Raw genomic sequence first — 106,788 nt, forward strand, 5'->3', positions numbered from 1 at the left:
AAAACAATAAATAAATAGATAAATAAATACGTAAATAAATAAATAAATACACAAGTTCCTGCATAAATGAAACAATAAATAAATATATACGCTGTAAATAAATAAATGTATATATATATATGAACAAAACCTGCAAATATATATATATAAAGTCTACTTTAAGTTTTCTTATTCCTCCAGCATTAATTATTAATCTGTCCACACTATATTTATATATTTATTTATGCAGGGATTTGTGTGTGTGTGTGTGTGTGTGTGTATATATATATATATATATATATATATATATATATATATATATATATATATATATATATATATATATATAATTCTTTTATTTATTTATTGTTTTATTCATGTAGAATTTTGTGGATTTATTATTTAATTTATTTGCATATTTATTAATTTATTTATTTATTTATTGTATTTTGAAGGTTTTGTCCTCCATAGAGATGGGGGTAGACGTTAATAAAATGCATTAATGGATAATTTAATAAATAATATGAATAATACCCTGTATAATCACTGTTTTTACATTATTGTGAGGGTTGGAGTAGGGATAGAGGTTAATACAATACAATCAATGGGTAATTTAATAAATAATATGAATAATATTCGGTATAATTAGGGTTTTTACATCACTGTGAGGGTTGGGTCCAGGATTGAAGTCGAGGTAAAAGTTAATAAAATACAATTTAGTTGAACATTTTATAAATAATGTAAATAATTCTCTTTAACCTCTGGCCGCAGCTGTATCCCTTCTAGCAACAACCGTATTCATCCAGCTCAACAAGAGGCGCTGCTGCTGCGAAAGCAGACAAAAAAGCGGAAGTGACATCAAGAGACGCACTATCAACATTGGAGTGCGTTGTGTTTTGGAGCTAGTAGTTTTATTTCATCATGCCTGAACGCGAAAGTAAGTATGATATGCAATTTATTTCTTATTTATGCGATGAGGGAGCGACAAAACAGACAGTGAATTAACGTTAGTATAATAAGCGAACATTTGCGCTGTTATGTTTTGCTAACACTCGCCTGTGTCTCCTGTGTAGATCGTTAAGGAAATGCGATGTTCATACAAAGATGATATTAGTGCACATGTAGTGAAATATGCATTATAACAATCCAAAGCAGACACTTCTCTAGTGTTTTACATTGCTGCAGAGTCCAGAAATGAAGTGACTGCTTCATAATTGACTCCAGATTTATGATTGGGGTAAAGTTGGCTTTATATTTGCACTTTCTCCTTAATAATATAATTTCAGAAGAGTAAAAGTAGTAAATTCATATTATCAGCCATTGACTATCATAGTACAACACTGTTCACTGTCAATTAATTAGTGCCAATGTTGTTTTTAAGTCATTCTTGCATGTGATTTCAGAATGAATATTGGAAAGTACCATGGTATACAATCTAGGGAGTAGGGCTGCACATTATATCGTTTCAACATTGATATCTCAATGTGCGCATCCGCAATAGTCACATCGCATAGATATGCAATGTCCAGTCTAGGCATGGGACGATAACTGCTTTCAAAGTATACCTTAGTTTGAGAAAGTCAATGTTTTAAAACCGTCAACATTTTCTGCTATACCGTTCCTAAGGTATGAGTAAGATTTTTTTATTTACATTTTTTATTTTTAGGGTCAGCAGTATCTCCAACAGAAAAGGTTTCCAAAGATGCTGTTTAAATCGTAAAGAACTCTGTGTTTTTAAAACTAATTAAGACTGCAGGAGTCAATTATTAAAGTTCGTCGAGACAAACTTTAGGCTGGGGTTGAGAAAATCTGTTGGAAATAGTTTATTTAGTTTAAACAGTTTTAAAAAGTATGAAAAGATGATAGATAGAAAGACAGTAATAGATAGATAGATAGATAGATAGATAGATAGATAGATAGATAGATAGATAGATAGATAGATAAAAGCAGTTTGAAAAAGGACAGATAATTTTGAGGTCACAAAGTTAGATCTAATGTAAATCAATGACAGTCTTTTGCAATGGAAGTCTATGGGACAGTTGTTGCTAGGGTGCAGTATGTGGTAGTTAGGGGTGTGGCTAGAAAGTTAAAAGCTCATCAGTTATTGGTAGTTTGGTAGTCTGAGTTAAATGAGCTCAGCCATTAGTCTGTAAGACAATCTGATGCAGAGTTATGAGCTCACAAAGTTTGATCCCATGTTAAGTCAATGAGAGTCTTTTGAATGGAAGTCTATGGGACAGTTTCTAGGATCCAAAAGTGGTTGCTAGGGCGTGGCCAGAAAGTTAAAAGCTCATCAGTTATTGGCAGTTAGGTAGTCTGAGTTAAATGAGCCCAGTTAGAAGTCTGTGTGACAGTCTGACGCAGAGTTATGAGGTCACAAAGTTTGGTCCAATGTTAAGTCTATGGGATTTTTCCGACGGTCCCGGGACGTTTTTCAGAAAACCGAAAGTCGGATCAGTCGGAAAAGATATAGCATATTACCGAGTCAGAATAGTTTGGAGGTCTGGTGTGAGTTTGGTGGTCATAGCTCGAAAGCTCTAGGAGGAGATAGATTTTGAATTTTAGTCTCAGAAGAAGAAGAAGAATAAAAATATTAAGTTTAAATAGGTTTTCAGTAGTCTGGCTTGTTTCCCAAGCCAGCCTAATAATTATTTAGCCTGACATGTTTACTGTTCTGAAATACTTAAAATGTTTCCCAAATTAAAATATATTGTGTACAAAGGGGGGAAAAGGTTTTGTTCTTTACCCAGTCATTTAAAAAGATTATATTTTAGAGCAGTAATCTCAGTAATCTCAAACAGTGATATTTATATGCAAGGTTATCATACCGTCAGAATCTTATGCTGGCCCATGCCTAGTCCAGTCTGTATTATAGATGACCAGGATTTAATCAAATGCACTTTATATGATTCATGCAAAAAACATTTCATTCATTAATCTCTTAATATACCTTTTTTCCTTCTGACGGTCAAAACAAAACAATATTTTTACTTGGTCTAAGAATTTAGTTGATATTTGGACTAGAAATGAGACGAAAAAAGTAAAAATATATATATTTTTTGCATTGTGATTATTGAATTTCTGTACCGGAATACACTGAGGTAAAGTTGGTTTTATATTCACACAATCAGACTTTCTCCTTAATAATAGAATTTCTAAAAAGTATTCTTTGCAAATTTTGAATAGTGAATACTAGGGATGTAACGGTATCAGAATTTCACGGTATGGTAATACCTCGGTATGAATGTCACGGTACGGTATTTATTGAATCATTTACAGGAAAAAACAAAACTAATGAAAATACTCCAAAAAAGTGCCAAAAGTGTCAATGGCATACAAATTAGTCATCTATCTGTAAGCTTTGAAACAGGAACTTCAATTTTAATAACAAAAAATTATTAAACCATGTAAAAAATAAAGTTTCAATTTAGTATTGTTGAAAACTCATCACATTCAACATTTAATCACTCACTCACTTAGATAGAGATGGGTTTTAAGGAAAATTATCATATAAATATAATCTGGTAAAAGCTGGTATCTCTGGGTATTTACAATGTCCCCTGCAACAGAAAAAAACCCTCTCATTTGGGACTGAGGTTTCTGGGACAGAGAGATATGACTTGGCCCAGGTTGACAGCAGTGGGTAACGTTGTGCATTGTCTTTCCCCCACTTGAGTGGACAAACCATGAGTGAGATAGAGGTCTCATGTCTGCGTCAATCTGAACAGTGCGCTGTGTTTCTGCAGTCCACATGACTGTTATTAGTCGTATTCCCCAACTTGCAGGCACGTGCACACACAGTGCTCAACCTGTGCAGTGCACTTGCCCTTTTTAGTCTTGGATAGAAAGTTCCCTTCCAAAATGATCAAAAGTGCCCCCGCGAAGCGACACAACCTCCGTCCCGCTTTACAGTACGCGCGCGACAACACAGCTGATCAGAACTTGCGCGACAACACAGCTGATCAGAACGCGCGCGACAACACCGCTATTCAGTACCCGCGCGACAACACAGCTGATAAGAACTCGCGCGACAACACCGCTATTCAGTACGCGTGCGGCGACAACACCCGCTTTAGATTCGATCATTTCCAGCTCTTTTTCATCCCTGCTACTAGCAGCACACTCCATTTCCGCATTACTGGATCTGTAGCGACAACAGACCGCAAAGGATGATGGCCACGCCTGGGCTGATGGGAATTGTAGTTCCCGCTACCTCCCGTTCGCTTCATTCGCCTGAGCAAATTTTCTCAGAAGACCTATAGTTTTACCGAGTCATGCGACTACGGTAATATCGAAAAAAATTAATATTGCGGTATGACGGTATTTACAATATCGTTACATCCCTAGTGAATACGTATTTGCAGCCAATGACTTTTAAAATTACAGCATTGTTGACAGTCAAATAAATAGTGCCAGTGTTGTTTTCAAGTCATACTTGCATGCGATTTCAGACCGAATGTTCAAAGTACCATAGTAAACAATATAGGGAGCATGTCACAAGTTGTCATTGAATGAACGTGTGAATATAAAACCAACTTTACCTCAATCCCGAATACTGTTAGACTACCCAGAAAACCGTCAAATAGATCTTGTGAAACTGTATTTATATTGCAATATTTATCGTAATAAATATTAATCGTAATATTAGATTTTTCCAATATTAGCCCTTATAGTGAGCATGTAACAAGTACTAAACGAATGTGTGAATATGAAACCAACTTAACCTCAGTTAGTTCTTCTTTCTGTTGTGTACAGTAATGTCCTAATAACGTGTCTGTCTGTTTTTTCCGTCTTTCAGCTGATGTGTACTCTAATCCTCTGGCTCCAGATGGCCATGAGGTGGAGGACCACCGGTCAGCGCTGCAGTAAGTGCTCTTCACCATCACTCGCTGATAGGGCTGAATTATACTTCTGCATCGAGTGAATACTGTAATCCACAGTACCTGTACCGGCATTTATACTTCTGTATTTTGTTCGTGTTGCTCTGCAATAACACTTCCGAAACCCTAGCTGGCAGCAGGGCTCCATTTGGAGCAATCACAAAGCTTGTGCTATGTGTCGTCACAACGTGGAGTTAAATTATTTTGATTGGTGCACATCTTTGTCAGCCATAGAGAAGGGAAACCGAACCTCTGACATGCTTGTGCAAAACATAAACAAAGCAGCATTTACTACCATTATCAAAGTCATCACGGAGGCATTCGCTCCTGCAAATGTATGATAATCTAGTAATCCATATCGCTTGCGGATATTACAAATGACAGCCAGCCTCTTTATGTTCCTTCTTGGCTTTATTTTTTTACTTGCTAGATATAATATTGCAAAATCCACATAAATCATTTGACATTTTTCCGATCGCCCCCTAGTTTCACATTTTTTTTTCATTTTCATGGTTTTTACCGGATGTCAGATCATTTTTAATTAGACATTTGCAAAATGAAAAGGAATTATAGTTAATAATAAGCCCCTTTCACTCAGTGGTATGGTAAATATATGGAAAATTTCCGTAACGACTTTACCGGTATATTCAAAAAAGCGCTGTTCACACAGGCGAGGACGTTACGGAAATTTTCAGGAAAAGAGCATTCACACATCCATTCCACAATACGGGTAAATTCTGACATCATTAACCAGAAATGAGCTCTAAACGGCTGCGCTTGTGTTTGTAAACATTTGACTACATCACAAACTCTGTGGATGATCATTATTGTGAACAACTTCGATGAAAACAAATAGAGAAACACTTTCGCATGTCGAGATGTTCACAATATGTGCGTGTGCTGGCTGTTTCACGGGCACACGCAAAGCTTGAAGGTAAACAAACAGCAGCTTATCATAAGCATCTTATTGATAATTATTTACACGGTTGGCATTAAGATGAATATATAAACATTATCTGACTACTTTCTAGCAGCTAAATGCGTCTGGGAAAATATTCTAAGGATTTTATTCTTACAAACTGCGCGGACGTGAATGCGTCTGACTGTTCTGATTGGCTAAAGCCGACGTCTCACGTCAGCACGTTCTAGACGTGCACGCGCTCTTTCCGGCAATCTTCCTTCTGCGTTCACACAGAGCAGCATTCCGGCAAATTACCGGTAATCTTACAACTTCTCTTTCCGGAAAATAGCCAGAACGAATTTAACTTACCGGTATTTTCAAAAAGGGCCTGTTCACACATACAGACCTTCCAGAAAATTGCCGGTAATTCTCTCTAATGGAACACACAACATATACGTCTTAAAAAAAGATAAGACAACGCATAATATTCAGACGCTTAATATTTAGTGGTATTAGATGATAAGCTAGGTGCATTTATAGGTTATACTTGCAGGTTTTTAAAAAGTAAATTCTAGTGTTTGAGTTGTTCTTGCATTTTCATATTTTGACCAGTAGGTGTCTCTAGCATGTGCTGGTTCGAACGCTTCGAAATAGTGAATCAATTTGAATTGTTTTGAAGCTTTGAAAACCCATGACTGTATGTTTGTGTTTGTGACCCTCAGATCCAAGCTGACCAACGATGACTTCAGGAAGCTTCTGATGACCCCGAGAGCCACTCCGTCCTCGGCTCCACCCTCAAAAACACGCCACCATGAGTATGCGGGCTCGCTTAAGAGCTTTCTCTTATTATAAATGTACTGTTAGTCTTCATGATAATGGCTTCTTTAAATTCATTATGTTTTTGTCATTGTGAATTTCCCAGGATGCCACGGGAATACAATGAAGATGAGGATCCCGCAGCTCGCAGACGTAAGAAAAAAAGGTGAGTGAATGAAGCTGTTATAAAGCTGTCAGAGTGGTTTAATGTAAAATTCAGGTTTTAATAGCAGTTTTGTCCGAAAACATTTTTCTAAAGGTGCTTTTGACTTGAAATTTTCCCACGGATGTTGGTAACAACTAAAGAAATCCATACATGCAAGGAAAACAGATCTAATTAGTCTACAAATTAAGTTCTGTGTAATAAAATGAAATAACACAAGCAAAAAGTATTGAACACATGAAGAAAGGAAGGTGTAGAAAGGCAGTGAAAGCACAGACAGCAGCTGAAATCTCTCAGTAGTTCTTCAGCAAGCTTCTGCCCTTCTTCAGTGTAAATGAAGATCAGCTGCTTCAGTCCAACATCTACATTAGCAGGAGGATGAAGATGAACCCAGGGTGGACATTTCAGAAAGACATTGATCCAAACCACAGTAAAGGAGACTCTCAGATGCTTTCAGAGAAAGTAGAACAAGCTGTAGAATGGCCCAACCAATTACCTGATCCGAATCCAATAGAGAATACAAAATAAAGATCAGATTTGATAGTTGAGACCCACAAAACCATCAAGATCCATGAGATCTTATTGCATATAACTAATTTTTTTTTAGATTTTTGTTTTGTTTTTTGTTTGTATTGTTTGGGTTTTTACCAAAATCTGGTTCAATTCCATGTCAACTGCTCCTTTAGAAATATTATTCCCAGAAAAAAAGCATAACATAATTATTACTTTCTCCTGCCACTATATATATATATATATATATATATATATATATATATATATATATATATATATATATATATATATATATATATATATATATATATATATATATGTTTTTCCTGTTAGCTTTTTCATTATAAAATCTGTAAAATGCGAGTAAATTCAAATCGCAAAAATTCCTGATTAAATTACTGCGAGTTGTGTTATTTTGGTCGGACTTAAGAACAGAGTTTGCAGATTTTCTCACCTTTTTTGTGTTCTGTCTGCAGTTATTATGCTAAACTCCGGCAGCAGGAGATGGAGCGCGAGCGGGAGCTGGCGGAGAAATACCGCGATCGTGCTCGAGAAAGACGTGACGGTGTTAATAAAGACTACGAGGAGACCGAACTCATCAGCACCACTGCCAACTATAGAGCTGTCGGACCCACTGCAGAGGCGTGAGTTTAGTTTTACATCTAGATTTTGAATTTAAAAAAAATTAAATAAATGAAAATTAAAGTGATTTAAATTAAGAACTAGTGATTTTTTTTTTTAAATCAAATGATTAAAAACATTCAAGGATTTAAGATGCTGATGACCGTTTAACATGTCTTATGAAAAGGCTTCAAAGGACTTTGTGACATTTGTAATGTGTATTTTGTTGTTGCTTTTTTTCTCCTGCACTGATGAACAGGGACAAATCAGCAGCGGAGAAGAGGCGTCAGCTGATCCAGGAGTCCAAGTTCTTGGGTGGTGATATGGAGCACACTCACTTGGTGAAGGGGTTGGATTTTGCTCTGCTTCAGAAGGTACATCAGCAGAACCCACCGTATCGTAATCAAACCACCGCCACACATATGCAATCTTGCTCATAGAAAATCAAACTATTTTGTTTAACCTCAAGACATGATGAGATTCAGGATTCATACGGTCATGGAAAACCTGGAACAGTCATGCAATTCTGATATGGCTGTATACCGTGAATAATAAAGAAATTATGACATAAGACTCAGACAGCGTTACCAAACTCTTGGCTTTTGCCTAAACGTAAACTAAATACCAAACACTAATACTGAAATAATTTCAAAATAACATGCACAACAATATTAACGTTTATTAGCAACAAATAGCGGCTCATTAAAAAGTGTGAATACAACAGTCAAACAGAATTCAATTAACATAAACATTCAGAAACAGTTTTTACGCAGAGATGCGCACACAAATCTATTATATTTTACCATGTACTTAAAGAACTTTATTTCACTGTGTGGAAAGAGACCACTTCCTTCGCCAAGTATTTTGTCACTGCATCAGTACAGGTTTTCCAACGAACACCGTTCCTTTCGTACTTGTTTTCCCGAAGATCCCATAATTATCCATTACCATCAGCTGCGTACTAGCGATAGACCTAGATGTGTTGGTCCTGCATTGAGAAGCGTTGAAACTGTTGCACTGAGTGAACTGGTCAATTCTTTCAGCAGTTAGTGGATAGTAGTTTCGTATTTGCAACCTTAGGCTCGAGGTATTTCCATTTCTCGTGGTCTCTTTTTTTTTTTTTTGTTGCACAATTTGCAAATTACCTCATCCATATTTACCGCCTCTCCCTTCTCATTCGGTCGAAACCTGAAATGCTGCCAAACTACATAAGTTGTGTTTTTCTTGGTGCAACTTATCCCACCTCTCTCTTTTTCCTCTGATGACAACCACACATGCGCATATTAAATTATATTTAATATTAAATCCTTGTCTCCCATATAAGTGCATTGTTTTTTTTATGACGGTTTAAAGGTGTTGAATTTGATACGGTTGCTATTTTTAGATACCACGGTATACCGTATTACCACTCAAGCCTAATACATATATTTTTTGAATGGTTTTATTTTTAATGTTATCTGACAACAATGTTTACTTTAAAGGAAATATTTTAAAATGCGAATCCTTCAAAAATGGTACTTTTTTATCTAAAGTAAATCGTTTTAGATATTTATCTTGTGTATTATGTATGGCTGTTGATGTCCTTTTATTGTTATAATTTATTATTATAGAAAAAAGAGATATTTATAAAATGTTGGAAGTTTGTTCTGGTTTTGCCATAAAATAGCCAAAGAGGCTGATATGGTATAAACTCTTTCGTTTGCTCATAGTACTTAAAAAAATATATATATTTCTTTTAGGTCAGAGCTGAAATCACGAGTAAGGAGAGAGAAGAGGAGGACATGATCGAGAAAGTGCAGAAGGAAGTCAAGTAAGTTTAAGAAACTTTAATTTTTATTATTATTTAATTCAGCTTGTAGTGTATTTTAACATGTTTGTGTTTTACAGGAAAGATGAAGATCCAGAGCAGAAGATTGAGTTCAAGACCCGCATGGGTGAGAGTTTAAAAATCATTCCAAGCATAAGACTCTGAGCAGCATTTGAACATGTTTTAGTTCTGTTAGATGTGATATAACAGTACTGGACTGAAACTGTACACAAATGTAATCAGTGCTTGAACATGTATATTATTTATGCACCAAATGTTCAGGCACTGAAAATGATTTCGGCTGAAAGAGAAAAATGCCCAAAAATATGAGCAGAAAAAAGGCTTAAAAAGCATTAATTTCATTACACCATTTACACTAAAATGGCAAATCATACCTCCATACAACAGGGAAAGCCATCAACAATCAAGGATGGATATCTGGATGGATGGATAGATATATGGATGTGTGGATGGATGGACAGATGGATATGTGGATGGATGGATGGATGGATGGATATATGGATATGTGGATGGATAGATATATGGATATGTGGATGGATGGACAGATGGATATGTGGATGGATGGATGGATGGATATATGGATATGTGGATGTATGGACAAATGGATATGTGGATGGATAGATATATGGATATGTGGAAGGATGGATGGAGGGTTGGATGGATGGATCGATATGTGGATGAATGGGTGGATGGATTGGTAGATGTGTGGATATGTGGATGGATGATAGATGGAGGGTTGGATGGATGGATCGATATGTGGATGAATGGGTGGATGGATTGGTAGATGTGTGGATATGTGGATGGATGGATAGATGAATATGTGGATGGATATGTGGATGGATGGATATGTGGATGAATGGATAGATGGATATGTGCATGGATGGATGGATAGATAGATAGATAGATAGATAGATATATGGAAGGATGGATAAATATATGTATATGTGGATGGATGGAAATGTGGATGTGTGGATATGTAGATGGATGGATAGATGAATATGTGGATGGATATGTGGATGGATGGATAGATTGATATGTGGATGAATGGATAGATTGATATGTGGATGGATGGATAGATTGATATGTGGATGAATGGATAGATTGATATGTGGATGGATGGATAGATAGATATGTGGATGGATGGATAGATAGATATGTGGATGGATGGATGGATGGATGGATGGATAGATATGTGGATGAATGGATAGATGGATATGTGGATAGATGGATATGTGGATGGAAGGATGGATGAATGGATGGATAGATAGATATGTAGATGAATGGATAGATAGATATGTGGATGGATATGTGGATGGATGGATATGTGGATGAATGGATAGATTGATATGTGGATGAATGGATGTATCGATATGTGGATGGATGGATGGATGGATAGATATGTGGATGGATGGATAGATTGATATGTGGATGGATGGATAGATAGATATGTGGATGAATGGATAGATAGATATGTGGATGAATGGATGTATCGATATGTGGATGGATGGATGGATAGATATGTGGATGGATGGATAGATAGATATGTGGATGAATGGATAGATGTATATGTGGATAGATGGATATGTGGATGGAAGGATGGATGAATGGATGGATAGATAGATATGTGGATGGATGAATAGATGGATATGTGGATGGATGGAAATGTGGATGGATGGATGGATATGTGGATGGATGAATAGATGGATATGTGGATGGATGAATAGATGGATATGTGGATGGATGAATAGATGGATATGTGGATGGATGAATAGATGGATATGTGGATGGATGAATAGATGGATATGTGGATGGATGAATAGATGGATATGTGGATGGATATGCACGCGTGCATGTCTGTATGCAAGTAATTTGTTATAATTGGAAAGTGCTGAAAAAGTTTGAAAGTCCTTCTGGAAAGTGATTAAAGTTGTTGTTGTTTTGCTCTTCAGGAAGGAACATTTATCGAAACGTCTTCAAGGGTCGTCAGCTGGAGCGTAATGAGCTGTTCCTGCCAGGCCGGATGGCATACGTGGTGGATCTGGAAGACGAGTATGCAGACACAGACATCCCAACAACACTCATCCGCAGTAAAGCCGACTGTCCCACCATGGAGGTACAGACACACATGCACCATTACAAACCGCTATTTTATTTAAAAATAGCTTTCGCTTTAAAAATAATCTCCAACCACATGAAAATGCCAAAGTGCACTGTGATGCTGAACCAACAGGGGGCAATAATGACACATTTATACCTGGTTTACACCAAACGAGGAAGTGAATGAGAGAGAAAGTCTTGAGCCAAAAAGATTTGTTATTGTCGCAGCCAGTAAGGTTTGCAGGAGCGGGCTGAACGACTGTTTTCTTGTGATCTTTTGTTTTTCAGGCTCAGACGACACTCACCACCAATGACATCGTGATCAGCAAGCTGACACAGATCCTGTCGTACCTCAGACAGGGCACACGCAACAAGAAACTCAAGAAGAAGGACAAAGGTGCTCCCTGTTCATTACCAGTTAGCTGTTTGATTACGTTTTAAAGGGGACCTATTTTACCCCTTTCTACAAGATGTAGAATAAGTCTTTGATAATGTGCTTGTGAACAGTTTTAAGACTGTTCGAATCTGACTCCTGCTTTAAATTTAAATGAGATTGTACTCTTTTTCAGAAGAGGGCGGAGCTACAAAATGCTTATGTGTCAGCATAGTGGCAGGTTCAAAAACAAGACTAATGTCCAATGCTAATGAGGGAGAGATCATCACTAGTGGGCGGGGCTTTCCCCCCTCTGATGACATGTACAAAGGGAGAATGTCAATCAAAATGTTTCTGCAGACTGTTTATATCAAGTGTGATTATAAAAACATACAATTATTCATGTTTACCATTAGAAGCTGGTTATATTCACACACTGCTGTGTTTACACCCCTTATAAAAGTGATTTTTGCATAATAAGTCTGCTTTAAAAAGCAGATTGTAAAGCTGTACATCAAAAAACTGCATGAAAAATACACATCTTGTCTCTCAAATGAGTCCGCTCTGAAGCGCTTTAACTATTCTTCACATTTTTTATTTAATCTTGTTCCTGCTACCAATCATTATAAACAAGAGCAAAGTGAGACATTTGCATAGTCCCGCCTGCTTGTGACATACAAACACAAAAAGGAATAGATAGGACCAATCAAAACAGAGTTGGCTTAAAGAACGCAGGGTTTTTACGAATGGAAACGAACATATCGGAATCATTGAACATTTTTTCTAATATTAAATGCATATGAGAGCATGTTAAATCATATCGTATCATGTCAAATCGTATCATATACCGCATCATATATCATATCGTATCACATATTGTGTCATATATCATATCGTATTGTGTCATATCATTTCGTATCATAATCCATATTGTATGTTGTATCGTAAATCATGTTGTAACATATATCATATTGTATCATTCATCATGTCGTATCGTGCCATGCATCATATCTTATATTAGATCATATATCATATTGTATCATATGTCATGCATCATATCAATTATCGTATTATATGTCGGATATTACCATATATCGCATCGATTACTATAATGTCAAATATCTTATCGTTTCTTATATCACATCATATCATACATCGTATCATATTCTGTATCATATATTACATCATTTATTATTTTGTGTCGTATATTATATTGTACATCGTATTGTTTATCATACAGTATCATATATGATATCGTATCATACATCAAATTGTATCGTATATCGTATCAAACCATATTATATGTAATCCTGGTCCACAAATCTAGTCGTGAGTGCCATTTTATTATTATTATTTTGTTTTATTAACATTTATACATCACATAAAAGCTGAGTAAATAAGTTGATGTGTGTAAGATTGGACTATATTTGGCTGAGATGCAACTATCGAAAATATGGAATCTGAGGGTTTAAAATCTCTGACTTTTGCTTGAAACGAACATATCGAAATCATTGAACATTTTTTCTATTATTAAATGCATATGAGAGCATGTTAGAGATTAACTTTTTTTGTACACATCATTAATACACGTGTTTGTTTGTGTTTTCTGTTTTCAGGCCGTCTGGATGAGAAGAAAGCCCCAGAGGCCGACCTAAGGTGAGTTTACATGCGTAGTTAAACTTCATCTTGGCCAGGACGCCCTGGAAGAAGAGATTTACAGTTGAAGTCTGAATTACAAGTCCTCCTGAATTATTACCTGTATTTCCTGTATTTTTTTTTCTGTTCTAAACATAATAGTTTTAATAACTCATCTCTAATAACTGATTTCTTTTATCCTTGCTATTATGACAGCACATAATATTTGACTAGGTATTTTTCAAGATACTAGTATTCAGGTTAGTGTCATTTAAAGGTTAATTAGGCAAGTTAGAGTAATTAGGCAAGTCATTGTATAACAGTGGTTTGTTCTGTACGAAAACAAATATTGCTTAAGGGGGCTGATAATATTGACTTTAAAATGGTTTTAAAAAATTAAAAACCGCTTTTATTCTTGCCGAAATAAAACACATACGCCTTTCTCCAGAAGAAAAAATATTGTCAGACATACTGTGAAAATGTCATGAATATGTTAAACATCATTTGGGAAATATTAAAAAAAGAAGAAAATTCACAGGAGGGCGAATAATTCTGACTTCATCTCTGTTAATCTCAACAGAACCTTTATGGAAAAATAAATCAAATTAAATGCTTGATGAAGTTTGTTGTGAACCATCTGTGTGTGCAATTGCGTGCAGCATCTTTGATGACATCGGGGACTACATTCCTTCCACCTCCAAGGGCTTCAGAGACAAAGAGAAGGAGCGCTACCGGGAGCGAGAGAGAGAGAAAGATCGAGAGCGGGAGAGAGAGCGAGAGCGAGAACGGGAGAGAGACCGAGATGAGGAAAAAAGACGACACAGCTACTTCGAGAAACCACGCGCTGATGAGGAGGTCAGTTCATTTGTGCTATAGAATAGAATCGATTCTTTGTCAATTTACACCGTAAAACAAAGTATACTGTACAATTTAGAACAAAAATTAGAAGAATTTTTGAACTTTATTTTATTATATAATATTGTAATACGTAAAATTATCATATTAAATATCATATAGTATCATCTGTCATATATCGTGTCATGTATCGTATCATATATCTGATCCTATCATATGGTATATTATATCGAACCTTATATCATTTCAAATATCATATCGTAACGAATATAATGTCATATATCATACCATATATTGTACTGTGTATATAATGCTGTCATATATAGTGTCATATATCATATTGTATTCTATATCGTATCATAAATCATAGCGTATCATATCGTATATATCTTATCGTATATCATACTGTCATATATACTATCATATATCATGTCACGTATCGTATTGTAACCTATATCGTATCTTAAATCATCGTATCATATATCATATTTTCATATATCATCATATTGTATGTTGTATCGTGTATCATGCTGTATCATATATCGTGTCGTATCATGTTACATATAGTATCTCATATTGTATTCTATGTCGTATCATATATCATATCGTATATAATATATCATATTGTATCATACGTCATACATCATATCAATTATTGTATCATATATCATAAAATACTGTATATCGCATCGAATACCATATTGTGTCATATATAACATTGTCTTATATCATATCATATATCATAATGTTTATATAATACTGTCATATATCATATTGTCATATATCATACTGTATCTTATATCAGACCATAAATCATATCGTATCATGTCATATCGTATCATATACCGTATCATATACCGCATCATATATCATATCGTATCACATATTGTGTCATATATCATATCGTATTGTGTCATATCATTTCGTATCATATTCCATACTGTATCGTATATCATGCTGTAACATATATCATATTGTATCATTCATCATGTCGTATCGTGCCATGTATCATATCTTAGATCATATATCATATTGTATCATATGTCATGCATCATATCAATTATCGTATTATATGTCGGATATTACCATATATCGCATCGATTACCATATTGCGTCAAATATCTTATCGTTTCATATATCACATCATATCATACATCATATCATATTCTGTATCATATATTATATCATATATCATTTTGTGTCGTATATTATATTGTACATCGTATCGTTTATCATACTGTATCATATATGATATCGTAGCATCAAATTGTATCGTATATCGTATCATACCATATTATATGCAATCCTGGTCCACAAATCTAGTCGTGAGTGCCATTTTATTATTATTTTTTTATTAAGATTTATACATCACATAAAAGCTGAGTAAATAAGTTGATGTGTGGGGTTGGACTATATTTGGCTGAGATGCAACTATCGAAAATATGGAATCTGAGGGTTTAAAATCTGTGACTTTTGCTTGTGTCCTGCCTACCAGGAGGGGCCAATAATATAAATCAAAAATGTGTAGTAATTGTTGTATTTTTTTTGGTCTTTTCAGGTTATCGACATTGATGATAAAGGTAAGCGTTTATATCCCTCACACTATCTGCATTTTGAGTTTGCTCATAAAAACTAGGAGGATAAAAGACCCAAGGTAATATAAAGGAGTTTGATTGGTAACGCTTGTGATCGTTTTCATTCAGGTCCAGGCTCCGTGAAGGACCAGATCAAGCTGATCAACGAGAAGTTTGCAGGAGCCGCTCATCAGCTGGGCCCGGAAGCATATCCTTCACTTTACTGCTTATTTCACAGGGCTAGCTGTAGCATTTACACTGTTGAACAATAGCAATAATGGCGTCACTGAAAACATGGACTGAACTTATTACAAAGCAGTGCTGCCTAATGATTTAATGGGAATAGTAGTAAATAATGTGAAGACTCCCTCAATCTGATCCTGTATTGCTGCTCTTTTATTTTATAATAATAATTACAGTAGTCGCATTTCATATTTTACACTAATGCGTGTTAGAATTAATTGCTTTCGGTTTCTGAAGGGGTATAATAAACCAAATAATGTCACATCCCCTGATTTTATCGAGGAATGGCTTTAAAACATTGTAGTGAATCAAGTCAGTGGCTTTTTTCCAAATGCTAATTTAGTAGCATGCTGTGTCAGACAGTTGAATTCAGATTGATGTAAAGTAATCTTGTTGAGTTTGTAGTGCGTTTCTTTAACTGCGAGCACTGGAAGCAGACGTGACGAGAAGAAGCATCTGGGAGATTTCTTTGGGATGTCGAACAGTTACGCTGAATGCTACCCTGCTACGTGAGTTGCTATTTACCATTACCATCGGTAGACTACGCTAAATGTAATCTAATGTTAAAACTCTATTCATTGTATTGTTTATAATCACTCTTGATATAAACAGTCTGCAGAAACACTTTGATTGACATTTTCCTTTTGTACGTGTCATCAGAGGGGGAAAGCCCCGCCCACTAGTGACCATCTCTCCCTCATTAGCATAAGATGTTAGTTTTGTTTTTGAATCTGCCACTATGCTGACACACAGGCATTTGTAGCTCCGCCCCCCTTCCAAAAAGAGGACAATCTCATTTAAATTTAAAGTGGCAGTCACCAAAACACCACAATTAGGATCAAAGCCTGAAAGGGTCAGTTTCAGAAGGTTATAACATGTTATTTGTGTTGTATTTGGAGCTGACACTTTACACACACACACACACACACACACACACACACTTTAGAGACATATTTTACTCATTGAGACTTGGTTTACGCCTTGTAAAAGGTAATAATATGTCCACTTTAAGCAAAAAAAAATAAATAGAAATAATGTTTGCTGTTTGTCCTGCAGGATGGATGATCTGGCTGTGGACAGTGATGAAGAGGTGGACTACAGCAAGATGGACCAGGTACGAGTAGACATATGCTGATATTTAATCATTCAATATATGATGAGTTCAGATGCAAAAACCGCTAAACGCCATAGACCTTTTTCATGGCTGCTGCATGGAGGGCGCCATAGCGACCAGCGTCTTCCGGTAGAATGCTAAAAACTTCAGTTTTTAACTGGTAATTTGCGCTCCGAAAATGGGTTTCAATAACGTTTTTATAATGGATAAGAGTGTTTTTGTGACACACAACTTAGAAATGTGTCTGTTAAAGCCGTTATAATCTGTCACATGTGGTTCAAGCGCGTCAGAAATACGAGAAAAACGTTCTCCTAATTCACGTGTCTGCCGTCAGAAATACAGTGTGTGTGTGTGTGTTCCCGGCCTGTCAGCTGTTAGCTCAGCGGCTCTTTAACACACACACACACACACACACACATGCACACACACACACAGAGAGAGAGAGAGCAAACCAGAGTACTGGCATGAAACTTAACAGGTATGAAAGTCGTGCAATTTACAAAAATGAGCAATAAAAGTCTGTTATTGATGCTCTGCTGCTGATTTGCTGTTCATTCTAATCGCGAGTCGTTTGTGTTTTATTTGGTGTGTTGTTTTTACCACGGTTTGTGTTTTTCTGTCATTTGGAAATGACACTAGCCTATATTTTCACTTTGTCACAGTTATTAAATCAGTGTGTCAGTGGCACAGTACAGGCTACGTGTGTGTGTGTCAAACATTTTGGTGAATTGCATTAGTCTGGGCTGGTTATATATTTGAAATAAAGAGAAAATGTTGACTTTAGCGATGACGAGGCTTCATTTAAACTGCAGAAGATGCCGTCTGACAACGATGGGAAAAACGCCTCACAGCAGCTGTTTTCCATCCTATTAGATGGCATTTCTTTAAGTGATCAGTCCAGGAGATGCTGCTGATGGACAACAGTATTAGCTCAAAGAGGATAAAAGCAGGTAAAATAGATTAAAACTATCGTTTCAAAGCTGTCCAAATGTGACTGTTTACACGCATCAGCTGCCGACCGGAAGTTCTTCGCATTCTCCTTGCGCATACACGCAAAGCATAATGGGTAATTATGCATTCCAAGAAAAAGGTCTATACGAGATAATGACATTGAGTGAATGCTTTAGGCACGTAGTACATGTTCAACAAATATTTTTGCTTCAAATCATCTTAATCGCAGCATCTGCGCATTCAGAAATAACAGTTTGTTTGCAAAGCCGCTAAACACCACTTGCCTTTGACAGCAAAAGCCGCTATATCCCGAGAACCAATCAGAAGGTGTGAATCGAATCATATGTTTTCAATGTAGCAGCGCGCTGATACGCCGGCTTTATGAGGAGACTGATTTAGATTTTGATTTTAGAAGACAGAGTTTGATAAATTGGATGAGCCTGTCCGACTGTCAGTGAATGGCAAATGAAAACATCCCTTACCTCAAAACTCATTATAAGAACAAGAAAACACACGGAACAGTCAGAACGTTTTTTTGCACGGTCCGATTTACTATACATTAAACAACAACTCGGATGAACTTAAGATGACGTTCTCACCAAGACCTTGAGTATAGTGAGAATAAATGAATGACAGCTTCTAAAATAGTCTGAGAGGCGTCCCCTTTTTGCTCAGTAGGCTTGTGTTTTATTTGCTAATGTAAGCTATTTTTAAAAAATATATATATAAATAATGTATAGTTTTATACATTGTTTATGACTTCATATTACCCATACGCCTGATAAGCTTTTTATATTAATGGGAAATGCAGATATTGATGTTTCACAATGTTTTACACTACACTCTTTGAATCTAACAAGCTTAATTTACAATGTTTATGGTTTAATTTAAATCCCAAATATCAGAAATGACAACAGATTGTTCAGATTTAATTATTGTCAGTTTTAATGTTGTTGATTAATGCACTTGACAGATTTCATTCATTTGTTTTCCTTTTGCTTTGTCCCTGATTCGTCAGGGGTTACCACAGTGGAATGAACCGCCACTTACTTGACAGCTTTATGTATTTTTAATGTTAGGTGGTTTGTGTAATGTGTTTTATGTTTGGTAAAATAATTTCTAATTGCATCTTTTCAGCTAATTACAGTGTCTTGTCCCAACAGGTGGATTTAAAGGTTTTTGCATAAAAGGCAGACGTGGATTTAGCTGGTTTTGACGCAAAAAATCAAAGATTTGTCTAAAGTGACATTTTTGAAAAGAAGCTATTTTTTTACTAGATAACAACCTTTTCGTTAGCTTTACGACACTTCTAAACCTAACCTGATAGAAGGAGCCTGATAGAAAATGCTCATTTATGAAAAAAAAATTCATAAATTTTCATACATTTTCCATCTGAACTCTTCATATATACATTTAAATACAAAATTTTCAACAAAAAAATTCAATTAAATTTAAAACATAAATTGTAAACGACTTTAAAATGAATAATAATTAAAAAATCTTACAGTGTGATTTCAGTGAGCTGTAATGTCTCTGATAAGGTGTGTCTATTATAAATGTGTGTGCGTAGGGTAATAAGAAGGGTCCTCTTGGCCGCTGGGACTTTGACACTCAAGAGGAATACAGCGACTACATGAACAACAAGGAGGCGCTGCCAAAGTAACACAAATTTTTAATTCTGAGTTATCAGTTCTGATCAATGTGTGTGCGTGTGTGTGATGATGATGATGATGATGGTGGTGGTGGTGTTTGCAGGGCTGCGTTCCAGTACGGCATTAAGATGTCCGAGGGCCGAAAGACTCGCCGCTTTAAAGAGACCAATGAGAAGGCTGAGCTGGACAGACAGTGGAAGAAGATCAGTGCGGTGAGTTCACTAGCCGTTAATAATAATCTTCAGTAAATCAAGTGTTGAGTGAGATTTCTACAGGTCGTGGGATTTCTGTAATGTCATTGAATTTTAAGAGGTGCATTCCAGACATTGGGAGTCAGGCAGTTTTATATGCATTTTAATCCAAATCATGGATTTTAATTTGATTTGTTATTTTTGTTTGTCATGGGTTTTTCTCATGGTTTTTTATGTATTGTATAGGGGTGCCAAAATTATTCTTTTTTTTCGATGCATCGCGATCCAGATGGGAAAATTTCGATATCAGTTCAGTAATAGATCATAACCGGTTATTACGTGCTGATGTCATTCATCTCCTATTCTTAATGTCGCAGTAGAATACTATGGCGAAGGAGGCGATGGCGAGTAAATAAATGCTACTACTACTTGAAAGGTAGATAATTATGCAGTTCAACTGCTCCGGCGCCTCATTTTTCCCTCCTCTCATAACATGACGGATCCGTTTCCCAGATCTGTTTCGGTATCTCGCAATTTACTAAATGACGCTGCCACATGTTTACACTGAAATGCCTATTAATCCTTTTCAGATCATCGAGAAGAGAAAGAAGATGGAGGCGGATGGGTGAGTGGCGCTGGCTTTTGAATTCCTCTCTTCAGATACTCCTGAGCTCTAAAAAAAGTGTTTAACAAAACAAGTTCATTTACTTTATAATCATTTTATTTATAGCTATTTGTCTTTGAGTAACGTTATTCATAAATAGCTGGCTAAAATAGCTGCCTGATGTGAATGACCTTGAGTTATTGTGCAATGAAACGCTTGTAGTTAGACATTAAGGCTGCTTTCGCACCTGTGAATCGATTCAGTTGTTCTGAAACAGAGATTAAAATTGTTACATTGTTGCTCTTTGCTCTTGGAGCGGTTCGCTTTCACACTGCAAAGTTTCTAAACGGACCAAAAGAGCTAAAACAAGTCACGTGCGAGTAAACTCTCCTCACATTGGTCAGAGTGTCAGGGTTTATTTTGCAGCGTCCCGCTCAGCTGTCAGGAGAGGTGGTGGTTTGGTGGTGATTGACAGGGTGCGCACGCGACGTGTCTGAGGAGAGACACGGTGGGAAGGGGTGAGAAGAGTGCGTGATGATGCCTATTTGAGGACCGGGAGGGAGACGTGAGATTACCGGGAGATCATCACTCGTTTACGGGCATCTGGAGACTCGCGAAACTTCCCGCCATACTCATAATACTCTCTTCATATAGCCGTAAGCCTATTACATATGCATAAAACACTGTGATATAACCGTGCTCGGATCGGATCGCTTTCTCACTGCAATCGAACCGCTCCAGGGTTCATTTCAATCGAGTCGAGGCCACCTCATTCAAGCGATCTCGGAGTGATTACTTTGGCGCGGAACAGAGCGCGATTGCCCTGTTCACATATGCCAATCGAACCGCGCTAACTGGGCAAACGAGACACGTTCCCAAACAAAAGTGTAGGTGTGAAAGCACCCTTAAACAGGGTATCTGCAGGGTCTTAAGTCTTAATTCTCAAAAACAGAATTTTAAGCCTTAAAGTATTAAATGTACTAAAATATTGTGTTGTTCGTCTTGAATCTTTTTATAAACAGTTCTTAATTTTCTTTTCTTTATGTAAAGCTACCCAATCTTGCCATCAACACCCATACAATCACCAACAATCATCTCTATAACTTTCTATTTAAAAATGTAACTTTAACTCTATTTACTATAATGGTTTAATATTTTTTCTTATAATAACACAAAGTTCCCTTTAGTATTTACTGCTGAGGACAGACTGCTGTGCATACCTTTAGTTTATTATAGTTTATAAAACTTTTTTTATTTTAAAGAAAGTTTACGTTGAAAAAAAGTGTATGTTTACAACTAGAGCTTGCTTGTTTTTACACAATATTTAAAATATTTTGCTGAGAATTGCTAATTTTTTATTGTATTATTAAATGTATTAAATTATTATAATTTTTTTTATAGGGCAAATAAAAATATTTTCCATCTGGGCCATTTGAAAAGGTCCTAAGTGTTTAGTCCTGTACGAGTCTAAAATTTCATTCATAATGGTCTTAATGTCTTTAAAAGTCTTAAACTTAACGTGGTGAAACCTGCAGAAACCCTGTTAAAGTAGTGTCTCTCTCTCTCTCTCTCTCTCTCTTTTATAGGGTTGACATCAAGCGGCCAAAATATTAGACAGAAGAAATCTCTCCCTCTGTGTGAATGTGATGCACATGTACTAACAGTAGAAATCTTGATACTGTAATACTTTGTTTTGTTTTTGAGAGAATAGATGTGGTATTGTTTGTAATGTTGAGTATTTCACTTATAATCTCATGTGTTTAGTCTATAATGCCATAATGGATGAAGACATCTACATTTCTTCATCTTAGACTTTCATCTGTTGCTTTTTTCAGCTTTACATTTTGTCTTTAATCTACTCTTGATTCCCATTCGAGTGCATTTATTCAGCCTGCATTACAGTGTAATCCTGAGCAACAATAAAACAGAATAGGAGCCGTTATATTATGTTGTTTTTTATCCATGGTGAGATGTAAACAGCCAATCACACAACATCAGTGCAGCGTACAGCCAATCACGCGAGACATGAGAGTCAAACCATCCTGGAACTTTTGGCATACTCTTTTCAACATACTACGATTTGGAACATGTTCTATTTTCAAATATGTTACTATTTAAGACGGATATAGTATGTGAATTGGGACGCACCGACGGAGTCTGTTTGGCCTGTTGTGTAACTCACTTTGTTGAAGATTAACAGTCGACTCATTGGAAGTGATTGAACTGAATTTATTGAATCATTCATAGTTTACACAGAGCTTTAAAATAGAATATGAAAGCACTGTCGTTCATTTATAGATGTAATATTAACAATCAAATATATTTTTATAGGTTTTAAATAATACAGAATTGACAGGAAATAAATACATTCGGTATGAGAAGACAAACGGGCAGTGGCTTTAGTGTCACTGTTCACAGACTTGTCAAAGAATTAAAATCGAAAGGTGACACTGCACAGCTTATCGAGTTAGAATCAAGTCAACTAGAGTACTCGGGTTAAAAGTAGAGTCAACTCACACGAAATACGTTACCCAATTTCAAGTGGAGTCTACTTGTATGTTTTTACAGGGAAACTCAACGTTCAATCTCTGGGTTAAGGGAGTAAATAAAGCCAGAGCAGGGTATCATGTAAACTTTGAAGGGATCGTTCACACGGAAATGAAGACTTTCCTATACCTTTAATCATTTTTGATCTGTTAACCACAAAAGAAGATAATCTGAAGAATGCTGAAAACCGGTAACCATTGACTTCCATTGTAGGAAAACTAAATGCTATGTTGTTTTGTTCAAAATATTAAAAGGTATTTGGAAAAATCCGGTAACCATTGACTTTCATAGTATTTGTTTCTCCTACGATGCAGGTCAATGGTTACAGGATCATATTGTGTGTTCAAAACATCAATAACAAAGGTCATTCTGGTTTGGAAGAAGTCGTTGATGAGTAAATGATGACCAAATTTTCATTTTTGCAAAGAATTAAACTATTAGATTTACAATCTGTGACCTGCTCCAAAATATCACCATGATCTGTTATTGTTGATCCATTAGGAAGTGGACTTTATTTAGTCTTTATCCTCTCTTGAGTGTGAAATGCATTTCTTAAAGGGACGGTTCACACAAAATGAAAATTGTCATCGTTTCCTCGCTCTTGACTTGTTTCAGTGCAGTTTGAGTTTTGTTTTTTTTTAATCCGTAAACTAAAAATAGAAGATATGAAGAATGTTGAAAACCGGTAACCATTGACTTCCATTGTAAAAAAAAAAAACAAATACAATGGAAGTTAATGGTTACAGGATTTTTCAGAATATCATGATCATCATCATCAGTTTGTGTTTAAAACAACAACAACAACAACATTTGCATTTCTTAATGGGACGGTTCACCCGAAAATGAAAATTGTCATCGTTTACTCACCCTTGACTTTTTTCAAACCAGTTTGAGTTATTGTTTTTTTATCTGGTAACCAAAAAAGAAGATATTCTGAAGAATGTTGAAAACCGGTAACTATTGACTTTCATTGTTGGAAAAACAAATACTGTGTTGTTTTGTAAAAAATGTTAAGGATATTTGGAAAATCCTGTAACTGTTGACTTCCACATTCTTTGTTTCTCCTACAATGGAGGTCAATGGTTACAGGATTATTCGGAGTATCATCTTTTGTGTTCAAAACAACAACAACATTTGCATTTCTTAAAGGGACAGATCACCCGAAAATGAAAATTGTCATCATTTACTCACCCTTGAGTTGTTTTTTAATCTGTTATCCAAAAAAAAGAAGATATTCTAAAGAATGTAGAAAACCGGTAACCATTGACCTCCATTGTATTTGTTTTTCCTACAATGGAAGTTAATGGTTACAGAATTTTTCAGAATATCAGCTTTTGTGTATAAAACAACATGCAACTATTAGACTTACAATCAGTAGCCTGCTCCAAAATATTAAATATTGTTACTCCACTAGGAAGTGTACGTTTAGTCTATCTGTTAGCCTCTCTTCAGTGTTAAATATTGCATTTCTTAAAGAGACGGTTCACCCTTAAATAAAAGTTGTCATCGTTTACTCACCCATTGACTCGCTTCAAACCAGTTGGAGGTGTTGATTTTTTTTTTTTTTTTAAACGGTTCACCAAAAAAGAAGATAATCTGAAGAATGTTGAAAACTGGTAACCATTGACATCCATTGTAGGAAAAACAAATACAATGGAAATCTATGGGTAAAACAAATGCTATGCTGTTTTGTACAAAATATTAAGGATATTTGAAAAAATTCGTAACCATTGACTTCTATAGTATTTGTTTCCATTGACTTCCATTGTTGGGGAACAAAAAATACTGTGTTATTTTGTACAAAATATGAAAGATACTATTTGTTTCTCCTACAATGGAGGTCAATGGTTACCGGTTTTCAACATTCTTCAGATTATCTTCTTTTTTTGGTTAACCGTTTAAAAAAAATCAACACCTCCAACTGGTTTGAAACGAGTCAATGGGTGAGTAAACATTGACAACTTTTATTTAAGGGTGAACCGTCTCTTTAAGAAATGCAATATTTAACACTGAAGAGAGGCTAACAGATAGACTAAACGTACACTTCCTAGTGGATTAACAATATTTAATATTTTGGAGCAGGCCACTGATTGTAAGTCTAATAGTTGCATGTTGTTTTGTACACAAGAGATAATATGCTGAAAAATTCTGTAACCATTAACTTCCATTGTAGGAAAAACAAATACAATGGAGGTCAATGGTTACCAGTTTTCTACATTTCTTCAGAATATCTTCTTTTTTTGGTTAACAGATTAAAATACAACAACAACAACAACAACAACAACAACTCAAGGGTGAGTAAACGGTGATAATTTTCATTTTCGGGTGAACCGTCCCTTTAAGAAATGCAAATGTTGTTGTTGTTTTGAACACAAAAGATGATATTCTGAATAATCCTGTAACCATTGACTTTCATATTATTTGTTTCTCCTACAATGGAGGTCAACAGTTACAGGATTTTCCAAATATCCTTAACATTTTGTAAAAAACAACACAGTATTTGTTTTTCCAACAATGCAAGTCAATAGTTACCGGTTTTTAACATTCTTCAGAATATCTTCTTTTTTGGTTACCAGATTAAAAAATAACAACAACAACAACAACAACAACAACTCAAACTGGTTTGAAAAAAGTCAAGGGTGAGTAAACGATGACAATTTTCATTTTTGGGTGAACCGTCCCTTTAAGAAATGCAAATGTTGTTGTTGTTGTTGTTGTTGTTGTTTTAAACACAAACTGATGATGATGATATTCTGAAAAATCCTGTAACCATTAACTTCCATTGTATTTGTTTTTTTTTTCTACAATGGAGGTCAATGGTTACCGGTTTTCAACATTCTTTTGTGTACAAAACAACACAAGTCTGGTCAACGTCAAATATGAGCAAATGATGACAATTAAAATTTTTCACAAAGCAGGACATGCAACTATTAGATTTACAATCAGTGACCTGCTCCAAAATATCACTGATGCTAATGGTCTTCATTTAGTCTGTCCGCTAGCCTCTCTTCAGCATTTCTTAAAGGGACGGTTCACCCAAAAATGAACATGCACTCACTATTTACTCGCTCCCTTTCTATGAGCTTCCTTCTGCTGTGGGAACAGAATGGAAGATATTTCTACCCACTGACTTCCACAGCAGGAAAAACAAATGCCATGGAAGTCAACGGGCTTCCAACATTCTTCAAAATATCTTTAATATATATAGGTAACAAGGGAGAACTACCCCTTTAACTGTGTTAGTGACAGACTCACTGTAACATTCAGGTTTGAGGTGATTAATGCATTAATAAAGTCACGTGTGAGGTGCTGGAATAAATAAGGAGAGCTGAAGGATCACAGTCTTGATCGGTCACGCTTCATCAGGAGAACTCTTCAGAATACAGTGACGATGGCTCCGTCTGTCTCCACAGGACTCTGCAGATCATGACAGAAGCATTTCTGATATGACATTTATTCAACTTCATTTTTAAGTCATTGCATTAGCTGCTTTATGCAGAGTGATGCATGAAAAAAAATAACTTGGAATTAAAGCTGCAAGCAGCGATGATAGGGACCTCGCACCCGGGCTGACCACTGCCCGGCGGCCTCAGGATGACAGAGAAGAGCGAACAATAAACAAAAAATCTGAAAAAAATCACAGATGTATGCCAAACTTCCTTCTGTCAGCAGGTGGTGCTATGACTTGGACTCAATGTTGGCATGTAGATGTCTTCAGGAGAGGAATCTTATCGACCATGTGAGGTTTCAGGCAGATCAGACACTGGCTGTTTCTCAGTATGCGTTCTTCAGCGGTCTTGCGTCCTCGTGTTCTCGTGAAACGTCATCATCAGCTGCCTAAGTTCAGTTCCAATACTCAAGACCGCAAGTATGGAGGACGCGTGAAACTTCCCGGATGTGTTCTTGATATCGAGGACGCACCGATGCAGACTTGAGCACCGAACTTGCTCTAGAAGTCCTAGAAGTCATTGCGACTGGAGGTGGGAAGCGCAGCATTTTATTTAGATTTATTGGTAACACTTTAGAATAACTATCCGTTATAACTAGTTAATAGACCATTAATAAACTTTTAGTTAACAAGTTATAAATGACTTGTTAAACAAAAGTTAATAGTTTGTTAATTATTTATACTTGTGCCTTATAGATGGGCAATGGATAACTTACAAGCTGTTAGTTAACAAGTTGTAAATTTCTTCTTAACTGTATTTTAATGATTTATAACTATACCTAAAACATTAGTAATAGATCATGAACAAGCTGTTAGTAAATAACTTAATAAAGGCTTGTTAAGTATCAGTTAATAGTGTATATATGTTATTGGGACGTTATTCTAAAGTTGCAGCTATTCTTCATTTATTAACTGTTAGTAAATGAGGAATAGTTGCAACTTTAGAATAACGTCCCAATAACATGCTTGAGCTAATAACTAACACTTAACTATTATATTTACTCACACTTCACAGACGAGAGTTGTTCATCGTTTGTTAACCATCTACTAATACCAGAGAATCTTTGTAGAACAGCAAATGGATGGAACAAGTTCAAGCTACAGAAATTTGATGTAATATTTAAAATATAAAATGTTTGTTTTTAAACCTTGTTCCACTTATAGGCTATTCTGTGTGCTGTGTTTTACCAAAGAAACTCCACATATGAAATGTTAAACGTTGTGTTTAATGTATAGAAACACACATACTGCGCCATCACATGGCAGTACAACAGTATGCAAGAATACAAACCCATGAAGTGCTAAACATGAAAACAAAATAAATAAAAATGTAAAATTACACCAGTGGTCTAATAAAAAAGTTTCACTGGTGTTATTAGATGGTGAACAACTGATCTGTAAAGTGTGAGTAAATATAATAGTTAAGTGTTAGTTATTAGCTCAAGCATGTTATTGGGACGTTATTCTAAAGTTGCAACTATTCCTCATTTACTAACAGTTAATAAATGAAGAATAGCTGCAACTTTAGAATAACGTCCCAATAACATACATACACTATTAACTGATACTTAACAAGTCTTTATTAAGTTATTTACTAACAGCTTGTTCATGATCTATTACTAATGTTTTAGGTATAGTTATAAATCCTTAAAATACAGTTAAGAAGAAATTTACAACTTGTTAACTAACAGCTTGTAAGTTATCTATTAGCCATCTATAAGGCACAAGTATAAATAATTAACAAACTATTAACTTTTGTTTAACAAGTCATTTATAACTTGTTAACTAAAAGTTTATTAATGGTCTATTAACTAGTCATAACGGATAGTTATTCTAAAGTGTTACCGATTTATTATTAAAGTTCAGAGATATGACTTATTTACCTCAGGAGTTTCCCTAAATGAAACGGTGAGAGTAAACATTAACATGAATATCTTAATTAAGGAATAAACACATTAAGGGTGTTTGTTTGCTGAAATTCGTATTAAAATCTGTTTTATTTATATTGTGCAACATATATTTATAATGTTTTTATGCAAAGTATATATTTTGAAAAGGGGAAAAACAATAAATCGTTGTATGAATGCTGTAATGTTTAAATAATTTACCATTTAAAACACGTGAAGGTCATGTGACCATCAGGAAGAACGCAGCATCTCAATTCTCAAAGGATGCGTTCTCTGCCCTCGCGGTCTCCTGAGTTCGTTCTTCCGAGGACACCTGGCAACACCGGTCTCCACAAGGACACAAGTCCGTTCTCTGCGTTCTTGGAATTGAGAAACAGCCAGAGTGTGGCTAAGTTATAAGTACTTCCTGTTTCATGGCGAATCACTGCGGTTTGTCAGGCTCCCTTGGACACGCCCTTTGGCAAAAACTCTAGAGCTGCGTCCCAAATGGCACACTATACACTATGCACTCATGCACTTACGCACTCAACAGGATAGTACATGTATGTAGTGGCGTCCCAAATGGAGCACTAATGTTTTTTTACTAAGTAGAAATTTAAACCGTTTCCCTGATGACGTTTGACGGTTATCAGTGAAATAAACGACCGAATTATCAAATAATACCTGCAGTGAGTATAACCGCATTCATTTAGAGTGAATGAAAACATCCCCAACAGCACACAAGGGTTAAATACAGTGAACAGATACTGTAAGTGATGATGGTGCAGACGCTCACCCTGAAGATGTGTGTGTGGTTCAGGATCAGCTCCCGGGTCATCTGCACCATGTTTATGTTCATGGCCAGCTCCTGGAAGAATATGACCACGAAGATCACGGCCAGATTATGAGCCGTCATGCGGTTGGTTTGACTGTGCTTCTGCACGCTGGCAGCAGAAAGAGAAACACAAGCAACGTGTGAATGTCTTTACACTTGTTCTTGTCTGGTGTGAACGCACCATTAGACAATGTTAAGTTGTGGATTATTGGTAGGCCCTGTGTGTGCAGAAATCTGCAGATTTGAGAGGGGTCTGGCTGCAGACCTGGTGCAGTGCAATCTGGGCTGCATCCAGTGCTTTTTAATGGGCTCACCCAACCCCACCCGTCACAGTGACGTCACTCACTCCATTGAGTGCATTGAGTCTGACATTGCATCGCTGAGGGATGCAGTCTCAGCTTGCATCATAAAAGCTGCATCCAGATACTATTGGCAGATTTACTCATGTAAATGTGTGTAAATATATATTTATTTAGTTTTAAAATTCAATTCATTTCAGTAAAAGCCAAATGTTTGCTTATTAAAGTTAGTTAATACACATGGAGTTATCAAGTACTATTATACATTTAATAGTTCAATGCTGTAATAAACACATGCTTGTCCCCTACACCCCAACTCGCTCTTTACGTTCTGCTGACTCTGGCCTTCTCGCTGTCCCTCTGTATCGCCTCTTCTTTTGATCTGCCAAACTGACCACTTTATCTGATCCCCCTCCACTCTGCTCATATGTCTCTTAGGTCTTGTTTGTGTAACTCCAGTTTGTTATATTTGACTTCATGTATGTTTGTTTATCTTTTGTTGCATTGCTTTTAAAGTGTCCTTGAGCTCTGGAAAGGCGCTATATAAATGAAAATTATTATTATTAGTATTATTATTATTATTATTATTATTATATGTACTAACATTAATAGGCAGTGAACAACATATTCACTAACATTAACTACTGAAATATTATAACTTGTTACCATTTAGCAACTTTTTAGTCATTAAAAAGATGCTTTTGAAGCTTTCGACATTTTAATAATAACACTAATAATAATAATGTACACAGCTCATGCATTTCGTCTATTGCTCAAGCTTATTACGAAGTTCTATTGTTTACACATGTAACTCTACGGGCCCTATCATACACCCGGCGCAATGTGGCTCAAGGCGCGACGCAATATGTTTTGGTAGTTTCAGCTTGGCGCAAGAGTGGTTTTGAGGCAGACCGCTGGCGCGTTGCTATTTTAAGAAACTATAATAGATTTTTCATTAGACCAAAACTAACCCGGTCTAAACTCCAGCACAGAGTTGCACCTCGCTTACACACTGCTTAATACACACAAGAGAGCAATAGGCAAATATCTTCACATATGAAAAAATTTAAATATTAAGGATATATATAGGATATAATAAGAATAGATATAGGATATAAATATACAGGATTAACATATTACAAAACATATTATTTTCTAGCCTACATAAATATGAAAAATCACTGCTTTTATGTCTTCTTCATCTCGGGAGGCTTTTTCAGTTCATTCATAACAATCTGCTTTTGTATAATGTTATTATTATTAGCAGTATTATTTATTATATCCATATTTATATTTGTTTTATTAAAAACAAGCTTAGATTTGTCCACCTGTCAGGTTTTAGACCATATGGGGCACAGCATGTGTATTTGGAAATAACTCAGTATTTTGAGCACACTTGGTCATTATTGTTCATTTATTCGTTTGCTAGAAATTAGAACTGAATTTAGAAATAGTTTTGAAACAAATCTTTGTGCTTAACAAACGCAATTAATTATTTATAAGCTAAATGATGTCTGTGCGTAAAGGTTTCCCTATCCACAAGAGCAAAATCGAAAGTGAACTTACTTTACGTCATGTTAATAAGGAATGCGCTCTTGGCGCGATGCAGCTGACTCTTAAAGGGAATGGGAGATGAGACTCTGATTGTTTTTTCTCAAAACACACCTATAACTCATTAAGAGAATAAACTCAACACTTTTAGACCATGCGCCACGGCGCAAAGCGGATTTTCCCGTCCTTAAATTAGCAAGTATGGATTCTGACACGCCTTGAAAGCGTTTGCGCCCTGCGATTTGCGTTTTGCGCATGGCCACCAACATAGAGCCCATAGTGTTTTTGAAGGTTTCGACATTTAAATAATAATAATAACACTAATAATAATGTACACAAATCGTGCAGGCTGTCGATTGCTCAAGCTTAGTACAAAGTAAAATGTGGACATTCTAAAAGCCTCATATAATCAGATTGATAATTGTGTGTTGTTTACATGAGTAACTCCAGGTCTTCAGTATTCTAATAAGTGTGTTTACGAGGACAGAGTTGAATGGCTTACTTGTTGAGGTGTGCACAGAGAGCACTCAGTGTAGCGATGTTGTCTGGAGGAAGCTGTTTCAGCAGTTCTCTATACGTTTGCAGACGGACCTTTTCCCCTGGCAGAGCTGTGGAGAAATAAACGAGAAGTAATATATTATACTTCTTACAGAACATTGAAGAACTCAGTCATTCATGTCTCAGTGCTGTCTGGAATATTTAAAGGGCTATGAAACCCCCTCATTTCAGCAGGGTGTTTTCACACCTCTACTTTGGAAAAAAAAATCATAAAAGTGGGCGTGTCCAGCTTTGTTTAGGGGGGAGTGTCGGAGGAAGAAAAGAGGAATAGTGTGGGAGTGTCTATTTGGGCGCGCTGAGTTTGAGTCAAAACACACACACACACAGGGGACAAAGTGACTGTGTTTACTTGGACATCTGTGGCCGAATTATTTGCCAAATTATTAAATGGTGGACTTTAACTGCAGTTTGGCTCTTTCATTCAGGGAATTCATTCATGTTCCTCGCGACAAACGAGATATTTGATTCGAGGATCTGCTCTAAGCGTGTATTTTTCATGCAATGTTTGATACCGCACGGCGAATGAGAGAAAAAAACCTCCGCATTTCCCGGAAACTTAGATGCACACGGCAGGTAGTGTCAGAAAGCCGCGTGTGTTATTCCGGTCACAAAATGCGGTGAAAACCCTACACGAGGTTAAAGTTTGGTTGTGGTGCTAACATGTTTACACTCTGTGCAATAGTTAGTTAGATACGAACAAACTGAATAAACAAAGAGCGCTGGTCGCTCACTTACCAAATCTGTAGAGACAGGACAATCACCAGCAACTAGAGCCGCGTCTTTATGAAGAGGAGACTACAAGCGAATCCAGATCTCAGCGTTTGCAGATGAGAACAGCTCTCAGGTAAACAATAATCCTCCTTAGACACGTAAGTTATTGTTGTCGAGCGTCGCGTACACTGTTAATCCACACGTGAGTCTGAGCTCTCACAGAGAGAAAATGAAAACAAAACTTAACGGCAGCAAACTATAAAAGCAACACTTCACGCTTGTTTTGCCAACACAACGTGGCGTCTCTGTCGTGAAAACACTGTGACAGTAATGAATATTAATGAAGTTGCACAATAGAGCGCGCTGATTGGTTTGAACCAAGCCTTACTCATGCATTAATGCAACACACTGTAAGACGTAATAAGACACACTCTGGCACAGAGGTCCAGTCTGCACGCTGGAATACAGGCTATTATGTCATGACCGTAGCATCAAAAATTTGTTTCAAACCGGAAGTACGAATTTGCTTGAAATAACGCAAAAACAATCAATTTACACTTTTTAGTGAAATATAGGTGTCCTAATAGTGTTTTTAACATATACGACTGTCAACAGCTCAAAACATGTGTTTTGGTGTTTCGTGACCCTTTAAGAAAATGCTGTACGAAATACAGTGTGCAAAAAATACTAGTATTCAGCTTAAAGTGACATTAAAAGGTTTAACTAGGTTAATTCTCTCTTTAACTAGGTTAATCGTACACCCGGCGCAAGGCGCGACGCAGTTGTTGTTTGCTAGTTTCAGCTTGGCACAAGTGTCGTTTTGACGTTTTGCAGCACGCCGTTTAAATAGCAAATGCATTTGCACTCATGTGTGCGCCCATAGGCGTTCTGGTCTAAAAAAGGAGGTGTGTTGAGGCGCATTGCTGGAGCGTTGCTATTTTGAGGAGCTATAATAGAATGTTCATAGATCAGATCAAATCAGGTCTATTGTCCAGCGCAAAGTGCGTTAGTTGTGCGCCTCGCTTACACACTGCTTAATACACACAGGATGTACAGCAATACACAAATATCTTTACAAATGAAAAAGAATTAAAGGATTAAAATATTACAAAAAATATTATTTTCCAGCCTATATAAATATAAAATCCACTGCCTTCATGCCTTCATCTCGGGGGGCTTTTTCAGTTTATTCATGACAATTTGCATTTTGTATAATGTCACGTGCGCGCACACACCATCCGTAAAATCACTACTACAGCACAGAGTGTAATGCACACACACACACACACACACACACACACACACACACACACGAACGCAAGCACACACACAGTGACTAGTACTGCACACAATGTAATGCGCACACACACATGCATGGATGCACCCAAGCTCAAACAAAAATGCTCATGCATATGATGACAAGCGCTCATGCAAGCAGGCATGCACAAACAAAAACACACATACACACACTCTCACACACACATAAGCACACGCTCAAGCGAAAATTGCACGCACGCATGCACAAACACACTCATGCACTCACACGCTCAAACAAAAATGTGCTTGCGCGCACACAAACGCAAGCACTCTCACACGCAGTCAAGCACACGCAAAAACCCCCACATGCTCAAACAAAAATGCGCTCACACAAACACAGTCACGCACACTAACACTCATGCATGCAGTCACACACACACAAAAACTCGCACACGGACATACACGCACACTCAGACACGCTCACACACTCATACACACACCCTTTCTGACTTCGTAGCCTATATTCCTATTGTCATGAAGTAATTAATCTTTGAATGAATGTCTGTTGAGTTCAGACCTGCTGCGTTTTGCCAGTGTGGTCTGTGTGTTTGTGGGATGAGCTCGCTCTGTCGGAGGATCTGCTTCAGCGCTCCGGAAACGTCCAGCACGGAGAGCTCGTCGGTTTGCAGAACAGCTTCTTTTGGAGAAACACGCAGGGTGTCCACCAGTTTACTGATCTGAGGAGCGATGCCACACCGCCGGTACAATCCCTCCACCATCAACCCTGAAACAAACACATCATCTTGTATCACAGGTCTTGTATCGTATCATTTTACCTTATCAAATCACACATCATAGTGCATCATACCATATCATCGATAACGTATCGTATCATATCTTGTATTGTATCATTTTATGTATCAAATCACACATCATATTGTATCGTAACATATCATCGATAACGTATTGTATCATATATGTTGTATCGTATCATATATCTTGTATTGTATCATTTTACACATCAAATCACACATCATATTGTATCGTAATATATCATTGATAACGTGTCGTATCATATATCTTGTATCGTATCATTTTACACATCAAATCACACATCATATTGTAGCGTAACATATCATCGATAACGTAACGTATCATATATCTTATCGTATCATTTTACACATCAAATCACACATCATATTGTATTGTAATATATCATTGATAACTTATCGTATCATATATCTTGTATCGTATCATTTTACATATCAAATCACACATCAAATTGTATCATAACATCATCGATAACGTATCGTATCATATATCTTGTATTGTATCATTTTACACATCCAATCACACATCATATTGTATTGTAATATATCATTGATAACGTGTCGTATCATATATCTTGTATCGTATCATTTTACATATCAAATCACACATCATATTGTAGCGTAACATATCATCGATAATGTAACGTATCATATATCTTATCGTATCATTTTACACATCAAATCACACATCATATTGTATCGTAATATATCATTGATAACTTATCGTATCATATATCTTGTATCGTATCATTTTACACATCAAATCACACATCATATTGTATCGTAATATATCATTGATAATGTATCGTATCATATATCTTGTATCGTATCATTTTACGTTTCAAATCACATCATATTGTATCGTAACATATCATTGATAACGTATCGTATCATATATCTTGTATCGTATTATTTTACATATCAAATCACACATCATATTGTAGCGTAACATATCATCGATAATGTAACGTATCGTATATCTTATCGTATCATTTTACACATCAAATCACACATCATATTGTATCGTAATATATCATTGATAACGTATCGTATCATATCTTGTATTGTATCATTTTACGTTTCAAATCACATCATATTGTATCGTAACATATTATTGATAACGTATCGTATCATATATCTTGTATCGTATCATTTTACATATCAAATCACACACCATATTGTATCGTAACATATCATCGATAACGTATTGTATCATATATCTTGTATTGTATCATTTTACACATCAAATCACACATCATATTGTTTCGTGACATATCATTGATAACATATCGTATCATATATCTTGTATCTTATCATTTTACGTTTCAAATCAAATCATATTGTATCGTAACATATCATTGATAACATATCGTATCACATATCTTGTATCGTATCATTTTACGTTTCAAATCACATCATATTGTATCATAACATATTATTGATAACATATCGTATCATATATCTTGTATCGTATCATTTTACGTATCAAATCACACATATTGTATCATCGCATATGATATTTTATTGTTACATATCATATATCATCGATAACGTATCATATCATATAGCTCGTATCACATCATATCATCACATATATTACAACATCGATATCATACATGTTATAGTATCATATAGCTCGTATCGCATCATATCATCACATATATTGTATCGTATCACATATATTGCAACATCGATCATATATTGTATCGTATCATATAGCTCGTATCGCATCATATCATCACATATATTGTATCGTATCACATATATTACAACATCGATATCATGTATCGTATCATATAGCTCGTATCGTATCATCACATATATTGTATCGTATCACATATATTACATCGATCATATATCGTATCATATATAGCTCGTATCGTATCATTTCATCACATATATTGTATCGTATCACATATATTGCAATATCGAACATATATCGTATCACATCATATAGCTCGTATCGTATCATTTCATCACATATATTGTATCGTATCACATATATTGCAACATCGATCATATATCGTATCACATCATATAGCTCGTATCGTATCATTTCATCACATATATTGTATCGTATCACATATATTACAACATCATTATCATATATCGTATCCTATCTCGTATTGTATCAAATTACATATCATATCGCATCATTGATATCGTATCATATCACATAACATCATTATCTTTTATTGTATTGTGCCATATCTCATATTGTATCATATTATATATAGCATATCACATATCATATTGTATCATATCATGTCACATAACATCGATATATCTCATATCATATTACATTTATCCTGTCAAATGTTATAAACAGCTGGTTATGCTACTTGATGTTGCAAACTGACATTGTCCTATTATGATATTCTACCTATTTACGTATAGTCATGAACACACCTGTTTGTAGAGGCAGTAGTTTGACTGTTTTTTAGCCGATTGTTATTCCTAGTAATTTCTCCTATAGGCGACCGAATCGTAAGTTCTAAAACAATCGCACTTCCGCATTGCAGAACAAGCTCAATAGATAAAGCTTGTCTGGTGTTTGGTGATGTTGGCAGTGGCTCACCGTGCAGTGTGATGTGGGAGATGCAGCGGTGGACAGAAGTGGGCACAGATCCTGCCCTCTGCTGCCCGTCTGTGCTGGAGCTCATGGCTTTCTGTAGCAGCTCATGCCACCTGCGGCAGCTGTGCTCCAGCTCAAACTGCATGTGAAACGTCCTGCACGAACACACACACACACATTCGTCAGATACACTGACATTAATTAAAAATTACAGATCAAATCTTGCATCGTATATCATATCATACATCATATATTTTGCATCATATCATATATCTTATTGTATTGTATCATACTACATATATAATACTGTATCGTGTCATATCATGTAATATTGTACCATATCATATCTCAGATTATATCATGGCATATCACAAATCATATTGCTTTACACTGCATCCTATTGCATATTATATATCTAGCATTGCATCATAACATATTGTATCATATCACAAATCGTATCACATACAGTTGAAACCCAAAGTTTACATGCACAACCATGAACGCAACCATGTTTTAAAAACATGTCTGATGGTAAATGGCCCTTTAAAGCTCAATCTGCAAGTCATTGGCCCTCCAGTAGCAAGATTAGTCCTTTATATCATTACAGTGTATGAGATACTGACCTGTCAGGAAACTCCAGTAGGATGCAGTTCTCTGAGCTCTGCAGATCTGCACAGACCAAACATTAGCCTTTAATTATATCTACTTATACTTTAATATTTATATTCATCATAAAAATTCCTCAGTTTACTCATCTCTTGTCATCTATTCTAGATTTTTCATGCTCAACAGTAAAAATGAGAGATTGTCCCTCTTCCAAAAGGGAAAACCAGCAACAACCAAGAAGGCATGACTAAAAATGTGACTATAATGGAAGCCAGCCGCCAACAAATTAAAAGGGAAGTCAATCTGAACAGTACACAAGGGTTAAGGAGATTGTTTGATACTGACAGCAGCGTGTCTGGGCGTTCAGGATCAGCGTTTCTCTGGAGCGGAGCTGTAGTGTGTGTACGCTCATCTCTCCTTCCTGAAGCGAACACCAGACCTCAGCAAACTGAAGAGCAGCGCCTTCCCGAATCGAGAGTTTGGACACGGCAAACACTCCCAGCAGATCGTCCTGCTTTACAGTATCTGCAAGAACAACCTACGGTACACACACACACACACACTACTGTAAACCAATGCAAAATACAGCTGTCAGATTTTATTTAGTCTTTCAATCTGGGTGGCTCAGTGGTTAGCACTGTCGCCTCACAGCAAGAAGGTCGCCGGTTCGAGTCCCGACTGGGCCAGTGGGCATTTCTGTGTGGAGTTTGCATGTTCTCCCAGTGTTTGTGTGGGTTTCCTCTGGCTGCTCTGATTTCCCCCCACAGTCCAAACACATGCGCTATAGGGGAACTGAATAAGCTAAATTGGCCGTGTGTGTGAATGTTTGTGTATGGGTGTTTCCCAGCACTGGGTTGCAGCTGAAAGGGCGTTCGCTACCAGAAAAGAGAAGTGTTTTACCTTCATGATGTGCGTCATGTGACTGAGCAGAGCGTTGCGTTCATCAGCAGAGCAGGTCAGTCTGTCGGTCAGCGTGGACACCTCAAACTGATGAGTCTCCCTATACATGATCAATGATGAATATTAATAATAATGATTCTGATCTGCGTGGACTAATCTTATGCAAAGACAAAATAAAGGTTTCTGAGAATGTTGAAACCCTGAAACATTTACATCCATATTATTAAAAACAAATACTATGGATGTCAATAGTTTTTTTAGGGATGGACAATATATCTCCAGCCATATTGATATCGACCAATGAATTGAATTTATATCGAACAATTAGGTCAATTAATGACAGCAAATAAGTTATGCTTTTTTGTAGTTTACAGATGTATGCGTCATGCGCTGGGTTTTCCTCACCCGTCAGAGCAGTCGAACACTGAGACCACCTCTGTTAAATCCAGCACATCATAGGCTGCAGACTGGTTCTCCTGAGAGAACAAGAAACGCTCCTCATCCAGCTTCCCATGCAGCTCCTCTGCATGTGTGGAAGACAGAAAACACACACATCAATGACACAACACTGGCATTCATTCATTCGTTCATTGGTTCATTCATTCATTCGTTCGTTCGTTCATTCGTTCATTCATTCATTCATTCATTCATTCATTCATTCATTCATTCATTCATTCATTCATTTTATAAAAATTATTTAAATGTAATTATTTTTTATTTTAATTATATATACACATTTTTTATTTAAATTTAGTTATTTGTTTAATTTTTAAATTTGCACAGAATAAAAATTTATTAAATAAATAAATGATGGTGCGTATACTTTCTTGTTTTATGCATTCGTTTATTTAAATTGTATTATTTTTATTTATTTGAATGTAATTATTTAAATTGTATTTAATTATATAAATGTAATTATTTTTTATTTTAATTATATCTACACATTTTTATATAAATTTAGTAATTTAATTGTAAAATTTGCATAAGAATAAAAAATAATTAAATAAGACAGTAAAGTACACACCATACTTTATTCATTTATTTAAATTGTGTTATTTTTATTTATTTATTTAATTTTATTTATTTATTAAAATTAAATTATTCATTTATTATAATTAAATAATTTTATTGAAATTAATTTTTTATTGTATTATTAAATTATTTAAATTCAGATATTATTTTATTTATTTTAATTATATATACATACATAATGTATTTGAATTCATTTCATTTTTAAATTTGCACAAGAATAAAAGTGAACGAATTTAAAAAATCATTTATTTATTAAAATTATATTATTTTTATTCATTTAAACTTATTTATTTAAAACTATTTATTTCTTACAATTAATAATTTTTATTTTATTATTAACAAAACTTTTATTTTATTTAAATATTATGTAATTGTATGTAAATGAAATTATTATTTAAATGGTATTATATACTTAAAAAATCATATTAGTTATATATATATATATATATATATATATATATATATATATATATATATATATATATATATATATATATATATATATATATATATATATTTATTTTATTTATTTTTATTATTATTATTTTGTTGCACAAGAATGAAAATGAATGAAATAAAACAGGAAAGTACAAGTCATAATTTGCAGGACGAGGCAGAAAAGCCAAAGAGCTTACTGTTGGGAGAATTTATGTAATTCGGAGTACAATAATCTTGAAAATAAACCAAGTCTAGATCTCAGAGTTTCAGTCTTACCCATCTGCTCCTCTGAATGTCTCGTCTGCTCAAAGTCAGGAGCCTCTGGAACACAGAGAAACACCAAAAATCTGAGAAAAATTCACTAAAATATGCCCCGGGTCAAACTTCAAGATCAACAAAACAAAGATTTTTATTCTACAGACTTATAAAGGTGTGTGACATCACTTTAAAGACAAAATAAACAAACAAAAACACCATTTTAGCACCTAATAGATTATGACCAACAATCTAATGAAGTTTTACACATTCATTTGTATAGTTGTAAATTCACAGCAAATGTATACTGTAAACCACAGCAAAAAAATGCCTTTCTTATCGTTTTTTTCGTTTCTAGTCCAAATATCTTAAAATCCAAGATATTTACACCTAAATCAATAAGCATTTTCTATACAAGCAAAAAATATAGTCTTGTTTTCAGAAATTATAAGTCAAAAATAAATGAATTTTTCCTTGAAACAAGTAAAATAATCATATTTTTAAATCAAAAACATCATTATTTTGCTTGTTTTAAGGAAAAACTCACTTAATTTTGACTCATTATTTCTAAAAACATGACAATATGCTTTGCTTTTCTAGAAAATGCTTCTTGATTTAAGAAATTTCAGACATTTGGACTTCAAACAAGACTAAAACTCTTGGTAAGAATGGCATGTTTTGCAGTGTAAGCTCTTGCTGATACAGTAGTGCTTGTTCTGGACTCCACTGACCCACAAACTCATTGTGACGCAGCAGTTCAGTCTGCAGGGCCTGTCCCGCGCTCTCGGCCACAGCGATGGCGGATTTCAGCTCTGGATCCGAGCTGCTGCAGGACACTTTCGCTCCGGAGCAAAGCAGAGACACGGTTTCCTCCACAGCGGGTCCACACACCACCTCCCGCAGCCTCTGAAGAGCAGCACAAACACGCACATTAACACCTCCGTCTGCAGTGCACGGTTCAAATTGACTCCCCTTTCGTTATGCTTGTGGCTGTTTTTGCCCCATTGACTTCCATAATACAATCTGGTTTTTGCTTTGAAATCAGTTTATTTTGCTCACCTCAATGGGGGCTATTTAGCTTGCTTTAAAGAAAAACTCCATTAATTTTGACATATTACTACTGAAAACAAAAACTAAATTTTTTACTTGTATGGGGAACGCTTCTCTGTTAAAGCACTTTTAGATGTTTTGACTAGAAACAAGACAAAAACATTTATTTATAATGCCCTGCAATAATGCAATAATGCCCTGTTTACACTAAAGTGTTTTAGTTTTAAAACGGCTTTTTAGATCAAAAACAATCGGCGTCCACACTAGCGTTTCACCTAGCGTTTCTGAACATATCTCCGTCCACACTACGCCACCAAAAACGTATATCACGTGACCATTCATGCACTCTGGGCATGCGCGCTCTAGTATAAACAGGAATCATGCGTCTCGCTCAGCATTTGGTTATTGTTAGTCAACAAACGCCAGTTGAACAATGAACGCGATGGCAAAGAAAGCAAGAGAGGTATTTTTGTGGACAGACGACGAGGTCGAGTTGTTACTAAACGTAACAAATGTATAACTGCACAATGGCGCCTAAAACAGACAATAGTGTAAACAACGCTCCCATTTCTGTGTCCATGTTGTTGTTTACAGTGAAGACTAGTCTGCTGTCTTGCGGTAGCGTTAAAGCCATGTGTTACAGTCATGTGATAGGGGCTTGACGAATAAGGGAAGGATACGCAATGACACAAAAGCCCCAATCAGCTAGCGAATCTCAGTAGCCCCGCCTCCGTTTTCAGATGTCTCCGTTTTCCCTCATCCACACTGAGACGGAGCAGCAGCGTTTCAGAATGAAAACAGCCTCTCCAGCGTTTCCAAAACACTCCATTTTCGGCGCTCGAAAACTCCGGCGTAGTGTGGACGAATGGCGTGACCGTAGCAAAACTTATGCGTTTTAAAACTAAAACGTATTAGTGTAAACGGGGCCTAATAGACATGTAGAACATTTTACACTTTAATTATATATATATGATGACGATCTTATTAATATTTTGGGTCAATCAATGTTCATTTTACACACAAAAAAACTGCTATTCTTCATATCCAGCATAACTTGTTAATAGGGCTGCACGATATTGATAAACATCCGATATTGTTGAGTATTACAGTATAACACAAGGACATTAAGGGTGCTTTCACACCTACACTTTTGTTTGGGAACGTGTCTTGTTTGCCCAGTTAGCGCGGTTCGTTTGGCATATGTGAACAGGGCAATCGCGCTCTGTTCCGTACCAAAGTAATCGCTCCGAGATCGCTTGAATGAGGTGGTCTCGGCTCGATTGAAACGAACCCTGGAGCGGTTCGATTGCAGTGAGAAAGCGATCTGATCCGAGCGCGGTTATATCACAGTGTATTATGGATATGTAATAGGCTTACGGCTATATGAAGAGAGAGTTATGAGTAGGGCGGGAAGTTTCGCGAGTCTCCGGATGCCCGCAAACGAGTGATGATCTCCCGGTAATCTCGCGTCTTCCTCCCTCAAATAGGCATCGTCGCGCACTCTTCTCACCCCTCCCCACCGCGTCTCTCCTCAGACATGTCGCGCGCGCACCCTGTCAATCACCACCAAACCACCACCTCTCCTGACAGCTGAGCGGGACGCTGCAAAATAAACCCTGACACTCTGACCAATGTAAGGAGAGTTTACTCGCACGTGACTTGTTTTAGCTCTTTTGGTCCGTTTAGAAACTTTGCAGTGTGAAAGCGAACCGCTCCAAGAGCAAAGAGCAACAATGTAACAATTGTAATCTCTGTTTCGGAACAACTGAATCGATTCACAGGTGTGAAAGCAGCCTAAAATAAACTCAAAGACTCTTTCAGATATAATTAATTCCAATTCGTTCAACCAGCAGACATCCTCACCTGGTCCAGCAGTTTCTGGCTGGCGGCGAGAGGGTGAGCTTTACGGTAAAGTCCTTTGTGGTATTTAGCCAGAATGAACTCCGCCCTCTGGTCTGGAGAGGCGAGGGGGCTGATCTGCTCAGTCGGAGGGATGTTGTGACCCCAAACATTGTTGGCAGTTTTATTGCCGTGCAGGACAAACAGCTGAAAGCATCAAACGGACACACTGTTAGAAGACTATTAGACATTTATTAAAACACATTTGAGTTGTTACCGATTAATGAAAAGGCCCACATCTTATAAAATCACTGACACGCAATCTGAAAACAGTCAATTAAATATAAAAGGTACCATATCAAAATATTAAATGCTGTGAAATTGCTACATATGTTTGTAATGAGGCAACAAACACATGTAGATTGCTCCATATAACAATTTAATATACAAATATGCATGGTTTCATATCACTCAGCTCTTACTGTGTGATTTTTGTGAAGGATGCCAATGGACTTTATCAAACGCATCTGTTTATGCAAAGGTTGACATTAATTCTTGCCTTTGTTTTCATGCATGTTAAAATTTTAAGTACAACGGCAAATACTGTTAGTCTTTTCTGTTGAGTATAATCAAAATTGATTATGTGTCATTCAAAACACAACCCAGGAGCAAACTAGGTTATTCTGGTGGATTAAAGAGGCTGAAATGCTGCCAACTAAAACAATCCTAATAATAATAATAACCAAAAGATGGTTAACAATCCATTGACTAGTTTCTTCATTTGTTTTTTAACAAATAAAGTATATATATTTTGCATGTGTGTATTTCAGAGGACATCAAGCTGTGTTAGTGAGAAAGAAAGCAGGCACTCATGAGAGCTCTGGAGCATCAAAGCAGAGCTCATTAATATTCATGACCATTCCAAATATGGTCAAAACTGAGCTTTTCATTTATGAGGTAACTACAGGTTTCATTAATATTTCTTGGGCTTATTCTTCATTTCAGAGGTCTCCACAGCGGAATGAACCGTCAACTGTTCCAGCATGTTTAATTTAGCCCCTCCAGTTGCAACACAGTATTGGGAAACACCCATACATACAGACTAGGTGCGTTCGGCTTGAACCACGCCTGCAGCCAGCAAGATTAGCCAAGTGCAGGCGGTGCGGAGCTGCAAATGAAGCTGTTAGGTCGGACACCTCAGGGCTGGTATTTTGCCTCATGATGGCAAATCACATGGCGAGATCAATGATTTATTTATTTATTTAGTAATTCAATCACATTAATCTTAAAAAACAAAACAAAAGGACATTTCCAAAATAAGTGAGCTACACTTTCAGTGGAAATTTCACAGAAAAAGCATGATATAAGGCTATTAATGTTACTTTTAAATTGATTTAACATTTTTATAAACGGCTTGACGGGATAAAACTATTTTATAAATATAGATATTATTTTGGAACAATTTTATTGAACAATTACTTATCTAAATTTGTAAAGAAAATGTTATGGGGTGGCACGATCAATGAGTCTATAAGTTAATATTTGGTTATTCACTAAAAATACAGAATTTAAAGCGTATATGGAGCTGTACAGTATACAGTAAAGGCTCTGTATGAAAATGGTCCAAAATAAACCTATGAAAGCAAATTTAGCCTTTATAAACAAATTGATTCGCTGATTCGAGCCTCGGCTGGCTCAGTTGGCGTTTCTGTGTGGAGTTTGCATGTTCTCCCTGCGTTCAGGTGGGTTTCCTCTGAGTGTTTCCCCCACAGTCCAAAGACATGCGGTACAGGTGAATTGAGTAGGCTAAATTGTCCGTAGTATGAGTGTGTATGGGTGTTTCCCAGAAATGGGTTGCAGCTGGAAGGGCATCCGCTGCGTAAAACATGTGCTGGATAAGTGGCGGATCATTCCACTGTGGCGACCCCAGATTAATAAATGGACTAAGCCGATAATGAATGAATGAATGCTCTCTGCTACTTTATAGCCGTGGCGAGCATTTCTTTCTGTGTGGCGCTGAACGCAGCTGACCAATCACAACAGACTGGGTCATCGGACCAATCAGCATAGATTAGCCTCATGCTAAGGAGGGGTTTAAGAGCAAATGAATTGCTGAACGAATCATATGCGAGTCGTTGAGATAATTAGGTAAAAAAAATGCATATTATAAACATATTGCATGTATATCAGTTTGTTCTTGGAGACCCCCAAAACCAAAATATGATGATTTAGATCAAAGGGCCATATAATCTGAAAATTATGCCTCTGGCTGAAATTAGCAAAAACACTTGTCATGTCTGGTGTTGCATTGCGCTGTCAGTATGATAGCACCCTCAGTGTTAAAGCTCTAGAAATACAGGTCGTAGCATGACAAAACTCACCTGAATTAAAGGCTCGGTCCAAACCTTATCATCTAGTTTCAGGCCTCTGACTTTGGAGCGGCTGCTGCCCATGGAGCGATGTGCGCCCGCACAGGCCTCACAGATGACCACCAGCAGGTTCACCGATGCCCACTCTGGGTTGGCGGCGCCACAGTCAGCGCAGACCTTATTACAGGGACTGGACCACAGCCGGAGCGCCACCTCGCTGTAGGACAGAGCGTTGCGGATCACGTCATTCAGACTCTCCAGCCACGCGCTCGCCTCTTTACTGGAGTCTGCAGAAAAACTGAACAAACCGGTCGGGTTACTTCACGGCCTACGGCAAAACAAACCATGAGACATGCTGTAAGATAAGGGGAAAATTTTCTGGTGAGACTTTACTTAAAGGGGGTGTTCATGAGAATGTCATGATAACTTTATAATCATGACGTGGCACTTTAATTGTTTAATCTTTATTTGACCAGAAAATGCTCTCTGAGATAAATAATCTCTTTCACGAGAGTGTCCTGGCCAAAAATAAGCAGCAAGACAGTATACAGACTTTACAGGACAAACTGCACATTAAGGGCCCTAACATACACCTGGTGCAATGCGGCGCAAGGCACGACGCAGTTGTTGTTTGCTAGTTTCAGCTTGGCACAAGTGTCGTTTTGACGTTTTGCAGCACGCCGTTTAAATAGCAAATGCATTTGCGCTGATATGTGCGCCCATAGGCGTTCTGGTCTAAAAAAAGAGGTGCGTTAAGGCGCATTGCTGGCGCGTTGCTATTTTGAGGAACTATCCGCTTGTTAAGTGGTGACGTGTTGGTGTCGTATGTAATACTGTTTCCGGGTCCAAGCCTCTATTCATTTGAGTGGAGAAATCATTCGTTTATGATCGCGTTTTATTACTATCACACATTAAAGTTAATTTTATAAAAAATCATAGTGTACACAACAATCTCTGGGCTTGCTGCATAACAAATACCAAAAATTTAACAATTTATAAAAAAATTAATCACTTTCACATATTAGGCATGGACATATATATACTGCGATCGTGATTTTCGAAAGTATTAAATCGCTTTGTAAACGTTTATTATTGCCATTTCATGAGTCTCCCCATTCAGTTGAATAGAGTGCTTGGACCCGGAAGCCGCTTAGCGTGACGTCACACTTAACAAGCGCATAATAGATTGTTCAATGATCCAGAACAAAGCCGGTCTATTGTCCAGCGCAAAGCGCGTTAGTTGTGCGCCTCGTTCACACACTGCTTAATACAAAATGGCTGCCGTCGCGTCATCCAGGTAGATGCTGCCCACTGGTTGTGGATGCAGAGATTCCCCTATTGCGAAAAGCACTATTTAAATGTAAGGAATTATTATTATTGTGATTACACTTTATTCTGTTTGACAGTTTTAAATATAAAATTCCTTTAACATTTATTTCAGTACAAAGTAAATAAATTGCATGTCTTTGACTAAAAACATTATGCAAATGATCAGGAATTGATCGCGCAAAAAACACATCATCCAACGCTCTCATGCAACATTTAAAAGGATGGATTTGCATCTGTGAATGCTTTTTATTGAAAAACTTTGCATTTAAAAATGACACAACTGGGCGAATGACATGTATGAACAGTTATCATAAGTATGCATATGTAACCCTGCCGGTCCTACGCCACCCAACCCGCTCCGGGCTGAGATCGAACCAGCGACCTTCTGCATGGGAGTCGGTTGCTCTAACAAGGAGGCAAAAGACCATGGCCTCTAGCATCTGTCGCTAGAGCACCTTTAGAGGTCAGAGGAGTGAGGTTTACCTGCACAGCACTCACTAGCTGGCCTCCGTTACACATATATTATTGTGTCATGTATTGACTATAAACATGTCAAATGAACACACCCTTCAAGTAAAGTGGTACCCGTTCTCTCGTGTCCCTACAGAAAAATCTAGCTTAAACCAGTCTAGGCTGGTTGGCTGGTTGACCAGCCTGGTTTTAGAGGTGTTTTGGCCATTTCCAGCCTGGTCTTCCAGCTAAATCCAGCTAAAACCTAGCCAGGCTGGGAGTCCAGCCAAAACCAGCTATGTCCAGTTTTAGCTGGATTTAGCTTGTCATTTTCCAGCCCGACCAGCTAAGACCAGGCAAACCAGCCTGGAAATGGCCCAAAACCCTCTAAAACCAGGCTGGTCAACCAGCTAAAACCAGCCAACTAGCCTAGACTGGTTTAAGCTAGATTTTTCAGCAGGGGTATATCTTTCAAGCTGCTGTTTTGACTGTATGGTGCAAACTTTTGACTGAACAATAAGTAGGTTAGTCTAGGCTGCATTCAGTTGATTTTTCAGCTTTTTAACACAACGTTTTAGTCTGTTTGTTTAGTTTAGCCATCTAATAAGTGGGATAATGCACATGTAGGCGGTTGCAGAATAAACCCTTCAGTCTTACACAACAGACTTACTGATATTCTGCAATAACATTAGAAGATAAAAGGAGACACTTACTTAAAGGTCCTGTATGGGGTAATGAGACTGAAGCCGTAGCGTCCTGTGGACTTCACAGACGCGATATTCATAGACACACACATCATGCCGAGACCTAGATTGAAGTCCTGCCGATTCAAACACAATTTCCTTGTCACGTGTTTAACAAATGTATAGCCTGCTTTACGTGTTACATTTATTTGTACACTTTTACATTCTCAACATTCAACACAGGCAGGTGCTGCTTCATGCTGTGAAACGTTTTTATTTGGGTTAAAACTCTTATAATAACTGCACACAATACATCATTTATTATTAAGCACTAGCAAATGGTTCATTCCTCATTTGTTAAGTATTAATAGACATTAGTTAGCAATTTATAAATACAGCTACTAATGCTGCATTGTTGACAAGCACACGTATATGACTGCATTTTCATACTTAGTTAACCCTGCTGAAAAATCCAGCTTAAACCAGCCTAAGCTGGTTGGATAGATTTAGCTGGTCGACCAGGCTGGTTTTAGAGGGGTTTTGGCCATTTCCAGGCTGAATTCCAGCTATTTCCAGCCTGGTCTTAGCTGGTTAGGCTGGGAGATGACCAGCTAAAACCAGCTTGACCAGCCTAGCCAGGCTGGGAGTCCAGCCAAAACCAGTTGTGTCCAGCTCAAACCAGGCTGGTCAAGCTGGTTTTAGCTGGTCATTTTCCAGCCTGACCAGCTAAGACCAGGCTGGAAATGGCTGGAAACCAGCCTGGAAATGGCCAAAAGCCCTCTAAAACCAGCCTGGTCAACCAACTTAAATCAACAAACCAGCTTAGGCTGGTTTAAGCTGGATTTTTTAGCAGGGAATATAATGGTTTTAAATGTAAAAACCAGATTAATCGCACCTCTTTGCTGCTGTAAATCCAAAGGGAGTGTCCACAGATAGCGGAGTAGACTTTTTTACGTCGGTCTTTCATGCTTAGCGGTCCGTGTTTTTTGGGTGCGGCGATCGCTTCCCTTCCACGACTGTCATAAAGAGAGTGCAACCAGCCGTCCTGCACAGCTACGACACAACGTTCACATGAAAATAAAGCAAATAATGAGCTGAACAGCTCTCCGTTTCCATCAGAGCTCCCCACAGCTCGTCCCTACCTGCGTTGTGAGCCATGAACTCAAAGTGCTTCTTCTGTAAATGGATGGAGAAGCGTCCGTGTTCCTGCTTGCTTATGTTGGTGACACTCGCAACATGAAACACATACTCTGTGAATTTGTCCTGGGGAATGATCAAAATGTGGATTTATTAAAAAAAATAGGGCATTATTAATTAAGTATTAGGGCTGCACAATATATCGAAAAAATATTGTTATCGTGATAATAACGAACACAATATCGACATTGCAGAGAAGTGCAATACATGAATACTGGAACTACCAGAACTACTAGTATTAACCATAGCAATCATTCTGACTGTTTCTCATACAAGATGTCATATCGTCACGTCAGATTTACATTCAAAGCTTCTATTGAGATATTAAAATAAAGCTGTGAATGTCTGCAGTCATAATTAACAAGTCATTAGCCTAAAAATACAATCATTTTGTTGATACAGCCTACAGTACTTGACAAAAGTCTTATCGTTGATCCCAGTTGTACACGAAACAAATAATAACTTGACTTTAGTTGATCATTTGGAAGTGGCAGAAGGTGGATTTTCTGTTGAACTGTTGAACTGCATCCCAATCATCACAAATACTGCAGAAGACCTACTGGAACCAGCATGAAGCCAAGACTCTCACAGAAATCAGTCAAGTTCGGTTAAGAAAAAAATCATGGTTTTGGGTTACATTCAGTATGGGGTGTGCGAGAGATCTGCAACATCGACAGCCTGAGATATCAAGACATTTGTGCTGCCCATTACATTACAAACCACAGGAGAGGAACAATTCTCCAGCAGGATAGCGCTCCTTCTCATACTTCAGCCTCCACATCAAAGCTCCTGAAAGCAAAGAGTGCTCCAGGATTGTCCAGTTTAGTCACCAGACATAAACATTGAGTATGTCTGGGGTATGATGAAGGAGGAGGCATTGAAGATGAATCTTGATGAACTCTGGGAGTCCTGCAGGAACGCTTTCTTCTTCATTCCAGATGACTTTATAAATCAGTGATTTGAGTCATGTCAGAGGTGTATGGATGCAGTCCTCCAAGCTCATGATGGAGTCAGACACAATATTCATTCTGTCTCCACTGCAGCAGGACTTTATATTCTATACTGGACATTATTTCTGTTCAGTGATGAGACTTTAGTCTAAGCAGAGTCAGACCTTACTGTCCTGATTAAATATTAACAAAATCAAGCCATGGTCATATTTTATTATGTTAAAACAAGCATAATCTAGAAGCCTTCGCCTTTCATATAAGCCACTTCTAATACCAAATGATCAACTCGAAGTCAAGTTATTATTTGTTGTTGCTAAAACTTGAATAGACGACAAGACTATTGTCAGGTAGTGTATATGCAAGCTGCAAGACCATCAGCGAATGTCCACACCTCACTTTCAAAGACATATCTGAAGTAAAGGTATGATTTCGCTATTAGAAAGTTAGCAAGAAGTAACTAGGCAACAAAGGCACGCATATTCAGAGACACGAGGAAAAGTATCAGATATTAAAATGCATGAGCTATGTTAATTAAAGGTTGCACAAAATTAAAATAACGTTTTTTTTAGATATTAGCATCTGTATTGTAAGATATCTCTTCATGTTTTGGTTGAGATTACGTCAAACATCGAATAAAAATGCACATTTAAAATCACTTCACAGGACCTTTAAAGGTATAAATACCCATAGCTTTTTTGCGTTTTGTAAATTTACTAAAATAACAATGTTAGAAAGAAATTCACACAAATTTAGGAAAAGTTGGAGGATATTTGGGTTTTATTATGTTACTTTTTTTAAATTGCAGATAAAATAGTTTTGTAAGTTAGCAATATATTGTAAGAAATGCCATTTTCACAACACTCAACAACAACAACATTGCATATTTTCACAGTATTGTGCAGCCTTGTTCACTATTGGAAAAAAGTAAAACAACTCACTGTGCGTTTTTTCCACATTGACATCAGATTCCCGTCTAGAGTGGCCCAAAGTACCATGTGCCTACAAAACATTAAAGGTAACATCAATCTAAAACTTTCTTTTAGCAACATTTTGTTAGAAATACTAATATGCTTTACGCGTTTGTTTCTATGTTAGTTTCTATAACTGCTACTTTCAATTAAAGCACTTCATTTTAGCATTGATATTTAATATCTCATTATGACGCGATGGTGTACAGCCATTTTAAGATCTCTCCAGAGATGTTCAATAGGATTTAGGTCTGGGCTCTGGCTGGGCCACTCAAGGACATTCACCGAGTTGTTGTGAAGCCACTCCATTGGTATTTTGTCGGTGGGTCATTGTCCTGCTGGAAGATGAACCGTTGCCCCAGTCTGAGGTCAAGAGCACTCTTGTGCAGGTCTTCATTCAGGATGTCTCTGTACATTGCTGCATTCATCTTTCCCTCCATCCTGACTAGTCTTCCAGTTCCTGCTGCTGAAACACATCCCCACAGCATGATGCCAACACCACCATGCTTCACTGTAGGGATGCTGTTAGCCTGCTGATGAGCGCTGCCTGCTGTTCTCCAAACGTAACGCCTGGCGTTCACTCCAAAGAGTTCAGTTTGAGTCTCATCAGAGCAGAGAGTTTAGTTTCTGATGGTCTGAGAGTCCTTCAGATGCCTTTTGGCGAATTTCCAAGCGGGAGTTTCTTCCATCTGATCGCTCTACCATACAGGCCTGATTGGTGGATTGCTGCACAGATGGTTGTCCTTCAGTAAGGTTCTCCTCTCTCTACAGAAGAACGCAGGAGCTCAGACAGAGTGACCATCAGGTTATTAGTCACCTTCCTGACTAAGACCCTTCTCCCTGATCACTCAGTTTAGATGGCCGGCCAGCTCTAGGAAGAGTCCTGGTGGTTCCAAACATCTTCCACTTACAGATGATGAAGCCTACTGTGCTCATTAAAACTTTCAGAGCAGTCTCGGAGGTCTACAGACAATTCCTTTGTCTTCATGCTTGGTTTGTGCTTTGATATGCACTGTCAACCCTGGGACCTTATATAGACAGGTGTATGCCTTTTCAAATCATGTCCAGTCAACAGAATTGAGCACAGGTAAACTCCAAAGAAGCTGCTAAAACACATCAAGAACGATCAGTACCTGAGCTCAATTTAGAGCTTTTAAAATCTACTGCGAAAAAAAACAAACCCATTTCAACTAAATGTAATATTTTTAAAATATATTTCTCTTCTTTTTTTTGTTTATTAAAATTGTATTTAATGCTTTCCCCAACATATTAATTTATTTGTTCTAAATTTTGGACTATGATCTGCAGTTTTGGCTTCAGTTCTGCCTAATATATTATTGTAAAGCATCCTGTAGAAAATATGAAATTTAAAAGAGAGATCTGAGGCGTGTACTTCAACATTACTTCAGAAAATGAACTTAAAGTTGACATCTTTTTTTTTTTGAAAGGGTACTCTGTGCCGTTTGTAATGCACTAGTATTAAAGCCTTAGCTTTAAAACACGTGAGCGCTGGGCATGATGGGACAACAATGTTCTTGGTTGTTGTTGTTGAATCTCTGCATGTGCAGTAAAATGTGGCATTGAAAAGAACAGCATGCTTACGGCATGTGACCGTCTTGAAAACAATGTTATTCAGCAGAATGTGCACAGAAGACAAGATCTGACAGAAAAACTGTTCAGACTTCCATTGAAGATTACCAAAGCAGTCAACTTTTTTTACTTGCATCAATTATTCACCTTAAAAATAACAACTTGAGCTAGCAAGATATACAGTGTAAATTTTGATTTCAAGCAGACTTTAATGTAAAGTTCACTCTTCCCTGACGCCCCATTCACACGGGGCTCCAGCATCAACGCTTGACTGAAGGCGTGTCTGAAGTTGGGGCTGACGCGATCGTCATAGCAGCGTCAGCCAATGAAATTCAGTCAGCAATAGGCCATTGTCTAGCTGGTGTATTTGCATACAGCGATCTCATTGGCTGACGCTTCTGTCGGCGCTTGAAAAGTTGAGCTGGTCCTAACTTCTGCAGCAAGCAACGCCTCTGAAGCGGCGTCGACAGATCCACAATGCAGTTCGGCAACGCCTGACGTCACCTATTCAAAGTGAATGGGAAGCGTTGACGCTGACGCCCCGTGTGAATAGAGCGTGAAGCTCTGATTTAAAGGATAATGTAAAAAGTTATTTACTTGCGTCCTTTCCACACGTCAAGCCAGCTGGACTGAGACACGGTAAACTCACTGCGAGTCTGGTCTGATTTCTGCCCTGATAATGTTTGCTTCTTCCTACTCACACGAATGGTTGCAGCCCTGCAAACAGACAGATCACAAGATTGCCAAACTTTGCAAAGCACTAGGCTATAAACGAGTTGACACAATGCTACAAATCTAAAACAAGTCGCAATTTTAAACACATATGTATATGTACACACCTACATAAATCAATAAATAAATAAATATATATATATATATATATATATATATATATATATATATATATATATATATATATATATATATATATATATACACGCATATATACATACATACATACATACATACACACACATATATATATATACACACATATATATATATATACACACATATATATATATATATATATATATATATATATATATATATATATATATATATATATATATATATATATATACACATATATATATATATATATATATATATATATATACATATATATATATATATATATATGTGTGTGTGTGTATATATATGTGTGTGTGTGTGTGTGTGTGTGTGTATATATATGTATATGTGTATGTGTATGTATATATATGTATATGTATATGATATATGTATATATATCATAAATAAAAATAAGGGTTACCTACAGTGTACAGTGGTAATGCATGAAAAAGTAACCTGACAACATATATGTAACTCCATATATGTAACATATATATGTAAATATATATATATATATATATTTATATAATATATATAAAGTCTCCCAAGTTGTCACGGGTTGCCACAGCGGAATGAATCGCCAACTATTCCAGAAAATGCTATACACAGCGGATGCCCTTCCAGGCGAAACCACCCATATGCGTGCGAGAACATGCAAACTCCACACAGACATGCCAACTGACCCAGCCGGGACTCGACCCAGTGACCTTCTTGCTGTGAGGCGACGGTGCTAACCACTGAGCCATCGTGCCGCCATATATAGTAGTTCTCTCACCCTTCTAAAAGAGTTAGAGACTGCTTTTGAAGCACTTCACTTCAGATGTTATTCGTTATTCTTGTTAATCTAGTAGATAACTGACCAACAAAAAATATATAGAAATTAAGACACGATGTGTTTTCATTTCCTGTCTCACTCGCGGCATAATAGTGTCTTAAATAATGTTGCCTTTGACAGCAATCATCAGTGTTTTTTGAGATTGAAATAAGAATAAGGGAGGATGGGGCAGGGTGGTGCTGGATATGTGCGTACCTTTGAATAAAATCCTGCAGGCGCCCCTGACTGAAGTCACCAAATGGCCATAAGCAATCATTAATTGCACTACAGAATGTTACGTTTTCACTCACAAACTGTATGTATTCTATCAGCGCTAAATAAGCTCGGTTAGCGGCACCACCTGCTGGACACTCGTAACTTATTAGTCAGGGGTCAAAGGTCAAAACATGTACATTAACATATCAGCACAGCTAGATTGTTTTCTGTCTGCTTATTGTAGGTGCACATATTATTGTAACGTGTTCTCACCTCACATTATACATGTATTTCCCATGAATGGCAAATAATTGACCTTTTCACACTTAGAAACAGCCTTAAAAGTAAATGACACTGATGTAAGCCACATTTTTATCTGCAGGGTATATGATGGATTGATTTTCACCATCTCACTACTCTTGAGTACTGTTAGAAGGGCTACTTTTACTCATACTTTGGGTAGTATTGACAACAGATACTTCTATTCTACTTACACTTCATCTATTGGCAAGCAATAGCACTTGATTTTTCACTACTCATTCCAGTAATGTACATACTGTAAAATAAAGTGCAAACAAATTCTGGACTGTACCGTGGTTTCTTGGGTCTGTCAGGCATTTTCTGAAGGCTCTCTGATTGGAGATGGATCTCTTCATTGGCCCACTGAACATCCGTCAGCTTATCTGTTTTACTGTAATGAAGAAAGTAAATCACCCACTGTAAAAAAAATGCTGAATCACTGTTGGGTCAAATATGGACAAACCCAACCATTGGGTTTAAAGCGTGCTAATGTACTTTAAACTGAAAGGGAATATTGAGTAGGGGGCGGGGCTTTCTTTGCACATCATTCACTCTTAGTAAACTAATGGCAAGCGGGGCGTGGCTAAAAATAATGACCGCCACTCCAAATATGAAAGCAAATGCTCAGATTTGATTACAAAAACTTATTAACTTGCACTAATTAATTTTTTATCTGCAAACTAAACCATGCGAATTTGGATTTCACACAGACTTTAAATGTGTGATTAAAATGTAACAGTAAAAGTAAAAGCTAAGCCAACATTTGGTTTGCCCAAATCTGAACCGTCGATTACGACAACCAAGAATTTTTTGAGTGCACTGACTAATGTGTAAAAATGTAATCAAGACATAGTTGAGATGGGGGAAACAGTAATAATAAAGTTTATTTTTGTATGATAAACACTCACCGGCCACTTTATTAGGTACAATGGCCTGTTAGCGCAAATTTCTAATCAGCCAATCACATGGCAGCAACTCAATGCATTTAGGCATGTAGACATGGTCAAGATGATCTGCTGAAGTTCAAACTGAGCATCAGAATGGAGAAGAAAGTTGATTTACGTGACTTTGAACGTGGCATGGTTGTTGGTGCCAGACGGGCTGGTCTGAGTATTTCAGAAACTGCTGATCTACTGGGAATTTCACGCACAACCTTCTCTAGGGTTTACAGGGAATGGTCTGAACAAGAGAAAATATCCAGTGAGCGGCAGTTCTGTGGGCACAAATGCCTTGTTAATGCCAGAGGTCAGAGGAGAATGGCCAGACTGTTTTCCAGCTGATAGAAAGGCAACAGTAACTCAAATAAGCACTCGTTACAACCGAGCTCTGCAGAAGAGCATCTCTGAACACACAACACGTCCAACCTTGAGGAAGATGGCCTACAGCAGCAGAAGACCACACCGGGTGCCGCTCCTGTCAGCTAAGAACAGGAAACTGAGGCTACATATCACACAGGCTCACCAAAACTGGACAATAGAAGATTGGAGAAACGTTGCCTGCTCTGATGAGTCATTGAGTCTCCATTTCTGCTGACACATTCAGATGGTCGGGTCAGAATTTGTCCTCAACAACATGAAAGCATGGATCCATCCTTTCTTGTATCAACAGTTCAGGCTGGTGGTGGTGGTGTAATGGTGTGGGGAATATTTTCTTGGCACACTTTGGGTCCATTAGTACCAATTGAGCATCGTGTCAACACCACAGCCTACCTGAGTAGTGCTGCTGACCATGTCCATCCCTTTATGACCACAGTGTCCTCATCTTCTGATGGTTGCTTATAGCAAAATAACGCACCATGTCTTAAAGCGTGAATAATCTGGTTTCTTGAACATGGCAATGAGTTCACTGTACTCAAATGGCCTCCACAGTCACCAGAGCTCAATCCAATTGAGCACTTTTGGGATGTGGTGGAAAGATAGATGGCATCATGGATGTGCAGCCGACAAATCTGCAGCAACTGTGTGATGCTATCATGTCAATATGGAGCAAAATTTCTGAGGAATATTTCCAGTAGCTTGTTGAATCTCTGCCATGAAGGATTAAGCAGTTCTGAAGGCAAAAGGGGTCCAACCCAGTACTAGTAAGGTGTACCTAATAAAGTGGCCGGTGATTGTACATTTTTCCTTTATTATTTCAGCAAATAAAACTGTTTATTTATGTGCACTCTAAGTTTACCCAACTACGACTACTTCTACTACTGAGAAACCTGCAAATGTAAAAAGGACGCATCACGCAGCTCTAAATAACACATCACCTTGCTTTCTGTACATTGTGTTGGCCTTTAGAGAGATGCTGATGTGTTTTTGGCGAGTCTGAAGCCGCAGGGGAATCATCCGAATCAGCAGACCTCAGTGCTTCCACTGATAAACCGGAGCTGATGGAGATCGAAGACGGCCACACTAACGTTTCACTGCTTTTAACATCTAGAAGATCAGGGGGAACAGAAGCGGATGTCGACTGATGAGATGAACCGTCCACACTAGCCTCATGTTGGATGTCCGTTTCTGCAAAAAAAAATAAAAAAAATAAAAAAATAAAAAAATATATATATATAAATAAAAAAAGGATCACCGGAATGGGGGAAGTAAAGTGGGAAAATATGATACACCGGTGTTTTAGAATATGGAAAAAACCATACCATCTATACGCTGCTTTCGGCTGTTTTTATATTATTTGTTTTTATTTTTTTTATACTCGTCTCTTATATTCCTGTTTATGTAAAGCACTTCGAAGTGCCACCGTGTATGAAATGCGCTACATAAATAAACTTGCCTTGCCTAATAGGACAACCCCAAATCAGAAAAGGTTGTGTCAGTATGGAAAACACAAATAAAAAAAGTAATTAACGATTTCTGAATTTACTTTGACTTATAGCAATATCGCAATAGTATAGCAATCGTTTATAATTCAAATGAACACAATGGGGTATATGCACATGGACTTTTAAAGGGCACATAGTTGACCCCTTTTTTATGATTTAATATTAATATTATGGTTGTTCTGAGTGTGCCAGTTTAGGTTTAGTTCAACACACAGTTCAGATGTTTTTATTCTAATGTGTTTAAAAGTGTCATGGGGGCATGTACAAAGTTTGCTGTTTTAGGGGCGTGTTGCTTCACAGTTTCGGCTTCCCGCCCAACGTAACAAGGGGGTGGAGCCAAGAGCCCCCACGCTCTGTGTTTGCAACAGACAGGCTGACAGACAGAGAGAGAAGCTGAGCTAAGCTAGGATGAGCATTCAGCCGTACATGTACAACTCGGACACAGACCAAGCAGAGAGTACGAAATCATTTGTGTCGTTGTATAGTTTGTATAGTCTCGATGTATAAGTGTCGAGCTTGTACACCTAGACTAATAACCACACACACTGAATTAACTTTGACTGAGGCACAGAATGCGCCGCAACACGGCACACCAGACACACTCAGTGACGTGACAGAAACATGAAGTGTCCCGAATCGTCGCTCCACGCATTACAGAACTCCAAACACAAGCCTCCACCAGGGCAAACACAACGGCGCCGGGCCGAGCCGTCGACCCGAAGCTCCGCAGCGTGCACCCTGACAGAAACCCACGCCCAGAACTCCGAAATGCACGGCGCCACGCAAAAGGTACAAGCAATAATTCTGAATAGAGCGATAATGTGGAGAATATTTATCTTGTGTTGAGCCCAATGAGCTTTTCATCTAAAAATAGAGCACGGGTGTTTCTTTATTGATATCGCTTTGACTCACACGCTGAAAATGGCAGACGTGCAACATGAACACGTGCACATGAAAACCGCTCCAATTGGTCCACCGTTTTTATGTTGTTAAATTGAAAAGAAAAAAAGGACTGGGTGTGTTGATATCACCACAATTTGACGGTCTATACACTATACTTACACACCAGTTTGTCCAAACAGCTTGAAAAGTAGATTTTTCACCATAGGTGCCCTTTAATTTCCGTCAGCCAGCCCCAGGGCTTACAGTTAATCGTCATCTCATATAAAATCGCTGCATTTAAGATCTGATTTCTTTATAAAAACAGCGATCTTCACTGTCTGGTGGAGATACGAAAGTGGGTCTCAGACCAAACAAGAAGCACTGCATTAAATTATACTTTTCCGCGCCATGTCTTCAAAATATGGAAATTTATTTTACCCCAGTATTTTCAATGGAGTTTCTGTGCTGGTCTGTGGCTCATGACGGCGCCTGCGTTTAAATGGTGTCGTCTCTTTTTATACTTTAACAACTAAACGGATGCTAATTTACTGATTGTATTTAAATCACATCACAACGTCCATCCTGTAAAAGGAACCTTGTGAAATTGAAAATAGTCACACTTTCACCGCAAGTTCATCATTGGCTGAACAACACTAGCTCTGCATATTATAGTCCATTCAAATTCAGATTGTTTTGGTATATTTTAAGCTCCATAGCTAGCATATTTAATAGATACTATTTATCGTCAAGAAAAACACATTAAAAAGTACCTTGAGTTTTCATCTGTGTATTGATCTGAACATCAGGAGGAGGCAAAGGAGCATCACCATTTCTGTAAGAGATTTGAGCATAAAATGAGTTTACTGACTTTGCAAAAAAGCTGATTTATTATTAGACACGCTCTCTCAACATTTTTGTACATCTTTTTATTATTTATTACATTATTTTTTCCATGTTTACGTTTAGCTTGTTGGTAACTTCAAAATACATTTAGAAATACCTTTTTTCTAGCATCGGGTAACTTAAAACATATTAGTAGTGTAAACCTTTGCCTCAGAGACATAATTTCTGCCATTATTTCTGACTAGGCTTCAGCCGGTCTCAAATTTTCTACTTGCAATTAATAGCTAAAACTTTTCTCAAATTTAATATAAAATAAATGCAAAAAAAAAAATGATAAAATATTACATTTAAATAAAATAAAACTTCTAGTTGCAATTAATTGGTAAAGCTTTTAATCACCTCTACATTTGAAATAAAATTAAATTTAAATTAATAAAACAAAACTTAAATAAATGCAGATAAAATAAAAATAAAATGCAAGCAAAATAAAATAAAATTAAACGTAAACAATATAAAATACAAATAAAATAAATGTTCTAGTAGCAATTAATTGCTAAAACTTATTACATTTAAAATAAAATAAAAATAAAATAAAAAATAAAATGAATAAAATAAAATAAATATAAATACAAACAATAAATACAAATAAAATATAAAGTATAAAACACAAATAAAATATTTTTGTTTCAATTAATTGCAAAATATTTTGTCATAAATACTTAAAAATTTTACATATAAATTAAAATTTAAAACTAAAATCAAATAAATTTTCTTGGTGCAATTAATTGCTAAACTTTTATCGCATTTAAAATGAAATAAAATAAAAATACAAGTAAAATAAAAAAAAAACAAAGTATGAAATATGAAATACAAAGAAAAAATCTTGTTAAAATTGCTATTGCTAAATTTGCTATTATTAAAATAATAACCGAATTAAATAAAAATAAAATAATAAAAATAAAATCAATGAAAATATAAAATACAAATAAAATAAACTATAATAAATAAATAATATATTATATAGCATAATAATATATAATACAGCATAAATTACATTCAAATAAAATTATTGTCTAGTCGCAGTTAATGGTAAAACTTTTATCACATTTACAGTATTATTATGAATTTGATCTAACTTGCAAGAAAAAATATATAATAATATAATGCTTCTTGATTTATGAATTTAAAATATACAGATAAGAAACAAGACCAAAACAAAGTAAGAAAAGCATTTTTTGCAATGTAGAATGACTTTACAGAGAACGTTCGAGGTTACAGAAGTAACCCTTCGTTCCCCGAGGAGGGGAACGGAAGTGCCATGAATGGGAGGATTCGTATCAGAAGCCGCTTATCTGGAGAGTATTGAACGGGCCAATGAATGAAATTAATTGGCAGCGTAAGCTTGCGCAGGTGTGCGACATCTGCAATCATCTCAGCATATAAGCACACCTGAAGCCAGCAGACGCCATCCTTTTAAGCTGAAGAGACTTTCAAACAGCTAAGGGACAGTCATTATGGCGACGGAATATGGCACTTCCGTTCCCCTCCTCGGGGAACGAAGGGTTACTTCTGTAACCTCGAACGTTCCCCTTCGGTTGGGGAACTTCAGTGCCATGAATGGGAGAATATGGAAAGCGCCATAATGACTGCACCTTACCAACACCCCCGATGAGGAGATAGTCAAGCAAGCGTGACGCACCCACATCATGGGGGGCGCGGTCCTCCAACGTGTCCCTGGCCCTAATTTATCCTACTTCAACAGAAGTTTTACGGATTTAGATATATTTTTTGGGAAGTCGTGAGCATCTAGATAATTCTAGGAAATACGACAGTACGTTGGGAAGCGTGCAATCCCGATAGGGAGGACGCTGCGGAGGCCATCCGTTACCCAAGGGGGGGATAGATGGCAGAATTTACCTATGGACTAGCCCTAAAAAGGGGGAGTACGCATAGCAAAGAGTGGTTAGCGGAGAGGGAAGACACGGGTCCGCCCAGGGGGGGGACTTAACCGTGGCGGAATAAGCCTATGGGATCGCCTAGTGGGGATCACGCATAGCAGGCACCTATACCCAAAACGCGGGCTGACCAGCGGGCAGACCTACAACGTAGTGGGCCAGCAAGTGACTCCTCCGCTGAGTCAGTGCTGGGGGCCACGGAGGAATCTGCAGGGCTCACCTGACGGGGAACTTTACTGACAGATAAAAAAGGCGCACGTACCTCCGTGTTAGGGAGAATGGCGCAGCAAGCGTGTTTCAACACCCTACCGAGTTGTCTCCTCAATCACCAAAGGGTTACCTAATACCCTTGAGGAAACCGGCTCCACTCGCAGATTGTAAAACCTTGCAAATGTGTTGGGTGTCGCCCAGCCCGCAGCTCTACAGATGTCTGTTAGAGAGGCGCCGCGTGCACGCGCCCAAGAGGATGCAACGCTCCGAGTGGAGTGTGCACGTACTCCCGGGGGACACGGCTGACCTCGACTCGAATAAGCGAGTGAAATGGCATCCACAATCCAGTGGGATAATCTTTGTTTCGATACGGCACTTCCCTGCTGCCGACCGCCATAACAGACAAAGAGCTGCTCCGATGATCTAAAATTCTGAGTACGGTCCACATAAATGCGCAGAGCGCGAACTGGACAAAGTAAAGAAAGGGCTGGGTCTGCCTCCTCCGGGGGCAGCGCTTGCAGGTTCACTACCTGATCTCTAAAGGGGGTGGTAGGAACCTTGGGCACATAACCGGGGCGGGGTCTCAGGATAACGTGAGAGTAATCCGGCCCGAATTCCAGGCACGAGTCACTGACCGAAAATGCCTCCAGGTCCCCGACCCTCTTGATGGAGGCCAACGCAACCAGCAGAGCTGTCTTCAGGGACAGAAATCTTAGAGATACTGATTCGAGTGGCTCAAAGGGATCGGATCGCAGACTCGTGAGAACGAGGGCGAGATCCCAAGAGGGCATGAGAGGGGGGCGAGATGGATTAATCCGCCTAGCACCCCTAAGGAACTGGATGACCAGGTTATGCTTTCCCACGGTGCCGCCAGCTACCGCGCTATGATAAGCGGAGATGGCGGCCACGTAAACCTTGAGAGTGGAGGGCGACAGCCTGCTGTCCAACTTCTCTTGAAGGAAAGAGAGCACAACACTAATCTGGCAATTTCGGGGGTCTTCTCTGCGAGAGACGCACCATTCAGTGAATAGACTCCACTTCAGGGCGTAGGCGCGCCTCGTGGAGGGGGCTCTAGCCTGAGTGATGGTATTAACCACCGCAGTCGGTAGGTTACCTAAGTCTTCCTCGCGTCTAGGGACCACACGTGGAGGTTCCAAAGATCGGGGCGAGGGTGCCAGATGGTGCCCTGTCCCTGAGAGAGTAGGTCCTCTCTCAAAGGGATCCGCCAGGGGAGGGCCGTCGCGAGGAGTGAGAGCTCTGATATCCAGGTCCGGTTGGGCCAAAGGGGCGCAACTAGCAGAACCTGTTCCTCGTCCTCCCTGACCTTGCACAGAAACTGCGCGAGCAGGCTCACTGGGGGAAACGCATACTTGCGCATGCCCCGAGGCCAGCTGTGGGCCAGTGCATCCGTGCCGAGAGAGCCCTCGGTCAGGGAAAAAAACAACTGGCAGTGAGCGTTCTCGGGGGAAGCAAACAGATCGATCTGGGCCTCCCCGAATCGCGCCCATATCAGCTGAACAGACTCGGGGTGGAGTCTCCATTCTCCAGGGCGTAACAGCTGTCGTGAGAGCGCATCGGCTGCACGATTGAGCGTGCCTGGGACGTGAATGGCGCGCAGCGATTTCAGCCGCGGGTGACTCCAGAGGAGCAGACGGCGGGCGAGCTGAGACATGCGGCGAGAGCGCATACCCCCCATGCGGTTGATATACACCGCCGCCGCCGTACTGTCCGTCCTGACCAGCACGTGTTGCCGCTCCAGCACCGGTAAAAAGCGGTGGAGAGCGAGGAACACTGCCAACAGCTCTAGGCGATTGATATGCCAATGCAGCTGGGCACCCTTCCAGAGGCCCGCAGCCGCATGCCCGCGACACACGGCCCCCCAACCCGTGTTGGAAGCGTCTGTTGAAACAACAACATGGCTGGACGCCTGTCCTAGAGGCACACCGGCCTGTAGGAACGAGGGGTCGTTCCAAGGGCTGAGGGCGCGGCGACACAGCGCAGTAACCGAGACCCGGTGTGTGCCCGCGTGCCATGCGCGTCTGGGGACCCGATCGTGAAGCCAGTGCTGAAGTGGTCTCATATGGAGCAACCCGAGCGGCGTGACGGCGGCTGCGGATGCCATATGCCCCAGGAGCCTCTGAAAGAACTTCAGTGGGACCACTAGTTTGCTGTCGAGCTCCCTCAGACAGTTCAGCAACAGGCGAGCGCGTTCCTCGGAGAGGTGCGCTACCATGGTGATCGAGTCCAGCTCCATCCCGAGAAAAGAAATCCTCTGCACGGGGGCGAGTTTGCTCTTTTCTCGGTTGACCTGAAGCCCCAGTAGGCGGAGATGCCGAAGCACCTCGTCCCTGTGCACAATCAATTGCTCCCGCGAGTGGGCTAAAATCAGCCAGTCGTCGAGATAACTGAGTATGCGAATGCCCGCGAGCCGAAGGGGCGCTAGGGCACCCTCCGCGAGTTTGGTGAAGACCCGCGGAGACAGAGAGAGCCCGAAGGGGAGGACCTTGTACTGCCACGCTCGACCCTCGAACGCAAACCGCAGAAATTGGCGGTGGCGTGGAAGAATGGAGACATGGAAATACGCGTCCTTCAGGTCTATGGCTGCAAACCAATCCCGAGGACGAACGCATTGGAGAATGCGCCTCTGCGTGAGCATTCTGAACGGCAGCTTGTGCAGACAGCGGTTCAAAACGCGCAGATCTAGGATTGGCCGTGACCCACCGCTCTTTTTGGGTACGATGAAGTATGGGCTGTAAAACCCACTCTCCATCTCGGCTGGAGGAACCGGCTCGATTGCACCCTTCGCCAGGAGGGCAGCAATCTCCTCTCGCAAGACAGGGGCGGACAGGGGGTTGACCCTGGAGAAATACACGCCCGTAAACTTGGGGGGCCGCTTCGCGAACTGAATCGCGTAACCGAGTCTGATTGTGCGTATGAGCCACCGCGAGGGGCTGGCCCGCGCTAACCAGGCAGGCAGAGCCCTCGCTAATGGAGTCATCGCTACAATCGCTGACGTACCAGCGGTGGGGCAGCGCGGAGTGGGTGTGCTGATCCGGGAAGCACGAGGGTCCCGCGGAAAAGCTGGAGGAGAGCGATTCGCTCTGGCTCCGCACCCTGACTCCGGAGAGGGGGCTGGAGGGCTGAGGGAAGGGAGACCGTCCCCCCAGCGCTCGTGAGCCACTGGCGAAGCACGTAGAGTCTGCGAGCCGGAAGGCAGCGCGTCCCGGACTGGCAGAACTCGTGCAGTCACATCCGGGGAAGGGAAAAAGTGCTCTTTTACTGATGTTTTGGTGGCACTGAAAAGTACCGTTGTTATCGGGGCCCCGCCCTCCAGCGGGGAAAGAGCAAGTTTCCTCTTCTCCGGATGGCCTGTCTCAGGGACGCTTCGCGGTCCGTTTACCGGACTTAACGGCGCCCTGGGCAGGAGGGGCTGCCTGCTTTCGAGGTGAACGCCGCGCCCGCTTGGCCGGAGGCGCAGGCGGGGGCGGGGCAGCACTCGTTGGCGGGCGCCCTCGGCGAGGAACAGCGGAGGTGGATGGCTCGGCAGGCGGAGCGGGCTTACGGCCACGCCGATAGATGACATTGCCCATCGCATCCGACTGCTCTTTCACCGCCTTGAATTCCTGGGTGAATTCACCGACGGTGTCGCCGAACAGGCCAGCCTGGGATATGGGCGAGTCAAGAAAGCGAACTTTGTCAACGTCGCGCATATCGGCCAGGTTTAGCCAGAGGTGGCGTTCCTGAACCACAAGTGTGGACATCGTCCTCCCCAGCGCACACGCGGCGGACTTAGTAGTCCGAAGAGCATAGTCGGTCGCGGTGCGCAGCTCATGTAATAAGCTTGGGTTGGACCCGCCCTCGTGCAGCTCGGCCAGCGCCTGCGCTTGGTAGCGCTGGTAGGTGGCCATCGCGTGCAAAGCAGAAGCAGCCTGGCCCGCAGCCTTATAAGCTCTGGCTCCGAGGGAGGCAGACAACCTACAGGCTTTGGACGGGAGGCGGGGCAAACCCCGCCACGTAGAGGCGCCGCGCGGACAAAGATTGACCGCGATAGCGCGCTCCACTGACGGGATCGCCTCATACCCCCTGGCAGCTCCGCCGTCAAGGGCGGTGAGGGCGGAGGCACTCGCAGCACGGGCAGAGAAAGGTGCCCTCCAGGACTGCGTGAGCCTACTGTGCACTTCCGGGAAGAAGGGGACGAGAGGCTTCGAAGGCTTCGCCTTCTGGTCCTCTACGTAGCACCCATCTAGTCGGTCCGGCCGCGGAGCTGGGGGATAAACCATCTCCAACCCCACGGCCGAAGCAGCCCGGGAAAGCACGGCTAACATGTCCGCTTCAGGATCCGATTTGACAGCGCTCACCTGCCCGGAGGGGGCGAGCGGGTCCGGATCTTCGTCGGACAGTGAAAGCCCACCCTCCGATGCCGCGGAGGACATCTGATCTCCGGTGTCAGCGAGTGTGAGAGCTACCATCTGGTTAGACGGATCACTCTCACCACCCGAAGCTTGGATGGAGCGCCGTGAGGAGCGAGAGGTCCGCGAGCCCGTGGGCGGCGGATTAGCTCCCGCTGAAACCCTCAGATCTGCCCGAGCGCCCGCTGCTTTTTTAGAACAGGAGGCAACTGGGGTGGCTCGCTCTCTTGCGAAAGTTAGCCGCGATCTTAGCTGTGCAACGGTCATGGCATCGCAATGACGACATGAACCGCCCGCGAGCACCGCATTAACATGCTGGAACCCCAAACATGCAATGCAGTGATCGTGTCCATCATCCGGAGACAGGAAACCCCCGCATCCAGAAACGCACAGTCGGAGCGCCATCCTGAAAAGGACGTGCTGCACGACTGTGTTGCTCTTTTAGGAAAGTTGCAACTATACGCACCGCTCTGGAGGACCGGACCCAAAGAACCGCAGGCAAGGGAGTAACCCAGCTCGACCGTCTGCCACCGCGAAGACCCACTCTGGACCGGGAGACACACTCGTTCGCTCTGAAGTGCTGATCAGCAAGAGGAACCCTCATCGACTCACTCAGAAAGGATCTGAAGCGAAAAGGATGGCGTCTGCTGGCTTCAGGTGTGCTTATATGCTGAGATGATTGCAGATGTCGCACACCTGCGCAAGCTTACGCTGCCAATTAATTTCATTCATTGGCCCGTTCAATACTCTCCAGATAAGCGGCTTCTGATACGAATCCTCCCATTCATGGCACTGAAGTTCCCCAACCGAAGGGGAACAAACTGCATATATTTCCTCAGGCTCACCTCTCGATGGAGGGTTGCTGTGCTAAAGATTTCCCAAATAAATATTTTGCTCGCGGCTTTGGCACAGGTATGACATCAGGTGGACCAGGCACAGACATCTGCAGTAAATAAATCATAAATGCACAAAGTATGAATTATGCTGGAAACGTCAGGAATGCAAACAAGATCATCTGAACGTGAACAAGACGAACAAGAATGTGTTGTTCTTTCACGGTTTGGAAACGTGACGCACTTAGCGGACGCTTTTACACTCGTGACTGCACACTTTCTGTCAAGGTAAGTTTATTTCATACACGGTGGCAATTCAAAGTGCTTTACATAAACAGGAATAAAAGTATAGGAAAATTCATTCATTCATTCATTGTCTTGCCGGCTTAGTCCCTTTATTAATCCAGGGTCGCCACAGCGGAATGAACCGCCAGTATAGAAAAATAAAAACAAATAATAAAAGTGATTAAAAACAGATTAAAATGTGTTAAAACAGGTTCTAAAAAATGAAAAGAAAGATATAAGAGTGCAAGAAAGAGAAAAACGATCTGCACAAATTGTTTATATGAATTCATGGAAATGAAGTCACATTGTATGAATTTGTAGAAATTGGCAAATCTGGAGATTCAATAATTATCCTGATGATTATACTTGTGTATATACATACATTCACCGGCCACTTTATTAGGTACACCTTACTAGTACCGGGTTGGACCCCCTTTTGCCTTCAGAACTGCCTTAATCCTTCGTGGCGTAGAGTCAAGAAGCTACTGGAAATATTCCTCAGATTTTGCTCCATATTGACATAATAGCATCACACAGTTGCTGCAGATTTGTCGGCTGCACATCCATGATGCCAATCTCCCGTTCCACCACATCCCAAAGCTGCTCTATTGGGTTGAGCTCTGGTGACTGTGGAGGCCATTTGAGTACAGTGAACTCATCGTCATGTTCAAGAAACCAGTCTGAGATGATTCACGCTTAATGACATGGTGCATCATCCTGGTGGAAGTATCCATGAGAAGATGAGGACACTGTGGTCATAAAGGGATGGACATGGTCAGCAACAATACTCAGGTAGGCTGTGGTGTTGACACGATGCTCAATTGGCACTAATGGGTCCAAAGTGTGCCAAGAAAATATTCCCCACACCATTACACCACCACCACCAGCCTGAACTGTTGATACAAGGCAGGATGATCCATGCTTTCATGTTGTTGAGGACAAATTCTGACCCGACCATCTGAATGTGTCAGCAGAAATGGAGACTCATCAGAGCAGGCAACATTTCTCCAATCTTCTATTGTCCAGTTTTGGTGAGTCTGTGTGAATTGTAGCCTCAGTTTCCTGTTCTTAGCTGTCAGGAGCGACACCCGGTGTGGTCTTCTGCTGCTGTAGCCCATCTTCCTCAAGGTTGGACGTGTTGTGTGTTCAGAGATGCTCTTCTGCAGAGCTCGGTTGTATCGAGTGCTTATTTGAGTTACTGTTGCCTTTCTGTCAGTTGGAAACAGTCTGGCCATTCTCCTCTGACCTCTGGCATCAACAAGGCGTTTGCGCCCACAGAACTGCCGCTCACTGGATATTTTCTCTTGTTCAGACCATTCTCTGTAAACCCTAGAGATGGTTGTGCATGAAATTCCCAGTAGATCAGCAGTTTCTGAAATCCTCAGAGCAGCACCAACAACCATTCCACATGCAAAGCCACTTAAATCAACTTTCTTCCCCATTCTGATACTCAGGTTGAACTGCAGCAGATCGTCTTGACCATGTCTACATGCCTAAACGCATTGAGCTGCTGCCATGCAAATGTCTAATCAGTCATTCACAAGCAGTTGGACAGGTGTACCTAATAAAGTGGCCGGTGAGTATATCTAGTAAAAAATCTTTAAAAGCAAGTGTTTTCAAGATGAGTGTTGCAATTAGCAGAAGAGCAGTGATGTATGAATTTGGTGAAAATACGATGGCAATTACTGACAATAACAAGACATTTTTGCATATTATTACACATTATTGTGACTATTACACAAATATGCAAAAGCAATTACTTTCACAATGAGTCTTGTAGTACAACCAGCAGGAGAGCAACAGGTTACATTAAAGTTGTTAACTATTTTAAATTAATAAATATTCATAATAATAATTAAAAATGTACATTTATTGAGTATTTCATTAACGTTTTTTTCTCGTAGTTCGCACTTTGCAGACGCTCCCTTCAGTTCTCTTGTCAAAATCAGCGTAATTTCATCTTGTTTTGAGGAAAACCTGATTGTTTTGTAAACCACAACATGTGAAAAGAGGACTCCTTTGTGAGGTAAAACACGTTTTGCTCGTGTGTATTTATCAATAAATGTCGAATCCATTAATATTTGGTCAACTTTACCGGGTAGTTTTGATTCCGTAAGGAAAACAACTGGGATATTGAGGTAAATTTGGTTTTATTTTCGAGCATTCAGACTTTTACCCTCCTAATATAATTTCAGAAGAGTATTATTTGCTAATTCGAAATAGAGAAGTCATATTAGCAGCCATGGCTATCAACAACATTGTTCACAGTCATTTAAATAGTGCTAACTTAAAGTTGTTGTTGCGTAAACAATAGAGTACCTGTCACAAGTTGTGCTCATAGCAGTGTAATCAATCAACATTAACCTTTTACATTCTGCTTAACTATTAATGGGATATATAAAAACAACTTACCTCAGTTCTTAAGTAGCCCTCAGTATGTACTGAATTTCATCAAACAGCTTTCACTTCTGTCTTTGAACGAGTTCGTTGTATAACTACTAGCATAATATAAGAAAATCTCGATTAAAACACATGTCGTATCGGTAGGAGAGACTTGTAACTTACCTTCGTGATGATCTTGATGAGGATTGAAGACGTCAGACACCTTTATTTTTTCCTTACCGCGAGATTTACCGGTTGATCCACTCACACACATATATATATGAGCGTGAGGGTTGGGTTGTAATCAGGTGAACTTAAACCTACTAGACAAGAACTGAATGACACTCATGTATGTAAAAAGGAAAGCAGTAGGCTTTTTTATTTCCTAAATCTTAGTTTTGTTGTTTTTGTTGTTGATGTTGGTTGAATTTTATATTCACAAAAGTAAAAAAAAATGCTGGGTTCCACACAATTCTTTCATGTTGTTCCAACATAAATTAGATTGTTATTATTGATTAATTAATTAATTTATTTATTTATTTTTTACTAATTTAAGTAGATTCAATTTAAAACAATTAAGTTGTCCCAAAAAAATTATGTAAGCTCTCCATGTACTTATAGACCATATGGTGAGGACACTGACCTGGAGAGACACTTAGTTTATGATAGTTTTTAAATTAGAGTGAAAGAAAGGGAAAAAGTATTGTTTGCTTGTTTTAAATCATTATTTAAGTATTAAAGTAACTCAGTTTTTTTTTTTATGGGGCAAGTAAAAATCCTTTGGGTTTAGCCCTGTATAAGTCTGAAATTTCATTAATAATGGTCTTAAAAAGCCTTAAACGTTTTAAATGAACTAAAATATTGACTTGTAGGCCTCAAATAATTTTAAATGGGTCTTAATTTTCTAATGTCCATGTAAAAGTATCCAATCAGGTGACAGTCACCAGCAACACATCTCAACCAAACTGTTTACAACTCTATTTAACTACACGGTTCCTCATGAAAACATTTTAAGTAACAGTTCCCCATGCATTTATAGACCATATGTGGTGAGGACACTGACCTGGACAGACTGCTGTACATTTAGTTTATTATAGTTTTTAAATCTTGTCAAAGAAAAGTTTTATTGAGAAAAAAAAAATTGGTTTGCTTCTTTTGACACATTATTTAAGTTTTAAAATGATTAGATTTTTTTTAATGGGGCAAGTAAAAATTCTTAGGGTTTAGCCCTGTATAAGTCTGAAATTCCATTAATAATTGCTTTAAAAAGTCTTAAATTTGATTTGGTGAAACCTGCAGAAACCCTGGTTTTGAGTGTCCATTTGGTAGACTAAATGTAAACACTTTTCCCTAAGATTTAAAAATGAAATAAAAATGTATTTGGAGTCTATTTAGGCATCAACGAACTTAAAAGCAATAAGAACAAGGACATAAGGACTTAAATGATCGAAGATCCATGTTGTTTGATTGATTACATTTGTTGTTAATTGTTTCAAGCATTCATTCAAAAGAACTGAATGACAAATGACGCTAAAAAAAAAGCTGATCAACTCGCGTGTAAAAAGTATTTAATTCATTATTTTAATTACCTGCTCTTATAAACATCCTTCTTCATCTCTCTTTCTGATCGCAAATTTATAGAGAGCCTGCTGTCAAATTGCTGTACCATCTATCTATTTTAGTCATTTAATCACTTTCACAATCTTGTCGACGCCTTCACATGGTTCATGTGGTATTTGTAGGTGTAAAATATGTTCAGTAGATGTAAAAGTTATTTTTTTAGTGCTTTAAACCGATTGTGTTTGTACATTTAAGCCATTTAGATACAAATATCTCAACATATCTCACTGGATAAGTGTTGAAACTGAATCAGACCGTCACTGAAATTGCTTCTGCAAACAAGACTTGAAAAATCACAATCACAATCTTTTTCTTAACACTGTAGATAAATGAGTCCTGACGGAAGTCTGTGAATGTTTAACATCTATATTTCTACCACAATCCTATTCTAGTCTACTATTTGGCTGAAATGTGCAGAACTAACTATATTAGTAATCATATTTATTTATTGAGACATTTTTTTGCATGTGTTTTTTTAATGCCTGTAATTGTCTAATGACTTTAAAAGCGTTTAGGTATAAGAAATTGTACCATTTTTGACCATATAATTTTATTGATTTCTTTATATTTATATCATTCAGTTACTGTACTTGAATACTGTTAGACTCTGGAAACGATAAAACACTTTATTTCAATTGAATCTTTTCCTTAATTGTATTTATAGATTGTTATGCGTGAAAATACTCAAAACACATGCAAATACAGATATGCACTGCAAATAGCACACACCCCAACGAAAACATGTTGGGGGACCCCAAAAACGTTATAGATTGTTTATTAGATTTATTGGAGATGCAAATAGTAAACATTAATTAGTCAATGTCTGAGCAAACACGCGCATGAAAATACTCACAACACATGCAAATGCAGAAATGCACTGCAAATATCCAACGCAATCTCACGGCAATTCGTAACTTTTTGATTTAGTGGCTAACTCGTAGGAATTCGTACGATCTAATTCGTACAATTTAGTATGATTTGCTCATCATCTAATGACGGTTGGGGTTAGGAGTGGGGTTGGGTGCCACGCCTCCTTTTTAAAATCGTACATTTTCGTGTGACTGAACTTCATACAAATTAGCTACTAAACTGACAAAACGTAAAATACTTACGTTTCCTCGTCAGATCAGGCTGATATAGCACAGCTAACAATGAAAATGTGTCGGGGGACCCCAAAAAGTTTATAGATTGTTCATTAGGTCTTATGAAGATGTGCTGCAGAATCATCCCAATCGATCTAACATTATACATTATTTTCCAAATAGAGATGTTAACCCATCTGGTAATATACTGTAAATCGCAAAATAAAAAAAATTTGCAATGTAAGATTTTTTTAATATCATGCAACTCTAAACCACATGGTCAAATAATTCCCTCGACATCACACACTAAATACGGCTACACTTCGGGTTGTTCCAATTCCGATACTAGTATGGGAAATACCAGCCTGATCTCAGGAGGAAACGTAAGTATTTTACGTTTTGTCAGTTTAGTAGCTAATTCGTACAAATTTTCGTTTAATTTTTAAAAGGAGGTGTGGCACCCAACCCCACCCCTAACCCCCGCCGTCATTGGGTGATGAGCAAATTGTATTAAATTGTACGAATTAGATTGTACGAATTCATACGAATTAGCCACTAAATCAAAAAGTTACGAATTACCGTGAGATTGCGTTGGAAATACTCACCGAAACTGCAAAAATTCTGGCACCGGTATCGGTGAGTATTTGAAACTATAAACCAATCAGATACCATCTTTTTAAAGCAGACGTATTACTGGTAGCTTTGCTTAAAGGCCTGTGCGCACCGGGACTCTTTTTGCTCGCGTTTTTTCTATCGACGTTTAACGCCTTGTGTCTAAATAAAGGGGGCTAATGTGATCGTGCACACCAACGTGCAAAACGGCAGACACAAAAGCGTCATTTTTTAGGAAACGCCTCATGCTCGTTTTTGTTGTTTTGACGTGCCACGTTAAACCTTCTCCACCAATCAGATTGTCACGTTTGATCACATGAATTTACAGTAAACAGCACTTGGAGGTGCTCAAGTGCAAAACTGTCAATGCGAGCGCACATTGAAGAAGATGCCCAGAGGCGACATGAACGTGGAGCTGCTTATTGCTCTGGTCAACCATAATAATTTCTTCATTGCTAGAGCTGGAGCTGCTACTTGAACCATCCATGCTTGTTGCCAGTAACTTTAACAACAGGCGTGTCAACTTTCTGTCTTTTTCTTTTGTGTTACAAATGGGTTTCAGAAGCTTAAAGTTGTGTAGCGCCATCTAACGTCAAGGAGTGATTTTGCATACTCTTCTGCTTGACGCCAGTGAAAATCGCTTGGGCTTGAATCCGGAAAAACTTCTCGAAAAACACTGACGATAAACGCAAACAAAAGGTGTGTACGACCCTTAACACTGCAAACCCAGATTCAGTTCTTCAATGCACAGAATGCAAACCATAACCACCATTAGAGCAACGACAAGGGTAACAACATTTTTTTCTGAATTTTACATTTCAAAGAGCTTCTTTTTTTTTCAGTTTACGGTGTTTGATTTGTAGCTGAACTTGTTTCAGTAAAGTACAGTAAATAATATTAGTGCTGAATGTCTGACAATAAAAATTTATCAAATAAAAAAAATACTCCAGTTCACTGTATGTATTTGTTCATGTTTTATTAATGGATAAGCCTGAAGCACACCATAATTTAATTCGGTCAATTTATACAGGGCTAGTAGTACTAACACAACTGTTTCTACAGATACACACTCAGGTATTGGTTTAGTAATCGTAATCACTATTGGGAAGGTAAAAAAGGGGATCGGAACGTTGACCTACACTTATATTTAATCAGTTTCATATATTAGCATTATCTAACACATTGGCGTTATATCCAGCCTGATACTACGAGGAAACGTAAGTATTTTACGTTTTGTCAGTTTAGTGTCTAGTTCGTACGAGTTCAGTTGCATGAAAATGTACGACTTTAAGAAAGGAGGCGTGGCACCCAACCCCACTCCTAACCCCAACCGTCACTGGGTGATGAGCAAATCGTACTAAATTGTACGAATTAGATTGTACGAATTCATACGAATTAGCCACTAAATCAAAAGGTTACGAATTGCCGTGAGATTGCGTTGTTATATCACACACCAAAATGAACAATGATTATAAAACATTATAATAGACATGCATAGCTAACAAATGCATATTCGTTTATGAAGACTCTAATTCGTTATCAATAAGCATGAATTAATAATGAACAATGGTTTAAATTAACACCAACTTACAATATACACTTTATAAAATGTTGATGATACCTAACTAATGTTAATGAACTTAAACTTGTAAACCGAAATCTATTTAAATTTTAAATGTCATACTGATTAATGTTGTGATTCTGCTTTATTTTAAAGGGCACCTATTATGCAAAAATCGATTTTAAGACAGTTGTGTGGCTACAGTGTGTGAAAATAAGCAGCTTCTTATTGTACATATGTATTAATTGAGTTGTTTATAACCACACTTGATAAAAACACTTTGATTGACATTCTCCCTTTGTATGTGGCATCAGAGGGGGAAAGCCCCGCCCACTACTAGTGACCATCTCTCTCATTAGCATAGACAGCCCTGAGTGAGAAGCAGCCAACTGTCCATTAGAGTTTTGAATCTGCCACTATGTTGACTCACAGGCATTTGTAGCTCCGCCCTCGTCTGAACACAGCACAATCTCATTTGAATTTAAAGCGACAGTCACCAAAACGCCATAGTTAGGATCAAAGCCTACCAGGGGCAATTTCACAGAGTAATAAAACATTATTTGCTTGCTATTCTGAGCTTAAACTTCACATACACACTCTAGAGACATCAGAGACTTATTTCTCATCTTGTAAATAGGGGTGGTGTAATAGTTGGGTTTAGATTTGGTACCTAAACAAAAGTGTTACTAGTGTTTCACATTAAGTGATTGCATAAGCTTCATTACAGTGTATGATAATAACCTTTTAAAAGACGTCTTACCTGAATGCATGTTAAATCTTAACAAGACCGATTTCTGCAATCATGCACTTAACTCAAGGTCCATTCACCGGGATTTTTCAGCATAATAAAAATAAGCTAAATTTAAGATCATCCTTATATAACTTATGAAATAAATTGCATGGATGATATGTGCAGTGCATTATGCATTGTACAACATAATGCATTTACCAGATTAGTAATTGCTTTGGGAATTAAAAACAAAAGGCATGGTCCAGTGTTGTAGCTCTGTTTGATATAATAACTATGAGTTGAGGAGAACTGGATTTGCTTCAGCAGCTGGAGTAGAGTTGTTCTCCTCATGTGCTCCTCCAACCTGTTTGACGTCCTGTAAGGCCAGATCCTCAGCAGTGTTGTTTTTCTTTTCCCTGTACAAGTCAAATTGAACAGTACGGTGTCAAACAGACTTCACAAATCAATTCCTATAGAGTGCTCCATTCCACTTGAAGTGCACTCACAAACTTCCCTTAATTGTGTCCTCAGGGAAATCCCCAACTCCACTTTGATTCAACACCAACCCAACATTACCCAGGGTACGGATTACAGTTTGTTTGTTTATTGAGGGGATTAATTTAATTTAATTTGAATTAGCATGAATTTACAGCACATGCTTTGAAAACTAGTTAAAATGTCATATTTCTCTGCATTTGAACATTCTTGCAATCATTTGGGATAAAGTAAGAATATAAATCAGCAAAATATATATCACTGTTCTAGTGGTTTTTGGATATTTTAACGATAGATTCTTACATATTGTGCCTTTAAATGTTAAACATGAATGACTATGATTTAGAGCAACATGTGTGAGTAAGGGCCTACTCACACTACGCTATCCGAACTATGCCCAAGTCTGTTTACTGGATCGTTTGAGAAGTGTGAGTGCCCTAAATCGGGCTCAGGCACGGTTCACTTGGCCGGCCCTGGCTGGGTTGGAAGAGGTGGGCCTGAGTGCGGTTCACTTGGGCTTTGGTGCGGTACGCTTGTGCAAAGCGAGCCTGAGCCCGAAACTGAAGACGAGACGTGACTTTTAAGGGGCTGTTTCATATGTGTTTATTAATCATTCTTGCTGTTCAATGAACACAATCAGTCGTAGTTTATTAAAGACGCAAACCCCTCACTGCATGACAGCTGCACCTTCAGCAAACCTCCTAATTCCTGCAGCACGAGGGCTTTATGGTTGTTTATGAGTGTCAAAAGTGGCGGATCTGTTCAGCGAAATATTTGACCGCGTGTCACCGCATATCAAACCACTAAAGTGATATAACTAAAGAAACCTCCACTGTGCTGAGTGAGAGTGCTTCTTAGGGTGCTTTCACATCTGTAGTTCGCTTCATTTGGTCCGCACCAAGGATACATTGTTGCATTTTCCGTCTTTGGGTTGTTTTCACACCACACTGCTGGCTTTGGTCCGAACCAGTTGAAACGAACCAAAATGCAGTCATCTGACAAAATCCACATCTCTCATTGGCCAGATGTTGTTGAACATATTTCCTAAACTGCTCATTGATTGGTCAGAATTCACGTGCGGGAAAATGCCAGTGAACTCCCGCAGGTAAACAAAACCTTTTACTCTGGAGGGACGACTGCGCTGGCTGATTGTATCCCTGCTTTAGACAAACTACACGTTACGAAAATGAAGCGCGGCCGCGGCTGGAAAACAGTGTTTAATGCATCGCTCGTCACTTCAGGAGGAGCCGTGAATTAATTTAACTAAACTGCGACATGCTCATCTTGCGGAAATATTAACAACGATCCATCAGGTAATGTTTCCCCTCTCTCTCTCTCTCTCTTGGTAAAGCGCTGTCAACAAATATTTTTCCTCCATATCCCATAATGCACAGCGCATCGGCCTACGGCAGCTGAATTAGTCAAAAACGCGCAGCACTTTTTGCAGTTGGACCTGTTTTAGTACGCATCATATTCTCACCACAAACGAACCGCTCCAGTGTTCGTTTGAAAGCGTATTTGGTCCGCTTTTGGTGCGCACTCGAGTACGATTGCTGCATTCTCACCTGCCCAAACGAACCGTACCAAAAGGGGAAACGAACTCTAGTGCGATTCAATTGAACTAAATAAGGCAGGTGTGTAAGCACCCTTACTGAACAGCGCATCATCGATGACGTAATCATGCCCAGGCCCGAATGTAATATGAGGCCATACTCACACTACAGTTGCCTTGAACCAGGCCAAAGCACGCTTGTCCCCCCTCCCGTCTCCCCCGACGGCCAGCACTCGCATTACATTCGGGCCTAGGCACGCTTACGTCATCGATGCTGCGCTGTTCAGTAGAGAAGCGCTCTTGCTCAGCACAGTGGAGATTTCTTTAGTTATATCGTTTCAGTCGTTTGATACGCGATGACACGCAGTCAAATATTTCGCCGAACAGATCCGCAACTTTTGACGCTTATAAACAATCATAAAGCCCTCGTGCTGCAGGAATTAGGAGGTTTGCTGAAGGTGCAGCTGTCGTGCAGTGAGGGGTTTGCGTATTTAATAATCTACGGCAGTTTGCGTTCACTGAACAATAAGAGTGATTAATGAATCCATATGAAACAGTCCATTAAAAGTCCCATCTCACTTTAGCTTCGGGCTTTGGCGCATTTCCCTACTGAAAAATCCAGCTTAAACCAGCCTAGGCTGGTTGGCTGGTTTTAGGTGGTCAACCAGGCTGGTTTTAGAGGGGTTTTGGCCACTTCCAGGCTGGTTTCCAACCATTTCCAGCCTGGTCTTAACTGGTGAGGCTGGAAAATGACCAGCCAAATCCAGCTAAAACAAGCTTGACCAGCCTGGTTTAAGCTGGATATAGCTGGTTTTGGCTGGGCTCCCAGCCTGGCTAGGCTGGTCAAGCTGGTTTTAGCTGGTCATCTCCCAGCCTTACCAGCTAAGGCCAGGCTGGAAATGGCTGGAAACCAGCCTGGAAGTGGCCAAAACCCCTCTAAAACCAGCCTGGTCGACCAGCTAAAACCAGCTAACCAGCCTAGGCTGGTTTAAGCTGCATTTTTCAGCAGGGTTTACACTCACACACAAGCGTACCGTGAAAAAAGCCCAAGCCAACTGCGCTCACCTCTTCAAACCAGGCCAGGGCCAGCCAAGTGAACCGTGCTTGAGCCCGATTCAGCGCACTCACACTTCTCAAACGATCCGGGAAACGGGCCTGGGCACGGTTTCGGATAGCATGTGAGTACACCCTGAGTGCAGGTCGTCAGAGGGAGAAGGGAGGGGGGACAAGCGTGCTTTGGCCTGGTTCAAGGCAACTGTACATAGTGTGAGTACGGCCTAAATTAATGACATAATTTTCATTTTTGGGTGAAGTATCCTGTTAAAAGAGATTTTATTTTTACCATTTCTCCTCCACGTCATCAATGGTGTCGGGCAGGGGGATGTTGAGCGTTTCAGGGAGCAAAAATGCTATTAAACCAGCGATGACAGCTGATCCTCCGTATACTATGCTAGGCAGAGCTGGCAGGATATCGTCCAAGATCAGAACAGCAGGTGCAGCCATGGATCCTATTCTGGACATGGTAGAGACAAAGCCCATACCAGTCTGCCTGTGGGACAAACATAAAGACCAGAGGAAAAGCAAAGTCAAACTACATTTTGGGACATTTAGCCCTTTTGAAACCCTTTTTCCTGATCTTTCTGAATTAAATTCAATTATTTAAATTACTTCATCCAATCAGCTCACAGTGAAAAAAAACAAGCATCACAAATACTCCAGAAGACCTACTGGAACCAGCATGGACCCAAGATCCTTACATAAATCAGTCAAATTTGGTGAAGGAAAACTCATGGTTTAGGGTTCATTCAGTATGGGGGCGTGCGAGAGATCTGCAACATTAACAGCCTGAGGTGTCAAGACATTTGTGCTGCCCATTACATTACAAACCACAGGAGAGGGACAATTCTCCAGCAGGATAGCGCTCCTGCTCATACTTCAGCCTCCACATCAAAGCTCCTGAAAGCAAAGAAGGTCAAGCTGCTCCAGGATTGGCCAGCCCAGTCATCAGACATGAACATTATTGAGATGTCTAGGGTAAGATAAAGGAGGAGGCATTGAAAATGAACACAAAGACTCTTGATGAACTCTGGGAGTCCTGCACGGATTTCTTTGGTATTCCAGATGACTTTATTAATCAGTGATTTGAGTCATGTCAGAGATGTATGGATGCAGTCCTCCAAGCTCATGATGGAGTCAGACACAATATTCATTCTGTCTCCACTGCAGCAGGACTTTATATTCTATACTGGACATTATTTCTGTTCAGTGATGAGACTTTAGTCTAAGCAGAGTCAGACCGCACTGTCCTAATTAAATCATTCAAAAGCAAGGCATGATCATATTTTATTTTGGTCAATAAGCGTAATCAAGAAGCCTTTGCCTTTCATATAAGCCACTTCTGATATTAAATGATCAACTAGAAGTCAACTTAATATTTCTTGTTCCTAAACCTTGGATAGGCAACAAGATATTGTCAGGTAGTGTAAAGTCTGTGTGTACATTTGATTGAAATCACTCATTAGAAATTAATTATGTTTAGAAATGTGTTACAAAAATCTCTCTGTTAAACAGATATTGGGGAGAAAAATGTACAGGGGGCTAATAATTCAGGAGGGCTCATAATTCTGACTTCAACTGCATGTCAAAAGTTTAAAAACCGGAACAAAAACTGAGCTGAAAGATGCTTAAAAATAGTCTTGCATTTGGCAACAACCTTTCAGTTTGATTTCACGACCTCAAATCTTGTTTCTCCACTTTTTAACTCCAAGTTAACTTTCAGATTCACCTCGTTTATTGAGTGCAACACTTAAAATGTTGTCACCACCTGATGCCTAGTCACCACCTATTGTTCTTCCTTACAGATGTACATTAGAATTAGAACGAGGAAGATCTGGGCCACTTCCTTTTCTTTGTCACTTAAACAATAAAAAAGCTTTTCTGAAGACGAGCTTGAGGCATGACAAGCATGAGTACTAGATGTTACTGTAAATGTCTCAACTCTGTGTGAATGCGGCTTAATGAAGTACTGAAAAACAGGAATGACCACAATGGTTTGCTGTCAGGGATAATGGGTGATAGCGCTGTATTTCACAACTGAATTGATGACGCATTGTTAAGAAAACTGGTGTGTTATCAGCACCATGTCCTATGGTGGCTGACTCGAGAGCATGAATACCTTGAGCACCCTCTGGTGGTGTGAAAATGCTTTACATTGATAGTTTTCAGTAATGTGACATGTGCAGAGACCTGGCAGGCAAAAAACAACGGGCCATAATGGCAGCTACACTCTGATCTTCAGGCAGCACAATCATATTCCCGTCTGTTTCTAGCTACGAATGTTTGGATCACATATCAACAGAACAGAGATATGATCACAAACTGTAAATCGTGGGCACTTATGATCCATATTCTGCACCTACACTCAAAAAAAAAGAAAATTTCTTAACTTGTCCAGACTACTTGATTCTAATGAGCTGAATCAACACAATCCTTGATATTTAATTGGAACAACTTAATTTTTTATGTTCAATCCACATAAATTTGTTAAAAGTGTTAACTCAATCGATTTGTGTTGGGAAAACACAAAGTGAACTTAATATTTTTAGAGTTTTCAGTGTAAACACTCTTTACACTATTTATACTACAAAATGGCGTAGAATAGTGCATAAGTATGCGATTTGGGACGCAGCTAACGTCTTCTAAAGTTTGTGTATTCTGACCTGATGACAGTAGGGTAAAGCTCTCCAGTAAACAAGTAGACACAGGTGAAGGAGGCGGATGTGAATCCCTTTCCAAGAACGGCCAGTGCTGTCCTTGTGACCTGCATATCTGCAATGACAAACAGGTCAGTGATAGGAAGGTCAGATACTTTTACTGACCCTCATTCGGCAAAATGAATAAATCTTTATTTAAAGGGCCATGAAACCCCCTCTTTTCAGCAGGGTGTTTTCACACCTCTACTTTGGAAGAAGCCAGAAAAGTGGGCGTGTCCAGCTCTGTTTAAGGGGGAGTGTCGGAGGAGCAAAAGAGGGATGGTGTGGGAGTGTCTATTTGACCTGAGTGTTAGAGTCAAAACACACACACACACAGGGGAGAAGTGACTGTGTTTATATGGACATCTGTAGTCGAATTATTTGACAAATTATTAAATGGTGGACTTTAACTGCAGTTTGGCTCTTTCATTCAGGGAATTCATTCATGCCCCTCGCGACAAACGAGATATTTGATTCGAGGAACTGCTCTAAGCGTGTATTTTTCATGCAATGTTTGATACCGCACGGCGAATAAGAGAAAAAAAACCTCAGCATTTCCCGGAAACTTAGATGCACACAGCAGGTAGCGTCAGAAAGCCGCGTGCGTTATTCCGGTCACTAAATGCGGTGAAAATCCTACTCGACGGTAATAGTTTGGTTGTGGTGCTAAAATGTTTACACTCGGTCCAATAGTTAGTTTGATATGAACAAACGGAATAAACAAAGAGCACTGGTCACTTACCAAATCTGTAGAGACAGGACAATCATTAGCAACTAGAACCCTGTCTTTATTAAGAGGAGACGAGCAGCGAATCCGGATCTCCATTTAAAGAAGAGAAAAGGTCTCGGGTAAACAATGTTCCTTAGACACGTAAGTTTTTGGTGTCGCGTCACATACACTGTAATCCACGTGTGATTCCAGCTGCGCTCTCACAGACAGAAAATAAAAACAAAACTTCACTTCAGCAAATTAGGAAAGCAACACTGAACGCTTGTTTTGCCAACACAACGTGGCGTCTCTCTGCCGTCTGAACACTGTAACATTAATGAAGTTGCACAATGGAGCGCGCTGATTGGTTTGAACCAAGCTTTACTCATGCATTAATGCAGCACACTCTGAGTCGTAATACGTTACACCCAGGTACAGTCGCCCAGTCTACATGCTGGAATACACGCTATGATCTCATGACCGTGACGCAGCTTCAAAAATTCGTTTCAAACCGGAAGTACGAATTTGCTCGAAATAACGCAAAAACTACCAATTTACACTTTTTAGTGAAATATAGGTGTCCTAATAGTGTTTTTAGCAGTGTGGGACACATATACGACTGTCAACAGCTCAAAAAATGTGTATTGGTGTTTCGTGACCCTTTAAGGCACTTGTTCATTTGAGTGACGTTAAATCCAATGCATCAAAACATCAAAAGTGGTCACAGAAAAGTTTAAGCCTCCACAACGCAATTCAAAAGCATTATAAATCCGAAAATTCAATACACTGCAGGCTGACATTTAGCCCAAGTCTATCATCACAGATAGTTGTATCGTCAGTGGAATCATTAAGTAATAATCTAACCTTCAGGGACAAAGATGTTAGCAAATATTATAGATGCTGACACCAGGAGACATGCGCCTTGAGTCAAGCGTCGGCCCAGAAAGCTCAGCATCAGAAGAGCCACGAGTTTAGCAGGAAAATCCACCGCCCCGAAGATCACCTGCATCAGATAGATGTTCACCCCGAACTTCTGCAGGTCCATAGCCAGACCGTAATATGCAAAGCTAGTTGAAAACCTGTTAAAAAGAGAACTGAGACTTCAATTATTGATTTTAGCTAGTTACTGTTAATACAGAGTTATACGAAACACTAGAGCTATAACAACCACATAGATTTTTGGGGATTCTGTCAGGACTCATGAATCATGTCATATTATAATAAGAATATAGAAAATTCTTCTTTTTGCGAAGAAACGTTATGTTTCATCTGGGTTTGAACCATTTTAAAGGCTCGTATTGTTATATTTTTGTTGCTGCCTTTAACACTATTGACCATATTTATATATGCTTTTAGATAGGCTCTTAGGCATTAATGGAGTTGCACTGAAATGGCTCAAATTGAACTGGCCTGTTGTCAGTTTGCAACAGTAAATGAAGAGGTTCACATTGATTATTTATTCAACATGCAGTACTGTAGGGGCAGTTCTAGGATTTTTGATCTTAGCTTTTAGAAGTTCTGACAAAATTTGCTGCAATCTGCTTTTTAAAATTATTGACATATAGTGCAGTCAAGCCTGAATGATTTAAACCTCTTGAAGTTACTTTTATTCAACCAGCATGTTTTATTTTTGACCAGAAATGGCACAGGCTTCTTCCAAAATGGGAAGTTCGGATCATTTTACTGACTCGGATCTTTGAGTATTGTTCATCAAAATGAATGAATCTTAAGTAATTTTTAAGTAATTTTTTGTTCATTTGGTTCAATTTGCCAAAATATTATTAAAATTGCTTCCAAACACATCTACAACTAGCCCAAAAGATTGATTGCAAGACAAATAAGTCATAAATAGAATACTATAAGAAATAAAAAAAATAATGATTCAGTGTTTACCTGCTCTTTTGTCTATGAAGCTTGTCTCTTCGCTCAGCTCACCTCTTCATGTCTTCAAATGTCAGGGGTTCGTTCATGTTACACTGACAGTCACATATAATCTTAACCAATGCACAGTCTAAGCCGATAGGAGCCATGATCGTTCGTTCATCACGTGACAGAATGACTCAAATCCGAGGACTCGAGAGATGAACGGTTCAATTCTTTTTCCGGCTCTAAACGCGTATGATTGGCCCGTGAGAAAGGAGTGACTCAGACCCGATAGGGGACTCGAGAGGTGAGCGGACCAATTCTTTTTCCAGCTCTAAACGCATATGATTGGCTTCTACAAATGTGATGAAGACTTGAAATTAACCATACCACCTGCACAAATGTGCGCACGCGCGGATGAACGAATCACCCCCTGAGAGGACTCGTAGTTCCCGAGTCATATTGAAGATTCGTTCAAAATGAACGAATCGTTTATGAACGACCCATCACTAAGAGGCATCATTGTGAAAACAAACCTATTTCTCAGCTCTTATTTACATTTGAACAATAACCTTAAGTCAGATCTTGTGATGGGGTATGAATAATTTCAGGCTCGATGTTTATTTTTAATTAATAATTTAATAACTCGCTTATTAAAACTTCATGTTAGATTTTACTTAAACAGTACAAACGTATTCTCACCAGACGACCATAAGGCACATGGAGATCTTCCTCATGGTTGGTGTTCTCAGGAGGTCAAACACAGTGTATATGCTCTTACTGGACTGAACCTCTTTCTGCATGTGGGACTCCAGCTCCTAAACATCAGCACACACATCAAGCACATTCACCACCATTCACGCCAAGCTTGGGGTCAGTGCTTATTTATTTATAATGTTTTTTTTAGCATGGGTGCAAACCCCATCCCTAGCCCAACCCATCATTGGTGGAATGAATATGAATGACACTAAATCTAAAAGTTGCTAATAGCTGTGAGATTGCATCAGGAAAAAATGGGTTAGTGATACTGATATTTTGGCTTTGCTATCATGAGAACAAAGATAATTTTAGGAATCTGACCCCAAACTTTATAAACATGTTGTCAATAACAGACATGAATTGATGTGAAACCTCTAAAGTGATCTTCTCTGTCATCTCAGGCTTGCCGTTAATTTTAGCTACGCGGTGGAGAAGCTTCAGCGCCTCTTCAGATCGACCATTCAACACCAGCCAGCGGGCCGATTCAGAGAACCACCTGTGACAGAAACATTACTGCAGTTAACTTTAAATCTTTGCAATGCCTTTGTTTGAATCCACCTAATTATCTCATGGACGTTTTAAACTTTGACACTTTTAGAAATGCAGAAACAGGGCTCGAAATGAACCTTTTTGCTTGGTAGCACCGGTGCTCCTAACTTTAAAAATTTAGTGGCACCCACCAATTATGAGCACCGTTACTACAAGTTTTATACAAACATATTTATTGTATTTGAAATCAACACTAATCAAACTACCAAGCAAAAAAAAAATTAATACATATATGCAAGCGTGAGGAAAATATGTCTCAACGAAATCCCGTTACCACGAGAAAATACATTTTTATACCATAACTGAGTAACCAAAGCATACACGGAGCGCTCACCGGCGCAGCACGCACTGCTTGAATGAATCTGTTAACGATATAACTGTGCTGTTCTCACAAGTGCTGTCTGATATTGCACTGATGATTTTGACACATACTGTACCTTATTATATGCATACATGTTAATAGCAATACTATTTTTTTTTAGGAGTAGCGATGTTAGTTTACTCAGTGTAAGCCCGTTTGCGATGGTGTACGTGGTGTTCAATTTAACATATAGCTGCCCCTTGCATGGCATGAAGGATTAAACAGAAGCTCTCGTGCTAGATGTGGCAAACAGTTACCTAATAAATTCCTTCCCACAGACTTTTCATAGCAAACTTGAAGCCAATGGAAGTCTTCTACTCTTGGAAAAGTGTAGATGGTGGATTAACATTCAGCCCATGATCACTAGTAAAATGTGTCATTATTTGTAACTAGATGGTTTCTAAAACTAAATCTGTCAGTGTTATCTTCATTCTCCTCTTCAGCGCTTTACTATTTTTCGCGGTAGTAGCTCTCTCTGTCATCCGAAGCCAGAATGCGAATGTAATTGACAGCTGATATTAACCAATCATTCGCGTTCAGTGCTAGAGCAGTGGTGGGCCAATAAGAAGAGCGCGAAGGCGGGGCAAGCATTACGGACTTGGATTTGTTTACTGCAGCAAGTTGACATGACAACTGTTTTAAACCACTCCTGAGCGCTGCGTTTCACGTTTCAAGCGTAGACAAAGAGCTCAGAGATGCATTCTGCGAGAATGTCTCCCGAATCAGCGCATGTGGTGAACATTTTGCAGTAAAAACTGGTCGCACACAACAATTTTAAGCACTCGCAGAAATGCTCCCAAATATATTTTAAGGTCGCATAGATAAAATTTCGGGCGCATATGCGATCAAAATGGTCGCAATTTCGAGCCCTGCAGAAACAATTACTTTCAAAAGAATGAAGAGTCATTTGAAGAATTCCTCACCAGCTGTACATGAAGAAGATGAAAAACGGAAGGCAGACGGCCATTTGTATTTTGCGCCAGTCCCTTAGACTGTATGCCACTCCAGCTAGAACCATCTGACCGAATGTGAAGAAGAAAGATGATAAGGTGCCCACCAGAGTCCGAGTCTTAGTGGGAATCCACTCCACCTCTGACAAAACAAACAATTCAGGTCACCTTTATTTAAACTTTAATCTCTGATATAGAACAGCTCTGCAGGACGTCATTATTCAGATCAGTTTACTTTAATGTTGATTCAGATCAGTTCAATAACTTCCAATGTTCTGCAGTTTATCACAATCCTATGTTAAATAACGGTGAAGTAGGACACTCACTGAGGGAGACAGCATTGAGAATGACTCCAGAAACTGACATTCCTGTCAGGAATCTGAAGATGCAGTAGACCACATAAGACGGAGCGAGAGCTGTGAATGAGCCCAAGAGTGCGAGCTGGAAATATGACCAAATCAACAAGGCCTTTCGGCCAAACCTACATGAGAATACAAAAACACAATTAACAGACTCTGAAATGTCCTTCACCAGTTGGAAATAGTACGGCAAGGTTTTTGCAAGTCATTATGATTGTGGTTCGCAGTACAGATTATTCCAATGCCAATCAGAAGAGCAAGGAAGCTTTAATACCTACATTTCAGCAATGAATGCAAGTTCAAAAGAAAGAATAAGACCCTAAGATATAGAATGTGTTGAAGTTTAAAATGACAAAAAGTCTACAACAGGGGTGCCCAAAATTGGTCCTGGGTGACCAGAGTCCTGCATAGTTTAGATGTAGCTCTAAACCTAATCAAACACAGCTGATGCAACTTATCAAGGTGTTCAAGACTTTTTTGAGTTCCAGCACCTCCAGGAATCGAGTTTAAGACCTATGGTTTAGACCCAACCCCAATCAGACACACATGGGCTAGCAAATCAAGCTCTTAGTTGGCTTGCTAGAATTGTCCTGACAGGTGTGCTGAGCCAAGTTAGAGCAGGATACCGACCAGCCCTCCAGGACCAAGTTTGGGCACCCCTAGTCTATTAGATACACATGTAAACCTGAACGGGAAAATAATACTACACCATGGTGTCAATGATATGGAATCAGTTTTGCCTGTGTCTATATTTGTAAACTGAGTGGTCAGTTCATGAATAGTCAGGGGGCCAAAGCAACAGTTTCTATATCTTGAGTTGGACTTCCATAATTAGCCCAGCACCAGAGACACAAGAACTTTCCTGATGGGACTTACTCAAGAAGGCAAATGCCTACAGATATAAACATATCTACAAATCCCTACATATACACTTTACAGATCCCTGTACATTATGGGTCGTTGTTCAGTGGCCAACTTCCGACTCATTTAAGGCACTACAGCAGTAACTGGGGTTTGCCAACTTCAGTCTGATTGCAGGACGTGTATTCTTATGCTTTCCTTTCCCACAACCTGAGCCCAAAATCCTTCCCAAAATCCAGCTTAAACCAGCCTAGGATGGTTGGCTGGTTTTAACTGGTCAACCAGCCTGGTTGTAGAGGGGTTTTGCCCACTTCCAGGCTGGTTTCTATTCCAGGCTGGAAAGTGACCCGCTAAAACCATCTAAAACCAGTTTGACCATCCTGGTCAGCTGGTTTTGGCTGAGCTCCCAGTCTGTCCAGCTAAAACCAGCCTGGAAGTGGCCAAAACCCCTCTACAACCAGTCTGGTCAACCAGCTAAAACCAGCCAACCATCCTAGGCTGGTTTAAGCTGGATTTTTCAGCAGGGCAATGATCATACTATCAGTTTACTAAACGTACTGTGGTCCAAAAGGACTAATCTGAATTATGTGTTGTACAAAGATGTTGCAAAAACATAGTTTGGGATGACTTACCTGTCTGATAACCCTCCAAATATAATGGCACCTGTCAACACTCCTCCCATGTAAATGGTCTGGCTCATTTGTTTGAGTGGACGAAGGGTACAAACCAAGTCCCACTAAAATAAAAATTAAAACAATTAATTTTTAAAGTTCACACTTGACATTTACTAGTTGTGCTGGACAGTGTGGTTTAGATCATGACTCAGATATTTTTCTACTAACAAAAGTTTTCATGACCTGTTTGTCAAAAATTATATTTCTGGACATTATACTTCTACGGTTTCTTCTCCTGCACCTTTGATTTCTTACGCAGAAAGAAGATCAATGCATGCTTGTTTCTTGTGTTGAAAGCAGTTGTGTAAACCCAACAACCAACAATCAACCTCAGTTATGCAAACCCAACAATTATCTGGTGTGACCATCATTTGCCTCATGCAGTGTAGCACATCTCCTTCCCATTGAGTCGATCAGGTTATTGATTGTGGCCTGTGGAATGTTGGACCAATACTCTTCAATGGCTTTGCAAAGTTGTTAGATATTGACAGGAACTGGAACTGTTGTATATATTGATCCAGAGCATCCCAAACATGCTCAATGGGTGACATGTTCAGTGAGTATGCTGGTCAGGCAAGAACTGATCTTACAGGAATTACAGGTTCTTGCAACATGAGGTGATGTTTGTTAACGGATGGCACAGCAATGGGCATCTGAATCTTGTCCTGGTGTCTGCCATCAATAACATGCAGCTGTGATCGTTGTCCATAACAGATGCCTGCCCATCCCATAACCCCACTATCACCATGGGCTACTCGATTCACATGTTGATATCAGCAAATCTCTCACCCACACAATGCCATGCTTGTTGTCTGCCATCTATCCAATCAAGTGGGTCAAGACGACAACATTCAGTCAGGTCAAGACCCCAGTGAAGATGGCAAGCATGCAGATGAACATCCATGAGATGGTTTCAGACATTTTGTGCAGAAATACTTTGGTTTTGCAAACCAACTGTTGCAGGGTGGCTGATCTCAAATGTTCTTGGAGGTGAAGATGCTGAATTTGGAGGTTCTTGGGTGGTGTTGTTAGACATGGTATGCGGTTGTGAGGCAGTTTGGATGTACTGCCAAATTTTCTGAAATACCTTTAAAGACAGCTTATGGTAGAGAAATAGGTGTAGACATTCATAAAACACAACAGGTTACTTTGAGGTTGGCATAGTGTTGGGGTAGCTGTACATGTTAATGAAACCCAACAGGTTACTGGGAGGTTGGGTTTTGGGTGGGTGTTGGAGTTGTAGACGTTAAAAAAACTCAACAGGTTACTGGGAGGTTGGGTTTAGGGTGGGTTTTGGAGTTGTAGACGTTAAAAAAACTCAACAGGTTACTGTGAGGCTGGGTTTTGGGTGGGTTTTGTAGTTGTAGACGTTAATAAAACTCAACAGGTTACTGGGAGGTTGGGTTTTGGAGTTGTAGACGTTAATAAAACTCAACAGGTTACTGGGAGGTTGGGTTTTGGAGTTGTAGACGTTAATAAAACTCAACAGGTTACTGGAAGGTTGGGTTTTGGGTGGGATTTGGAGTTGTAGACGTTAATAAAACTCAACAGGTTACTGTGAGGTTGGGTTTAGAGTTGGGGTAGGTGTAGACATTCATCAAACACAACAGGTTACTTTAAGGTTGGGATAGTATTGGGGTAGTTGTACATATTAATACAACTCAACAGGTTACTTTAAGGTTGGGATAGTGTTGAGGTAGTTGTACATGTTAATAAAACCCAACAGGTTACTGGAAGGTTGGGTTTAGGGTGGGTTTTGTAGTTGTAGACGGTAATAAAACACAAGAGGTTACTGTGAGGTTGGGTTTAGAGTTAGGGTAGGTGTAGATGTTAATAAAAGACAACAGGTTACTGTGAGGTTGGGTTTACCCTGCTAAAAAATCCAGCTTAAACCAGCCTAGGCTGGTTGACTAGTTTTAGCTGGTTGACCAGGCTGGTTTTAGAGGGGTTTTGGCCACTTCCAGGCTGGTTTCCAGCCATTTCCAGCCTGGTCTTAGCTGGTCAGGCTGGAAAATTACCAGCTAAATCCAGCTAAAACCAGCATCTCCCAGCCTGACCAGCTAATACCAGGCTGGAAATGGCTGGTAACCAGCCTGGAAGTGGCCAAAACCCCTCTAAAACCAGCCTGGTTGACCAGGTAAAACCAGAATTTTCGATGTAGACATTCATGAAACACAATAGCTTGGACTCTGTGTCGCATACAAGAGTTGAATAAATGAAAACTCCAAGAGGTTTGTACGGCACACTTGGAGCTCAAGTCCCAGCCTAAGGTAGACCTGTGCAATAATCATGCTAATTAGCATCTTGATATTCCACACCTGTGAGGTGGATAGACTACCTCAGCAAAGACAAAGTTCTCACTAAGGATGCTTTCACATTTGGTTTCTATTGCTTGGACTGAAACCGAATTCAATTTTCCACCTCAGCTGGTTTGTGTTACACTGTCTTTTTTTCCTTCTGAACCCCGGTACGCTTGCGTCATCAAGCTGCTGTTTTGTGTACAACTGTTGTAAGGTGATGGCCATGAAAGCAAAGCGCCAAAATGGAGATGTAAAACCAAAATGCAGAGTGCCTCTTATATCTATCTGCCACAAAAACATGTATAAATGTTCAGAGCATAGGGCGATGTCTGCAGAAGTCGTTTTTGGTGGAGACAAGCAGACATTATCAATGTTTGCACTGGGTCAGTCCCGCTTGTCACCACAGTAGGTGATTCACAGACACACACACAAATGAACGTTATGAAAACTAAAGTTTGTTGTGCAGTTGGCGGTTCTCTTCTGTTATTTGGTACGATTGCATTCATATCAGAAGTTAACCCTACCCCAGACCACGTCTTTCAAGCAGACTCGGGTAAAGCTCACAGGTGCGCATTAGAGTTCAGAAGACACAATCACACAAGCAAACAAATCTGGGCGCGGACCAAAAGTGCTAGTGTGAAAACACCCTAACACAAAATTAGACAAATATTGAATGAACAATATTTCTGAAAAATAGTATAAAGTTTTATATTTCTTAAAATTCACCTCATAAAAAAAGAGAACATAAACATTAGTGTCCCATTTAAGTGTAGAATGGAAATGCATTAACTATTTTATAATGAGCATTTTTGTGAATGAAATGCATTTTAAAAGCATGTGACCTTGCCCTTTTTTAGTTTTTTTCCCTTTTTATTCAATAAATCAATGTTACTGGTCACCCTTTATGTCTGTCTGCCTCTTTTACCAATATATATAAAATAAACTTAGGTGGCGACGCAGTGGAGCAGTAGGTAGTGCTGTCGTCTCACAGCAAGAAGGTCAGTCGGTTGCTGGTTCGAGCCTCGGCTGGGTCAGTTGGCGTTTCCGTGTGGAGTTTGCATGTTCTCCCCGTGTTGGAAGGGCATCCGCTGTGTAAAAACGTGCTGGATAAGTTGGCGGTTCATTCCGCTGTGGCGACCCAGGATTGATAAAGTGACTAAGCCGAAAAAGAAAAAAACTGCATAAACTTAGGTCAGGGTGACGTGGTTGCACAGTAGGTAGTGCTGTCGCCTCACAGTAAGAAAGTTGCTAGTTCGAACCTCGGCTGGGTCAGTTGGCGTATCTGTGTGGAGTTTGCATGTTCTCCCTGCGTTTGCGTATTTCCCCTACAGTCCAAATACATGTGCTATAGGTAAAATGGGTTGGCTAAATTGTATGTGATGTGAATGAGTATGTATGGATGTTTTCCAGAGATGGGTTGCAGCTGGAAGGGCATCCCTAAAACATGTGCTGGATACGTTGGTGGTTCATTCTGCTGTGGCGACCCCTAATTAATAAAGGGACTAAGCCGAAAATAAAATAAATGAATGATCAGATATTAAGCAGACAGTCTACTAATACTCAAGTGGACCATCAAAATAGTGTTACCTAAAGTAATGCCACTATTTTAATGATATACATGGCAAATTTGCACACATTCGCTGGTCAAAAACCCCTTCATAAGTGAATTTGAGTTTGACACAGAGCAAGAGGCAGTGTTTTTACTATTAAGTAAGTAAGAAGTAGGCAATTCCTTTGGCAAAACCCTGGGTATTCCCTAGCCCTCTACCAAAATAAAAATATAATAATAATAATGCTATAAATTTAAATAAAAATATCTAAGGGTTTTTAGATTCAGCACATGCCTGTCAAAAGAGTTGTGCAAGGCTCTGATGTCCATTATATATATAGTAAGTCAACATCCGGTCGTCAATTATTCCTTCCTTCCTTAATTGAACTGCCTCAAAAGCAATTAATGTTATTAAAATGAAACACAGATCTCCATACTCACAATGGAATCCAAAAAAGAGAAAAGAAACTTATTCACTAGCATATTTACAGTCAATGTCATCTATTAAATGAGCAAATACTATTACACTATAAATGGTGGGTTGTTTAATTAAGATGTCTTCATAATGCAGAGCTAAAATGACTTACTTCTGACACAATAGATGAGATGAATTCAGACTTGTCGTATGTCCAGCCATCGGCACAACCCTCTGTTTGCAGTTCCGTCGCATTTCCATGACTCAGTTTGTCTGTGATTAAATGCCACTGAGTATCTTTGTACCGGGAGCATTTGGACAGCGTTAAGGAGGAATCCAGCGGGATAAATGCACGCAGGAGGGTTGTTGTGCTGTCATTCATTGCAGTCGTTACATTGGGTATGCGACAATGATGCTCCGGCACGCCAGCAGTGAAGTTATTCAGTAAATTCTGGCTAGCCATTAGAAGACCTGGGATGGAGAGCAGAGTGACGTGAATCATCTGAAAGCGTCCAAACCCGCCGACTTCATCCAAAAGATCCGCAAAGCCCATTCTGACCCGAGATTCCCTGTATATTTGTAAGAGTTATCCCTTGCAGAGGAACACAGCTCAGGACGACTGAACTCTCGACTTTACAAACACGCACAATGAATGATCAATTTTGGGGTTAAAGTTTGCCAAAAAAAACTTCTGATTTCTGATCGCTATCATTATTCCAAACAAAACTGTACAAACAGTTGAAGGGACCAGAAAGTCACCCCCTCCATGACACACACACAGAGCACAATAATGAAATTTTAATCTGATTAAAATGCCCCGCACTGGAATTTTCATAAAGAGCTTGTGCAGGACGAATGACCTTGTAGAAACCCATTGACAAATTAAGCCAACGACTATATGAATAAGACAATGTTATGTGCGCTTTAATAATATTTGGCAACCTTATTTAATAGTGTTTGAAGTAGCAACTTGTTTCATTGAAGCCAAAAAAACTTTTTCTGACTAAATGTGTGACTTTTGCAACCCAGTTACCTATTTTCAACCATTCTAAGTGTTCTTTGTTTTTTTCCTCTGCAAGCATAAAATCTTAACCTTTCCATGGCTTTGCAAAGCAGTGGAAAACTTGACAAAAGTTTTGAGACATTTGCTTTTACATGCACATAAACCTTAATGCCATCCCAATCTTAATCTATAGGGATTAATATGGTTGTGGCCACCATTTTATTTCTCTAACTGGTTAAACTCATTTGGGAAATTTCCACAAGATTTACTAGTGTGTTTATGGGAACTTTTGATGCTCTTCTAGAAAGATGTTCAGTTGCATTGAGGTCAGGACTTTGTGCAGACCAGTCCAGTTCCTCCATACCAAACTTACTCATCTGTCTTTATAGAGTTTGCTTTATTCACCAGTGTGCAGTCATGCTGGACCTGAAGCCCCCATCTCTATTCTGTTCCCATAAAGTTGGACTCATGAAATTCCAAAGTCCAAAACGTGCTGGAAGTATAGAGAGTTTTGTCCACTAGAGTCTAAGCTGTCTAAGCTACTACACTATTTAGTAATGTGTTTATGGGGATTTTGATGCTCTTCTAGAAAGATGTTCAGTTGGGTTGAGGTCAGGACTCTGTGCAGGCCAGTCCAGTTTCTCCACACCAGTCTCAATCATCTGTGTTTTTAAGGAGTGTGCTTTGTGCACCGGTATGCAGTCATGGCGAAACTGAAATCCTCATCTCCACTGTTCCCAGAAAGTTTGGAGCATGAAATTCCAAAGTTTAAAATGTCCTGGACGCATTAAAGGTTTTGTCTACAAGAGTGTAAGCTAGAGTCTAAGCTACTACACTATTTAGTAGTGTGTTTATGGGAATTTTCGATTTTCTTCTAAAACTTCTAGATAGGTGTTTAGTTGGGTTGAGGTCAGGACTTTGTGCAGGCCAGTCCTGTTCCTCCACCCCAAACTCACTCATTCATGTTTTCATGGAGCTTGCTTTGCGCACCGTTGTGCAGTCATGCAGCACCTAACATCCCCATCTCCAGACTGTTCCCACAAAGTTGGGAGCATGGAATAGCAATGCCAAAAATGTCCTGAAAGCATTAAGGGTTTTGTCCACCAGAATTTAAGATACTAGAAGATTTAGTAGTGTGTGTATGGGAATTTCCGATGCTCTTCTAGAAAGATGTTCAGTTGGGTTGAGGTCAGGACTTTGTGCAGGCCAGTCCTGTTCCTCTACACCAAACCCACTCATCCATGTCTTTGTGGAGTTTACTTTGTGCACTGGTGTGCAGTCATGCAGGAACTGAAATCCCCATCTCCAGACTGTTACCAGAAAGTTGGAAGCATGAAAATCCAAAGTCCAAAATGTCCTGGACGCATTAAGGGTTTTGTCCACTAGAGTCCAAGCTACTAGGAGATTTAGTAGTGTGTTTATGTGAATTTTAGATGTTCTTCTAGAATGATGTTCAGTTGGGTTGAGGTCAGGACTTTGTGCAGGCCACTATAATTCCACCATCCGAAACTCACTCACCCATGTCTTTATGAAGTTGAGTTTGTGCACCGGTGTCCATTGTCCAAAATGTCCTGAAATCATCAAGGGTTTTGTCCACTAGTGTCTAAGCTATAGTCCAAGCTACTACAAGATGTACTAGTGTGTTTATGGGAATTTTTGATGCTCTTCTAGTAAGATATTTAGTTGCATTGAGGTCAGGACTCTGTGCAGTCCAGTCCAGTTCCTTCACACCAAACTCACTCATCCATGTCTTTGTAGAGTTTGCTTTGTGCACCGATGTGCAGTCATGCTGGAACTGAAATTCCCATCTCCAAACTGTTCCCACAACGATGGGAGCATTAAATTCCAAAGTCCAAAATGTCCTGGAAGCATTAAGGGTTTTGTTCACGAGAGTCTAAGCCTGACCCCTGAAAAACAAGCCCATACCATAATTCCCCCTCCACCAAATTGTACACTAAACCCAACCCTCACAGGAAACATTTTGTTTTACATTTTGATAATAATTAAATCTGGGTTGTTTATGAGCCGTTTTCCTCAAGGGGACCGGAAAAAAAGAAAATGTCCCCATAAGGTCAGTTTGGACATTTGGTCCCCACAATATAAGGGATGATCTGGAGCACTCAACCACCATACAAGGTGCGGTGAGAAAATCTGAAAATAGACAACTCCGGCAACACTTGTAAAGGAGGAAAAAAAGGATAAATTTGAATGAAATAAAATAAATAGCAACGTGTTTCGGCTTCAAATGCTTCCCCACAATGTAAGAAATACAAGATACACACAAACACAAATGCAACAAAAAAAAAATACACTATGAAATACAGGATAATCTATATGTTCAAATGAATAGAATAAAACAGTTAACACATTAAACAGTCACATGTTTACTGCTGTACATCAGCTCTGTATTCAAAAATTTAACGAAATTAATAAATAAACCGAGCCGCATGAGGAAGTCCACTTAAATCCCCCGCATTCACATTCTGAACAGCAGCACTGTGGTTCTAATCTTGCCTGTCAAAAGGCTTATGAACACTTGTAGAACAGTTAAGTTCTGAAATATATGTAAGAGGCTTATATAAAGATGCACAAGTGTTATTAACTAAAGCACAGGAAATTCCTTCATCATTCTTGAAGGCTCAGACGGACCGTATTTTACAAAACATTAAATAAAATTACAGCTCAATCTCCTGTTTAATGTTGCAATAAAACCTGTTTTGTTGAACTAAATTATTAAATGTACATGTATTTCATTAGGCGACGCAGTGGCGCACTAGATAGTGCTGTCGCCTCACTGCAAGAAGGTCGCTGGTTCGAGCCTTAGCTGGGTCAGTTGGCGTTTCTGTGTGGAGTTTGCATGTTCTCCTCCGGGTGCTCCGGTTTCCTCCACAGTCCAAAGACATGCAGTACAGGTGAATTGGGTAGGCTAAATTGTCCATTGGGTATGAGTGTGTATGGATGTTTCCCAAAAATGGGTTGCGGCTGGAAGGGCATCTGCTGTGTTAAAAAACGTGCTGGATAAGTTGGCGGTTCATTCCGCTGTGGTGACCCCGGATAAGGGACTAAGCCGTAAAGAAAATGTATGAATGAATGTACTTCATTACCAATTTAATTAATGGCATTCGCATAAAATGTAAGGTTTATACAGACAAAGTAGTCAGAAGTATGCATTAAACATATTTAAACTGATAGTAAACATTTTACTAAATTAATTAATGTTCTTTTAAATGCAATTTAAAAAAAAAATAAATAAAAGTCTTATACATTGTTTAAAGTGAATATGTGCTTTAAATTTGTAAGTTCAATCAAATTAAAAGACATTTCAACTTGTATTACAATAATGTAAATGTATAAAAACTACTTTCTTATATCTGTTACCTCTAATAATATAGTAATTGATGTATTTATTTGATCTTAACTAACATTTTAAAGTATCCAACACTCATTTATCAATAAATAAATAAAACTATTTGTATTGAGTAACTTTTACCAACAGCTGTGTTTATTAACATTTATGAACGCACTGTGGACTAACATGAGCAGAATCTTTAAGACTTTAAAAATGTGATGTTCATTACAACTTCTTGTTTAAAAATAAATAAACAATAACATAACCTTAACAAACGAGACCGTATTACTAATATATTGGCATCTGCTGGTTTAGTAACTACTATGCATTCATACCCTAGCTTTGGTAAAACTGGTTGTGTAATCAAATGTGTGGCATAATAGAGATGATGCGTGGACATAGATATAGCACGTCCCGAAATAAACTGCAGTTCACTGTCTGGGCAAGATGAGGACACAAATCTAACAGATAAATGCAGGTCATGACCAGAAGATGCTACACAGGCACATCATAGGCCCACGGCAGATACTGCGGATAGATGATTACGATTATTATTTATTGCCCTGAAAAAAACATTTAAAAAAAATGTAAATATTTCATGGCTTTTTATTCTATATTCTTCATCTATATTAAAGGGCACCTATACGCTTATTTCACGCGGCCGCCATTTTAAAGAACCAAAGCGAGGCTGCGGTGGGAAGAAACCCGGAAGTATAGGACGAGCACTGTAAACATTGCAGTAACATGCTGTGTACTACAAACCTCCAGCTGCTGCCGAGATTTCAAAATGCAGAAATGGTGTAAACATCACTTTAATATTATTCAGTAAGTTTATTTTAAACAATTAAGAGCAATTTAGCATTAAACAAGATCACAATCTCAGTGATTCGCTTAAGTGTCCTCCTAGGCATCAGCTCATGGCACTAGTTAAACACCGTGAGGACGCTTTACTGCTTCAGTCTATGTAACCCGGTGGGTGATAAACATTGCAGTCCTCTGTAGCACACCCTCGTGTTGTCTGTAATAGTGTTGTCCTGGTACTGAAGTTTTAAACCCGGCTATTTCCCGCTAACATGGAAGCGCTCCTGAGCGCGGATGACTCGACTGATCTTCACGGCTTCAGTCTCCATGTATACATGATACATGATACATGATACATGTATATGTATATATATATACAGATACATGACTGGAGTGCGAAGCAGCCGTCAAGATCAGTCGAGTCATCAAGCAGATCGCTTGTCTCGTCTGTGTTTGTGCTCAGTAAACAGCGGTGGGTGAACTGATGACCTTCTCGGCCAATCGCAAGCATTTCTGTTGACCACGTGAACACAATGGCAAATCAGCGCTGTTTCAAGAAAGCCATCAACAGTGCCTTAAATGTTAGCGCGAAATTGGCGGTCTTTCTTTTAATTTAGTATCTTGACAAGTCTAATATAGTGAAAGAATCAGTTTATTAACTCGAGTTTGATAAATCCCTGCTGAAAAATCCAGCTTAAACCAGCCTAGGCTGGTTGGCTGGTTTTAGCTGGTCGACCAGGCTGGTTTTAGAGGGGTTTTGGCCACTTCCAGGCTGGTTTCCAGCCATTTCCAGCCTGGTCTTAGCTGGTCAGGCTGGAAAATGACCAGCAAAATCCAGCTAAAACCAGCTTGACCAGCCTGGTTCAAGCTGGATATAGCTGGTTTTGGCTGGACTCCCAGCTTGGCTAGGCTGGTCAAGCTGGTTTTAGCTGGTCATCTCCCAGCCTGACCAGCTAGGACCAGGCTGGAAATGGCTGGAAACCAGCCTGGAAGTGGCCAAAACCCCTCTAAAACCAGCCTGGTTGACCAGCTAACACCAGCCAACCAGCTTAGGCTGGTTTAAGCTGGATTTTTCAGCAGGGATGGCATCTAAAAAGTGTGTTTGGGAAAGAAAACGTTAGCTAACAAGTGCCATTTCCCTTAACTTAGCTGAAAATGAGCTCTGATATCCCTTTTTACATTCACCATTCATTCAGAACGGACCTTTGGGTCACCCGGAAGGCGGAGAAATTATAAATGTGTGTGACTTTATCTTCGCTGATACGATATTTAGCTAGTTACGCAACATGTAACTCCCAATGATACTTCCGGGTTCAACCTCAGTCTATTATGCCAAAATATTTAATGATATTTAAATATTTATTATATTTATATATTTATATATAATAAATATTAAAATATTTATTAATATCACTATTTTAAGTGGTTTAAAGTGTGTTAGCAGTGTGTGAATATACCAGAGCATACCTGTCAACCCTCCTGTTTTTCCCGGGATTCTCCTGTATTTTACAGTTCTATCCCGCTATCATCCCATAAAGTTATTATGCCATATTTCTCCAGTATTTTCAGTGTTTCTCTGAAGGAATAAACATTAAAGAGTCGAGCCTCCCTATTCGCAACCCATACCGCCGAACCACCAGGGGCCGCCCCTTGCTCTTAAATGCGAGTCTGTTCTGTGCTTTCGCTTTGTTTAGGCACGAAAACACTTTGAAATGAACATAAAAAACGGCGGGATTCCCTTCCTTTTCATTACAAGTGTTGTCTCCCCTTCATATGCAATGCTCAAAAAAGTCATATAGCGGTGCGTGACTGTCAGCTACACGCTCCATAGTGATAAATAGACGGTGTTCCCAAACGGATTCTGTACACGCGATTTGAAGCGGAGCAAAAGTCTGGGGTTTTGGGTGCATGTTTAAACAGATATATACACATAATTAATAATATTAATATCTAAAGATGTTGATCTTGTTTTGTTTTTTTTCAGACACAAGTAATTTCGTCCTAAATGAGCATAAACTGTTAGGAATGCAGTCGTGACACCTGTTAATTAATGTAATCAAACGAAAAAAAAAAACTATATTAATCATTCATTCGTTGCTCTTTAATCAGAATGTGTATTCACACAGTGAAGAAACGGCTAATAAGATTTGATTCTATTTCATTAAAATAGCTATTAATTTTAATAAGCAGAACTGTTTCCTAATTTATTTGCTGCTAATGTATCTTTTTTTTTTGTTGTAAATAATAATGAAACATATTACTGACCATTTAACTGTTTATTTGTAACAAAACAGCTCCAAACAAACATATTTAGTAATTTAGAGATTTTTTAAAGGGGTCAGGGGAATCCCGTATTATGGTGGACATATCTCTTTTCACATACCAATGTTGACAAGTATGCACCAGAAGCGTTGCTTGACATAAAGCTCTATTAGGGCACCGCCCCCCTCAAAAAAAAAAGTATATATATATATATATATATATATATATATATATATATATATATATATATATATATATATATATATATATATATATATAGTTAAATTCCCCCCTGAATTATTAGCCCCCTGCTAATAATTCACACACATCATGCTTAAGATCACCATCATAATAGTTTAGTCGACTTGCAAAACTCACTGCGTGCTGACACCTCAGCATAAAAGGCTGTCAATGTTGGTCTTACAACGCATGAGTAGCAGGTATTTTTTAAACACATGCATGTTTTTACATTGAAAAAAAAAACTGTAGAAAAGAGGCGCATTGGAAATGAAAAATCCATACAGTGGATCCACAACTTAACCTTAAGATCCAAATGGGCAAGTTTTGTTTTCAGAGCTTCAGTGAGACCGAATTTAAGCTCTGAAACGGTTAGTCTGAAATGTGTGCTTTAATTAGCAGCTCATTGAGGGACATCGCTCACACTGGCTGCTGTCTGACACTAAGACTCTAGTTTCAATAAGCACAATGTCTCTATGGTGCCTGGAAAACTGGCTCTGTGTAAGCTGAATACCTTCCTGTACTGTTTGTTCTCCATCACATCTCCGAAAGCTTTCCAAAATCATTCATTTTCCTTCGGCTCAGTCGCTTTTTTATCAAGGGTCACCACAGTGGACTGAACTGCTAAGTATTCCAGCATATGTTTTTCTTAGCGGATGCCCTTCCAGCCGCAACCCAGTACAAGGAAACACCCAAACACTCTAGCATTAACACTACAGCCATTTCAGTTTACCCAGTTCCACTGTACACATGTGTTGGAACTGTTTGAAACCGGAGCACTCAGAGGAAACCCACACAACCACGGGGAGAACATGCAAATTCCACACAGAAATGCCAACTGACCAGTGATATATAGGCTATGATTATTTTTAAGGGGAATAAAATAATAATAACTATAAAATCCAAAGTGATTAAATAAAACAACACATTCTAATGACATACTGCACAAATTGTAAAACTTCTTTAGACTCACAATGATAATAACCATAATTATGTTTTAAAATAGCAGCACCTTTCTGGCAGTTTATAATAAGTCCGTGTGAAGGAGTTGTGCGTGACACAAGCTCCTTATAAGTGCTGGCTTAAGCTCGGAGGACCGATCCATTTCAGTCGCGGGGGTGTTCAAGAACACAGCGCCTCTCAAAGCAGCAAAACGCGCGATGACCGAGCGGGATTTCACTGCTTTTGCACTGCTGTCTTCCACTACAGACAACAGAGACACAAAACACAACTCTCTCATAAAACTCCACTGCAGAAATGGAGGATTTCATCTCCGGATCCTACCCAGCGGGACGGTGGACGCGAGCCGACAAGACAACGACATTAACAGTCAGTATAGAGTCATTTGAAATTGAGGTAAAGTTAGTTTTATAATAATTTCTCCGTAATATAACTTCACAAAATTATCTCTATATATTCAAAGTAGTATTAGCAGCCAATTACTTTCAAAGTACAACATTGTCCACAGTCAATTAAATAGCGCTAATGTTTTTTCCAAGTCATCATAGCTTACTTACATGTGAATTCAGACCGAATAATCAAAGTACCATGGTAAACAACTTAGGGAGCATGTCACAAGTTGTCATTGAACGAATGTGGGAATATAAAACCAACTTTACCTCAATCCATTTGAACTTTAAAGCCATCCCTGCTGAAAAATCCAGCTTAAACCAGCCTAGGCTAGTTGGCTGGTTTTAGCTGGTCGACCAGCCTGGTTTTAGAGGGGTTTTGGCCATTTCCAGGCTGGTTTCCAACCATTTCCAGCCTGGTCCTAGCTGGTCAGGCTGGAAAATGACCAGCAAAATCCAGCTAAAACCAGCTCAACCAGCCTGGTTGAAGCTGGATATAGCTGGTTTTGGCTGGACTCTCAGCTTGGCTAGGCTGATCAAGCTGGTTTAAGCTGGTCATCTCCCAGCCTGACCAGCTAAGACCAGGCTGGAAATGGCTGGAAACCAGCCTGGAAGTGGCCAAAACCCCTCTAAAACCAGCCTGGTCGACCAGCTAAAACCAGCCAACCTAGGCTGGTTTAAGCTGGATTTTTCAGCAGGGATTTATAAAGTGAGATTCTCATGTTTTGGCTAAACAATGAGCTAAATGTAATGAATAAGATCAATATTACACTATTAATGGCGTGGATTGGTTGTTTCTATGAAATTATGGTGTATATGGGTGTACAGTGCACACACATGAAAAAATAATTTATAGGCTACTGTTTTCAAACTATACTATAGTAAAGTGCTTACGGCAACTATAAAGTTTGAACCATACAAAACTACCTGACAAAAGTCTTGCCTATCCAAGTTTTAGGAACAACAAATAATAACTTGACTTAGTTTATCATTTGGCAGTTCATTCCGCTGTGGTGACCCCAGAATAACAAAGGGATTAAGCCGAAAAGAAAATGAATGAATGAATTTATATAGTGTTTTATATCCATATACCATAAAGTGTATTATATTGCATATATTATAGCATTTACAGCACTTTCTTAGTGACTTCTTCACCATACTATACTATAGTGAACTGATAAACCATAATAAACACTGTTGTATACTTTAGTATTTATTACTGTATACTTTGGTCATTTGTTTACTATAGTTGTTGCATTACCATAGCACCTATAATATCACCACAACAAACCAATTCAAGTGCTTTACCATAGTATGGTTTAAAAAATATAGTATTTATTGTGAATTTACTATAGATTTGTTGTTATAGTGTTGTTGTATGGCAGCTCTTTTAAAGGTAAAAGCAGTGAAAGCAGGAGTTGTGGCCATCAGAGGTCATGAGACTGGACTATACCTTGCAATGGACAAATGTGGAAGACTTTATGGCACCGTGAGTTTATATATACTTGAATACCACTATTTTTCAGTGCTGTTTCACATGTATTAATGTGTACTTATAGTCATTAAAATAACTATGAAATGACCTACCCCTGACCCTAACCTTAACCCATGTAGTTTCCTTAATCCGCTACTTAATTAGATAACACATTCCTTTATTTAAGCAAACACTGTAAGTAGGCATACTGTAAAATAAAGTGCAACCTGTATCTGTTTGACATTAATATTTTTAATATAATTAAATTTTTTTTTTTTAAATGGAGATTTCTATTACTTGAAAGCTGAATAAATAAGCTTTTAATTCATGGTGGGTAATTATTCATTCATTCATATTCTTTTCGGCTTTGTCCATTTATTAATTGGGTGTTGCCACAGCGGAATGAACTGCCAACTTATCTGACATATGTTTCATGCAGCGGATGCCCTTCCAACCGCAACCAAGTTCTGGGAAACACCCATTCACTCTCATTCACACACATACACTACTCACCTATAGCGCATGTGTTTGGACTGTGGGGGAAACCGGAGCACCCGGATGAAACCCACACAAACACGGGGAGAACATGCAAACTCCACACAGAAATGCCAGCTGACCCAGCCAAGACTCGAACCAGCAACCTTCTTGCTGTAAGGCGCAATCGCCACCATGCGCCCAAATGTATATAATAAAGATTAATATTATTATTGATGATGATTATTATTATTATTGATTATTATTATTATAAAGTTATTATTATTTATTTTGTATTATTATTGATTTATTTTTATTATTAATTTATTATTATTGATTTATTATTACTATTATTTTTATTAGTATAAATATAATATTAGTGATTTATTATTATTATTAAAATATTGATTTAATATTATTATAATTATTGATTATTATTATTATTAAAATATTGATTTAATATTATTATTATTGATTATTATTATTATTGATTTATTATTATTACTGATTATTATTATAAATTTACTATTATAAATTTATTATTATTATTATTAATCTATTATTATTGATTGTTAATATTATTGATTTATTAATATTATTGATTATTATTATTAGTAGTAGTAGTATTAATATTATCATCATTAATTATGTATTATTATTAATAATACGTATTAATCTTTATTAATCATTAGAACTTATATTATATAATTATTTGTTAGGATAGGGCAATATTTGTTATATAGAATATATAGAAGTACTCAAATGTTAATGTTTTTAAGTCATCAAATTAAGTGCTAAGCAATGCATATTATTTACAAAATATCTTCATGGATTTTAGTAAACTTATGGCATTAAAGAAAAATTTATAATTTTAACCCATATAATGTATTTTTTTGGCTATTGACAAAACTATACCTATGCTATGCAACCTAAGACCTAAGACGGTACCTCTTTAAACTGCAGCTCATTTGTAAATGATGTGCTGATCTTTGTGCCAGGCTGTGCTGAATGAAGAGTGTTTCTTCATTGAGAAGATGGAGGAAAATCACTACAACACATACCGTTCGCAGAGATATCAGGACAACGGAGACTGGTTTGTGGGCATCAGAAAGAACGGACGGACAAAAGACGGCTCCAGAACACACAAGGGCCAAAATGCAGTCTACTTCCTACCGATTCCAGTGGATGGCAGCGTACAGTAACATTCAGCTCTTCCATTTAACACAAGAACTATGAAGATTTGTAAATACCAAACATAAATGTGGAGACAGTGCTTAGTTAGCTATTTTGTCTTTATGTGAAACTGGTTATTAGATGTTAGTTGACTGTTATGTTTATAAATTAAATTAACAGATCAAGGAATTTTTCACAGTATGTCCTATAATATTTTTTCTTCTAGAGAAAGTGTTTTATTTCGGCTAGAATAAAAGCAGGTTTCTTTTTAAAAACATTTTAAGGTCAATATTATTAGCCAGCATTATTTTATCAATTTTTTTTGTCTAAAGTCAACCACTGTTAAACATTGGCTTCCATAATTACCCTAACTTTACCCTAATTAACCTAGTTAAGCCTTTAAATGTCAACATGACAAAGATAAAATAAATCAGTTATTAGAGATGAGTTATTAAACTATTATGTGTAGAAATGTGCTGAAAAAAATCTTCTGTTAAATAGAAATTGGGAAAAAAAAACATCTACAGGGGGCTAATAATTCAGAAGGGCTAATAAATGTACAGTTTATATGTACTCAGGGCTTTACATCAACACTTGCCAACCCGCCAAATGTGGGTAGATTCCGGTTGTGGCTCATCGTCACTACAGATTAGACTGTTAGTTTATGACCGTTTGTCTATATGCGCACTAATGTGATCTTAGAATCGAGAAGCAGCACGACTGACAAAAACAGCTTGTCGCCGAGCAAAGGAAAGCAGGTGAATAACGAATGAGAGGATCACATGCATGGTGAGACAGGCTTTCCTCACTCACTGACGATGGCTTAACGCCCCATTCACATGGGGCATCAGCGTCAATGCTTTCTATACACTTTGGGTGACGTCAGGCATTGCCGATCTGCATTGTGGATCCGTCGGCGCGGCTTCAGAGGCGTTGCTCGCTGCAGAGATTGGAACTAGCTCAACTTTTCAAGCGCCGACTAAAGCGTCAGCCAATCAGATCGCTGTATGCAAATACACCAGCTAGACAGTGGCCTATTGCTGACTGAATTTCATTGGCTGATGCTGCTATGAAGATCGCTTCAGCCCCAACTTCAGACACGCCTTCAGTCAAGCGTTGATGCTGAAGCCCCGTGTGAATGGCGCGAGTGTTTGAAAGCTCTAGTGAAACAAAACTAGTGCGATGCTCGTGCACCCACAGTCCTTCAAGAACTCGAGATTCTTTGTAAGCAGCAGCAGTTGTTGCCGCTTTCGCTTTAACCATTCTTTGAACAGATTATTAATTGGCCTAACATTAACCGTGTGCACGGCATCATCCTGTCATTAACGCACACAGAATATTTTTCACCCGCCTTATTTGCTTGCTGTTATTTTTGTTAATAAAGTTTAATAATCATCCTTTACAATAATATTGCTTTAATATGTTGTTGTTGTATGCATATAACTGGTGATCTGGGATATTGAGCCAGAACAGATCACTGTGCATAGTTTTAAATGCGTGAGAATATATATATATATTTTTAAATGTCAGCTGTTTTGTTGAATAAAAAGTGTATGTATACAGCAGTATTTTGCTTGTTTTGACACATTATTTTAAATTTGTTGCGAGGAAATAATTAGTTTGGTGTGGCCATTGACAAAAAAGGTAAATCTTTATTGTGTTGAGGCCTGAAAAGTCCTGTGAAAGAAAACTAAATGCAATGCGACACTTAATGAAAGCATAATCCATTTAGCGTATAAACAAAACACACTTAAATGAACGAGGAGGCAAGTGGAAAACACACAAAACCTAAATGAAGTAATTTTCAGATGCCGCAACCCATGCCAAAGTCAAATTTATGCATATAAAATATATTTTCCCAACAACAAAATTGTGGCTAGTGAAAATGGCGAGTGGCTAGTAACGATGGAAAACTACTAGCCACAGTGGCCGGTGATCAAAAAAGTTAATGTCAAGCCCTGTATG

At 38.9% G+C, this 106,788-nt stretch overlaps 4 protein-coding genes across 28 annotated transcripts; 2 read left to right on the plus strand and 2 right to left on the minus strand.

Moving 5' to 3' along the window:
- Positions 1-833: 833 nt before the first annotated feature.
- Positions 834-22,932, plus strand: ik (IK cytokine). 2 transcript variants are annotated; one of them, NM_199589.1, is given in 20 exon segments: positions 834-916; positions 4,778-4,844; positions 6,483-6,575; positions 6,683-6,742; positions 7,729-7,896; positions 8,133-8,247; positions 9,613-9,683; positions 9,761-9,807; positions 11,651-11,814; positions 12,087-12,195; positions 13,788-13,827; positions 14,466-14,661; positions 16,220-16,241; positions 16,365-16,443; positions 16,907-16,987; positions 17,535-17,592; positions 20,114-20,202; positions 20,299-20,407; positions 20,977-21,011; positions 22,577-22,932. In NM_199589.1, coding segments are annotated over 20 exon segments (1,647 nt in total). In that variant the 5' UTR covers positions 834-900; the 3' UTR covers positions 22,605-22,932.
- Positions 22,933-23,203: 271 nt separating this feature from the next.
- LOC100005008 (arf-GAP with Rho-GAP domain, ANK repeat and PH domain-containing protein 1) lies at positions 23,204-70,198 on the minus strand. Of its 24 annotated transcripts, XR_012396959.1 has the most exons (27): positions 70,132-70,198; positions 69,979-70,038; positions 67,294-67,391; positions 59,802-59,863; positions 57,583-57,832; positions 55,621-55,719; positions 53,741-53,860; positions 51,524-51,584; positions 49,581-49,701; positions 49,334-49,491; positions 48,469-48,575; positions 45,989-46,274; positions 43,632-43,814; positions 41,450-41,624; positions 40,740-40,784; positions 39,399-39,516; positions 38,994-39,093; positions 38,439-38,631; positions 38,111-38,156; positions 37,491-37,642; positions 34,660-34,866; positions 32,059-32,164; positions 29,668-29,815; positions 26,586-26,954; positions 25,647-26,218; positions 24,729-24,916; positions 23,204-24,405 (listed from the first exon to the last, which is right to left on the minus strand). XR_012396959.1 is itself a non-coding variant. In XM_068216160.2 (24 exons), the coding sequence occupies exons 3-24, from the start codon at positions 67,389-67,391 to the stop codon at positions 26,913-26,915; spliced, it is 2,877 nt and encodes a 958-aa protein (XP_068072261.1). In that variant the 5' UTR covers positions 69,979-70,038; positions 70,132-70,198; the 3' UTR covers positions 23,204-26,912. The 24 variants fall into 24 exon arrangements, 8 of the variants coding, with proteins under 8 accessions (XP_068072261.1, XP_068072260.1, XP_068072258.1 ...); XR_012396960.1 differs by lacking the exons at positions 24,729-24,916; positions 25,647-26,218 and having other exon boundaries at positions 26,596-26,954; XR_012396955.1 differs by having other exon boundaries at positions 23,204-25,873.
- Positions 70,199-72,327: 2,129 nt separating this feature from the next.
- Positions 72,328-93,351, minus strand: oatx (organic anion transporter X). The gene is made up of 10 exons (XM_073935535.1): positions 92,874-93,351; positions 88,396-88,499; positions 86,870-87,024; positions 86,517-86,685; positions 85,056-85,179; positions 84,627-84,742; positions 82,926-83,140; positions 81,320-81,428; positions 78,943-79,149; positions 72,328-75,969 (listed from the first exon to the last, which is right to left on the minus strand). Exons 1-10 carry the CDS (start codon positions 93,252-93,254, stop codon positions 75,846-75,848), a joined length of 1,704 nt encoding a protein of 567 aa, XP_073791636.1. The 5' UTR covers positions 93,255-93,351; the 3' UTR covers positions 72,328-75,845.
- An 8,125-nt stretch (positions 93,352-101,476) lies between these two features.
- On the plus strand, positions 101,477-106,388 carry fgf1b (fibroblast growth factor 1b). Its single transcript, NM_001105278.1, has 3 exons — positions 101,477-101,682; positions 103,088-103,191; positions 104,649-106,388. The coding sequence occupies exons 1-3, from the start codon at positions 101,514-101,516 to the stop codon at positions 104,850-104,852; spliced, it is 477 nt and encodes a 158-aa protein (NP_001098748.1). The 5' UTR covers positions 101,477-101,513; the 3' UTR covers positions 104,853-106,388.
- The last annotated feature ends 400 nt before the right edge of the window (positions 106,389-106,788 follow it).

Source organism: Danio rerio, chromosome 21 (genome assembly GCF_049306965.1).
Source record: "Danio rerio strain Tuebingen ecotype United States chromosome 21, GRCz12tu, whole genome shotgun sequence".
NCBI lineage: Eukaryota > Metazoa > Chordata > Actinopteri > Cypriniformes > Danionidae > Danio > Danio rerio.

Excerpts from the sequence above, each read along its gene's own strand:
- ik (XM_068215781.1), top strand. Across the intron at positions 6,576-6,682 it reads TCAAAAACACGCCACCATGA|GATGCCACGGGAATACAATG; the intron begins GTATGCGGGCTC and ends TGAATTTCCCAG. Across the intron at positions 16,242-16,364 it reads TATCGACATTGATGATAAAG|GTCCAGGCTCCGTGAAGGAC; the intron begins GTAAGCGTTTAT and ends GTTTTCATTCAG.
- LOC100005008 (XM_001344132.9), bottom strand. The coding sequence starts at position 67,391 with ATGTCTGTGCCTGGTCCACCTGATGTCATACCTGTGCCAAAGCCGCGA. Across the intron at positions 55,720-57,582 it reads CACAATGTACAGAAAGCAAG|TAAAACAGATAAGCTGACGG; the intron begins GTGATGTGTTAT and ends TCTTCATTACAG. Across the intron at positions 48,576-49,333 it reads GGATTTACAGCAGCAAAGAG|GACTTCAATCTAGGTCTCGG; the intron begins GTGCGATTAATC and ends TTGAATCGGCAG.
- oatx (XM_073935535.1), bottom strand. The coding sequence starts at position 93,254 with ATGGGCTTTGCGGATCTTTTGGATGAAGTCGGCGGGTTTGGACGCTTT. Across the intron at positions 87,025-88,395 it reads TTTGGAGGGTTATCAGACAG|GTTTGGCCGAAAGGCCTTGT; the intron begins GTAAGTCATCCC and ends ATTCTCATGTAG. Across the intron at positions 79,150-81,319 it reads CTTTACCCTACTGTCATCAG|GCAGACTGGTATGGGCTTTG; the intron begins GTCAGAATACAC and ends TTTGTCCCACAG.
- fgf1b (NM_001105278.1), top strand. The coding sequence starts at position 101,514 with ATGACCGAGCGGGATTTCACTGCTTTTGCACTGCTGTCTTCCACTACA. Across the intron at positions 101,683-103,087 it reads ACAAGACAACGACATTAACA|CTCTTTTAAAGGTAAAAGCA; the intron begins GTCAGTATAGAG and ends GTTGTATGGCAG. Across the intron at positions 103,192-104,648 it reads GTGGAAGACTTTATGGCACC|GCTGTGCTGAATGAAGAGTG; the intron begins GTGAGTTTATAT and ends TCTTTGTGCCAG.